The 129135-nt window shown below is 37.4% G+C and overlaps 1 protein-coding gene across 7 annotated transcripts; it reads left to right on the top strand.

Annotated features, from left to right (window-relative positions):
• Positions 1-7690: 7690 nt before the first annotated feature.
• Positions 7691-71910, top strand: XPNPEP1 (X-prolyl aminopeptidase 1). Of its 7 annotated transcripts, none has more exons than XM_031955816.1 (22): positions 7691-7779; positions 17364-17668; positions 18905-18953; positions 22794-22918; positions 37062-37125; positions 38387-38491; positions 40558-40650; positions 41123-41266; positions 44941-45036; positions 47206-47287; positions 48318-48528; positions 56079-56168; positions 56626-56676; positions 58695-58753; positions 58927-59004; positions 61516-61587; positions 63003-63063; positions 64709-64778; positions 67060-67233; positions 67543-67619; positions 68324-68422; positions 71353-71910. In XM_031955816.1, the coding sequence occupies exons 4-22, from the start codon at positions 22802-22804 to the stop codon at positions 71479-71481; spliced, it is 1872 nt and encodes a 623-aa protein (XP_031811676.1). In that variant the 5' UTR covers positions 7691-7779; positions 17364-17668; positions 18905-18953; positions 22794-22801; the 3' UTR covers positions 71482-71910. The 7 variants fall into 7 exon arrangements, with proteins under 7 accessions (XP_031811676.1, XP_031811679.1, XP_031811674.1 ...); XM_031955814.1 differs by lacking the exon at positions 7691-7779 and adding an exon at positions 15502-15587; XM_031955817.1 differs by lacking the exon at positions 7691-7779 and adding an exon at positions 15889-15907.
• Positions 71911-129135: the final 57225 nt, after the last annotated feature.

Below are 129135 nucleotides of genomic sequence, written 5' to 3'. Positions count from 1 at the left end.
TAAAAAGGGCTGCCACAAATTTTTGCACATGTGGGTCCCTTTCCCTCCTTTAAGATCTCTTTGGGATATAAGCCCAGTAGAAATACTCCTGGATCAAAGGGTATGCACAGTTTGATAATCTTTTGAGCATAGTTCCAAATTGCTCTTCAGAATGGTTGGATCAGTTTACAATTCCACTAACAATGTATAAGTATCCCAATTTTCCAAGATCCTCTCCAACATTCATAATTATCTTTTCCTGCCGTTTTAGTCAATTTGAGAGGTGTGTAATGGTACTTCAGAGTTGTCTTAATTTCCATTTCTCTGATCAATAGTGATTTAGAGTACCTTTTCATATGCCTAGAAATGGTTTCAATTTCTTCATATGAAAATTGTGTGTCCATTTATCAGTTGGAGAATGTTGAGAGCCATTTTGTAATGGATATGGATTTTCATATCCAAAGATAAGGGTTTCTGTTTTTAACCAAGATGGTTCCTGGGAATAGGAGGATCTTCCATACTCTGACTTCAGGGGGCATAGCTTTTATGAACCCAAGATTACCTCTACATCACAGTGAAGTATTGGAGTTGGACTTTGTTGAGTAGTTGGTTGACATTCTATTAAAAACAAAATAAAGTCATTTAAACTGAAAACCATGAGCACACTAGATAAAATGTGAAACAAAGTAAACTTCAAATACATAATATGTAAGAAACTATTCCACAAATATTTATATAGTACTTTATAAGTAACAGGTACTGTAGAAAAGTTTGTTAAATTTCTTTCTTGACTTTTGAATCACATCATTGAACTTAAACTACTTTGTGTCTGTTTGCTATTAAAAGGAGTTAAAGGGAGGGAAAGCCCAAAGAAAAAATATTTTGTAACAAAATCAAGGAACAGAATGCATGTCCTAACTTTTTGGCATTCTTCTTTACTTGATTTTAATTTTAAAGTCAAAGAACATATAATAGAACAGGAGGCATGAGGCTTATGATAAATTTGTTGATACATTGGTATGCTTAGCATGTGATGGCTGAAAAAAAAAATTGTTATTTAGAATCACAGAACCAGAAGGTATTTGATCTGGAAGAGACTTTAGAGATCACTTGGTTCCTTTTCCTCCTTTTCCTATTTATAGGTGAGGAAACTAAGGACCAATCAGGGGAAATTATTTGTCTATGTTTACAGAACTACTAATGACCAAGTTAGGGTCAGAATCTAACTCTCCTGAATTAACTCTCCAATTCTCCTCCTACTATACTCCTTTCCCATACCCCAATACTTTAAGAAAAAAATTTCTAATCATTGAGAGAAAATTTAAAAACATTTTAATCATTGAAAAATTCTTTTATCCTTTTCCTTTCTAAACAAATCCCTACTTCTTTCCTTAGAAAGCCCCTTTTAATAATAAAAAAATAATTTATGGGGTAGCTAGATGGTATAGTATTTAGAGCACCAACTTTAAAGTCAGGAGAACCAAAGTTCAAATCTGCCTTTAGACACTAATTATGTGACCCTAGGCAAGTCATTTAACCTCAATTATCTCACCTTCCCTTCAAAAAGAATGGTTTTAAAAAGAGAACAATGAGTTCAACAGAATTGAGTTTGAAATATATAATATATTCCAAACTTATAATGCCTCACCTCTGCCACCAAGGAAGGAAAGTACATTTTCCCATCTTTTTTCCTGAGGCTAAGTTTATATATCATAATTATATAGTATTCAGTTTCTTATGTTTCTTTCCATTGACAGTGTTATGATTTTCATATATATTATTTTCCTGACTTTGTTCACTTTACTTTGCAACAATTTTCTTAGGCTCTTCTAAGCATTTCTTAGTAATAGTAATATGCATTTATACTAATGAGTCATAATTGTTTTTTTCTATTCCCTAATTGATAAGCATCTATTTTGTTTCTAGTTATTTGCTACCATAAAACAGCTATAATAAATATTTTGATGCATACAGGAACTTGCATTTTTAAAAAATTTTCTTGAGGCAAATACCTGTCAGTAGAATCTTTGGGTCAAAAAGTATGTGTATTTTAGTATCTTTTAAAAATCCATAGTATTTCTTGATCCATGAAACTCTTTTGGGACAAAATGTTGCAAAAACACCTTATCTTTCAGGAAGTCCCTTAATCAAACCTTTCTTCCTTCACTGAAATGACTGGTCATTTGGAGTAGCCTTTGAATGAACTTACTCCCCATCTCCATACAGCTTAAGAAATCAGAAATCATCACTGAGCTCATATTTTATAGCCACAAAAGAAGTTATTAACCTTTTTAGGTTTCTCAATTTCTTTAGTGTGTGATGAAGATTAAGGAGAGAGGGAACACCCCAGTAATGACATTCTCCCTTACAAGTTGTACTTTCTCCATTGAAGTCCCAATCTAATGTTTCATTAGATTATAGAGGTTGCTCTGTATTCTTGAAGCCTATGGTGGCAAAGCTGAAGCTTTATTAGGGCTTACCAAACTTGAAGGGCTTTGATATGGACCTGTTGATAGACTGTGTATCTGTTATTGGAAGACTAAGCTAGCTAAATATGGATAGGCCTATCACTGAAAGGTTGACCATGAGGTCAACACTACAGATCTTCTCCACAAATGCGGAGGGACTATGATTTTATTTAGGTGGACGGAGTCCTCGCATTATTGGAAAATTTTTTTTAAAAATATCAAAGCATGGAAATTTCTGTGTTTTTAGACACTGTATGTTTTTTATTCATTTACACTTAGCTCATCAATATCCTGTTGCACAAGAATGAGTTGATGTCCAAGAAATCTTCTGGGCCTCTTCATCTTTTATTTGAACCAGAAAACTTGACTTTGCCAAGAGTAAATGGAACTCAGACATAAAGAGGTCTGAGTTCAATTTTCACTAAACACAAATTTTAAGTCAGTTCTTCATTGACTTTGCCAAATGCCTTCTCCCCCTCCTTAATTCATGGGACGTATTTTTGGCAGATTCTACAGTCCTGAAAGTTGGCTTCTCTTTTCTCGTTCCTTCCTTGGGTGTAACTTAACAAGCCCATCCTTTAGTGAACATTTCAAAAAAGCACCCACAGGAATTTTGCCAAGAGAGCACCAAACTTGGAAGGGAGAATGTCAGTACTGGAGTCTCCCCCTTTTTAAATCTTCATCACTCATTAGACACATTAAGAGGTCTGAAAAGGTTAATAACTTGTTCTGTAGCTGTAAAAATATGTACTGTGTGACAACCGTTTCTGATTTGTTAAGTCCTATGGAGGTAGGGAATAAGTTCATTGCAAAGGACTTGACTGTCCACACTAAATGATCGGTCATGTTGTCAATTATTATCAGAGGAAGGACAGATAGTATTTCTTTGTTTCTACTGAAATAATACATTGTAAAGAAATTATTAGAGCTCCTGGTTCTTGATTTCCAGCTTTATCTGGAGAAGCTAAAAAATGACTAATCTTTCTGGGATTCAATTTTTTCAAAGGTAAAAATCGATAACTATCTTTTGTAGAGTTGTTATGAAGAAAAAATAAGATGATCAGTTATTTAATAAGCTTTTATTAAACATAAACTATGTGCCAAGTGATGGAGATACAAAGCCAAATATGAAAATAATCCTTTTCTTCAAGGAGCACATTTTCTATGGAGGCTCAGAGAGAGCATATATAATCCATTATCATATGAAGTGTTGATCTGAATTCAAGAGAAAGTAGTCAATACAGCAAAATGGAGGTTTTTAATCAAGGCAAATAAGTTGCAGCTCAGGTTGCTGATGTGGTGAATTGACTACAGCAAAATACTATGTCTCTAGAAACCCTGTATCTGAGTGAGCCCCATTGAGGAGCAAGCTGACTCTGCAGAGTTGTTATACAGATCAAAACTGTCTTCTACTGATGTACACAGTTATCTTATACAATTTGGACATTAAGCTATAGACTTCAACTTCCAAGGCTATTTTATATAAACAAGATGGCCATGACCATCAATTGATTTACTAATGCATACAATTAGCTAGATTAGCATACTTTATTTTTTATTATTTTCCATAAAAGGTCTCTCCTCTCCCCTTATTCATTATGAGTTCATTAGGAACTTTGACCACTTGTTAAGTGTAATAATATTGTCCCTTGACCTAGAGATGGTTTTAGTCAGTGAATTCATTCCAGATGATTCCTCTTTTCATGACCTATTATCCACCATAGTCAGACACAGTATGACTTGATTCTAAGATAGTGATATCATGTTGATCCTTTTCCAGAACAAGGACAACAACCAAGGTAATGTATATAAAAATATTTTGGATAGTTCAAATGGATTTATGAATGAAAGGAAAATGAATGAGTATTATGACTATTATCCCTGTAGCACCTATAGGCTACATTCTAGGGAAAACCCTGAAGGGTTAGGGTTTTCTTCTTATTCTATTGTTCATTCATGCTCATATGGTATGTTTTTCTTAATATCATTGCCAGTTTATGCTCTCTCAAAATATCTCAACAATAATTACAACATAATTTAGCTAATTGACATCAGTTAGATCTCACGAAAGGCCTTTACTAAAAAGATATAAGAAGCAAAATAAAAAAAAAATCCTCTCTGTACCAGAGCACTCTCTCCTTTACACATCCACTTGGCCTCTGGGACAATGGGCTCAAACTTAAAATGCTTATTACCAGACAGTCCTACCATTTTTACTTCTGGTAGTCAGTGCATGAATGATTCCTTTGCTTATAGCAGTGATTCTCAAAGTATGGTCTAGAGAATCCTGGGGATCTCTGAAATCCTTTTAGAGGGTCTACAAATTTAAAAATAGTTTTTATTTCCAATATGGTAAATGTCTATAAATATAATCCAGATAAACAAAAACTCTTTGGAGAGATCCTCAATAATTTTTAATAGGATAAAGATACTGAAAACAAAAGTTTGAGAATCACTGGCTTATAAGATATAGCATTGTCTCCAGTGTCAGACTAATTTATAGGTAGGCTGCATCAAACAGGTTTTTGTTCAGATCTAACTATTCCTGAGATTGGCTATTATAGATACTGACAAATTCTGCTATAAACCAAGTTGCTGTACCTCTGTTGGCTTTCCCAATTTTTACAATTCACAAGATTGTAATCTGGTCACTTTTATCTTCAATACTTATCACTTGAGATTAGAAAACAATAGACAAATTTGGGACAGAAGATGCATAAACCCCGTGTTCAAGGCCATAAAATGGCTTGAGTAAAGAGAGAGAGAGAGGTTGTGCTAGCTGGAGACGTAAAGCAATGCCAATCTTACTCACCTCTTAGGAAAAGAAGGAACTTTCATCTGTTCAAACTTTTTTGTATGCATTTCTCATTCTGCCCAATTAAAATGTATTTGCTTAAAAAAGTCCTACTCTGAATACTCATTGTGACATGAAATGATCTTGGTTTCCTGAAGGCTATGCCAGTAGACCACAAGTTTTGGCAAGTTCTACCAAGCTGCAAATGCTACAGGAATAGATTCAGAAATGTTGAAGACTTTTTGTCTGAGGAACAGTCTAAACAAATTTTTCTTTTCTTTCTTTCTTTGTTTTTTTTTTTAATATCTTTTCTTTTTTTAAATTAAAATCTTTTTTTTTTTCAAAACATATACACGGATAATTTTTTTTTTTTTTTTTTATTTTTTTGCTGAGACAATTAGGGTTAAGTGATTTTCCCAGGGTCTCACAGCTACAAAGTGTTATATGTCTGAGGCTGGATTTGAACTCAGGTCCTCCTGCCTTCAGGGTTGGTGCTCTATCCACTATACCACCTAGCTGCCCCTGCATGGATAATTTTTTAACATTGATCCTTGCATACCCTTATGTTCTAAATTTTTCCTCTTCTTCGCCCCACTTCCTCCCCTAGAAGGCAAACTATGCAATATATGTCATACATGTTAAAATATATGTTAAATGCAATATATGTAAACATATTTATACATTTATCTTGCTACACAAGAAAAATCAGATCAAAAAGGAAAGAAAATGACTAAGAAAACAAAATGCAAGTGAACAACAACAAAAAGAGTGAGAATGTGATGTTGTGATTCACACTCAGTTCCCACAGTCCTCTCTCTAGGTGTAGATGGCTCTCTTCATCACAAGAACATTGAAAGTGGTTTTAATCATTTCATTGTTGGAAAGAGTCATGTCCATCAGAATTGATTATCATATAATATTGTTGTTGCTGTGTACAATGATCTCATGGTTCTGCTCATTTAAACGGGTTTTTCTAAACAGGCCTAGGATTGTTTGACTTTTAGGTGATATATGTATTTTTTTTCAGGTACTCTTGACAAAGTCTATTAAGGTACAGATGGAATGTTATCTGTCTAGTAGAAATTGTACTTTCACAAATCCTTGAAATATGAAAATAATACTTGTATCATGTCTTTGCACTTGACAGATTTCAGTTCAATTCAGTCCAACAACATTAACTTTATTTTGATTTTGATCCTATCCCTCTTACAAAAAACTTTTCCTCATTATTAAGAAAAACTTTTATTTTTGTCTTTTACTTATTTATTTAATTAAAGCTTTTTATTTCCAAAACATATGCATGGATAATTTTTCAACACTGATCCTTGCAAAACCTTGTGTTCCAATTCCTCCTTCCCTTTCCTTATCCCCTCCCTTAGATGATAAGTAATCTATGTTAAACATGGTAAAAATAAGTTTAATCTGATATATGCATATATATTTATACAGTTATTTTGCTGCACAAGAAAAATCAAATCAAAAAGGAAAAAATGAGAAAGAAAATAAAATTCAAGCAAACAACAAAAAGAATGAAAATGCTATGTTGTGATTCATACTCAATTCCCACAGTCTTCTCTCTGCCTGTAGATAGCTTTCTTCATCATAAGATCATTGGAACTGGCCTGAATCATCTCATTGTTGAAAAGAGCCACATCCATCAAAATTGATCATTGTATAATCTTCTTGTTGCCATGCACAATGATCTCCTGGTTCTTTATTTCACTTAGCATCAGTTCATGTAAGTCTATCCAGGCCTCTCTGAAATCATCCTGCTGATCGTTTATTATAGAACAATAATATTTCATAACATTCATATACCATAACTTATTCAGCCATTCTCCCAACTGATGGCCAGCCACTCAGTTTCCAGTTTCTTGCCCCTACAAAAAAGGCTGCCACAAACATTTTTGTACATGTGGGTCCCTTTCTCTCCTTTAAGATCTCTTTGGGATATAAGCCCAATAGAAACACTAATGGATCCAAAAAAAAACATTTAATTAAGTCCAACTGACACATACTTTACACTATATTCCACAGACAAAGTCTCTGCTTTTCTCTGGAGAGGAGGAATATTCATTCATATCTGTTTTCTAAGACCAAGATTATTCTTCACAATTCATCAGTTTGCTTACTTTTAGTGTTATCATTTTCATTATTGTAAACTTTGACCTTAGTTCTTCCTTTATCCTGTCTTACTTCATATAAGTCTTCCCACCTTTTCTTAAGTTCCTTATTTTGCCATTTATTGTTACATCTGTATACTATAATTTTAGCAAATATGGATTAAGCATTTTAATAAGGCACTGTGATAGGGACTAGGGATACCAAGACTAAAGTAACAAATAGTTTCTGACCTCAAGGACTTTCCATTCAATGTACTGTCATATAACATGTACAGAGATAATTAGTTGATACTTTGAGAACAGAGCCTTGTGGTGTAGGGGGAACATAAAGAAAGGCTTTCATTCTGAGGTGCATCTGTGCTGAGTGTTGGAAGAAACTAAGATGATGAAGAGGAAAGAAAAAAATATATTCTAGGTAAGAAAGATGGCTTGTGTGAAGTTTTAGAATGCTGAGTTCAGTGAAAAACAATTCCTCTAGAATGTAGTCTTCAATGAAGTGACTGGAGTGTTGTACTTGCTGCTGAAATCTATGTTTAAATCCATCTATAAAATAAGGGGACTGGACTCATTGGCTCTCAGGTCCTTTCTAGCTCTAAATTTTCATTCTGATTAGTTGAGTATGCAAAGGTAAATAAAATGAATTTGAAAAAGTAAATTGGAACCAGATTATAGAGGGCTTTCAGTATATAGATAAGGAGGTTTTTTTTTTTTTTTAAACCTAGAAGCAATAGGTAGCCAATCCTGATTTCTGACTATGATATAGTAATATTTTGCTTTAGGAAGATTCTTTTGGTACTTGTGTATGGGATAAATTAAAGAGGAGTGGGTAGCATGAAGATCAACTAGGAAATTATTGCAGTACTTCACATGTGAAATTCACTTAATCTCTACACACTTGTTTCCTGATATATAAAATGTTGGTCCCTTCTAACTCTATGATCCTTTGATCCTTTGATCTTTGATTTTATGCTATGGTCAGAGTGGTAGTTGTGAATGGAGAGGAGAGGATGGAAGAAATGTGGAGGAGAAATGAACAAGATTTGGCAACTGTTTAGACATGGATGAGGGTGACAGTAAAGAATCAACAATGACACCAAAATTATGAAATTGGATTATAGGAGGCATGGCGTAGTAATTTTGACTAAAACAGGGAAGTTAGGAGGAAGGAATAATTTGGGGAACATAATTATATTTTGTTTTGGAGATATGCAAGGTTTAGCAGGCAGCTGGTGACTAGGGCTTGGAATTCATAAAAGATATTGGGTGCTAGAAATGTAGACTTGGGAATAATTAACAGAGATATGATTGATTATTGAATCTCTGAACTGAAGAGATCACCTGGAAAGAAGTATAAAGAGTCTAAGAGAGAGATTTGGGGGACACTATTTGTTTGGGAGAAGAAGATGGATGATGATGCAGACAGGTAAGATGAAAATCAAAAGAATCAGTTTAAGAAAATTCATGGGAGTAGAGAGAGTACATAGGATGTGGGGACAGTCAACAGTGTGAAAAGATAAAGAGAGGTTAAAAAGGATAAGAATTGAGACAGTGCAATCAAATTTACAATTTTACTACATCACTGGAGATCTGAGAGAAGTTTCAGCTGAGTGGTAGTATTAGCTGTCAGATTGCAAGGTGAGAAGTGAATGGGAGGTAAGAAAGTATAGACAGAGAATGTAAATGTTATTTTCCCCCCTCATAGCATAGGGGTCCTTAACTTTTTTTTTTTTTTTTAATATGTCATGGATCCCTTTGATAGTCTAATGAAGCCTATAAACTCTTTCTCAGAATAATTTTTTAAATGCATAAAACATATAGGATTACAACGAATATCAATAATTAAGTAGTTATCAAAATATTTCAAAAATCAAGTTCATAGACCTGGGTTAAGAACACCTACTTGGCAATTTTCAGAGAAAGATTCAGAGAATCTTAAGTTATTTATAGCCACATTAAAAATGCTCCCTACAAAGTCAGGAACTATATGAGCAAAACTACAAAACACTTTCCACACAAATAAAGTCAGATCTAAACAACTGAAAAAATATCAAGTGCTCTTGGATAGGTCAAGCGAATATAATAAAGATCACAATACTCCCTAAACTAATCTACTTATTTAGTGCTACGCCAATCAAACTCCCAAGAAACTATTTTAATGACCTAAAAAAAATAACAACAAAATTCATCTGGAAGAACAAAAGATCAAGAATTTCAATGGAAATAATGGGAAAAAAAAAATCAGATGAAGGCAGCCTAGCTGAACCAAATCTAAAACTATATTACAAAGCAGCGGTCACCAAAACCATTTGGTATTGGCTAAGAAACAGAAAAGTTGATCAGTGGAATAGGTTAGGTTCACAGGACAAAATAGTCAATAACTATAGCAATCTAGTGTTTGACAAACCCAAAGACCCCAGCTTTTGGGATAAGAATTCATTATCTGATAAAAACTGGTGGGAAAATTGGAAATTAGTATGGCAGAAACTAGGCATTGATCCACACTGTACACCAAGATAAAGTCAAAATGTGTTCATGATCTAGGCAAAAAAAAAAAAAAATGATATTATAAATAAATTAGAAGAACATAGGATCATTTACCTCTCAGACCTGTTGAGGAGGAAGGAATTTGTGACCAAAGAAGAGCTAGAGATCATCACTGATCACAAAATAGAAAATTTTGATTATATTAAGTTAAAAAGCTTTTGTATAAACAAAACTAATGCAGACAGAATTAGAAGGGAAGCAATAAACTGGGAAAATATTTTTACAGTTAAAGGTTCTGATAAAGGCCTCATTTCCAAAATGTATAGAGAATTGACTCTAATTTATAAGAAATCAAGCCATTCTCCAATTGATAAATGGTTAAAGGATATAAATAGACAATTTTCAGATGAAGAAATAGAAACTGTTTCTAGTCATATAAAAAGATGCTCCAAATCATTATTGATCAGAGAAATGCAAATTAAGACAACTCTGAGATACCACTACATACCTGTCTGACTGGCTAGAATGACAGGGAAAGCTAATGATGAATGTTGGAGGGGATGTGGGAAAACTGGGACACTGATGCATTGTTGGTGGCGTTGTGAATGGATCCAACTATTCTGGAGAACATTTTGGAACTATGCTCAAAAAGTTATCAAACTGTGCATACCCTTTGATCCAGCAATGTTACTAATAAGCTTATATCCCAAAGAGATATTGAAGAAGGGAAAGGGACCTGTATGTGCACGAATGTTTATGGCAGCCCTCTTTGTAGTGGCCAGAAACTGGAAACTGAGTGGATGCCCATCAGCGGGAGAATGGCTGAATAAATTGTGGTATATGAATGTTATGGACTATTATTGTTCTGTAAGATATGACTAGCAGGATGATTTCAGAGAGGCCTGGAGAGATTTGTATGAACTGATGCTGAATGAAGTGAGCAGAACCAGGAGATCATTATACATTTCAACAACAATACTATATGATTCTGATGGACGTGGCTCTCTTCAACAATGAGAGGATCCAAATCAGTTCCAATTGATCAGTAATGAATAGAACCAGCTACCAGAGAAAGAACACTGGGAAATGAGTGTGGGCCACAACACAACATTTCCACTCTTTCTGTTATTGTTTGCTTGCATTTTTTTTTCTTCTCGGGTTATTTTTACCTTCTTTCTAAATCTGACTTTTCTTGTGCAGCAAGATAACTGTATAAATATGTATACATATACTGCATTTAACATACACTTTAACATATTTAACATGTATGGAACTACCTGCTATCTAGGGGAGAGGGTGGAGGAAAGGAGGGGAAAAGGTGAAACAGAAGTTTTTGCAAGGGTCAATGTTGAAAAATTACCCATGCATACGTTTTGTATATAAAAAGCTATAGTAAAAAATGCTCCCTACATCACTAATAGAGAAATGAAAATTAAAACAACTCTGAAAATTAAAATCACCTCATACCCATTAATTGGCTAAGATGACTTTTTAAAAAAAGGAAAATGACAAATGCTGAAGAGACTGTGGGAAAATAACCCTTTACTTAATTTTAGGAGAATGATGGATTTTGGGGAGGGGTGAATGAGAGATAGGGGATGATGAAACTGAAGTATTGATTTTAATTAAGTTCAAAGGTCAACAAATGTCACATGTAAGAAACAAATTCTTCAAGTTTCTTCTTTTATGAAACAATTTGAAACTACATGGTCAAGGCTGTGTATTTTCTTTTACCCAAACATACTACTTTTAGGTCTGTACCCTAAAAAAAAATCAAAGAAAGAGGCAAAGATACTTATGTACAAAAATATTTACAGCAGTTCTTTTTGTGGTGGCAAAGATTTGGAAACTGAGGATATGTCCATCAATCAGGGAATGATTGCATAAGTTATGGCATATGGTTGAAATGGAATACTATTGTCCTATAAGATATGATAAAGAAAATGGCTTATGAAAACTTGGTAAGACTTTGTGTGAATTAATGCAAAGTGAACTGAGATAACCAGGAAAATAATATAAGTGACAGTAACATTGTAAAGAAAATCAATGTTGAAAGACTCTGATCAACACAATGACCCATCACAAATCCAAAGGACTTCATAATAAAACATGCTATCTACCTCTAGACAGAGAACTGATGAATTCAGAGTGTAAATAGAAATATATTTTCTTTTCTTATTTCTCATTATTTTTGTACAGAGTTAATGTGGAAAATTTTTACATGTGACTATATGCTTTTTTAATGAGTGTTTTTAACGATAAGAGATAGGAAAAATTCAGAATTGAAAATAAAATTGAATTAAAAAGAAATAACAACAACAACAAAAAAAACACCAGCACCATAAAACTGAGTTGGTTTTCTGGGGGGGTAGGGGGAGTGGGAGGGGGAAGATTGTTTCCCAACTGATGGGCATGTCCTCAGTTTCCAATTCTTTGCCACCACAAAAAGAACTACTGTAAATATTTTTGTACATCTTTCTTTGATCTCTTTAGGATATAGCCCTACAAGTAGTAGTGCTGGATAAAAGGATATATACAGTTTAATAGCCTTGATTGTGTAGTTTCAAATTGCTTCACAATGGAAGAAATTTGAAGAACCTGTGTTTCTTATGTGACATTTTTTGACCCTTGAACTTAATGAAAATCAATGCTTCACTTTCACTTTATATAATTCTGATACTTCAAAAGGCAGAGCTACCTTTATAGGTGTTAGGAAAAGAGTAAGTAGAAAGGCTGAAGATTACACAAAAAAGGGATAAAATCTTGGAGGAGACAGTGATGGGAACAAGGGTCCAAGTAGCAGCACTGAGCTTAGTGAGAAAACTGGTCACTTTTTGGCAGAGACTAGAGCAACAGAAGAGAGAATGAAGATGAAAATCACTATTGAAGAGTACAATGATGAGAAGGGGAAGATGACAATGGATCCTCTCTTTTTCCAGTTAAAAAAATGACAGTCCTCTGTTGAATTGGAAGGAATGTTGGTGTAGGAGCAAAGGAGAGAAGAGAAAGTTTGGGGTAACAATTCAATGTAAGCAGGGAAGAATAAAAGGTTTGCTAGTGAGCAAGTAGAATTCAGGTGAGATTAGATAATATAAATCTATTTGCTAGTGAGCAAGTAGAATTCAGGTGAGATTAGATAATATAAATCTGTAGAAGACCATTTGGTATTTTTTCCAGTGGCAATCAGCTTTAGGTGAGTAAAAGCAATTCAAGTACGGCATGGCAGCAGCAGCAGCAGTATGAGGAGACAAGAAATCAAGTTGAGCTGGTTAACTAAGAGGTTAACTTATCAATTAAGCAATATGAATAAGGAATTGGAGTTAGAATCTGAGTGACTAGGGCTGAAATCCCACCTTGGACACTTAGTAGCTGTGTGACTTGGACATTTATAAATTATTTAGCTTTTCTGTGCATTTCTTATCTGTAATACAAGTTGATTAGATCTGAAAATAACCTTTAAAATCCTTGTCAGCTTTAAAGCTATGATCTTATGATCTATGAAATCAGAATCATAATGGTGGACTTGAAGAGAGGTAAGGGTTAATGGCTAAAGGTCATGATGAAGACAGAAATTTAGGAAGAATGAAGCTGAGGCAGAAATGAAGAGGTATGAGACTGTGATTGAAAACAGGAATTTTAGAGGTGTGAGTTGTGGAGATACAGTAATTATAAGTTAGAATATATGACTTTTTGTGTGTGGCTTTGGTCAAATTGAAATGAGCTAGGGATTGATAAACTGGGTTGTACATGAGCTGGGGATTGATAAACTGGGTTTGTGAGGAAATTCCTGGAAATGATGAAATACTGTAATAAATCTAAGTTTTGTTATTATTCACCTTATAGGGAATTGAAACTGGATTTAGGAAATGTTCATTTGTGTGTGTGTGTATAATGCACATGTGTGTTCATGGGCATATGTGTTTGTACATACCATGTCTCCTTTCAGTAATTCAGTAAGCGGTAAATGCCTGCTTAGTACAACTGTTTTACAAAATGGGGATATGAAGACAAAGATGTCCTTGAGCTTTCATTCTGCTGGAGTAATAGAAAATGCAAAAAATTTAATTTCAAAGAGGACAGAATACAAATAACTGAGTGGAGATTGGGTCAAGAAAGGTCTAGGAATGCTACAAAGTGGAGTTAGGAGGACGTACACTCCAGACTCGGAGGTCTCCTTGCACATAAAGTCACAGCAGCTTTATATGGGATGGTTGTATAGAAAACGGTTTGGAACAGAGAATATGGAAAGGGGAGTAATACGTTAGATATAAAGCTTGATTGGTTCATCTTCCCACAGTAACATGACTTGCAATGGTGTGGCTGCCTCTTCAAAACCAACTCACATTTTTCTCTTAGTATGCCCATTGTGATAAAATATTAGAACAATTAGTTCTTTCCTTTTGTCTCTTTGGGCCTCAGTTTCCCATTTGGAAAAAGAAAAGTTTGGACTAGATGGGCTCCAAAGTCCCTTCCAGGTTTAACATTCTATGATCTTCCTGGAAGACATTTCAAGACTGCTTTCCCCACTACAGCTGATCGGTGTGATTTGAAAACCCAGTCACAAGTCCATAGAAACCGAAAGCTTAAGATTTTTGGGGAAATGGGGGAGGGGTGCAAATGCAACCTTTTTTTTTTTTTTTTTTTTTTTTTTTTTTTTTTAAGCTTCAAATTCACAAGAATTTGGAGAAAGATTGATCTAATACTTCCTATCTGGCTCAGAATACTTTTTCCTATCCTAAAGTAAAAATACATTGAAGGGCTGCTAACCCACGAATCTGACTTCTAAATCTTTTAAACTACTTTCTGTGTATTTTTTATATATTATCTCACTTTCCTTATCTGCAAAAAGGAGAAAGGAATACATAGGGTGTACCATATATTCTCTCATATGTATATTTCTAATTTCTATTTTGCTCTCGATTTGTATAATTTCTTTGCTTAAAAACAGAACAAACAAACATTTCTTTCCTTTACACAGTTATTCCCCAGCGTTTTGGTTAGGAACCCCAAAAGAAGCATAAAGTGGGCCCGAGAGCTCCTCCCCATAACCGGGGGCTATGCTTTTAGTGCTTCCAGCACAGGCCCCGCCCCCGGGCCCGATGGAAGAACGGGGACGCAGCGGGTTAAAACGAGGCTAGCCTGGAAAATCCCTAGCGGCCTACAGCGGGCCGGCTCCTTTATAACACACGCCGGCGTACCTATTAAGCGTGGGGGCGTAATCCCACCGCCGACCCTCTCCTCTGGCTCTCCCTCAGGTCCCCGAAAAGCGCTCCTCCTTAGGAAAGCCCCCTCCCGCTTTCCAAACAGGAAGTAATCGGGAAGAACAAACGGCATCTCTTTGCGCCCTTTTTTTTTGCCCGGTTCCTGCGGAGGAAATGCACTCAAGTCTTCAGGTGTTTTTCCCGCTCTCCTTATTAAAAAGGGAGATTCAGACCCTATTCGCCCTCCTGAAAAGCCAGAAGGCATCGGAACAAATAATGCGCGCGAATTCGAGGCGGCCACCATTGGCCCCGGGGTCCGGGGCAGTTTCGGGCTAAGGCGGGCGCCCGCCAGAGGCTAAGGTTCGCGCGACGTCACGGAGGAAGGGGGCGTGGCCCAGGCCGCACACCGGGCCCGGCCTCGGCGCCCCTTCCCCCGGCCCGGGAGCGATCAGCTGGTCTGCGCTTCCCTGACGTAGGCCGGGCACGTCACTGCTGCATGGCCGCCTCCTCCGGAAAGCCGGCCGGGGCGGATGGCGAGGTGAGCGGAGCGGAAGGCGGAGCGGCCTCCGGAGTCTCCGGGCCCGGGCCGCGGTGGGGCGTCCGGGAGTCGCGTGCAGCGGGGGCGGGGGCGGGGGGAGAAGCGGGTGCGTCTGAGCCCGGGGAGGCGCGCAGCCCGTGCAGCTCCGGCCTGGCGGCGTGCAGCCGGTCCCCCAGAAGGGCCTCCTGCTGCTTAGAACGGCCGGGCTTGCCGGGCAAAGTTCCGTGCGGTCAAGTTCGGGGCGGGACGGGAGGGAGCCGGGACCAGACTTAGCTGCCTGCAGGCAGTAGAAAACCATTCCCTCTGCACTGTGGGGTCAGGTAGGAGCGGGGGGGGGGGGGGGGGGGGGGGGGGGGGGGGGGTGGGGGGGGGGGACGGGCTGCAGCAGTTTTATTCGGGGTGCCTTCCTTCCCTCTCCCGGGGAGGCGCTAATCTTGCAGTTGAAGCAAATGTGGAGAATCAGAACCTTCGAACTCTAGTCTCACGCTGTCACTTTGCAGGTGGGGAAATGAAACTCATTGGGGAAATGACTTGCTCAGGGTCACACACAACGGAAGTTCGAAACCTCTGACTCGAAAACAGAGCGCTCTTTCCATTCCAGAACTCATGCAATAAAAACACCTGCCTGAAAAGTCAATCTGTAATTTAATTTACATATGTAAAGCAGAGAATGTTCGCGCACTTGGAGATTCTGGAAGTCAGATACCCAATTCCTTCTTTTTGCACACGGGGCCTAGAATGGCGAAATCACTTGCCTGCAGTCATCTCAAATGAAAACCCCGGTCTCTTGATTCCTAGTTTAGCGCTTTTTAGGTAGTGCCAACTTAGAATCTTTAGAAGGGTTTTAGATTTTCAAACCGTGTCTAGTTTCCTCTGAAGTAGGAGAAAGGGGGGAGGGGAATTCTTCCTCATTAGTCCAGCTCAGTTTTGCATGTAGAGGGATCTGGGTTAAAGGTTAACACAGATAATGATCCTCTAACTTTTTATTGGTAAAGTTTCAGTCTCCTTCTAAAAGGGAGGTTTTTTATTTTATTTATTTTTAGTTTTTTTTTTTTAGTTTCGAGCTGCTTAAGGCACAATGAAAGAGTAGAGGATTGAGTTACAGCTCCTCTAGGCAGCAAAGCAAAAGGTCTGCATAACTCAGAGATGGGCTAATCTGTCTCCTGAATGAATCAGCTAGGATACAAGTAGGCTGTCTTGGCAACTCTTAAGTTGTGGCCTGTGAGTTACTTAGAATACAAAGAGATCTTGTCCAAGACAAAGAAGGGGTTTTGGAGATGGAGAATCTAATCCCTTTATTAAGGGACCCAGAGAGGTTTCTTGATCAGCCAAAACTGGAAGCTGGTTTTAACCCAAGTCCTCTCCAGAGGCGGCAAAAAATTGAAATTTTAAAAAAGGTTTATAGTTCGGTTATTATGCAAAGACTATGTATATCTGTGTATTTGTATTCTGTGTTTTTGGTGGCCCATCCAGGTTAGTATAACAAATGAGTTTTTCCCCCCCCTTATGAGACTTATGATACACAAGCATATAGGCATTGAGTTTCCCAAGTATTCCCACCTTACAGTGGGAAAAATCTGGATAATTGATTCTAGTTTCAGCTGTGTCATTCAGTTCTGTGTTATATTAGGTAAGTCACTTAACTATTGTGGGTTTCAAGTTCAATAAGGGTTGGACTAGATGCCTCTGAGGTTCTTGCCAGCTCCAAGATTGTGTGACTCTTACATAGTAAAAATTCAAACTAATAACATGAAGTCATTTTCTTCTTACTTTTAGTTGATATATGAAGAGACCTGCAATCAATCCCTAGAGTAATTTCCTTCAGATTTGATCTCTGGAATCCATTTATCCAGTCACAGATTGATATCTAAAGGAAGAATTTTTACATGACTCAGGAAAGATTATCTCCAATTCAGATTTGTGCTGACACTGACTAAAGTTTGCTTTGCATATTGTGGTCAAAGTCTGCCAAGTCTGCCATTTCTCTTTTCTGAAGAAAAGTCTTCAGACCTTTCTGGAGAGAGGAATAAGAGGAGTTGAATCTAAGGCAGACGGATTGATAGATATTCAAGGAAAATCAGGTAATCATTCTAAAGGTAAATCTGGTACAGATCTTCCAGAGTTTCTGGGTTATATTGATAAAGAAGGACCCTGGAAAGGAGAATTGCTTTCAGTGGCCAGGGAATTTAAAAAGTTGGCCATTGACTCCATTGAGAGTTGTCTGGGGTTAACTTTTTTTGAGGGAGGAGAAGGGAAGATGTAGAAGTAGATTTAGAGTTGCAGAAGAAGAAAGAGAAGTGGGAAATTGTATCCCATATTCTAAAGGAAACAGATTTGGAAGTTGTTTGATTAAAAAAAAAAATAAATAATGGAGGAAAACTAATGGATTTCAGACAATGATATTTTGATTAGTTCAGAAAACTAGAATCCACTGATCATTTTAGAACTGTGAAATGGGCAATGACTCTTTTGTACAATCTATAGAAATATTCTATGATATGTGTGTGGGGGGAAAGGGGGGAAGGGGAGGTTGAGATTTAGCATTTCAAACTTCCTAGAAAAAACCCCAAAACTACAACAGTCCTTTTTATTGTATCTTGAAGACTTTCTCTAGATATCTTTTTGAGGGACTACCTTCAGTATATTCTTAAGTGTCTTGGGACTGTTTTCCCTAAACTAAATGGCCCCAGATTTCCATCCTTCTGGAAATTTTTTTTATTTATTTATTTTGATCCCTTCCTTTACTATTAGGCTATGAACTGTTACTTGTTATCATAAACATTGCTTTTTACAGTCTTCATAATATATTAATTTACTACTAATAGGAAAACCAGATAAGTAGATTTGTTAAATTTATATTTAAATTAAAATTTAGATAAATATTTAAACTTTAAATTGAGATCCAAATTTAAATTTGGATTTAAATTAAGAATACATCTATTTTATGTGAGGACCTGAGGAGCTCCTTATGAGTGAAAAATGCTTGGGCTTTGTGACAGCTATTTAATTCTTTCTAAAGCAGTGTTTTTCTCATGTGTGGTAATGATCCATTGTCTCCTTTAGTTCAAAAAATATTTGTTGTTCTAAAATAAATAAGGATTTAGAATTATGGAGTTTTTGAGCTGAAAGAAACCTTAGAGATCATTAACTTCAGAAGATTTAGGGCTAGAATTACAACTTTTCATTTGATTCCTTAAAAAAAGCAAAAGCTTAAATATGTGCAGTGCAATTTCCTTCTTTTGGTGGGGGAGAGATATTTATAAATATTATCTTATTTGATCTTCACAATAATTCTGAGAAGTATCTCCATTTTGTAGGTGAGGAAACAGACACGCAGAGGTTAACTTGCCCAGAGTCACACAGCTAGTAAGTATTTGAGACTGGTTTTGAACTTGGGCCTTTCTCTGGCTTGAAAACAAGTGAAAAATCTACATAGCAGAGAGTGTGGTTACATAGACTCTTAGGAGTGGAAAGGACCCTTGACCTCAAATGTTCCAGCTTCTTTATTTAATGGACTTGGAAATTGATTCCTACAGAGATAAAGTGGCTTGGCCAGGTTCTCACAGTTTTATTTCCAACTCAGTAATTTTTGCCTCCCATTGTCAAGAGCTTGGGAAGTAGTACAGGAGAGGCTGCTGTTGATACACTTGTTTCCTGAGCATCTGAAAGTCTTTCCAGCCTTTAAGGTCTGAGTAACCTGCCATCTTTTTTGCTGCTACAGGGGCAAACCCCAGCTGGGACTTCCTACTACATTTCTATAGTTATAAAATGCACAGTTGAGGTCAGGTTGAAAAGTTAGAGAATCTCATTTACAAGCAAACTAGATAAATGTAATGTGATTTTTCAGAAGGTCCTTCTCTTTTAAGGCATGCCCTAAATGGTATAATGAATTCTGTGTTACATTTTGAATTTAGCTTTTTTTTTGTTTTTTAATTGGGCCTTCTCTGTACTTATATACATTTGTCTCATCTCTTAATAATAATGAAATCTCATTGAGAATGTGGGCATATAATAATAATTAATGAGTGTAGCAAAGATGGATTCCCTCATAGGAACATGGCTCATTTTTTCGTAGTAGTCTTCCTCTACCTTTTTCTCTTTGCTCAAAAAGATCTTAAGATACAGCGTTATAGTTTTCTGATGGTGTCTCATGGGGACAATTGTTAGCTAAATTGGAAGTGACCAAAATGAAGAGGTGAGAGTGATTCACTCTTCTAGGTAACCAGAAGCCTTCTTTCTTTCCTTCTGGCCTACCTGTACAAACTTGGCCTCAGAAACAATATCCAAGGCTGGTAGGCTCCACCCTACCTTTATCTCTACTACTCCTTTAGTTGTAGGATACGCTGAAACCTAATTGGAGTACTTTGTTCCTGAACACACCTTGAATTTTTTTTCCCTTGGCCTAAACTTCCAATCAATTAATATGTAAGTATTTATTAAGCCATATGTTAACATTGTGTTATGTCTTGGGAATGCAAAAACACAGAGACTGAAGGGACACTTCTTGTCCTGAGGGATCTTAGTTTATATTCTCATGGGGAAGGAACCTAGAGGTCCCCAGAGGTAATTCTTAAGGGAAATGAGGAGTTGGAGAGGTAGATAAGGAGAAAGAAGTGCATTTTAGGTGTAGAAAGTGGTTAATGGGGGCAGCTAGGTGGCTCATGGATAGAGCACCAGCCTTGAAGTCAGGAAGACCTGAGTTCTAATCTGTTCTCAGACACTTAACACCTCCTAGCTGTGTGACTCTGAACAAGTCACTTAACCCCAATTGCCTCAGCAAAAAAAAAAAAGTGGTTAATGTAAAGGCACTGAGATGGAAAATGGAGTGCTTATATGAAGAACTATAGCGACAAATTAATTGGAGTGTTAAATGGATGGAGGGGTGTAATAAAACTCAAAAAGTAGTCAGGAAGCAGACAGTGAAGAGTTATCATAGATTTATATAATTATAAGAATAGCTAACATTTATATAATCATTACTGTGTGCCAGGCACTGTGCTAGACATATTACAATTTTTTCACTAAAACCCTGAGAGGTAGGTGCTTTTATTATGCCTATTTTACAAATGAGGAATACTCAGGCTAAGAAAGTCTAGGGTTACACACTTAGTAAATGTATGAGGTTGGATTTGAACTCAGGTCTTCCTGACTGTAAGCTCAGAGTTCTTATCTACTGGACCATTTACCTGCCAATGGCTTTTACAATGTTTTAAACTTTGTACTAAGCCCTGAAATATATAAATATAAGCAGAAAGAAAGATGTTCCCCGCCCTCTGGGAGTTTACTTTCTAATGTAGAGAGATAAATACATAAAAAGAATCTGGAGGTGGTAGGGGCACGGTCAGGGGGAGGGGAGAGAAAAGTCAGAAGGGCAACCTGGAGAAACATTAAGGAGACATGCAGAATGGCCTCAGCATCCTCCTTAAAATGGAAATTCTAAGAGGAACTAGCCAATCAGAGGGAAGGATTGGAGGAATGGACCCAGGATATTTAACATGTGATGTCCAGAACTAGAATGGGCTTCCACGGAGGAGACGTTTCTCGGGAATTGAAAGCAAAGTCTGAGTTAAAAGTTAGGAGTGTAGCCTGAAAAGAAAAGAAGGAAAGGCTTAAAAATGTCCAAGAAGTTCATATTTGTTTCAAGATGTAATAGGGTGACTCTGAACAAGTCACTTAACCCCAATTGCCTCAGCAAAAAAAAAAAAAAGATGTAATAGGGAGTCACCAGAGAGAGTGAAGGAGGAGAATCATTTTGGCAGGTGGGTGGAGGATGACTTCTAGGGAGGAAGTGATTTCAGGCCAGGTAAAAGCTACTGTAACAGTCCACATGAGAGCTCAGGACCTGGACTAGGGTGGTGACTGTGCACATAGAAGAGAGACAGATCCAAGAATAGTTTGGAAGATGGATATTGACAAGATCTGGCAAAAACTGAAAGTGACATGAAGGAAACTGAGCAGTTGAGAGTGATATTGAGGTAATAAACTGAGACCCTAAAAGGATGATGGGATCCTCAACAAAAAGAGAAAATCTGCAGTAGTGACAACTGTTTTAGAGAGGTTAGGTTTGGAATTCCCATGAGACATTTGATTTGAGATGTCCACTAGGCAACTGATAAAGTGGGACTTGAGTTTGGGAGAGAGACTGTGCTGTAATGTTTAGATCTGGGAATTATTTGCATAGAGATGATAAAAACATGGTGTCCAGTGACACCATTGTCAAGAGAGAAGGGAATCAGGCTCAGGACAGTCTTGGAGCATTCCCACTGTTAGTGGGTGACCTGTCGATGAGAACAGTGTTGGGACAACCCAGAGAGAAGAGAGTGTCCAGGTCATAGTTTCCTTCCCATAGAATGCTGCCCTTCCCCCACTCCCTAATCCCTGTTGAAATCATACTGGTCCTTAAGGCCCAGCTCTGTTATTACTTCTGTGTACCTTTTTTGATTTTCTCCTCAGGCAATCTTTTTTTCTATGAGTTTACATTGTTTGTTTCCCTTTCGCTGTCACTTGTTTCATATAGTTGTTTTTTTGTGACTAACCCTTTTAATAGTCTGTAAACTCCTTAGATCAAGAATCATATCATATTTAAATTTGTTTCTACTTTTTGCTTAGTTGTACACTTAGGAGATGCCCAATAAATATTTGTTGAATGAAGTTTTCCAATTAGAATTTCAACATTCTTAGCTGACCCTCTTTAAATGCACATCAGAGTTAAATGTAACCACCTTTTATATACATTCCAAAATCACAGAATTTTAGATCTTATGATTCATTTGGTTTGATGCCCTCATTTCATAAATGAAAAAAGTTGAGGTCCAGAGAAGGTAAGATAAGTTGTCTAGGGTCACACAGCTAGTTAGTGGCAGTTGGGAGCAGAACCCAAGTCTCCTGATTCTCCAATCTAAAGGAATAGCTTACAGTTGGACAGTATTAATGAATATTGCAGATTAAACTTTTCTTCTCATGTATTACCCATTAGATAGCCTTCTCAGTGGCTGAGGAGATTCTAGGTCATATTCACAGTTGGTATGGCAAAGAGGAGGGAACATGAGGGAGGATCAATGAGGAGATATGTGTATATATAGATAGATAGATAGATAGAGAAGAGGCTGAGTTTGTGATGTTAGCACTTGCTAAGGCTTATTCAAAACTAGTCATGGGTATAAAGGACAGTCTGATTTTGAAATATCCTGTCTTATGTTCTTCTAGGCGACAGAATGGTTCCAAAGGTGACTTCTGAATTGCTGCGGCAGTTGAGACAGGCCATGAAGAACACTGAGTATGTGACTGAACCGATCCAAGCTTATATAATCCCATCGGGTGATGCTCACCAGGTACAGGGTGGAATTTGGCTAATGGAATGGTCCTTTCATTTCACTTTTTTTTTTTTTTTTTTTTGCTTTATTTCTGCTTATCTAGTGGGATGTGGGTCCTCTAAGTTGCCAGCCCTGCTAGAGTACCTTGCACGTACTCAACAAAGTATCCTTCACAGTTTGTGCCCAATAAATACATCAAGGTCCAATGGGTGTACCTTTTCACCAATGGCATCCATTTGTGAGATAACATTTGCATATTGCCTTATACTATTAGCTTTGCTCTGTTTTGTTTTTTTTATGTGTGTGCATCTAGTATCTGACTGAGCTTCCTGAGGGTTGAAACCCTGGTTCTTAATCTTCTTTGGGAATGGATGCATTTACATTGTTGGTTGGTTCAAGATGATCCTGGGGAAAATTGTGAAATTTGGCAATAGTTCAGAATTTCCAAATACTCATATTTGTCATTCTTTCCCTCTCTTAAGGTAGTCTGTGTCTTGTACCTGTCAAATCCAGTTTTTTAGTAAGATCTAAGTTTTTTCAAGGACAGAAAGTTTTTGTCTTCCTTGTTATATCCCCAAGACCTCACTCACTTCCTTGAAAGAAGTAGATCATACATAATGTACTTAGTATTTCAAGTTTTAAAGTCATTTAACAATGACCCTATGAAAGTAGTGGTATAAGTACTATCCCATTTTAGATATAGAAAAACTGAAGCTCCTGAAAGGTTATGTGACTTATTCTTGATCATCTAGGAAAGTATAAATGTCAAAATTTGAACTTGTGGTTTGTTGACACCAACATAATTGTATGTCAGACCTTGCTATCCTTTCTGTTCCTGTGGTCTTGAATGAGACTAAAAGAGTCACTGTAAAATTTGAGAGATTTATTGAGATGAATTGCCTGATTTGTTCACAGGCAGAGTACTGCTAATGGTTAATAAGGCTAGATGCCTTATAGGCATCTGGGATTTCTTTCTGTAGTCTCACATCTATTTGAATGTGAATTTCAGGCATTGTCTCTTCTCCTCTAGCCCTAGAAGTATTTAAGTCTTCTCTTTAACTTTGAAATGACTAGTCATGCATGTTCAAAGACTTCAGGAAGAGGGGAAGATGTATTTATTTTTTATGCTGAAATCATACCTCATTAGTTAGCTAATCTTGGGCAGCTTTCTAGAGTTTGCTTTGTGATAGGGTGATAAGGAGTCACGATGTAAAAACAGAAGAGTCCCAACTTCTGCCCTTGAAGAAGAATGTGTGGCCTTTGTGAAGAAATTGTGAACACAGATGTGAACATTAGATGACTAACAATGTTGACTCTGTCTTAGATGTTATATGTGAGGCATTTTGTCAGCTGCAGGGGGATAAACGAATACAAAGATAGGTAAAGATAGATCCAGCCCTCAGTGAGTTTGTATTGTGATAGGGGATCAGGGGAGGTGTGGCAAATATACAGATTATTTTAGTACCAGATGTGCATTTAGGGCTGCCTTAGGAAGTAGTGGGGTACCCATCTTTGGAGATATTCAAGCTAAGGCTAGCTGACTATTCTTTTAAAAATATTATTTTTTTTAAACATTCTTTTCTTTTTAAATTTTGAGTTCCAAATTCTCTCCCTCTTACTTACTCCTCCCCCACCCACTAAAATAATAAGCAATATGATATCAATTATACATGTGAAATAATGCAAAACATATTTTCATATTAGTCATTTTTTTAAAGCAATAAAAATAAAGTGAGAAAATTATACTTCAGTTTGCATTTGGATCATCAGTTTTCTCTCTGGAGGTGGATAGCATTTTTTCATCATGATTCCTTTGGAATTGTCTTGGATCGTTTGTATTGGCAAAGTAGCCAAGTCTTTCATAGTTGATCATTATTACAACGTTGCTGTTACTGTGCAGAAATGATCTCCTGGTTTTTCGCCCTTCACTTTGCATCAGCTCATATGAGTTTTACCATGTTTTTCTGAAACCACCCTCCTCTCATTATTTCTTATAGCACGTTAATACTCCCTCACAATAATATACCACAATTGTTTGGTCATTCCACAATTGACAAGTATCCTCTCACTTTCTAATTTTTTGCCACCACAAAAAAAGTGCTTATAAACATTTTTGTACATACCAGTAGTTTTCCTTTTTCTTTGATTTTTTTTTTTTTTTTTGGGGGGGGGAGGGAAGGGACAAGATACACAACTAGTAGTAGCATTGCTGGGTCAAAAGGTTTAGTGTATTATTCCATCAACAGTTCTTTATCCCTTATCCCTTATAGCATTTGTCATTTCTGATCAGAATAAGATGGTACCTCAGAGTGGACGGCTATTCTTGAATATGCCATATAGAGATTCTTTTTCAGATGTGATTTGGGGTAGATGGTCACTGAATTCTATTACAACTCTGGGATTCTGGGATTCTCTGAAATTCCATAGTATGAGAGTGTGGCTCTTCACTGTAACTTCCCTTTCATTCTTGGATGCCGAATGACCTTTCCTTTTGAAGAGTGATTTAAAGAGGATAAAATTGAGTTTTTGGCTTGGGAAAGGAGATACTAGTATCCTGGGTTTTTCTGCACTATATGGTGAACAAAGGGTAAGTGAAGGAAATGATTTCAGGATTTAAAAGTTAAACTTATTTCTTCAATAACTGTTAAGTGATTATTATTCTCACATGCCAAGGGTTATGTAAATATAAAAATAAATAAGAAATAGTCCTTTCCTTGAAAACACATACAGTCTAGTGGTGGTAGTGGTGAGGAGAGTGGATGAGAAAAGATACATGTAAGCAAGGGGAAAATGTGACAAATGACCTAGGGATGACGCAGAGGAAGGACCATAGAAGGTATGAGGGAGAAATTATTAATTTGGGGAAACTTTCTACTGGGTGTTATGGTTGAGTTGGCCTTAAAGTTACTCTCTCAGTTGGTGTACATTCCAGCTGGAAATAGTGGGCATGATTAAAATTAGCAAGAGAGGAAAAAGCAGAGAGACTATTTCAGGGAACCAATCAATTTTTGAGTTTGCTAGGAATATTGCTTGAGGGGTGGGAATTAGTGTGGAATATAAGAGAAGACTATACTAAGATTAGAAATCTATCTGGACTCTTGGGTTGGAACCCAGAGGGACTGCTCATTGATTCAACTGACATTTGTCAAGTACCTGCTATGGTCCAGGTGCTATGCTAAACACCTATGTCATTTAACCCGACCCTTATTTGAAACACGAAGTCCTACTTCCAAGTGGATTAGTTCAGACTGTGAAAGACCTTGCATATCAGACTAAAGAATATGGGTTTAATTTAGTAAGAGAAATTGAAGGTTTCTAAGGAAGGAATGCTGATTGATTTGTGCTATGTGTAAGGTGAGTCTGACTTTGGAATTAAATTGAATTGAAGAAGAAGGACTACTCTAGTTTTTGACTGCCATGGACTGAGGGGTAGTGAAGTGGATGAGGGAAGAGGTTGTTCACAGTATGGAAGGTTACACTCTTGTCTTCAATCCATGTAATCATACATTTAGAACTGGAAAAGACCTTAAAGGTTCTCTATTCCAAAGGTATCAAGCATGTGGCTTTTGGGCTACATATAGCCTGCCACACTCGCAATTTAGTCTGAACCAGATCAACATGGAATTGAAATGTATTTAGTAAAATAAAAATACAATAAAGCACATATAATGTTACATTTTCAACCCAAGTCAATATGTGGCTTGCAGGGATCCTTATATATGAATTGGTGGCTCCTTTTCTATTTGAATTTGACATTACTGCTCTGATCCAACCATTTCATGTAAAAGCGAATGAATAAGTAAATGAAAAAGCTTTTATAAAGTGCTGTGTGCACTGCATTCTGCTAAGTGTTGGGGATTCAAGTAGAGATGCTGAAGAAACCAAGACCATCAGAGGTTAAGTAAATTTCCTTATGGTCACACAGTGACACCCTTTTGTGTTCTCATCTGCTAGTCTTTTAGTTTTCTTCTTCTGCCTGTTAAAAACTTTGTTCGTCAGGCTTAGATTTTGTGCCCTCTGACACTGGCCTATTAAATATTGATCCTTCCTTTAGCTGCTGATGGTATTTTTCATTTTCTGTTGGTTCATTTTTGGGCTGGTTTGGGCATAGTTGTGTTGGTAGGCTGAACGATAGCTTTCTATCTCATTCTCCTGGTGATCCTAGTTTCTGTTGTTGTTCCCTAGCATCTTGAACTGATGATCTCTTCTGACTTAGTAACTTGATACTATCCCTGAGTTCCTTGTTAGTGGCCTGGAATTGGCTCTGCTTCCTTTGGAAACAAGTCATTTTTCTGGAAGCTTTCAAACAGAAATCATAATTCCAGTTAATCACAGAGAAAGATCTTTAGTCTGGGAGTTTTCCTTGAATGAGGGCTGAAGGTTTCTGGTTGTAGACAAGGTGGAGGCTCCTCCTGAGTTTTCCTTTTTGCTTCATGTTGAATCAGTCTGTATATTTGCTAGCAGGGGATGTTCTTGTACCAAAAGCAAGCTCATTTTGATATTTGATGGGCTTGGATGCTGTTCTGGGGCAATTTCTTTTGCAGTCATGAAAACTTTTTTTCATTGTTCTCTCCAGTGTCTGTTCTCTTTTGCTGGGGCTTAATTTTCTCAGAATGAGTTTCCAAAGGGAATTGATGACGATTGCTGCCAGCCAATAGCCTCCATTTCTCTTTCCCTCCTATTTCATATTTGGGGAGAGAATTTGGAGACGTATTTTATAGTAGGGCTGGGGAACTGTGGAGTATAGTAGAGATTACATAGCCCAAGTCACTCAAAAAGGAAAATTGACTCCTTTGGTCTTCCTTCTGAAATACTGATTCCTAAATGTGTATTCTCTAGATAGAGGGTGTGAGGGGGAATGTTGGTTCAACTGTGGCAATTGTTACATTTATCATAGTCTTTGCTTATCTGTGCTTAACTGAAGTTCTGCCATCTTCATGCACTGTTGTTCTTTAAAAAAAAAAAAAAAATCCTTCTAAATAGTTGTTCCTATTGTCCTAGTTTGGCTATCTGAAACTGCAGCCAGCTCATGAAAGGGAGCCTTATATGAGGAAGCCAGTGGGCATATTTTCTGGAGTTCCTAGTACTGTACGTATAGGAATCATTGGCCTTGTGAATTGGTAGACTCACTTCTTCCTGAAGGAGACTAAGGCAGAGAAAGTCATTTTTGCTTGTTTTCCTGGGCAGCCTGCTTGCTGATGGAAATTTTCCTTAAGGGGACTTATGGCGGAGAGGCAATCTTGAATTCTGTTCTTTGTGTATTTTCTGTAACACAAATAAAACACCCACACACCCTTCCCTGCCTAGAGTCTTTCCAGAAATGATTAATATGACTGACTAATTATACATGGGTGTGGTACTCTGGTGGTCTGACTCTGGTTGTCTCTGTGATTGAAGGACCCTTTCCTCTGGCTGTGATGTTAATGACCTGAGAAGTGGTGGGGTTGGGGTGAGGTGCAGATCCTTAGGCAAGGAGTCACTGTTTCTATTTCTTTTGCATCATATTTAGGACCAGCTTTGGTGCTTGGGGGACTTCCTCACTTGGAGAGGGAGCTCTTAAGGCCAAGATCTTGTTATTACTACCCTGCAAGGAATCCTTCCAATTACTCTCATTTCCCTGCCCTAAGGATCCCTCTTATTTATTTGGACTAAGTACAGGGTCTTGCTCCATCTCCAGTGATTCTGAAAAGCAGGGCTTTTTTGGCCTGTTCAGTGATAGTTTTTTTTTTTTCCTTCAAATTTTTTCCTCCAGAAAAGAAAAGAAAACTGAGACCTGATTTTCCAGGATCCCTGTCTTGAGCAGATTTGGGACTGCTTCTTGGGGCTGCCATTACTTGCCTGGCTCTGTATTAGATGAGTTGCAGTCACTTCAGTCTAGAAAACAAATCAAAGTTCATTTATGACCAAGTGGGTTTACAATTGGAATCATGTGAGACTTTGCCCATGATAGCCAAGATGTAGTTGTAATGCTGGAGAAACTGAAGCAAGATAGAGATTAGAGAGTTTTTAGTATTTTATTTGAAAGGGAAAGATTTACTGGGACCAAATGGACCCATGTTTTGGTCCCAGGGCTGAATGAGGCTGTTGTCTCCAAGAATCCAGCAGCCAGTGTGAGTTCTCAATCACACACACACACACACACACACACACACACACACACGGCTCAGATATAGGGGTAGACCTAGCAGGAGCAGAGTCAGAATGCTGAGAGCAGGAATGGCACTAACAATCCGGTTCTGACAGGGTTGGGAGAAGCATTCTGATAAATTGGGATTATAGAATGGGGAGAGGCATAGAACATTCTGATGATGTCTAAGATAGAAGGCTTTTCTCCTTATCTCTATCATCATGATTAGGAGGGAGAGGTAGTTTTGCAGGATTGACCAGAACAATTAGGAATTGAGGCAGAACAAGTCAGGGAAATAGAGGCTGGACAATTTGGAGAGACTGAGTCAGGACAATTAGGGAAATTGAGTCAGTACAATAAAAGAGAACTGTGGCACAGCATAGTCATCCTCTCATTCAAAAAGTTTTGATAGTCTACTTTATTCATAGCATTCTGCATGCGTATTAATGCAGTTGTGTTAGTCCCATTAATACCTGCCTACTTCAGGACCTCATTACCTCTTGTCCAGACCAATGTAATAGTCAAACTATTTCTGATCTTTCCATGCTCCAACATTCATAACTTTGCCAAAGGAATCTTACTAATGCATCATTCTCATCTCATGGTTCTCTCTATCCCCTACATACTCCTTACTCAGGCATTTATGCCACTTTATAGTCTGGCATTAATTTAAAAGAACCATCCATTCTGGTTGAGTAGCAAAAGCATTGGATTTGGAATCAGTGGACCTGGATTTTAAATTCTGCCTGCTTTTCTAAGGTCCTTCCAGTCCTAGATTCTGTAATGTAAAATGTAAAATCTTACATTTTAAATCGTATCTTCTACTAATTCTCTTCACATGCCTTATGCTCCTGCTAGAGTGAACTGACTGCTTAGCCATTCCTAAGAATCCCTTGTGCATCCCTGCTTTTCTGCTTTTCTTCTCATGTTGTCTCTTATTTTCCATCCCCAACAACATTTTCACACATTAAAGGGAACTATTGTCTACTTTGTGCTATTTATTACCTGCAAAGGATAATAAACTCTTTGTCAAGGTCCAGTTTCAGTCTCATTAACATTCAATAAAACATAAGACCTTTGAAGTAGGGACTGTTTAACTTCTTTTTGTATACCTAACATGACCCCTTCTACATTGTAAGTACTTGATAAATGCCTTTTGAATTGAATTGACTTGAATTCTGTATTTCTTCCAGTTGTGTTAGAAGTAACCTCTCCCTTCTGAATTCCTGTGATATTTGATTGTCTAGCTCTCAGGTGGCACTTTGCATATCTTGCCTTGTATTGTTAATGCTTCCTCAGTTTGTGACTTGATTCTCTTCTTAGATTATAAAATCTATGAGGGCCATGGATTATGTCACAATCATCTTTATATCACACTGAGCACATAGTTATAGCATTTAACTCACAAAGTCATAAGGTCTTTGAGTTGGAAGAAATCTTCAAGATTATCTAGCTCAGTAGTTCTCAAAAATGTAGTAAGGGATTCCCTAAGGGAGAGTCCCTAAAACTCATTTAGATAGTCTATGAGAGAAAAACTTTTTTGTAATAATAACTAAAGTGTTTTGAGTTCTAATTTGCTAAATATTGGTGGATATAATTCACATAAACAAAAGTTCTTTGGGGAGGAGTCCTCCATGATATCGTTTAATAATATAAAGAGATCTACATGAACTGATGCTGAATGAAATGAGCAGAACCAGGAAAACATTGTACACAGTAATAGCAAAGTTATTTGATGATCAACTGTGATAGAATTTCTTCTCTTCTCAGCAATAGTGATCCAAGATGATTCCAATAGACTTGTGATGGAAAATGTCATCCACATCCAGAGAAAAAACTGTGGAGACTGAATGCAGATCAAAAGCATACCTTTTAAACTTTTTTTTCATCTTTGTGATTTTTTTCCTTTCATTTTGATTTTTTTTCCCCCACAGCATGACTAATATGGAAATATATTTAAAATGATTGTACATGTATAGCCTATATCAGATTGCTTGCTGCCTTGGAGAGAGGGGAGGTAGGGAATGGAGGAAGAAAAAATGGAACTCTAAATTTTGCAAAAATGAATGTTAAAAACTATTTTTACACATAATTAGAAAAACAAAATAAAAAATTAAAAAAAATATATAAAAAAAGATAGTCTTGAGGCCGAGAATTTTGAGATCCACTAATCTAGCAAAATCATATCTTTTTTTTTTTTTTTGGTTAATTTTCGATAGTATTTTATTTTTCCAAATATATGTAAAGATAGTTTTCAGCATTCATTTTTGTAAGACTTTTATGTTCCAAAGTTTTCTCCCTCCCTCTCTTACTTTTCCTTTCCCTCCCCAAGACACCAAGCAATTTGATATAGGTTAAATATGAATCACATCATCTTACAAAAGAGAAAGCCAAAGCCTAGAATGCTAAAATCATTTATTCAGTAACACAGCTTGTAAGTGTCAGAGCTCAGGCCTAGAGTCCTGAAGTTTTCTCCTCATCCATTTTGCCACATTAAGTCAATGCTTGTTGATAATGATTTTATGAAGTCCAACCTCTAACCTCATTCTGAGAGTCTTCGGCATCTTTTCATCCAGTGCTTTCACATGAAACTTTTAGGCATTATTACTTCAGGTCAGGCTAGGGAAAGTGCTGAGATTTCAGTCCTTTTAAGAAGAATTTCTTGGAACTTAGTATGCATAAATCTCTGGGGTAATAAAGACTAAAAAGAAAAATAAAACCTAAGCACCTCTGTCTTTAAGGGAGAAAGGGAGAGGTGCCAAAAGAGGAGATAAAATAATCTGGGTTAAAATAGTAGGGAGAATTCTGGTAGAGGTGAGAGATTTGAATGGGGTCAGGAACTAGGATCTTTGGCTTTGATCTGATGTGGAAAGGGGTAGAGGGAAAGGATGCAGCTATTCCTGGGTCATCTTTGCTTTTCTAGGAGGCCAGGGATTCTTAACCTGCAGTCCCTGCAATCCAGTGAGTTTCAGTGGATAGATTTCAGGGAGTAAGACTTTCAGAAGCTATAAGATTCCATAGTTCTGTATGTGTTTGTTACTGAGCCAGGACTAGACGTAGAGCTCATTGGCAGTGGGTTAAAACTTGTACTTCATAAAGTCATTATCCTCAAACATTGAGTTGGTATGACAAAATGGATGAAGAGAAAGCAGAAGTTCAGAATTCTAGGCTTGGCCTTGGACATTTGCAAATACATCTTTTATTTTCTCTTCCTCTAAATTTAAATTTGGTATTTCAATTATAAATGTATATAATACGCAAAATTGCAAGTTCCTGTATCGCTGAGCTAGTAGAGCTGTGGCCTCTTATTCCAATGCTGATTGGCAAGAGAGCTTGAATCTTTTTTTTTCTCAGTTGGGCTTTCCCTTACTCATCCTGGTTTACTCCTCCTTAGTCAGGTGTCCTCCACTCCTAGAGAAACCATTATATTGGTGTGGACTTGATGCAGATACCTAATCTCATCTTTAGTTCTAATGTAGCTGAGAATTTCCAAATTCAAATGATCCACCAGCCTCCACCTCTCCCGGATGAAAGGGTCAGCAACAATCATTATTAAGAAGGGATCCAAAGGCTTCACCAGACTGCCTAAAGGACCATCAAACAAAAACATGCTAATGCTAAGTGAGTGTTCCTAGCCTTCTAAGTGCTAAGAAAATATGGCCTATGAATTTTCTTGTATTTTCTTGTTCTGTCAGTGAGGAAGTGGGAATAATAGCCAGCCTCAGTAGGGTGGGGTCCCATTGTCCCAACACACACTTAGGTCATGTCTGAAACTCTTTGCTCCAGACCTTGCTTGGATCTATGGCCAAATATGCACCCACTCACTTCTAATTCCTTCTCCCTTGAGTGCAGCATTTGTCTTGCCTCTTCTGATTATTATTTCCAGTGTGGAGACTTGAACAGACCCCCTTCATCTTCACTCAGATTGTTTTGAGGAGAGAAGGCATTTTTAAGGAACTCACAATGCTTAGGGGAAGACATCTTGGCTCTGATCAGGTTGCTTATCCTCTTTAATTGCCTGAAAAGCTTAAAGCCTTTTGAGGACAACTACAAAACATTGGGAGAATCTGTTTTTATGTCAGATGGTTTTAAAAGAGAAGATCAAATCCAAACTCACAACCATGCAATGCAAACCCACTGTAATTTACCGATAAGTCGTATTCTAAAAACCTTTTTCCAAAGCTGTTGGAATTTGACTAGTTTCTCAGAGAAACAATGTGATACATGAGGGTTACGTTCACCAGATGGCAACAAAATTATATGTAGTTTGTTATGTAATAAAGTTTTAATGCTGAGTCCTAGGAGGCCATGTACTGTGGGAGTGAGGAGTAAGAGAGGAGGAACCTCTGCAGTTTGGGGCGAGGAGTGGGGGGACTGGATGGACTCATGCCAGCAGTATTTTGAAATACATGAAATTTGTCTATAACCTTCTGCTACCTCCCTCTCCAGGCCTCTCCTACCTCATAGTGCCTTGATGTTCAGCTTTCAGCTCTCTGCTAGTGTGTATTTCCCTCAGGCTGAACTATTGCAAAGTGTTCTGAGGACCCCTCTCTATGAATAATACCTCTCACACCTCCCTGCTCCTCCAGCTTGAGCTTGGGAATGGGGACCAGTGGAAAGAGCAATAGATTTCAGAAAGAAAACCCAGGTTTCAAATCCCAGCTCTTCTATCAAAGGATTTTAACATAGGGTATCAAATTCAAATGGTTATACTTAGGGAATCCTAGAGAATCAACTAAAAATTATTTGAGTAACTACCAACTTTAGCAAAATTACTGGATATAAAATAAGCCCACCTAAATCAGCATTTCTATCTACATATTACCAACAAAGCCCAGCAGTAAGAGACAGAAATTCCATTTAAAACAATTACAGACAATATAAAATAACTGGAAGTTTGCCTGCCAAGACAAATCCAAGAATCAATATCATTTGCTTCTGGCTGAGGCCATATATAATAAAAATGACAATTCTGTCTAAGTTAATTTGTTCACTTAGTGCCAAAACAACCAAAATACCCCACAATCATTTTATGGAGTTAGAAAAAATAATAACAATTTATCTGGAAGAAGAAAAGGTCAAGAATATTAGGCGAATTAATGAAAAAAATGTATTGGAAGGTTGCCTAGCCAAACCAGATTTCAAACTTTATTATAAAGTAGTAATTTTCAAAACAATCTGGTATTGGCTAAGAAATAGTGTGGTGGATTAGTGGAATAGATTAGGTACACAGTGGCAACTGATTATAGTAATCTAGTATTTAATAAGCCCAAAGACCTCAGTCTTTGGAATGGAAATTTGACAGTGTTGGGGAAATTAGAAAACTCTGACAATACCAAGATAAGGCCAAAATGGATACACAATTTAGACATAAAGGGTGATACCCTAATCAAGGAGTAGTCTATCTGTGGAGAAGGAAAAAAATAAAATATATGACCAAACAAGAGATAAGAGTATTACAAAATGTAAAATGATATTAAGTTTAAAAGGTTTTGAACAAATAAAACCAATACATTCACGATTAGAAGAAAAGCAGAAATCTGTGAAACAATTTTTATAACAGATAGCTTTGATAAAGGCCTCAGTTCCCAAATATGTAGAAAACTGAATCAAATTTATAAGAATACAAGTCATTCCCCAATTGATAATAATCAAAGGATTAGATCTTGAACTGTCAGTTTTCACATGAAAGAAATTAACTCTACCTATAGTTATATGAAAAAATGCTCTAAATCATTACTAACTACTTAGAGAAATACAAATTATAACAACTCTGAAATATCACTACTTACCTATCAGATTGGCTAATATGACAGAAAAATAAAATGATAAACGTTGGAAGAGATGTGGAAAAGTTGGGACACATGTCCTGTTGATGGAATTGTGACAAACTGTTTCAACCATTTTGGAGAACAATTTGGAACTATGCCCAAAGGGCATTCAGACTGTGCATATCCTTTGATCCAGTAATACCATTTCTAAGATCTCAAAGAGATCATAAAAAAGGGAAAAGGACTTACATGCATAAAGATACATGTACCAACTCTCTTTGTGGTGGCAAAGTATTGTAAGTTGAAGGGATACTATCAATTGGAGAATGGCTGAACAAAGTTATGGTACATGAATGTAATTGAAGACTGTTGTGCTGTAACAAGAAGTGCAGATTTTTGAAAAACCTGGAAAAGCTTGTTTGAACTGATGCAAAGTGAAATGAGTAAAACCTGGAGAACATTGTACACAGTAAGGTTATATGATGATCAATTAAGATTGATTTAGCTTTTTTCATCAGCGCAACGTTCCAAGACAATTCCAAAGGACTCATGATGGAAATGCTATCCATATCCAGAGAAAGAACTGATGGCATCTGAATGCAGATTGAAACATATTATTTTTACTTTATTTTTTCCATTTTTTCCCTTATGTAAGCTATATTTTTTTCTTAGCAAACTATTTTGCCTTTCACAACATGATTAAGGTTGAAAATATGTTTTATGTGATTATACATATATATCATATTGCTTATCATATTAGGGAGGGGGAGGGAAAGAAAAGAAGAAGAAAATTTGGAATTCAAAATTTTATAAAAAATGAATGTTAAAAATCATCTTTACATTTAATTGGAAAAACAACTCTAACAAAACCCATTAAAAACAATATTCTTTAGAATTGTTTCCTTTATGCAAAGTCAGAATCCATGAAGGAAATCAGTGGGGCTGCTTTGGAGGTCAAGAGCAACATATTTATAAACCTTTATGAAAAGACTTTTTTTTAAAGGAAAAATTGAAGCTAAATTTAAAAGCTTGCTGCCAGAAATATGCTATGTTTAAATTACACCAGAAGACAATCTCTGTACGATGAGGAAAACCAGTTCTTCATCTGTTCTCTCTCTGTCTAATTTGTCCTCCCTAAGGAAGGAGATAGAGGATCAGGAAAATCCTTAAGGATATTTAGTCCTCAGTGGGAGCAGTTGTGCTGTACCAAGACCTGAATTTGAATTCTTTCATTAAAAACAAAGCAAAACAAAAAAACCTGTTTGACTCAGTTTTCCAAGTTGTAAAGTGGGCATAATATAGTATTATTATACTATTATATAATAATAATATTATTCTTATTATATATATAAGTGGGCAATAATAATAATAGTAACCTCCCTCCAGGAGTTGTGAAGATTAAATGAGATATTTGTAAAGTGTGTAGCACAACAGTAATAAATCCTCCCCTCCTTCCTCCTGTATGTTTTTGGGTATGCCTTGACTTCTCTATTTCAGCTTTTCCACCTATAAAATGAAAATAATAGTTAACCTGTTTGAAATACTAGTTAAAAAGGTCTTTATAAAACAGGAAGTGCTATGTAAATCAACTCTTTTGTGGCCATACTTCATTTGCTATTATTGATTCATTCTGAGAAAAATTTTAGGTGAAACAATATTACAGAGGATTTATGCTTATGTACATACAGTGAGCAAGCAAGTTAATGCCAGTGGGACCCAAATGCTAGCTGATGTTTTTCATTGGCTGTTAGATTTGTATCTTTAGGCCAAAGAAGTAGTTTATCTAGGCCAATATCTTGGCATCTGGGTCATGATATTTTGTTGCTTGGGGCAACTTAACTAGGGCATAACCTGTATTGTCTGGTATTCTCCTTTTGGTTTGTGTTTGCTGTGCTTATCTCCTCACCTAGATTGTAATCTGCTTCAAGAACAGACCCTTTAACACATACACACACACACACACACACACACACCCCATACAGACACATACACACGCTCCCACTCATACTCATACACACTCACACATATTCACATAGACACAGACACACACATCATACAGACATATACAAACATACACACACACTCACACAGACACAGTCACACACACACTTTTTTTAGTGGGAGTGGGGAAGGTGAGGTATTGCCTTCTCTAGCATGTTCTGGAGCCTGTAGATGATGTCCCACCAAGATCAGATTGCTTTTTTGTTTTGTATGGCCCATGGGGTAGCTGTGCTCTAAATTAGTGGCCCTTTTGATTTTCCAGAGTGAGTACATTGCCCCCTGTGACTGCAGGCGTGCTTTTGTGTCTGGATTTGATGGCTCAGCTGGTAAGTTATCTCAAACTTTAATCTGTGTATTCATGTATCTTTTCCCCCCTTCCTGATAATAATTAGACCAGGTCTCAGGGTGTGTGTGTGTGTGTGTGTGTGTGTGTGTGTTACATAATCCAAAAGAAAATGCAAACCAGATGTTCTGTTTCATTTCTGTTGTTTGACTCTGAGTCCCGAGCTTCAATGTGCTCCTTAAGCTCTGTGCCCCTTTCCCTGCAGTCCCTGCCCTGGAGATCATAGAGCAGCCCTGTTAACTATTCTGTGTAGTACTCCCAAGGACATGGAGGCTTGTTGGCCCGTTTGCTGTTGGGACACAAACAAAAAGATTTCATAGTGGGTCCAGTCTGGGTCTTGCCATTTCTTTATCGTGAGTGTGCGTGAGTGTGTGTGTGTGCGCGTGTGAGTGTGTGTGTGTGTGTGTGTGTGTGTGTGTGTGTATACACCTTCTTGGGTTTGAGTTTTGGACCTCTCTAAATAGTTAAAATTACAAGCCAGTGATTTAAACAGCCAGTGCTAAAGACCCTTTCCCTCACTGATGAGCTCATGGTTTCCCTTTCCAAGTGCCTTCAGTGGTTTGCTCATACTTATCATTTGTGCCTGATAACTGCTGATGGCTTCAAGCCTGTTACACTCGGAGCAAGTTAGGGGCAGAGGTGGGAGAGGATACTGCATGTTAGTGTACAAATTCAATCCCCTCCTCCCCTTCCCACATATGATTGCTCAGTGCCCTGGGTGGGACTGGATTGTGCTTTGCAAGTCAGATAGAATCCCAGCAGGGGTTTAAAAATTGGGGAACTGATCTCTCACCCTTTAGGACAGGTAAATAGTAGGGGAAATGAATTGGTTTCTGTGATGTATCAGAGTGAATCAATGTTGTCTCTGATGGTTAGAAAGAAGCCTTAGCCTAATCTTGTTTGGAGTTTTTGAGATTTTTTTTTCCTTAGCACTTGAGTTTTTTCTATGGGCCTACTCTTTTGTTGTTTAGCTGCCCTGCCAATCTGAATGATCTCATGGTGCTGTTTAATTTTCTTTTTATATAACATGGCTCTGGGGTTAAGTAAGTTTCAGCTCCAGGATTATCTCTGAGCCAGAGAGAATAATGGCAGCTGTGGATATTTTGAAATGGATTTTCCTTTTTGTCACAAAATTGTATTTGTTCTCTAGTGATTGGGAAGCTTGTCATGGCTATATTTTGTTTAGGAATGAGTTTATTAAAAAAAAAATTCGCTTCTTTGTTCCTCCTTCACCTCTGCCATAGGTACAGCCATTGTCACAGAGCAGCATGCAGCCATGTGGACTGATGGACGCTACTTTCTCCAAGCTGCCAAGCAGATGGACAACAATTGGACCCTCATGAAGATGGGTGGGTAGGGGCTGCTGAATGCTTACCTAGACCCAGTAGAAAATGGTGGGATGTTGCTTTTTTGTCCCAAGGACAGCCAAAGAAGGTTGATCAGGCACTGAAAAATCCCACAAGTTCTCAGTCTCAGGATGACAGCAGGCTCTTTTCTTTGTAGCTTGACTTCTGATCATACTGGCATATTTAACTGCTGACTGTTTTCTTTTATCACTTTGTTTAGGGTGCCATGCTAGAGGCTGTGAGATATACAGAGAGGTTTTCTGCCCTCATAGCGTTCTTAAGGAAACTAAAACATATCCGGTGTAATAAGGTTAAAAGTGCTTTAGAGAAGTATAAAATAAAATAGTCTGTATGTTCAGATGTGGGAGAGATTACTCTTAGCTGGAAGCGACCAAGAAGGCATCATGATTGAAGTAGAATTTGAGAATGGTCTTAAAGGAAGGTAGAAAATAGTAGTTGTAAGAGAAGGATGGTCATGAATCTGTGAATGGATAATGGCATTAACAATGGTACAAAGGCTAGAAAGTGTTGGATGTTTGGGGATGAAGGTTAGAAAGTATCAGATGCTCAGTGAATATACCAGTAGTATCATGATAGTTTTTCTTAGTGTGAAGTAGTGATGTGGAGTCCTCCAAGGAAATATTATAGGAGGTTTTGTCATCTACTTTTTGAGGACTTGAGTGGGTACACGGATGGTATCCTACTAAATGTATAGGTCTAGGTTCAGTGTTCTGGAATCTTATCTAGTGGCAACCTAAGAGAATCCTAGAGCATAGAAGCAGAGGTATAGTATGTTCGGTTTTTCTTTTGAAAGGCAAATCAGTACCGGATTTGAAAGATTTCTCCCCTTTCTCTGTATAGCTATGAACACTCTTACCAGCAAGAACATGGGAGTGGGAAAAGAGGTCCCTCTTTGGCTAAAGGATTAGTAATGTTAGGGATAGAAATGAGGAAAAAATGGGAAAAGAAAAGGCCAGGAAAACTTGACATTTCTTGTTCCTTAGAGGAGAATAATAGGGAAAGTAAATTGTTATGCAATACTCTGGGGTAAAAAGTCTGGGGAATTCAGTGACTGGACAATGACAGCTAGGCTTTTGCCATAATTAACTTGATCTATGTGGGGATCTTGCCACGTAGATTGGATTTGGCTAACCAGTGAGTGCTAGTTCCCCTGGAGTTTGCCCAAAGAGAAACTTTTTGTCCTCTTTTTCTGGAAATCACATGACTTTTACTTGTGCATTAAGGGCCCAATTTGGCTAATAAGTGGCTTGGTGGTTTAAAAACCACTAGGGGAGGTGGAGAGCAAAGATTAAAGCAACAAAGGGAGGTGGTGTTTATGTTGTGGACACCAGTTTTTTGTTTTTTTTTTTTGTTTTGTTTTTTAAGAACTTTGATTCTTTTTACAGACTGTTCCTTAGAAATAGTATTTTACAGTTCTCAAGAGAGATGTAAATCTTACTAAATTGTTAAGGGTGCTATTTGGATTCAAGTTAACTTGGTTCAAGTTTTTGCTGGTTTTAAAAATGTCTCTTTGCTCAGGTCCTTGTATGATAGCTTTAAGGTTTAAAGCCTAGCTCTTGAGAAATTATCTTCAGCTCTACAATGTCCATAATTCCTTTTAGATAAATAACCATCCTCATTTGTTAGCATTGAGTATGATGGGATGGGTCCTTGTTCCTGATAGATGCTCATCCTTTTCCAACTTAGTATCTTCCTTCTGGTTGGTAGAGTAGATAAATTAGGATTGCTGAGGTTACAGGGATGATTCTTTTGTCCATTTTCCTAAAAATTTACCTTAGAATAATAAATTGGTATTTACCAGGGAGACAGCATGGGGATAATATTTGTCTTCTGGTTGAATTATCTTATGCTCTTTATTTAATTCATTTTATTCAAAGCCATTTCATGATCTTCTTCCTTGACTTAGTGAAGTTCAAATTTCCTGAAGCATTCCAATTGTTTTTTAGTAGGAGATTGATTAATTAAGACTCTATAACAGTTTTTAGTTTCTTTTTAATTGACAGGACCATCTTTGTCCAATTATGAGTTATTTTTGCATGTCCTTTCAGGTCTGAAGGACACACCAACTCAGGAAGACTGGTTGGTGAATGTACTACCTGAAGGATCCAGAGTTGGTGTGGACCCTCTGATCATTCCATCAGGTTAGTGAATATGATCTATTTTAGCCTTATTAATAAAATGCCTGTTAGCCTTGATTTTCTTGTAAGATATTACAGAATGGCAAATATGCTTTGATGGATTGTGGATTACAGGATTATAGAATTCTGAAGCTGAAGGGGACATTAGAGATCAGCTAATCACTTGCCTCATTCACAGTTGAGGAATATGTGTTCTGGAGAAGAAGACTCATGTCAAAAAACTGTTTCTTGTGGTTTCTCTAATTAAGGGTCTTTTGCCCTCATTATATGCAACACTATGTAAAGCATTGTAAAATCATGGTGGAAAGAGGTGGCGGTCCAACCAAGGTAATGCAGTTGGTTCCTTTTCTTCTCCCATTTTTCTGATTTTAGAGAAAGGATGGAAGAAGAATTGACTTTGGGAATACCTAGGGAACAGGATTCAGTCTGCCTCTGCTCTAATGTGTTTTCATGACTATTCTCTTGGTTTCCCTAGATCAATGGAAAAAAATGGCCAAGGTCCTAAGAGGTGCAGGTCACTATCTCGTCCCTGTCAAAGAAAATCTTGTTGACAAGATCTGGACAGATCGTCCTCAGCGCCCCTGTAAACCTCTCCTAACTCTGGGCCTGGATTATGCAGGTTAGTGCTTGGATTTTCCTGTTTCATATTTTTTCCTTTTTCCCATCATCTTTATTAAAGTCCCTAGCATCAGCTTTGTGCTGTCATGAGATTTTCCTCTCTCCTGGTATGATGTGGCATTTGCTTAAAGTAATGGTTCCACTCAGCTTGTAATGCCTCTTAATGAGGCTTGGTTTATTCTTACAAAACTCTTTTGAATAGCTCTTTTCTTCCTTGTTGTTCTGAAGGCAATATTCTTTCGTTCTGAGTTGCTAACTGTTGCCCCTCTAATTTATTTGCTCTTGGGAGCAACTGAGAGTTTTCCCTGCCCCTCTTAAAGTCGTATTTGCTTACTTGCTATTTTTTTTCCCTTCAAATTTTAGATTGTGAGCTGGAGATTGTGTGGGTATGGCATGGGGGTGGAGGTAGTGTAGTCCCCACAGCCAGTCAGTGTTCTTAGTAGGTAGTGAGTGATGAATTTGTGGGTAAAGTTTGGATATCAGATAGCACCAAGGGAGTGAGACTCAAGCTGCAGGGGAGGGAATTTTAGCTATGAAATTTAAAGGGAGGGGGTAGCTTGTGGAATTTAGGCACACTGCCCAGAAGGGGTCCTGGGAAGATAGTATGGAAGACCAGTCTCCAGGGTAGTGTTTTAAAAAGCATTCCAGAGGTGATCTTCAAAGCATCCTTTTGTCAGGGAGGTGGAACCTCCCAGCTTCTTCTTTTCACTCTTGGAGAATCTTATAACTTCTTCTTAGGTATTTGCTGTCAAAGCCCAGTGACCCAAGGTTAGGTTGACATTTTCTCCTTGCATGTTTTGAATTTCTTTTGGAGCCTTGGCTCCCACCGTTGGTCCTTCAGCTTAGAGGAAGGAGATGGGGCACTCATGAGCTTTGTTTGCCAAATCCCTGCCCCACTGGAAAACACCAAACTTATTGGCAGGTAGTGACAGATGTAAGGGATTGACTTTCTTTCCAGAGCTGACAGATGCCCCAACTCCTAGTGCTCGGGTTGGCAGAAAACTCCTTGCATTGGAAGGGGAGCTCCTGGGGAGCTGTTATTGTTGTTTTGCTGCTTGCTGCTCGTCCTTTTGAGAAGGGCAGATGCCTGTAATGTCTGACTGTGCACCTGATTACTAGGAACAGAGTAGTCTATCAGGAATTATTAACTGTACTCACCAATTTCCTTCTAAAATTATTGTCCTATATTGCTCCTCCCTTTCATTGCCAAACTCCTAGAAAAAAGTAGTCTACTTCCTGTCCTTTCCTTAATCCTTTGTACTCTGGCTTCTAAATTTATTGCTTAGCTTTAACTGCTCTCTAAAGTTACCAGTTAACTCCTAATTGCTAATCTCAACTCTCTTGACTTCTCTCCATCTTGAGACACTGTTGACTATTCTTTCCTTTTGATACTGTCTTCTCTCTGGGTTTTCAGGACACTGTTTCCTCTTAGCTCTCCTCTTAACCAGTCTGACCACTCCTCAGTCTTTTTTGTTGGTTCTTCATCCATATCACATCTCCTACCTAGGGGATTATGTCCCTATCCTTTGTACTGGGCCCTCTTTTTTTTCTCTGTCTTAGTTATTTCATCAATTCACATGGAGTCAAGTATCACTTTAACTAGGTAATTCCTAGACATATGTGCAGCCTTAGTTTTCCTGCACTCCAGTATTATACATTTAGCTGCCTGTTAGAGTGAATATCCTGTACACATTGCAAACTTAATATAGTCTATCTCAAACAGAATTCATTGTCCTTCACTTGTACTCTTCCCCTTTCCAAATTTCTTTATTTCTACTGAGGTATCACTATTCTTCAGTCACTCAAGTTCTTAATCTCAGAGTCATTCTCAACTTCTGATACCCACTCACAGCACATCTAACCAGATAAATCTCCTGCTTTCTACTTTTGTATGTTTTTTGCTTTCCATTTCCTTTTCTCAAATGTCAGTGCCTAGTTCAGGTCCTATTGTGATAGTCTCCTCGTTGGGCTTCCTGCATCATTTCTTTTGCCTCTCCAGTCCATCTTCCACATCCCTGACCAGGTGATTATTTTCTTAAGTATAAGTCTGGCCATATCATTTTATCTACTCATTGGTTCTCATCTCCAGAGATTTTCAGTTTTTTTCAGAGACCTCAGTTTCCTCATTTGTTAATTTGAGGTGTTTGGATTACATGGCCTCCAAGACCTCTTCTAATAATTCCTTGGATGAGGATTAATCACCATAGCTGGTTTGTGGGCCATATTTTGTTGCTCCAAGAGACTGTAGCATGCATAATGGCCATACCTCAGTAGTATGGCCTCAGTAGATGGGCTAAACCAGGTTGAGGGTAAATGACAGACCTCAAACCTGTTGGCGAGTTAGGGAGATGTCTATGCCAGAAGTGATGGAATGGGCAAATGAGAACCATTTGTTTTGGTTGACGTGAAAGTCGCTAAAATAGGCGATGTGGAACTATTAGAGCTTGAGTAGACATTGAAGACACCAAGGTCATCCCCTGCATTCTGGGCCATCACTAATCTTTCTGATTTTTATCCTGCCACTGGACTTTAATGATTGTAGAAGAATGAACCTGATGACTTTGTGTGACTGCCTCATTTTAATCCAATTCACATGCAAGTTAAGACATCACCTTGTGATGTAATTGGTCCTCTTTGAAAATGAAGGATAAATAGCAGCAGAAAAATAACTCTACCCTTCTTCTCTCTCTGAGTACATCATTCCTGCTTTGACTTCATAGTCAATAAATATTAACTAAGCACACTATGTTTAGTGCTAGGCACTGTGCTTTAGTGCTGGGGGTATGACAAAAGACAAAAGATAGTTTTGTTGTGAGGTGTTCACAATCTAATGGGGAGGGAAGTGGGGGAAACTCAAAATCTAATGGAGGAGATATTGTATCATACTCATAATTTTAGAGGTAGGAAGGACTAAAGAGAACATTTTACCCAATGTTCTTATTTTATAGATGAGGAAAATGATATATAGGTTAATTGATTTGTCATAAATAGAACTGTTAGAGTTGAGATTTGAACCTAGGTCTTCTGGCTAAAGAGATAATGTTTGTTCCATAGTATTATGCTCCTATTTGATTACAGTTTGTATATGAGGCCCTTCACTTTTAAGGCTTAGATATTTTAAGTGATTTCTCCAAGGCCATGCAGTAAGTACTAGATTCAGGATTTAAAGCCATGTCTTCTGATTCTGATTCCACCATCTTTCTATTACCCAATCTTCCCAGTGACATTTGCTCGAGACCTATAATATATTGTCATCAGTTGCTTTCTCAATTGAAACCTAGAGATTGTTAAAACCAAATAAGACCTCCATTTAGTATTTGGCCCTTAAAATTTTTAAATATCACACCCATTTTATAGAGGAGTATATCATAAATGAGTATATTAAAACCTAGGTAATTTGTTGAAGTTTGCATAGCTAGCAAGTAATAGAAAAAGAAGAGAATGACTAGAACCCATGTTTCCTATTTTCTTGGGCAAAAAAACCCCCTTTCTTTTCTATAAAATTAAAACTTTATTGGATGTTGGTGGAATTGTGAGGATTTGATATGGCAGTCTTTCTGCCCTCATGGAATTTATACTTTAGTAGATTAATTATATTAGACTATGGAAGCACTTCTGCTGTGAGAGGTTTCCTGAGAGAATGGGTCTTAAATCTAGGATTTTTATTTGTTTTAGGTGTGGCCTGGAAGGACAAGGTTGCTGACCTCCGAGTGAAAATGGCAGAGAGAAAAGTGGTGTGGTTTGTGGTCACTGCCCTGGATGAGATTGCATGTGAGTACTCTGATTTCACTGTTTGGGTATGTTACTCTATCTTATTGTAAGTTCTCTGGAATCTCTTTGCTCACATCATTTTACTTACTGAGAGGCTGTGGAATGAAGAGTGATTCAGTTACAGTACCAAATGCATACGAGAGATGTCTATTAAGATTGAATGTCGGGTGTATCTAAGGGAATTTAGTTTTATGAAGGATTAATATTAAATTCAGAGGCTAAAAATAACCAGATGAGTGATACCTACCTACTAGTGGTCATTGTACATTAGAAACTGCTTATATGAAGGATCCCAAGTGAGGCTAAGTGTTCTAAATCATTCTCTGTCCTCTCTGTAGATCATATTAAACTGTTCCTCTCTAGTATTATAGGCAGTTATTTTCTCCACAGGAAATAGATTACTCTGGCTAAATCTATAAAGCTATAGTAGGAATTTGTCAATTTTATCTCTGAAGTTGCCTGTGCCTAATTTTGGAGTCCATGCTTACCAAACCTAGATTGTTTTTTGGAGGGATCTCATTCTTTCTCTCTGACTCTGCCAAGTAGGAGAATAGCTTACTTTTTGCCTTAATCTCAAGAGAAATTCCTCTTTTGAATTATATAAATATGTTTACACATATTGGATTTAACATATATTAATATATATTGGATTGCTTGCTTATCTAGGGGAGGGAGTGGCAGGAAGGAGAGGAAAATCTGAAACACGAAGCTATGCAAAGGTCAATGCTGAAAATTTCTCCATGCATGTGTTTTGAAAATAAAAAGCTTTAAAAAGAAAAAAAAGAGAGAAATTCCTTTTTTCCCTGTTCTGTCTCTGGAACACATGTACCTGTTTTCCATCCTGTGCAGTTAGGAAATTTTTACGATAGTGTTAGCCTTGTTACAGGACTGTTAAAGTAATAGGTGGAAGTTGTAAAGAAGTGAATTTGGGCATGGTGTCCGGAGAAAAATTTCCTAACACTTAGAACATCTCCAAGTAGAATGGTCTGGATGCTAGGTTTGGTTCCTTCTTTGAAGTCTTCATGCAAAATCTGGATGACCATTTGTTGAGTATATTATCCATGTGTGGCTACAAGATCTCTACCAGCTATTGAATTCTTTAATTCTCTGAGATGGATCTAATACACCAAGTGAGCTTATCACAGGATCATGATTTCATCTATTGAGAGCTATGAGGTGACACCTCAGTTAGCTGCCACAGTGGCTAGAATGCTGGACCAGAGGCAGAAAGATTCATTTTCCTGAGTTCAAATCTGACCTCAGATGTTTACTCGATATGAGATCCTGGGCAAGTCATTTTTGCCTCAGTTTCCTCATTTGTAAAATGAACCGGAGAAAGAAATGACAAACCATCCTGCTATTTTTGCTGAAAAAAACCTCAAAAGTGATTACGAAGAATCAGACAAACCTGAAAAATGACTGAATAAAACCTTATTTTATAGGAGTCTGAAGATGTAGAGTAGGGAGGGACTTGGGAGACTATCTCTTTTGTGCCTTTCATTTTCACCCTGAGGCTAAGAAAAGGCTGCCTGGATAGGCAGAAGGCAGGGCAGGATAGGCAGGCTCCTAGCGATGGTCAGCGCCGGACGATTCTGGAGAGCACTTCTCAGTTCTAGTTGCGTTCCCATGCCACGGTTCTGTGACTCACTGTTTTCAGGGAAGCACTTCTCATTGGGACTCATTGAAACGCAGAGGAAGACCCTTATTTGGCTTCAGTTGTGTGTAGTGTATGCCTGTTTTCCCCAGAGGTTGCCCCAAGCAGGAGTCTCTCTTCCTCGGGGTCCCCCTTCCGCTGGGGTGTATGTGAGGGGCTCTCCTTCAGCCTTCTGTTGGGAGCTTGGAAGCCTTGTGGAGTGGAGGGTCCCACCCAGGAAGGGAGTTAGTCATTCTCGCTGTCTTTGTCAGGCTCTGGCAGGATTTCCCCACAGCGCTCCATCCCTCTCCCCCCGGAGCCTGTGAGCTTTCTGCTGACACAGTTTGGGCGCCATCGTGTGGTAAAGAAAGCGCCCAGTGAGTCCTTGTGGATGGAAGGCAGCTGTTGCTGAGTGCGTTGATTTTTCTGTGGACTTTGGCTGCCAGTCCCTGGGCCCTTTTCTCTTTCCAGCCCTGGCGCCGGTTCCCTAGCTCATGCTAGGTGGGTGATGGGGGCCCCTCTGTTTTATTTTCCAGGGCTGTTCAATCTCCGGGGATCAGACGTGGAGCACAATCCAGTATTTTTTTCCTATGCGATCGTGGGCACAGACACAATCAGGTGAGTACAACACAGAGCTAGTCACTTTTCCCCCTGTTTTCCTCCTGAACCTGCCCTTCCTGCCTCCCTGCTTGCTCTGGCTCCATCAGCACTGCCCAGGGATACGCTAAACATGGCCAGTTAAAGTGGGCAAAGCTCTTCTCCCCCAGGGAGCTAGGTTCCCTATACTCTCTACCTCCCTCCCCGCCAATCCCACCGGACTCTGGGCTGCTGCCTGTCGGAAATGACTTCTTCTGCTGTCTCAGACTCAATAAAGTGGTCTGTGGTTTCCTGACAAAGTCCCCTAAACCACGTGCAATAATAAGTGCACAAGTAGGGGTGCATTATACCCTCAGTGGGCTGATGGATTCTCCGGCTGTTCTCTTCCATTGGCTAGGGTGGTCCTCTTCTTCTCCTTCCTTTCCCCGTCCCATTCTTCTGTTACCCAGCCCACCTCTTCTTCTCCTTCCTTTCCCTGTCCCATTCTTCTGTTTCCTGGCCCACCTCTTCTTCTCCTGCCTTTCCCATCCCATTCTTCTGTTTCCTGGCCTACCTCTTCTCTTCCCTTTCCCTGTCCCATTCTTCTGTTTCCTGGCCCACCTCTTCTTCTCCTCCCTTTCCCTGTCCCATTCTTCTGTTTCCTGGCCCACCTCTTCTCCTCCCTTTCCCTGTCCCATTCTTCTGTTTCCTGGCCCATCTCTTCTCCTTCCTTTCCCTGTCCCATTCTTCTGTTTCCTGGCCCACCTCTTCTTCTCCTCCCTTTCCCTGTCCCATTCTTCTGTTTCCTGGCCCACCTCTTCTTCTCCTCCCTTTCCCTGTCCCATTCTTCTGTTTCCTGGCCCATCTCTTCTCCTTCCTTTCCCTGTCCCATTCTTCTGTTTCCTGGCCCACCTCTTCTTCTCCTCCCTTTCCCCGTCCCATTCTTCTGTTACCCAGCCCACCTCTTCTTCTCCTTCCTTTCCCTGTCCCATTCTTCTGTTTCCTGGCCCACCTCTTCTTCTCCTTCCTTTCCCTGTCCCATTCTTCTGTTTCCTGGCCCATCTCTCTTCAGGCTTTTTATTGATGGAGACCGGACCAAAGCACCTGATGTGAGGGAGCATCTACTGTTCAGCTCCAGCCTGGCAGATGAGTTTAAAGTCCAAGTGCTTCCTTATAAATCCATTTTGACTGAGCTCAAGACCATCTGCAGTGGCCTCTCCCCGAAGGACAAAGTGTGGATCAGTGATAAAGCCAGCTATGCTGTGACCGAGGCCATTCCCAAGGTGGGTGCCACTTGCTCCTCATCCTGGCTCTCCCAGTGGGCTCAGGTTGCTGACCCCTAGTAATTCCTGTCGGAACTGAGCCCATTGTCTGTTTCCACCTACTGTCCAGTCATCAATTTCTTTGGAAATTGCTGTCAGATCAGAATGTCGGTTTTGCCCAATTTCTCTAGAACAAATTAGATTTGAGAGAAAGGAGAGGAAGAACTTGGAAGCCTGAGCATATGACAACCCCTTCTCTTCTCTCCCTCACCCCCTTCTGCTCTTGCAGCAAAAAGCTTCTGTTTAGGAATAGGGAAATACAACAAACCCTGCAGAAATAATAGGGGAAAGCATTTACTTGCAAGCAAACCTTTTCCTTTGAAATGAACCAGGGTCCAGAGGAGCGATGTGTCGCGCTCCTGAGCTGTGGAGAATTCTGAGTCAACAAAGGCTTTATGCTGTTTGTGGGCTAAATGGGCAGAGTATTAGAGCTTGAGCCATAAGAATTCTGGAGGTCCATTCAGTAGACCTTCAGCTAGAAGAAATATTGCAATACCAGCCCTACTAACTAGAAAGGCATTGCAAAAGTCTAGGTTAAAAGTGATGAAGATCTTGTAGGTAGGAAGGTCATTATGGTATGAGTAAAGAGAAGATGATGGGGGAGAGAAATCTCGTGGAGGTTGAATGGATGAGACTTAACAACTAGTTGGATGTAGAAGAGAAAGAATAGAAGAGTTGTGGATAACTTGAAGAGGAATGAGTTTACAGGAAAAGGTAATGAGTTCCATTTTGGACATAATTTGTTTGAGAAGTTTATGGGACTTCTAGGAGTTGTTGTCGAGCAAGCAGTTGTTAATGTAGGAACTGAGTGAATGAAATGAATAAACAGATAAGCATTTAGCTGAATCATCTGAATAAAAAAGGAACCTGATTAGGTCCTTGGGAGAAAGCACAGGAAGAGAAAAGTAGGGAATCCTGGGTAGTTTCCTGGAGAGTGCTCACCCATGGTGGGTTGAAACTTAAATGTTGATCTTACAAAGGAGATTGGGAAGATGAGGCAGGTAGGAAGATAACCTCAGAGCAGTCTCACAAATACCTAAAGAGGAGAGACTATTCAGAAAGCGGGAATGAGCAATACTGTCAAATTTTGGAGAGGTATAAAAGGATGAAATCTGGAAAAAGGCATTTGAATTGATGAGTAATGAGATCATTGGAGTCTTTGGGGAGAAGGATAATAAAAGGGCAAGAACTGAGAGGGAGATTAGAAAGTGGAGGCACAGAGTGTTGTTTTTTCCCCCTAGGACTTTGACTGTGAAGGGGGGGAGGGCCAAATCAGTTTTTTAAGGATGGGAGAGAAGTTGAGCATGTTTGAAAGCAGAAGGAAAGGCATCAGTTAAGGATTGAAGATTGGGTCAAGGGATAAGATTGGGTACCCAAAATGAGATATTGGTAGTAGAAGAATTACCTCATCCTCTGGAGCAAGAGAAGGGTATACGGAATGCCACTGAGGCGATTTGTAATGGAAGATTGGGAGGAGAAGGAGCTAATGAAGGATGACTTTCTCCCCCTCCTTTTTCAGTGAAGTTTGAGGCCAATGGTTTTGCTTGAGAGGGAGTAAGGAATGGAAATGGTGTCTTTGAGGAGAGGATTATAACACTCACTTGTGTTTAATAGAGGTCAAGAGAGAGTTGATCAGAAAGAGTGATTGAAATGTAACAGCAAGGACCCAGAGAGACTAGAAAACATAAATTTGCAGTAATTAAGTGCTTCCTTCTACTAGTGCTTAATAGCATAGAAGCAGAAATAAAGAATGTAGAAGGAAAGTAATCAGAGGTTTGGAGAGGGAGGAGAAGGAAGAGGATATTGAGGCAGGAGATTGTTTCAAAGGCTCAGGATATTGTAAAACAGTGTGGTAGAGGAAGGAGGAACCTTGAAAAAGCACTTTATTGTCTAGACCTATAGTTTTTTTCTAAAAATTTTTTTTGTTATGGCATGTGTTATGCTTTTGATCCCTTTTGTGCCCATTAGAATATTTTTTCCTGTTGTAATAGTGACACCTACTGTGCCAACTAAATATCTCATTTCACTCTAATATTTTAGAACTCTTCCTATCATTTCTTTTTGGTGGGAAAAAAAAGAATAATGATTCAAGTTTGATATCATCAGTTAGTTTTTTGTATTCCTTGTCCCACTTGGTACATGGGTGATATGGCATGCATATGGGATATGAGATAGATAATTCTTTCAGTCTTATATAGCATTTTGAGTGATAAAAAAGAAGTGTCAGTTTTGTAAAATTACACCAATTGATGGAAGGTGTAATGAACTGGCATTTGAGAAACCTGGTTCTTATTTTGTTTGTTTTAATTTTAAAATTCATTTTGTTTTATTAATTTATTTAGTTTTATTTTGGATAAGCCCTCAAAGTGAGGGTATGGAGTTAGGTGATTTTTGAAGACCTTAAAATGTTTGAAGTACTAATGTTCTGTGATTATAATTTATTTTGGGAAATGTAAAGATGGAAATTTAATTCTTTTCATAATTGACATAGGCCTAATTTTTAAATTTCCCCATAATTATTATGGTCTGTTCTCAATAATTAATATCTGATATAGTTCATCAATCATAGTGTCATTCCTGGGAAAGAAAGGGCAAGTAATAGTAGTCCTTGCTGGCAAGTCCCCTGACACTGGGTTCCTAAAACTAGGGAGAGAATTTTGTTCTGTGCATTGATAAAAAGGCTCACAGTGCTAGAGAAATAAATATTAGATGTAGTTTTTCATTGAACTGATCATCATGGAGATCTTTTGGATACTTAGATAGACTGTTACAACCAGAAATCCAGCAAAATTTGCTAGAGTTTTAGCAGTTTTAGGGTAAAAACATCTCTGTATCTCGAATGGAATGTAAATTTTTTGAAGGAGATGATTTCTTTCTTTTTTTTTTTTTTTTTTGTAGTTCTGTATTACTAGCATAGTTAGCAGTTACTTACATGTCTGTTGATAGATCAGTTAAGGAGGGATCAAGTCAGATTTTTCAGAATTGGAAGTGATTTTGTCAGTCATCTGTTTCAAACTGTTTATCAAAGGAATCCCCACTATCAGATACTCAGTAAAGCATTCATTTGAACTTTAAGTACTTTCACTGAGATGGAATTAACTCTCTCCTGAGAAAGTCTGTTTCGTCTTCAGATAGCTCTGGTAAAGGTTTTATTAACTAACATCAAATTTAAATTTGCCTTTTTTAATACCCATCCACTCCTCTAGTTTACATTTTGGGGTCAAGTAGAATAAATCTATTCCTTCTTCCACATGCCAGCTTTTAGTACTTGAAAGTAGTTATGGTTCCCCTTAGCTTACTTTTTTTAAGGCTAAACACCCCCAATTCCTTCATTGATTATTTCATAGAGCATGGGCCCATGGGCCCCTTCACCTTCTGATTGTTCTTCTTTGGGTATTCTCTAGCTTTTTAAAATTCTTCTTAAACTGGGGCATTCAGAACTGAACCCAGGAGTCAAGGCATGTGGTTTGGTCAACAAGGTAGAATGTAAAACTATCCTATCCCCATTCCTGGAAGTTATGCTTCTCAAAGTACAGCACAAGAACATTCTTTTTTTTTTTTTTTTTTTTTTTTTTAAATTACTATATCACATTGTTAATCATATTGAATTTGCAGTCTATTAAGACTACAGATTTTTTTTTCAGATGAACTGTTGTCTGGCTCAATGCTTCCCCTTTTCTTATTCTTCTAATGTTGATTTCTTAAATTCAAATAAGTTTCCATTTAGCGCCACTAAATTTCATCTTATTAGGTTTGGCTCAGTTTTGTAGCCCATCAAGAACTTTTTGGATCCTGACTGTCATGCTATGTTTTGGCTCCCCTTCCTAGATTTGTTTCATCTGAAAGTTTGAAAAGAATACTATCTGTGTTTTTAACCCAGTCATAGATAGAAATGTTAAACAGTTCAGGCCAAAGGACAGCTCTCTCTGGTTTACCTTACTGGAGACCCCTTTTCAATCTGACATCAAATTATCAGTGATTCCTCTGTGAATCTGGCTATTCAGTGAGTCTGGAATCCATTTGATTGTATGGTTATGTAGCCCACATTCTTCTATTTTTTTCCATAAGAATAGTATGAGCTATTTTGTCAAATACTTTGCTGAAACCTAGATAAACTGTGTTACATATTATCTTGCTATACCAGTTTAGGAACCTGGTCAAAAAAAAAAAAAAAAAAAAAAGGAAATGACAATAGTCCGGTGTGACCTGTTTTTGATGGAATTCACTGTTTCTTTTTCTTGATGTTTACTAATCATATCTTTTATATACATGCATGTATTTTGTTGCATAATATTCATGTCTGAATATATGCCTCCTGCTCTCCCCCATTTCCAGCAAGCTATCTTTTTTTTAGACAAAGATTTAAAAAGAAAGAGGAAAAAGTATTTAGCAAAACCAACCTACATATTGATGATGACTGACAGTATATGCAACATTCCATGCTCAATAGTCCTTTACTTCTCCAAACAAAAGGGGAGGAAGAGCTGCATTTTCCAACCTTTATCCAGGGACAAGCTTGATTAGGATAATTACACCAATTTTTGGTTGCTAGTTCTTTGTGTGTGCGTGCACGCGCGCACATACACATTATTGCTGATGGGAATATTTTGGTGCATATAGGACTCTTCTTTGTGTTTCCCTTTCCATTAAGCATTAAAAAAATGCTTCTGAGTTAAAAGTTTTAGATAGCTTAGTAATGTTTTAAAGCATAATTTTAATTTGATTTCTAGAGTGGTTGGACCAATTCACAGTATTAGTATGCACATTTTCTCACAGTCATTCCAATATTGATTAGCTTCTTTTTTCCATTTTTGCCAATTTGTTGTATATTATAAGTAATTTGAAGCAGTTTTTCATAGAATTATTAGTAGTTTGGGGGCAGATAGGTGGCGTAGTGGATAGAGTGCTGAGCCTGGAGACAGGAAGACCTAAGTTCAGATGGCCTTGGATACTTAGGTGTGAGAGCCCGGACAAGTCACTTAACCTGATTTGTCTCAATTTCTTTATTTATAAAATGAATTAGAGAAGGAAATGGCAAATCACTCTAGTGGCTTTAACAAGAAAACCCCAAATGAGATCATTAAGAATTGGACATGACTGAAATAACTAAACAAGAAAGTTTTATGATAGGTGGAAATAAAATAACTGAGGAAACGTTTGATCTTCTGAGCATATTGATTTATTAAGCAATGCATAGCACTTGCCTAGGGAATTAGGACTATGCCACTTTCTTAGGTCAGGACTGGACCCCAATATAGGGAGAGATAAACTTTTTATACATTAAAAAGAATCAAATAAGACCAATTTATTAAAAGGAAACAATCAGGATATAACATTAGGTAATCTGATTTCTAATTGGAGGAGCTGGACATGGGACATGGGAGAATGAATAGGTACAATTTTATGAAATCAGAAAAGGAGATGTTTAACTCTCCCCATGTGTCTGTAAACAATCAAAGGAAAATGGAAATAATAACTGACCAATATGGGGCCAGTTTTCAGATAAGACATATGAGTTGCTTGAGATGTACAATTATACTTATTTCATCAGTCTTTGGATCTGACCGTGTTTCTTGCCTATGAAACCCAAGTTGAGTCTCCAAAAAGGAGGTAGAGGTGGTTTAGTTGCCCAGCTACATAAGACTAAGTTCAAACAAAATAATACTTTTTCTCCCAATTCCCACAATTGAATAACACTTTCTCATAAGCCAGAATCTAGACTAGGCCTATAATTGAATATAAAGAGAATTAACTCTAGAATTGAATCACAAAATGGAGTCAGTGCAGTTCATTCAATTCCCACAATTAATCACTTGCTGTCCTAATCCCCTCAATTCCTTCAGTTTGAAATTCTTTTGAGAATTATATGTTCCCAGAGGCTAGCCATCTTTTTAAATAATGTATCCTAGAAATTTCTTAGACTTTGAAGTCAAACTCCTTAATTTTTAGTTTGTAGATTTTATTGTCTTCTCTTTTGAAAATCGAGACCATATTCTGGCTTTTTGTACCATTTTTTGTTTTCCATGATCTTTCATCTGTCAATTTCTGTGGTTCAGCAGTCATATAATGCCAATTTTCTCCCCTTTTAGTCCCCCAGAATTTAAGAGATATATTTCATTTGGTTCTTATGATCTGATTCATTAAGAGAAACTAGTTGTTTCCTTACTATTTATCCTGGATATCAACTTTCTTTTGTCTGTTTTTATTCTGAATATTCTGTCCCATCCAAAGGTCATTCTCTTTGACACAGAAAAGAGAAGCCATATAAGAATTAAGTAGTTGTACCTTCTTTCTCTCTCCATTATCAGTTATCATAGTTCCATCTACCCTCAAGAAAATCCCTTCTGTGAACATAGGACTATGCCACACTTTTTATCCAGTCCATTGTCCACTTTTCATTTTATCTTCCATACACATTTTTTGGAAAAGCAAACTTGGTTGGTATGTTTTATTTGCATTAGTATCTTCAGATATTACTTCTTTTTCATCTTCTATCACAAACAGGAGAGTTTATGAATCCTGAAGTTTTTATCATTTCCATCCCAGAAACCATCTCCTTCCTTTATAAATCAGACAAATTCAAATCCCCTCTCTAGGATCCTCCACCTTTTGAAGGATGAAATTTTTGTTAAGTCACATTTAAAAATTGTTATTACTGCTTTTGGCAGAGAAAGAATATTATCCAGCAGAGTTTGGAAAATTGAAGTCTCTCATTGTAACCCTCTCATGCCCCTATGTTAGACTTGTAAATTTGTTTCTTAAACTTCTTATGGTTTCTCTCTGTTTGGCCTGTGGTATATTAGGGATAAGGTTAGGGATTGAACCTGTGTGTCAGGAACTTCTGGATGATGGCACACCTTCTACTAGTGCAGCTCAGCAACTTCTTCTAATTTCCAGTTTTGGAGAATTATTTTGAATTTTTGAATGTTGAAAGATTAAGTCATTTGCTTAGTGTCATATAGCCAGAATGTGTCAGAAGAAGGATTTGGGCCCAAGTGTTCTGGTTTTAGTGCTAACTGTATTTGTTATGCCACGTTGATTCTTCTATGGTAAAAATCACATCAATTTAATCTGCTACTGACCTTTACCCAAATGTTCTCCCTTTGCTTTCCCTTTTTCCTGGTCTTCCTTTTAGGAGTATATCTCAGAATTGGAAGGACCTTAGACATCATCTCCTTCAATATCTTCCCCAGTGCAGGAATTGCTTCCATGGCGTCTTTCACTGAATCCAGTCTTCCTTGTTAGTGTCTCTTTATTTTGCTTTATTTTTGTCTTATGAACAAAAGACTAGTCACTCACTTGCATTATGAACAAAAGACCAGTGTCTCCTATTAGTGTTAGAGCAATAGTCTTTTGTAACTACAAAGAGCAAAAATTGTGGCCCTTACTTAGCAAGGGGTTCTTCACAAAAGTGGTTCTTTAGAGCCTGACTGTGCTCACCAGAAGTCACTATCAATGTCCTATCTGTCTGACAAGGATGGGTTCTAACCAAATGGTGCTTTCTGCTGTAGGAACACCGCTGCTGCATGCCATATACCCCGATATGCATCTCAAAAGCTGTGAAGAACTCCACAGAGTCAGAAGGCATGAGGAGAGCCCATGTGAGTACAAGTTTAAGATGTGTTTCCTGGCCCGCAAGAGAGGTTTTTCCCCTTAGATTTTGCAATCTCTGGATTGATCCTGAGCCCTGAGTCAGCAAGACCTTATTAGAGATAGTCTGTGGCTCGCCTGCTGTTCCATTATTGCCACGGTCCATGTTGGTCCGGTGTATGAAATCGTTCCTTTTCCTGTTTGCCTTGTTTGTAGCAGAGATGGCTAGGGAGCAGGGGAGATTTGGGGTTCTAGTGGCCCTTTTCTATAGAACTGTGGTTGCTCTACTCCTCTAGAATACTGAAAAATGAGGTGGGCTCTACATGTTCAGGCATGAGTTTTTTGGCACTGTTATATTCTCATTAGTTACCCAGTATGCCTCAAGGAAAGCTGGGATTTCCCCTTTCTTCTCTCTCTTTCTAAATCTCAGCATCAATTATACATCTGTTTTTATAATTCTTTGTATAGATCAAAGATGCTGTCGCCCTCTGTGAACTCTTTAACTGGCTGGAGAAAGAGGTTAGTTTTTTGTTTTTTTTTCTTTTTCTTTATCTTTCCAGCAACATATTTTTATATAGCCCATGATGAATCTGTGTTTGAACATCTGTGAATCTGGAATTCTCTTCCTGTTTTCTAAAAAGGATTTCAATCCAGGGCAGAATCCTGCCTGTTTGTTGTACCAGGATTGGTCCTGGTGATGGGACATTACCAAAAAAAACAACACTTTTCTTGCAATTTGAATATTTTATTAAGGGGTTTCAGGCAAGCAGATGTGTGAGGAGAGATAAAGGAGAGAAAATATATTCTTGGCTAGTCATTTTTCCTTGGAAAGGAGTTGCCTTGGACCATTATGTTGGCCCTTGTATAATCCTTATTTCCATGTATTTTTTCAAAGTGAAGCCCAAAGATTTGTTACCATTTTTGTTAATTATGTATTTTTAAATTTAGCTGTCCATTTATATAGTAGTTAAGATTGCAGGTAGCTAATTAAGCATGGAAAGAGCCCTGAATTTGGAGCAAGAAGACCTGAATTTGAGTCTTAGCATTTAGAATGTGAGCTCCATGAGAACAGGGACTGTTTTTGCCTTTCTTTGTAATGCCGGGCACAAAGTAAACACTTAATCAATTCTTAGTTACTGACACTGCTCATTCACTAGTTATGTGATCTCAGACAATTCCTAAAAACCCTCCGAGCTTCTTTTCTCAATTGAATTTTCAAGATTATAATCCCTGTACTTCCTTACACAAAATTGTTTTGAAAATTAAAGAAATAAAATACATGAAAATGCTTTGAAAAGCATTAAGTCCCATAATAAATATGTGTGGATGCTTTCATGAGCTGAGATTTCATTGGTGTGAATATGCTCTCTTCTGATACAAACCATACCTTCCCCATCCCTTAAGCAGACTGTTTCATGAGTTGACATGATCAGAAACATCAGTCTCATGATGAACACCATATTTAGCTAGGCTCAGTTGTGAATGGTGATTTGTCATTGGATCCATACTTGAAACCTTTCCATATTGGTAGGGCCTATAAAATAACTTGTTCTGCTGATATAACCTAGAACCTATTACATCCTACTTGATGAGGATAGGATTTTAATTGGAAATAATTAGTATTATATATTTTTCAGAAAAATGCACTAGTGAAAATTAAGATTGGAACGTGTGAGGTGGGACTCTAGTGATTTAATTCTAGGATTCTTGACCTAAGGTCCTTGAACTTGTTTAAAAAAATATTTTTTTGGATAACTATTTTGAAATAATTGATTTCCTTTATCATCCTATATAATATATATATATATGTGCATATATATGTATGTGTGCGTATGTATATATAACATATATGTTTATATATACATACACACACATACACACATATATTTAAAAATATTATTTTGAGAAAGGGCTTGGGGGCTTCACCAAGCTTCCAAATGTGCCCAGAACACAAAAACCAGTTAACCTCTGATTTACAGCTAGGCCCTGATTAGTGAGAATAACAAAGCCTCTGAACTAGCTATGTTGTTTATATTGTGTGTTTCCACTGGGCTGGAACCAATTACCACATTATTCTTAATTATAACTTCAAATAAGGAAATTAAAAAATATACAGTCATTTCAGGGGATTGATTCATTATTCTTACTACTTGGCACTTAACTGTAGTCTAATCCGTACATTTCACAAATGAAAGTGAAACTTAGAGAGTTTGGGGAGTGATTTACTCTTGGTCACCAGCTAATTTGGTTGAATCAGAATTAGAATCCAAGTCTTTTGGCTCCCAGTCCAGAGCTTTGTTCTATCATGCTGAAGATATATTTCAGTTCAAGCAATTTAGGTAAATTAGATACTTTAAAAATCATGCACACACTGAACTGAAGAGGGCATATGCTGGATCTTTTAGAGCTGCATCTATCTGCAATCTAAGGCTTTAGAATGAATTAATAAGCCTTTAGCTTGCCCTCTTCCTATGTGTGCAAGATAATTAAATTAAGTTTTAATTTTCCAGCTGATTTACTCTCTACTTCCTTGTCAGGTTCCCAAAGGCAGTGTGACAGAGATCTCCGCAGCAGACAAGGCAGAAGAATTTCGTAGGTGAGAAATTCCAGTGTTTTGGGCATCCTCTCACCTCCTGTTGGCTTCTGGGATGGGCAGAGCGAGAGGCTGTCGGCTGTGTGGAACATACGTTATGAAATGGGTTAAAGGCAGTTAGTCCCTTAGGGACATGTAAGGGACTAGCTGGGGTTGACTGAATGTTTCTGTTTCAGGCAACAGGCCGATTTTGTGGACCTCAGCTTTCCAACGATTTCCAGCACTGGACCCAATGGCGCCATCATTCACTACTCGTAAGGGATATGGAGGAGCCTGCCAGTGGCCTTCTTGCTGCTTCCATAGAGGAGTCTGATCAGGGGAGAAAAGTTACTTTGTGGGAGGCTGTTAGTGCCGTGTTAGATTTTCATCCAGTGTTGTGAGAGTAGGGGAAATACATGACTCCCTCCTTATGCCTATCCTGTTGAGTGGGGAGGGAAGGCTCTTGTTATGACTGATAAGTCCATTGCCTTTTAATCCCTGGGTATAAATGGTAGCGTGGGCAGGGCACTGACTGGAACCAGAGGACTTGAATTCAGGACCCGTCTCTGACCCTACCTCTGTGACACTGGGTAATTCTCTTCATCTCCCCGAGTCCTTTATCTCTCAAGTGAGGGATGGACTCATAGCTTCTGAGGCACCTTCCCCTTCTAAATCTGTGATCTGTTGGCCCCAAATTGAACAGAGTTGCCCAATATTTTGGAGGACCCAGGAGCTTTTTTGAAGGCATTTTATGAGCCTACAAACCCTCCCTGGAAGGACAATATGTCAATGCACTAATTTCAAATGATCATATACTTGATACAAATTTGATTTAATTCAATACCCATTCAATTCAACAGTCATTTATTAAGTATCCACTATAGTCCTAGCACTTGGGTACTGGGAGAGATATGGAGATGCCTAAGATACAGTTTCTACTCTTTAGAAACTTAGTCTTCTGGAGTGTGATAAGATGCATCCGTAGATACTGATAATCTAATGGTCTGAGGAAGAAAAGGCCCTCTCAGAAACAGGGGCCTTGCTTACAGACTTCCTTTTGCTTGCTAGTCCCAGACCATTCTCTTTCTTTTCTTTTTTAGTGACTTTTGTTTTATATCACAGCCACTTCTGGTTAGCCATCCCATAATTATGACGGGATTATTCCATTACTATAATATAACATTAATTTCATCCATTAATTATTATATATACATTTCTTATTAAAATGAAATAACATTTGTAAAAGAGCTTAACACAATTCCTGGCCCATAGTAGGTACTTAGTAAATCCTTATTCTTTCCCTTGCTTCTCACCCACCTCAGCTACATAAATTATCCTTATTTGTAATGAAAAACCACTAATTAAGTAAAACAACTCACCCAGTGATTTTCTCTGACAACATAATGATGTCCAACTCTTCATGGCTTCATTGGTGATCCTAGCATGCCAATACTGTCTACAGGATTTCTCGGCAAAGATACTGGAGTGCTTTGCTATTTTCTTCTCTGGTGGATTAAGGCAAACAGAATTGTCCAGGGTCATACAGCTAGTGAGTGAGACTGGATTTGAACTCAGAAGTTCACGCCTCCAGAATCTATAGATTCCATTGAGCCACCTACCTCTTCTAGGTCAGTGTAGTAGTAGTAGTAGTAGTAATAGTAGTAGATTAGAAATGGTAGCCTGGGTGTTTTTTCTTCTCTTTATGGAAAAGTGTAATATCACATTAGTGGTTTGTTCATTCCCTGAGAAAATGATATTTTCAGATTCATTGTATTTCCTTAGTACATATTTAGGCATCAGTATATATATATATATACACATACATACATATATATAAATATATATTATATATGTATACATACACATACATACATATACACACACACATATATATATATATATACACATACACACACACATATATATATATATATATATATATAATTTTTTTGGAATTCTGGTTAGACGATATGAAACGTAACAGTTAAATTGCCCTCATCTCTTCCCCCCCAAAAAACCAAAAGGAAACCAAACCAAACAGCAACCTTTAAAAACTAAGTTTCATTTTCAAATTCAACTTAGATTGTAAATTTTCCTAACAGACATGATCTGAAAATTAAGTTTAATTGTAATGGACTATTACAGTGACTTTAGAATTCTGCATCATTCCACACTTTTATGATATTGCCACTGTGGCAGTGACATGGATGCTGGTAACTTCCCCCCCCCCCCATATCTCAGTTCTGTTTTATCAATGTGTTCTGTGATTCCATTGTTTACCATTGTGTGACATGCACACACACACACACACACACACACACATTTAGAAAAATGAACAGTGCTTGCTTTGTGATCTTGGAAAGAAAAATATGTTTTAAGTGTTGAGGACTGAGAATGGGGGTGTGTGGTAACATTGAGCTAAGGAGAAAATAAAGATCATTCAGAACCTTGGATTTCTGATGATGGACCCACCAGAAATTATCCTTATCTGCTCAGATAAGGATAATGTGGAGAAGCAATACTGGGTGACTGGAATTATACTAAGAAATCTAGAATATTGTTTTTCTTGATGCTGAAGGCAAAGCAAGTACAACCTACTAAAATTCCAATCACTAAATACTTGAGCAAATATAATATTGTCCAGAAATTTGCCTGGCTCTATGAGTGAACTAAAGATGTATAATACATGTGATTGGGATGGTATAGTCTAGGAGGGGGGAGGTGTTGATTCTCCAGTTGATAAGATAAGAATAGCTAGAATAATTAACTTTTATTTACTTTCTTAGGCCAGTCCCAGAGACGAATAGAACATTATCCCTGAATGAAGTATACCTTATAGACTCAGGAGCCCAGTACAAGTAAGTGACTTGGGAAATCTGAGTCCAATAATAGCAGTCCAATAATACTCAATATCTGAGTCCAATAAAAATAGCAAAGGGGACATTTGTAACCCAGTTACCTAACTCCAGCTGAATTCCCTTTCTCCATTTTGTATTTCCTTCCAATGGAGTCACTTCCATGACTTATCCCTTTCCCTTGAAATGTCACAGTTGTGTTTCTATTCCCACAAAGGACAGTTTGATAGAAATATTAGTCATCAACAAGAGGCTATTATGTTCATAAACAACCAAGTTTCTAGAACTGTTTGAAACTTCTTGGGCTCAGCCCATAAATAATAGGCAACAGCTGACCTGGGACCCTTGGAAAATGAGAAGGGATACTTTCCAACGTTTAAAGGGCTCATTCTTGTGACTGTTATATATACAGTAAACCTCCATGCTGAACCTCTAGAAGACAGTTTGATGAAATTTGAGTCAGCTCTCATGTGTGAGGATGTGAGAGAGGGAGGGAGAGCATGTGAATAAATTAAAGAGCATATGTTTGTGTGACTAAGTACTGGTGATTTGAGATACACCCCTGAGCAGTAACTTTTAATGCTTCATTCCAAATGAAATGGGGGTTAATGATAATGGAAAACTTAATTAAAAAAACATCCCTTTATCCTGTTAGAAAACACAGTTTTCCGGTTGAATTAATGGCCTAGCTATTAGTAATAATATCCTTATGATTGAAGGTTTAGGGCTGGCACAAGCAATGTTATAGGTAATTGGTTCTCTCAGCACATAAAGTTGTGTTTTATACATCATATGTGAAGGGGGAGGGAGACAGTAGGTCTTGGTACTTATTTTAGGATTGCTACTACCTGAGCGTGTAGCTTTGGGCAAATTATTTTTATGCTCTTAAGAGTCTCATTTGTCCTCATTTTAAAAGTCCTCATTTAAAATGTTATCTCCAAGGTCTTCTTTTATCTCTTTTATCTGCTTTCAGGCACTTAGGCTCTCTCCTGCATGCTTACCACTATTTTGTAGGTTGAGGCATTAATCCTCCAGTCCCTGTTCACCTTGGCTAGTCTCAGCTGGGATATTTGCATTCTGTCTACTACAGGATGCAAACTTCTCTCACTTTTTTTCTCATAATGAATATTTATTAGTTAGATTATAAATTAAAAACCATAAAGAGACAGCAAGAAAGATCTACAGACATTAGGGATGGGATCTAGCTAGTTAGGGCCACAGAGTATTCCAACACAGCTTCTCTCTCATTAATGGCATCTTCTACCAAACCATTGATTTGTCTCAGGCCAGGAAGTATATTTCAGGATGCTGCTTGAGCTCATTCCCATGTTGGGTACATTTGTAGATAGAGTGCCTTTCCTCTTCCTTTTCAACAAAGGCTTGGATTGACTTGCTTTTTTGTCTTTCCTTTTGGAAAGGGATGGAACAACGGATGTGACACGAACTATGCACTTTGGGACCCCGTCAGCATATGAAAAGGTAAGTCCTTCCAGGATATAGTGACAACAAATTTAAAAAGCAGTTCTGATTTTTTTTTTTTTTTAAACAAGGAGCAATACTTTTTCATTTATGAAAGGAATTCTGGAAATAGTAAAATTATATGTAGATCAATGAAATAGTTTACCATGAAGTCAGGATTATCAACTTTATGAGGTTGTTTGATTATTAAAGCTCAGAATATTTGCAGAAATTTCAAAGGTATTTTCTTAAGGTCAAGGTGACAAAGATTCTGTTTTGTTTCACTTTGACATGAATCATTGAGAACAAGGTTCTTCTAGGGATGGATTCTTCTTTCCTCACAGTTGACTTTTTAAACTGAGTATTGAAATTTTCTGGCTTTTCTTTGCAAAATTTTGTATTATTTTAATGATGCAGTTTTGTTTTTACATCACATTTCCGAGTATATCTGTCCTCCACTCAACCAGCCTTCCCTCATAATAAAGATTGGAGGAGGGAAAAAAAAGAGAGAAGCTGGAAATGTACTGTTTATGTTCATAGTACTCTATTTGCAAAGAAAGGAAGGAAGTGCATTTTCTTATCTCTTTTTAGCCAAGTGGGTTTGATTTTGGAAATGTCTTTGGTCCAGAATTCAGATCTGTCTTCCTGGATGAGTCGTATACCACAATTTGTAGAGAAGCACTATTGTGTTTCTGACAAAAACATGTGCTTTCCTAGACCATGATGAAAAGGCAGGGTGGGATTCTCCCAGAAATTGGGTTCACAAAATAGAGTATAGGAGGAGATAGTAAGGGAAACAAGCATTTATTAGGTACTTGTTGTATTGCAGACACTAAGCTAAATGCTTTAGAAATGTTATTTCATTTGAACTGACTTCCTGAATTGACTTTTCTTGTTTCTTGCCTCTTTCCCGGTTTCATTTTGAAAATTGCCACTTGGGAAAGAACTTTGGATTGAATTCTGGATGTGGCTTTATAAAGTGAGGGGTCACTTTTTGGAGGCAATGCAAAATCACTGAACTAAGAGGAGACATGAGCTCAAGCTTGGTCTCAGGAAAAAGATGAGAAAATGCACTTCCATTTTTACAGAAATGGGTGGGATTCTATGAGAATGGAACATTGCATGTGCTTAGCAGACTTGGTTGATAATCTGGGCTGATTTTTCCTGCCTCTTACTCTTTATTACAAGGTCTAGGTGATAGAGTAGGGGAGGGGAATAGGATATATTTAGAAATAAAGTAAATTATTACAAGATATAATTAAAAATTTTTTAAAGGATGACTTGATTTCTAATCTTGGTTCTACTACTTGATAACTATGGCAAGTCATTTCTCAAATGGAAAAGGGGACTGAAAGCTGATCTAATACAATGATTTTATCATACCTCTTGATCTCAGAGTTTTGTTGTGAGAGTCAATTGAAAATATTGAAATATAATATGCTTTTGTTATCTCTGGAACATTTCTTTTGTAAGTTCATTTTTAAAGGGATTCTTGAAAATCACTTTGATGACCTAGGGCTCCCCTTTTCCTTTTTCTTGTGGTTTTCTGCATGATATCATAACTGTCCATAATCAGAGAACATGAAGGAGCTTGTTCTTTCTCTTCATTCCTGCCTGTAGCTGATGCCCTGGGCTCTGATTCCTCATTATGCTTTCTGCTTTGTAGGAATGCTTTACGTATGTCCTCAAGGGCCACATAGCTGTGAGTGCTGCCATTTTCCCAACTGGAACCAAAGGTAAATGATTATGCCTGCCATTAAGCATGGACTTTGAAGGCTTTTTCTTCTGGTGGGATCATGGGACAGATCAATGAATGGTTTTTCACAGTACCAACAAGTAATGGATTCTCTTAAGTTCAAATAGAAAAGGCTGTCCTTTATTGGGCAGGAGCATGTTTTAAGTGCTCTCTTAACTGTAAGATACATTAAAAGATGTAAGTTCAGATCTGGCCCTGACACTGTGTCAGGGGAACTCACTTAATCTCCCTGAGTCCTAACTCTTTCCACTATACCATGCTGAATTAATTAATTTGGGGGTAAAAAGAAATCAGAAAGAAAAATGGTATTGTGATGATTTTATATTGTTGTTTACAGGTGTTATGTGATATGATGGAGGCAGAGTGGTGTTATAGTGAAAGGGTACTGGATTTTGAGTTTGGAAATCTAGAGTAGTCAAGTCTTGACTTTCACTGGGTAGCTGTAGGATCTCAGCAAATCACTGAATCTTTATAGGCTCTGTTTCCTTCATCTGACAAGAGAATGGTGTTTGTATTATTATGTAGCTCTATGCACAGTGCCTGGCATATAGTGCTTAATAAATCCTTGACTGATTGATAGATACTAGCTGCTTCTAGGATTGTTGGGAAGATTAGATAAATGCTCTTAAATTCAGAAAACTTAGGTTCAGATCACAGCTTGATGAGAGCTATTCATGAGTGTGACTACTTGGGAGCTTAGTTTTCTCATCTGAAAAGGGGAAGAAAATTCTTGTTCACTGGTTTGGAAAAAGCAAAGCATTTAGAAACCATAAAATGCTAAGTACTATATTGTAAATATGAACTATTGTTTTGTAGCCAATTTTTTTCATTTAATTTTTATTTTATTTTTTCTCATTTACATATAAACAGACATTTTAAACATTCCTTTTAAAAAATCTTAAGTTCCAAATTCTCTTCCTTCTCCCTTGCTTGAGAAGGCAAGCAATTTGATATAGATGATACATGTGAACCATTTTTATATTAGCCATGTTATAGCAAATGTATTGTTTTAAAAAATACGTTTTTACATTAAAATGTTTTGTCTTACTGTCACATTCATTTCTTATCTCTCCTTTTCTCAATCCTGTCTCTCTGCCCCCACCCCAAACTTAACTTACTTTTTGGCAGAAAGAAATATTTGAAAATATTTTTATTGAAAAAAAAAAGTTGAAATATCTGATAGTGTGACTATGTCAAACATTGTATAACATCATTGTTATAGTAGGCCCCTGACCCTTTTGAAACAAGGAGGGAAGTGTTTGCTTCAGTATCTGTTCTGGGACCATCTTTGCTTTTACAGTTTCTCAAGTAAATCATCCTTTTCATTCTTTCTCTTGTTTATATTGCAAACATTCATTAAACCTCCACTGTGTTGTACTAGGAGAGATCAATAGGACATAATGCCTCTGTTCATGGAGTTTATAATCTGATATTTTTTATTATTATAATTATATTCTTATATTATTATTATTATATTTATTATATATATTATATATATTATATTATATATATTATTATAATTATAATCTGATAAGGGAATATAAGGACATACATAATTTAATATAAAGAAGAAAAAGAAAAGCACAAAGGAAAAAATATTTTTTATTATTATAATTATATTCTTATATTCTTATTATTATATTATATTATATTATATTATATTATATTATATATATTATTATAATTATAATCTGATAAGGGAATATAAGGACATACATAATTTAATATAAAGAAGAAAAAGAAAAGCACAAAGGAAAAAAAAATACCAAGTACTATGAAAAGTCTAATCATTTTGAAATAGGAGATCTGAAAAAAGTTTTATGGAGCAGGGAGGGTTTGAGTTAGGTTGAGATAGACCTTAAAAGACAACTAAAGTTAATAGGTGGAGATATTATTTTGTTACATGAGTATTACTACTTTGGAGGGTGGGAAAAGGGATTCAAAAATTATATTCCTGCTTATATTTTATACATGGTATAAAGTATGCAGTGTTATAATAATTATAATTCATAAATAACTCTGGTTTGCATAGGATTTTTAGCTTTCTTTATACCCAGTGATATTTGTGCATATTGTATTCTGGTTGGCAGATGAGGAAATTGAGGTTGAGAGGTTAGAGTGACTTATCACATGGCTAGTTAGGGAGCAGATCTGGACTAGACTCCAGATCTCTGTGTAACAATTCTTTCCACTCTCATCTTGCCTCTCACTGGAGACTTGCTTTTATGTTATAACTGAAAGGATTCCTTCTGATTCCTCAGGGCACCTCCTTGATTCCTTTGCTCGTTCTGCCTTATGGGACTCTGGCCTGGATTACCTTCATGGGACAGGCCATGGTGTGGGCTCCTTCCTGAATGTTCATGAGGGTCCTTGTGGCATCAGTTATAAAACTTTCTCGGATGAGCCTCTGGAGGCCGGCATGATTGTAACCGATGGTAAGTAATGTGTCTCTCTCCCTCTGTGTTAAGAGTATTTGTGGGATGAATCATAAGCCAGAGCAAGGAGGAGGGCAGTTCCCCATTTCCCCCCAGAGGTCAGTTTACAATTACACTGGTTTGGTACTTGAGTCAAAAAGCTGAGGATGGGAGAAGGAGGAGGGCGTGATACGCTCAACTATCACAGAGATGATTGAACCTGTTGAGTTCTGTTTTCTCAAATGGGCCTCAGAATTCTTGGAACAGACTCTGCCTGAGGACTGTTGATTCTGCAGGTCAGCTCTAGGTAATTGTCTTGTGTCTCTCCAGAACCTGGATATTATGAAGATGGATCTTTTGGAATCCGGATTGAGAATGTTGTACTAGTGGTTTCAACAAAGACCAAGGCAAGTTTACTTGTAAACCTCTCCTGTTCCCTTTCAACCCCCCAGTCCTTTGAGAAAGTCTAAAGCCTTTCATAATATCAGAATCCTGAAGAGAAGACATGCTTTTGTGTGTGTTTGAACTGGGAGCATCTTAGTGATTGAGCTTTTCCCTGAAATTTGCTGCCTTTTGGCACATCCTTCAGATTCAGCTTCTTCTTTGTAAAATTCTAGAAATTGGAGACTTTGCTGCTCAAAGTGTGTGAAGATGGGCCTGGCATGTGACTACAATGATGAGGGTTCTGTTAAACCTGCTATCACATGCTTGCAGATTTATTTATTCGCACTGTCCATGTGTCAGGGCCTAGCCTGACAGGTAGGAGTTAGTCCTGTTTTCAGTACCCATGTTATGAAGGGATTTATGTGTATTAAGGAGGCTTGATTCAAGGACTTGTTTAGTCCTAGGAGTTTGATGATACTTCTGGAAAATGTCACATTGCAGGGAGGGGGTCTCTTCAATCCCCTGTTCTAAATTTGAGCTGTTTTTCTTATCCTCACTAAAAATGGGAATTGGCTTACAACACATTTCTTCTTGGTCACATCTAATCTGAGCTGAGCCTGCTGAAGCGTCCTCGTGATGTTGTTTATAGAAAGTACATCATGATAGTGGCATCTGGTTTAAAGGATTAAAAGTTCCTGTTTCCTTCCTTCCTTCCTTCCCTACACAGTATAACTTCAATAACCGGGGAAGCTTGACTTTTGAGCCCCTGACATTGGTTCCGATACAGACCAAAATGATAGATGTGAATTTGCTGACACAGAAAGAGGTAAGATCAAGGGCATTGGGAGTTATGGGTGTGGATACTTTCTCATTCTCTTCTCTTCCCATTTTTAATTGAGGGGGGGAAATCTTCACTTTCCAAATCTGAATATCTTTGATTATGCAAGGGCAGGCATTTAAAGAGTATTGTAAAAAACAAAACAAGACAAACCAAAACACCCAGCTGGTATTTAGTAGATCTGCTAGTTGTATTGCAGACTCATTGTGTGACCTTTGAAATTTCATTTTTTCTTTTGGCTTAATTTCCCCCTGTAAAATGACATAGTTGGACCAGATGACTTCTGTGATCTCCAGGGGACATTATCTGATTCTCGTTTGTATGGCGGGCTATACAGATGAATATACTGTGGCTTCATTAGTTTCCCTGTATATAGGACTGGCAGCTTGTGGTTTGTGAAACACAGAGAAAATGCAGTACCGAGGACTTTTACTGTACTGCTGACTCTGCTAATGAGGAGACAAACTGTTAATAGTTGTAGGCGTATTTGTACAGAGTCTATGCCCACATGGTGACAAATTTGACATTCCTGTTTTGGATTTGATTCTCACTTATCAAGCCCAGAAGAATCAAAATACTTTGTCATCTTAGCATGGGATGAGCAGGCAGGATAGGAGCACTAAACAAGGTGCTGGTACCTGGAGCAGCACTTGATGGCTGCGATGGCACAGTAGTCAGGAGGTCCAGAGACTGAGTCCTGAGCGAAATTCGGGAAGAGTTCGATGGATATGAAGGTCAGAGCAAGGGAGGAAGTAGCTAGTGTCTGGACATGCAGAACCCTGCAGGTCATGGCAAGTACTAGGTAAAAAGTTGGGCAGATAAAACAGGAGCCGAGGGATCCTAGAGTGGGTGGTCAAAAGTCTCAGCAAATAGTTAATAATAGTGACTTTTTGCCTTGAAGCTTGCATGTGAATGCTGTTAAAGCTCTATACTTTACTATAGTTAGTCTAGGGCTTTGTGGGCCAACAAATGTACTTACTAAATGGGCCAGGCATTGTCCTAAGCACTGGGGTATTCGAAGGAGCAGAAAGAAGTAAAGTCCTTGCCCTTGAAGAGCTGACACCCCTGGAAGGAAGACAACACATAAAGGAAAGAGGGTGGTGTGGGATGGGATAAGGTGAGTGTGGTCTGGAGAGGAATGAAGGTAGGACTGGCTTGGGCAGCTTCTTTAATGGAAGTTCTGGGAGGAGCCAGAGGGCAAAACATCCTTCCAATGGATGAATTCCAGGACTGGAGGGAACTTGCAGGATGAAGGAGTGTCTGGGACATGGTAGAGGGACATGCTGAATGTAGCTTGGAGAGGAAAATAAGGACATTTAGCAAGAGGGGAATAAAGGATGGAGAAAAGCAATTCCAGTCATCTTTCCTTAATGAATGAGGTGTACTGTCATGTAGAAAACATGGTATTGGAGCCTTTGGCTATAATAATATACTTTCTGTCTGTCCTTTTCCCCGGACTGTCTGACTTTGAAGCCTTTTGTGCTTGCTTTGCTGAGGTAAGGGGGGTGGAAAGCATGACTGTGGGAGCCAGCCTTTCCTCTCTGTGACGGACTTGCCATTGATCATCCCCAGAATTGTAATGGCTCCTGTGTCATTGGACTGCTCTGTGGTGTGTCTTGGGATAAGGGTGAGATGTGCAAGGAAATGATACTTTTAGAACTGACCAGACCTTGTGGCCCTTCAGGTATACCAGATCTTCCTGTCTCCCTCCTTCCTCTGCCCAAGGGCTCGCTCCATGGTCCTGTCAGTGCAGAGCTATGAAGGCTGGCTTCCACACATTGAGCCCCTGCTTCCTCATTCACATGTGTGGAGAGCCAGGTTGGCCTTAGACTTGGAATCAGGTAACTTGAGTTCAAATCCTGCCTCAGAGACTTAATCTCTGTGTGATCCCTGGCAAGCCAGTTGACTGCTCTCAACTCAGTTTTCTCATCTATCAAAATGAAAGTTAGAGTAATCGCTAATTATTTATGTAGTGGTTTAAGGTTTGCAAAACACTTTAAAATATCTCACCCTAGGAGGTGGCTGTTATTTTTATTTCCATTTTACAAATGGGGAAACTGAGGCATATAAATGTTAAGTAATTTGCCCAAGGTTATACAGCTAGTGAGTATCTGAGCTATAGTAATTGAATTGACCATCTTGGCATATGAGCTAAATCAGGTAACTGATAGTTCTCAAATTCGTTGGTGAGTTAGGGAGATGTTGACCCCAAGCATGTGAAGACTTCCCCTGGTGAAGTGGGCCGGTGAGAAGAGTGTGTTTCAGCGGCCACGAAGGCGGCTGCAGCAGCTGCTGGGGAGTGCCCAGAGCGTGGCCAGCCATCAGAGATGCCCAGGGCATCCACTGCATCCTGGGCCATCCCCCGTTTCTTGACTCCTGCCTTGGACTTTGATGACTCTGATGACTTTGTGCAACTCTGCCTCACTTAAATCCAGTTCAGACAGTCAAGATACCACCACAGCAGCAATAACAATTATAATGTGTCTCAGGGATGGGTTTGACCTCAGGTGCTCTTGATCCCAGGTTTGGTGCTGTGTGCAGCTAATAATAATAGCCCTTATCTCATTAGATTGTGGTGAGGATCAAATGAGATTACGTATGTATCGTATATTTTTTAAAACCTTAAATCAAAGTTCGCAGTTCTCATTACTGTGTGCTCGCCGGAGGTAGGGCCCATGTGGAGGCTCCACTGCCCCGGCTTGTGCTTTCTCTCCTCAGATGCCTGATTTCTTCACCTCCAGTTTGCTAACACTTGCTCTTTCCTTTTGTGAAGGACTTAACCTTTTCTTAGGGACTTTCTCCTGACCCCTTGTGCCCAAAAGCTCAGGGCCTTTGTCCGCAGTAGGTGCTCAGGTATAAATTTACTGGATATAGGAGTGAATAAATTTCTCTCTTTGTCTCTGTCATTTTTTTTTCAGTGTGACTGGCTCAACAATTATCACAAAACCTGCAGGGAAGTGATTGGGAAGGAACTGCAGAAGCAGGGGCGACAGGAAGCCCTGGAGTGGCTCATCAAAGAAACAAACCCGATTTCCATACGGCACTAACGCCACTTGATTTTTTTTTTTTTTTTAATTTGCTTTTGGGAATGAAGTAAATATGACACATTCCTGACACCTTTCGACCTCCCCTTTCCTCCCCCTGCTTCCTTTTCTCTGACTCCAAGAAGAACTGAAAATCTTCTTTGATTGCCATTTGGAAAAACACTTGTTCTTTTTTTTTTTTTTTTTAAAGAAATTGTCGAGAATAAGCCAAGAGTAAAAGCACCACACCATGAGTACAGGTGCCTCAAAACCAAACACATGGTCAGGGTTGCCCGCAGGAAGGCCCTGCGCGCTGGCTGGTCACCATGAAACAATCACTGCTCTTTGACAGGATCCGGTTCCAGGTTCCAGGTGCTAGCATGTTTTTAATGATAACTGCAATGCTCATGAAGATATATTTATGATCAGTGAATAAAAAATAGCAAAACTCACCATCGTCTCTGTTCTTTTCTCACCATTCTCACTGGGGTGCCATTTCCTTATCAGTTCATACAAACTATTTTTGGTATGGCCTTCCAGCAAAGGTCTCGGTGTAGGAAGTCACCATGGAGGAAAACTCGGGCTACCACCATTCATTTATTTATTCACTCAATGTGTTGTCCCTTCTTAGATTACATAATATCTTGATGTTCACTCTTGCAATCCTGGAAGTGCTTAGCTTTTGGGGTAGCTAGTGGATTTGAAGGGAAATTACTAGTAAAACACCACGATTGATTGCTCCCTATTTATCGATTAGGAGTAGGGTCGGTCCAAGCCACCAGGAGAAATGGCAGCAGAGCAGATCCATGACTGATCATGGGATGGTGTGGTCCTAATTTGGATTAAGTGTCCCCCGAATTACATTCAGCCCGACTTCTTTTCCCAAAGATCACCAAATCCTCCGTAGCCTAGAAGAAGTGTTAGCCATCTCAAGCCTAGATTATGTTTGAAACCTCTCCAAGAAAGAAACGAATATACGTTTTACAGTAGCATTATAATTGTTGATCCATCAAAGATCAAATGTTAGATGGCCTTGTTTCAAAATTGCTCTCTCAAGTCTAGGTTTTGCAGGCCCATGGCCATTTTCTGCTTGAATGGTTTGAAGTGTATTCATTGTATTATTCTTTTGTTACCCTCTTCCCCCCAACTCCCTCACTCAAGGCCTTAGCTTTTCCTAGGAGACTCAAGCAATTGCCTGTGATGTTTTTCAGTTTTTACTCTCTCAGGATCTGGGAATAGTGAAATGCAGCCGACTTTCAGTTTAAACAGACTGTAACTCAAGTGTAACGGTAACTCCAATATTTATCCAGCAGGCTATTGAACCTGTCACTTCACAAGGAAACCTTCAGAGTGAAGTTTGATTTAATTGGATCAGGCCAAGAAAACAAAAAGTGTTCAGGTATTGCTGCCTGTCGGGAGCTTCCTGCCAGAGGCCTACGTCAGCTTGGCATTTTGGACTAAGAGAAATAAACTGGGCAAGATGGCCCCATAAAGATTGAGGACAAAAATAAAACTGTAATGTGCAGGAGCTCAGAGGGAAGATTGGGTGATAAAAATATAGCTCATATAAGATGTTCTTTCTCAGTTTTATATAAATAATAAAAATATTTGGTCAGAGAAAAGGCATTGGATCTAAGCAGGAGCCTAACCCAAAGTTGTATTTTAGCCTCAATTTATCCTTCCAGTGAAATTACATTGATAAGGCAGGAAGATCAGCAAGAAGAGAGATGAATGTAGGTCCTTACCTTAAATGTCCCAAAGATTGAATTCATCTGAGAGCATTGTTAGCTGATCAAAGACAATAAGATTTGTGTCTTCAAAGGAAAACGTGCTCCCTCAACATCAATAAAACTACAGTTACATGAAGGGATGTAAAAAGTAATTACAGCATCACTAGTTCAGTAGTACTTTATTAAAGATCACTTTTCCACATTCATTTGGAGGTAGTAGCAAGTATTAGTCTGAAAAGTGGGACTATCAGTCCAATCATCTAGATGCTCAAAGGATGAAAATTTTTTAAAAATTAGGTTGTAATCTCTAGCCAAAAGAATGATTTTGGTTACCATGTTTCCTGTGCTTAGTTTCCCGATCCCACAAAGAGGAACCACTGGATAGCTAAACAAAACAGAAGTCAAGATCAGGTCCTTAATGCTCTCCAAGTAGGAGCTATGTAATGTTACTGGTGTTGCTTTTTTGTTTTTCCTCTCTGTCTCTCTCTCTGTCTCTCTCTCTCTCTCTCTTTCCTCCCTCCCTCCCTCCTTCTTTCTCTTCCACTCTCTCTCCCTCCTTTTCCTTTCTCTCTGTCTCTGCCTCTTTTTTCCATCTCTCTCTTCTCTCCCTCCCTCTGCTATGCTAGGATTTTATACCTAGAAAATGGTATTTTAAGTTATAGACAGTGCTTTGTTTTCCAAGGCAAAATAATTTGTATCCTAATGGATATGATTGAGTCCATCTGATCCCATGAATTCCCTCTATACCAGTGAGAGTGATCAGCTCTTTGTCTAAATGAATCATGCTCATTTCTCTCAATACTTTCACAGTCTTTTTATTCCCTGGATTCCATGTGTAAGAGTTAGAGAGCTGGCTTAGGGTGAACAGAGAATTGGCCTTGAAGCCATGAAGGCTTGGGTTTGAGTAATGACTGATAATGAAGGCTGTGGACAATTCACTTAATCTCTTGGTGTTCTAGGGAATTTTGGCCCTATGTTGGGAGAGATTATTTCCTTACCTGGGAGATCCCCGTACCAAAGAAACCATAGATTTCTGCTGTTATCCTTCTTCAATTATCCAGTTACCATTCCTTGTGTAATATCCAACACAGGTTCCCTCTCTTCCATGAGACCTCTATCCATGACTCTTTTGGCCTGAAGTGATCACTATTTAAATTTTCATATATCTCCTGAACTAGAAGAACAGAAATCTTATATCAAAATGTTCAGCACAAGTGTGGCGCACATGGTTTTTTTTTTTAAATAAACATTGAATGAATGAATGCCCATGCTAGGGGAAGTTGGCAAAGTATCCTTGTGGAATCAAAAAGAAGAGGTTGTCTGTCTTATTTTGAGACTCCTTTCTTTCCTCTTATTGCCAGCAATGTAACCCAGATTGTGAAGGATTTTCCCTAGAGGTAACAGGGAGCCATTGAAATTTTTTTTAAATAGAAAACTAAAGTGGTCAGACATCTATACATATAGATTCATAAAGTCTATCATTGCTACTTTTTCTTCAGTAAACAATCCAGATATTCCATAGTAATTTTTTTTTTGCTGATAATTTTAATGATATGGTTGAAATTATTTTAAACAAAACAATTTTTGCAAACAAAAATGGCTGCTTTAAATTGGAAGAAAAAACTGGATTTTGGAAAATAACCAATTACGTGAAAGAAAATTTATTTTTAAATTGGTTTGTCTACCCTAGCTACTTTGTGTAAATATTCCCACACTGCACATAAAGTGATGGTGCTCTCCATGTCATTTAGGAGCAGAGTCACAAATTTGCAGTTATTTCACTATTTTAATTTATTTTTTGGGGGGGAGGGGAGGAAATGGGCTGTAGGGAAGTGGATCTGTCATATCATTGGTATAGAGACCTTGTGTCAGTTGTTCAATGTTGCTGACTTTATGACTTCACTGACCATGGGGTTTTCTCAGAAAAGATACCAGAATGTTTTGCCACTTCCTTATCTAGTGGATTAAGGGCAGAGTTTGAATGATGTGTCCAGAGTAACAGAGCTACTAAGTTTCTGAGGCTGGATGTGAACTCAGAACTCTGATTCCACATTTGGGCACTCTATCCCCTATGGCACAGGCTGCCTGTGCCACTGGGATCTATCAGTGAGTAAAATCAGTTAATGAAGCCTGCCTAATTATCTGCATTTTAAAGTCTTCAAAAGTTGCCTGGGGAAACTGGGAGATTAAGTTACCAAGATCACAGCCAAGAGACATTAATTGTAGTGAGTAAAGCACTGTGCCTAGAGTTGGACAACTAAGTGGCACAGTGGGTAAAATGCTGGACCTGGAATCAGGAAGACTCATAACCCTGGGCAAGTCACTTAATCCTGTTTGCTTCAGTGACCTCCTTTGTAAAAACGAACTGAAGAAGGAAATGGCACACACTCTAGTATCTTGGCCAAGAAAAACCTAATGGGATCATGGAGAGCTGGACACATTTCAACAACAATTATGAATTCTTGAGTTCAAATCTTGATCTCAGATACTAGCTTTGTGACCCTGAGCAAATTGTTTAACCCCTATTTGCTTTAATTTCTTCATCTGTAAAATATAAACTAACATATTCTAATATAAATCAATATAAACATTAATATAAACATAAATCAATATATAAATAATATAAAATAATAATATAAAAGCACTTAATTCCTGGCGTTTTGAGGATCAAATGAGAGAATAATTATAAAATGATGCTTTACATAGTATCTGGCACATAGTAAGTGTCACATAAATATTTGATATTATTATTCTGTATATAATGAATCTAAGTCTTCTTGACTCCAAGTCCTTCCCTCTATTCTATATGCCAGGTTACTTCTTTAATAGAGTAATAAACATGAGGTACCTTAGAGTAATAATTCATTTCTTCTAATAAGATATGTATTCTTTTTGAGGCAATAAGTGACTTCCTCAGAGTTAAGTGTCTGAGGCCAGATTTGAACTCACGTTCTCCTGACTTCAGGACTGGTGCTCTATCCACTGTATCAATTAGTTGCCTCAATGGATATGTCTTCTAATACATCTAATCTAATAGATGTTGTTATTGTTCAATCGTGTCTGACTCTTTGTGACCCTATTTAGTCTCCCTGATTCCAGACTCAGCACTCTATGCTACCCAGCCATTCTAGTCTCATAGATACATCTCTAAATGAGTTGTGCTGGAGTCATACCAGGAAAACCTCCAGTATAGGCCAGCCAACTCTCCTCTGATTGAAATGACCACAGGAAGAGCACTGAACTCAGGCTTAGGAGACAGAGTTCTAGGCCCACATTGGCTATTTCCATAGTGTGATCCTGGGCAAATTTTTTAAACAAGAGACTTTGACATCCCTCGCAACTCTAATATCTTACGATAAAATTGTTTCTCCAGGTCAGATTTGTGGGCATTGGCTCTCTTAGATGAATACACGAAGGGCCAAATTAATACAGAGTCAAGGTTAAAGATACAGCTGGGAAGGCCCTCCAAGGGGCTCATCACTTCTGACCCTGTGACTCAGAAGTCAGCATCCCTGTGATCTCCTCCTCTTTAGGTGGCTAAAGGAACATTGTGAGAGCTCGCTATACATTCAGGCTGCCTTCTGTATGGTAAGGACAAAATCTGCAGGATCTGAGTTTTCACATGTCATGCTAGGAGAAAATTGTCACTTGTTCCCTCCAGGGGATCCTGACAGAGAACTGGGTTAGTGTTTAATTAAGCTGCCTATAAACTGTGCTGGGGCGTCTGGGAAAGAACTTGAATGTTGCAATTAAAGCCAGTGGCTATATTTTTGTCTTAGATTCTCTATAGGGGTTTGCGAGCTAAAGTCAAGTTTGCATTTTGTTTGGGATTTGCTGTCTTCTCTGTTTCCCTTCGATCACTCTGAATGGTGTTAGAGAAGCACAAAATGAATAGACCTGGAGAACATGGATTTAATATTTTCCCTTCAAGTCCTCCTTCAGAGAATTGGAGATTTGTCATTGGATGGTAGATTTATAGAATCACTGAATATTTGAGTTGATGATATTGTAATAATGATAAAAATAATTCACTCTTACATAATACTTTGAGAGCTTTCCTCACAACAATCATGTGAGGTAGATATTACCAAGCCTATTTTATAGATAAAGAAAACTGAAATTCAGAGGAATTGAACCAGGAACACCCAGTTGGTAAAGTAGCTTGATAGAGGTGGGGTAATGGTTAGAATGCTCACAGTGTCAGAAAGATGAGTTTAAATCTGGCCTCAGATACTTGTTAATTGTATGACCTTGAGCAAGATCCTTAATTTCTGTTTGCCTCAGTTTCCTCATCTATAAAATGGAGATATAAGCGCACCTACCTTACATGGTTATTGTGAGGATATGAAAAGAACTAACCTTAAAGCAATGTGTAAATATTAATAAGTTTTTATTAGAAATATTCTGATGGAATTATAAAAGACTTTTGATATCATTTAGTCCAATTCTTTCAATGTACAGATTTTTAAGAAGTGCTTTTCTGGGAAGGTGACTAACATAATAAAACATTGTTAAACAGATGTATCAGAAATTATTTATCCAAGTATTTATCTCTAGAATCAGCATCTTGGGCTCCTAGATAACTTATTCCAGGGAAGGTATTACTCAAATAATGTTGGAGGCTTGGATTTAGAGCAAGAAGACCTGAAATACCAGAAGACCTAAGTGAGTTCTAGTTCTAGAAGACTTAAGTTCTAGTTCCAGAAGATCTAGTTTCTAGTCCCAGAAGAACTGAGTTCTAGTTCCAGAAGAAGTGGAGTTTTAGTTCCAGAAGACTAGCTTCTAATCCAGAAGAACTGAGTTCTAGTTCCAGAAAGCCTAGGTTCTAATCCCAGGAGTTTTGAGTTCTAATCCTAGAACACCTAGGCTCTAGTCCCAGGGCTTTATCACTTATCAGTTATGACTTTAAGGATTTCATCTCTTAGTTGAGGTTTTTTTCTTTTCTTCAAAAGAGTAGTAACACCTAACTGGGCTCATATCCCAAAGAGGCATATAAAGGAAGGAAAAGGATCCACACATGTAAAATTTTTGTGGCAGTCCTTTTTGTAGTGTCAATAAACTGGAAACTGAGTGGATGCCCATCAGCTGGAGAATGACTGAATAAGTTATGGTATATGACTGTTATGGAATATTATTGTTCTATAAGAAACAATCAGCAGAATGATTTTAGAGAGGCCTAGAGAGACTTACATGAACTGATGTAGAACCTGGAGATCATTGTACATGGTAATAGCAAGATTATATGATGATCAATTCTGATGGACATGGCTCTTTTAAACAATGAATTGATTTAGGCCAGTCCCAATGATTTTATGATGATGAGAGCATCTACACCCAAAGAGGTCTGTGGGAACTGAGTGTGGATCACAACATAGCATTTTCACCTCTTTTGTGGTTGTTGGCTTGAATTTTATTTTCTTTCTCATTTTTTTTCCTTTTTGATCTGATTTTTCTTGGGTAGCCAGATGCCTTTATTGGATTTACATATGTTTATACCATGTTTAACATATATTGGGTTATTTGCCATCTAGAGGAGTGATTGAAGGAAGGGGGGAAAATTGGAACAAAAGGTTTTGCAAGGGTCAATGGTGAAAAATTATCCTTGCATGTAGAGGGCCTCAGAAAGTGGGGGAACTCTAGCTAAGTATAAGACCCTTTAGTTGAGAGGAAACCTGTTGACAATATCTGGATTGGCTCCCCATTTCCCTTGGGTGTTCTTACCTTTTCCTGAGAAGTAAACAAGGGCATGATTACCTGTGTTCTACTTAAAGCAAAGGATACTTACTGCAGAGTGCTTATAGTTAGCACTTACTTAGTGTGATTGATGAGATAATGGTTCACATACTTAGTGTGCTGTAATGATGTAATCATACTGAGGTATTTAAGGGCTGAGAAGACTAGAAATAGAGACTCCATCCTTGCCCATCCTCCTGGTGGTTCACCTGCCTCCTTCACTCTTCCACTAAGACCAAGGCAGGTCCTGAGATCCTCCAGAAAGCTAGTCTGGACATTACATTTTGACGCCAAGTGGGGCACTGAAAGAGCACACTACACTTGCATATGTTTTGAAAATAAAGCGTTTTAAAAAAACTCAAAAAGGTAGTAACACCTGCAACAATCAATAGAGTCATTTAGAGGATTGGATGAGAAAATGTGTTTAAAAGACATGATATAGTAACTATAAAGAGCAGGGTAACTGGCATCAGTCATTATTATTCATAGATTTCTGATTAAAAAAAACACAAGAAAAGCATTACTTTATGGTATCATTCAGCTTTCTCTTTCCTTGTTCCCAGGTGTGACCCCAAAGGATTTGGCAGTTTCCACAAAATCAAATTTGTTCTTTGACTTGAAGATTTGTAACCACTGGTGGGAGTCAAAAGAACATAAAAAAGACTCTGAAACTTTTTCCCACAGAGGAGTTCAAATATGTTCTAAGGCTAGAAATGGTAGCCTTTTCGGAATAAGTGTATAGCCTCTCACAGTGAGTACTTTAAAAGAACAACACTCATCTGAATGCATATAATTTTACAAAATCAGCATCATTGCAGTATCATTCTCTTACTTTGGTGTCTTCCCTTTCTTTTGAAATATTTTCTCATGGCACCTTCTTTTGTGAGCCTGGTAGGACAGGACATGGTTATATCTTTCAACTGAAAGCTCATTTTATTCTACTTTCTTATGAATCATTATGTCCTGGGTAAAATAAATAGAGAAGTGTGTAAATAGAGTTCCATTCTCAGTTCTAATGCTCTCTGGAGAAATCATAATAGGATATACATATATATATATATATATATATATATATATATATATATATATATATATATATGAAATTGTCATCTGCTCCAAGAGGCAAATTGACGGCTAGGTTATAAACTGAGTGAGAAGAGTAGACAAGAGAGAAGAGACAAGGGGGTAATTGTACATTTAATTGTAATGCCATTTTACCTTTTACATACATTCATTATAGCTATGATTTAAAAATGCATTATGAATATTTCTCTATGGGAGAAAGGGCAAGTGGTAAGTAGTCCTATTTTACAGATATGAAAATGGAGGTACAGAATGCCAATGACTTATCCAAGGTTACATAGTTATTGGAAGAGTTGGGACTAAAACCAAGATTTTCTGATTCTAGGTCAGTGCTCTTTCCCCTACAACACTCTGTGATTCTTTTTGCATTTTTCCAGTGATTCAAATATAACTGTTTTCTGTTGACTCACAACAATCCAAGTGGCCTGATATCCCAGACATTTGAAGAACTACTCAGGTAACAACAAAGGTTTGTCTATTTTATATGTGACCTCTCTGCTGAATTATTCATAATTTTATTTTTATTTTTATGTTTAATGTTTAATTTTATTTTCTCGATTATATGTAAACAAAATTTTAACATTTGCTTTTTTAAAAATTGAGTTTTTTATTCTTTTTTTCCTTTCTTACTCATTTTTAAAAATCAGTTTTAGCAAGAAGTACACTTGTGAAGAAAAAGAGCTTTTGGAAGAAAAAAGATGAATGTGGGCAGATCCCAAGGTATCTTTCAATTCTTTGGGGCTTCCACAGTTTAAGTGCATGGAAGTGGAATGCAGGATATTGCCATACCAATCAGGTTGGTGAATGTTTAATAAGATAATGGATTTCCTCATACAATGTTCCCTACTAGGGATGCATGGGTAATTTTAGTCAGTAGATGGCAATGTTTGTTCCTGTGTTGACAGCATCCTAGTAATATTTTTAAAGAAGTCGAAAAGGAGCTTAGAATGTTCTTTCCTTAAGGTAGCTGAGTGATGGATAGATGGATAGATGGATAACACCTCTCATTGAAAACGAGGCATTTTGGAATATAGAGGAACTTAGGTCACATAGAATTCTAGAATTTATCTAGCTCAACTCTTTATGAATTTTGACTTATTTTTTTGTTTTTGTTTTTTTTTTTTAACCTTAAGACATGATCTTTGTTCTCACATGACCATAGAGTTAGAGCTGGAAGGGATCTTATAAAACATCTAGTCAAAGGATTCTTATTTGGTGGCCAACCAAGTATCAATGAACTTACGGAAAGATTTCAAGAGGTCTGAGAATTTATTTTTAAAAATATCTTGATAATTGTACTTCAATATATTTTTATATTTTTTTGGTAATCTTATGTATTTTATATTATATACTTACAATAACTATTCTGAGAATGAGTCCAACGATTTCACCAGATAGTCACAGGGGTGCACAAGGCACATAAAAAATATTAAGAATCCCTGGAGTTTGAAACTCTCATTTTACAGATGAGAAAAACAGGTTAAAGGAAGGCAAGTCATTTTTTCAAACCCATATAAGTAGTAATTGGTAAAGCCAGCACTTGAAACCCAATTTCTAGTCTTTTCTACTCTGCCAGGATCTAGTAGAGAAGACAAAACACATAGTGAACTCATAGAAGGTCCTCAAAAGTTAACTGAACATTCATTCAGAAAACATTTACACTGCTACAATGGAAAGCAGTAGGTAGTAAGAATAATATCTATAGGTTCCGATAAGATCTCCACAGACTATCCATCCTATAGCCTCCCATAGAATTTCTTTTTTTAAATTAAATTTTAAAAATTTATTGAAATTAAATACAAAATAAAAAATGAAATAGAAAAATTAAAAAAACAAAACAAAGCATTGTCATATGCCTAGCAGAACATGAAGGAGGGTTCAAAATATGTACTTCTCATAAAATTGTAAAACTTGCAAAGGATCTTAGAGATCATATAATCATAGAGATTGCAAAACTGAGCCCAAGGGAGAGGGAGAGACTACAGTTATTTCTTCTATATCGAAACTGTCCCCACTATGGTTTTGATATATTCTGGATTGTCATAAGAAATTAAATGAGAACTTTTTTGGGAATTTTGTGGAACATGTGAAGGTCAGCAGACAACATGGAAAAAAAGTATGCAGTAGAAATGCGTAAATATATATATATATATAATATTATAATACCAACTCAAATGTTATAATAAGTCAATATAAATATCTAATAAAAGAAAAAAGAGAGCATTCATGCTTCTTTAGTATGAAGGGCAGGTCAAAAATTTTTACACAGATATTGTAGATTGCAGAGGTACCATACCCCTACCTCCATGATACGGAAGTGATAATTATAGTTTAATTCAGTAAATGGGTGAAAGAACTGCTATTTTCCTGTGAATGAGGGTAGTGATGGTCCTGTTGTATTTTGGTCTGGTAAGATCTCATTTAGTGTATTGAGCTCACTTCTGGGTGCCACATTTCAGAAAGGATATTGATAAGCTGAAGTGTGCCTAGAAGAGCATGATCAAACTTGACAGATGACCTTGTCTCATTCCTATGAGAATTTATTGAAGAAATTGAGAATATTTTTCCCAAAGAAACAATTGACTCATAGTATTTAAGGGATTGACATAGGGAAGAGGCATAGATTATATTTTTTTCTGCTTTGTCCCAGAAGGCAAAATCAGGGACAAGTGAAAATTGTAATCTTATATCTTCTTAATATGAGAACAAAATACAACTGGGAGGCAGTCCTGGGAGGGTGGGAGCTTGGTTAGTTGAGATATGACACCATTTGTTGACTTTGATGCAATGACAATACATTTACAATAATATATTAAACCTAGAGGTCCTTCTGGCTTTGTTTCAAGGACAGGGAACAAGAAAAATTCTGATGAAATAAATGATGAATTTTTCCCAGATGTCCAATCAGCCAATAGCATTTATTAAATATGTTCTATATGCCAGATATTGCGCCAAGCAGTGGGGATACAAAAAGAGACAAAAGACAGTCTCTGTCCTCAAAGAGCTTCCAATTTAATGGGCAAGGGGAGAGAAAAAACAAATATATGCAAACAAGCTATACACAGGATAAATAGGAAATAATTAAAAGAGGAAAATACCAGAATTAAGAAGGGTTGGGAAACATAGATTTTAATTGGGACTTAAAGGAAATCAGAGAACCAGTAGGCAGAGATGAAGATGGAGAGATTTCCAGTGATGGGAGACAGTCATAGAAATTGCCTGGAGTGGAGAGATGGAATGTTTTGTTTGTGGAAGAGCAAGGAGGTCAGTATTACTTGATCAAAGAATTCATGTCAGGGAGTAAGGTAGAAAGAAAATAGGAAAGGTTACAGGATTTTGTATTAGGGTTTGGAGGTCAATTTTGCAGGTCCCAGTGAATAGGGAGACACTGGAGTTTATTGAGTATGGAAATGACATGATTAGACTTATGGTTTAGAAAAATCACTTTAATGGCTGAATGGAGGAGGGATTGGAGTGGCGAGCAACTTTAGGCTTGTAGACACACTATTCCAATAGACTTAATCAAAGTCCCTTCATGTCTCAGAGTTTCAGTTTCTTCATCTATAAATGAGGGATAATAACATATGAACTATATATATATATATATATGTATACATCTATAGAATAGTAATACATTAACTATAAATAGTTTACATTGTAAAATAACCTACTTTATATAGTTGTAAGGAAAGGTTTTTGCGAATTCTAAAGCATTGCATTCTATCTTTTTTCTAAAGGAAAATTCTCAGGGTGAGCTCTCAGAACATCAAGTAAGTTGATTGTGCTAAGGAGAATAAGCTCCCCCACAACTCCTTCATCCTGTGGAGTATGAATTGGAAGACACAGGGATAAATGAGAAAACTGATGCCTGCTGGGAAAAATGTTCTTTGTTTGCCTTGTGAAGATAAGGTTTGCTAATTAAAATATGATACTCTATGTAAGTTAAAAATTAAAATCCCAGGATAGAGCTTCTCGTGAGCAGACATGCTTTAATATGTCATATCCCTATGATGTCAAATCAAATCTTCCGCTGGGAATTTTTAAGATGCTTCTAATTCTTTCTTTTTCAGTGAATTAGACAGAGTAATGGATAGAGGGGAAAACTTTGTTAGGAAGAGCTGAATTGATACTAGCTGTATGATTTTGGGTATGTCACTTAACCTGTTAGTGCTTTAGCTTCCTTATCAGTCAAATGAGAGGTTTGAACTTAGTAGTGTCTAATGTGCCTTTCAGCTCTACATTTATGTTCCTCTGCAATTCTATCTTTGAACCCTGGCTAATAGGCTATCTGGTCTATGCTATTTCCTTCAAACTAGATCAGTAAAAGTTACTCGCACTCAGATTTTCATGATTCTAGGCACTTCTCATTGTGTCACCTAGTTGCCTTGTAGGGGCAGGCAGGATCCATGCAGTTGGTGTGCTGCGGTAGAAAGAACAATGGATTTGGAGTCAAGGTTTATTGAAGTCTTAGCTTCTGCTTCCTTCATTCTGCCTTTGTTTATTTAGATCTTTTCATGATTCTTGTATTTGTCACATACATTATTTCTTACAGCACAGTAATATTACCACAACGTATAGCCATTCTCTAACTGATAGCTATCGCAAAAGTGCTGCTATAAATATTTTGATGTATATGGGGACATTGTTTTAAATTTATGGATTCCTTGAGATATAAACTCAGTAAGAGAGTCTGATTTAAGGGGTTTGAACATTTTACTCACATTATTCACATAATTCCAAATTGCTTTCCGAAATGGTTGTTTCTTCAACAATTTCTATTAACAATGTATTAATGTGCCTATCCTTCCACAACCCCTCTGATACTGACTGTTGAGAAATTTTTTTTTTGGGGGGGGTGTTTTTGCAAGTTTATAATGTATGAGGTAAAATTTCAGGGCTGTTTTGATTTGCATTTCCCTTGGTATTAATGACTTGAAGCAATGTTTCACATCACTATCAATACTTTGTAATTCTTTTGAAAACTGTTCATGTCCTTTGACCACTTATTTATTAGAGAATGGCTAGTAATCTTATATACACCTACTTATATATGTATGTATATGAAAAGCATATGACTATGTATGTTTATACACACACACACCCCTTAGATACCAAACCCTTAGCAGAGAAATTTGATGCAAAGACTTTTTCCTTCTGCCACTTTTTCTTCTTAAGTGCATTAATTTTATTGTATGGAAGTTTTTCAGTTTCAAGTAATTAGGCATTTATTTTATCTTTTCTAATTGACTTTATTTCTTATTTGTTTAAGAATACATTTCCTAAGCATGTTTAAAAGAATTGCATGCATCTAATTAACCTATATCAGATTTCTTGCCATTTTGGGAAGAGGGAAAGGTAAAGGAGGGAGGAGGAAAATTTGGAACATAAAGTCCTACAAAAACAAATGTTGAAAACTGTCTTTACATGTATTTAGAAAATAAAATATTATTGGAAATTATACATACACACATCTCCTATCTATAGGTGTGAGAAATATGTGATCTGTTTCTCTTCAATGTTTTTATAGTAAGATTTTTAATATCAAGTCAGATATCTATTCAGAATGTAATATGAAATATGGTGTAAGGTACTGGCCTAAGCCTAATTTCTGCCAGTCTACTTTTCAGTTTCCTCAGCAATTATTATCATATAAAAAGTTTTTCTTAAGCATTTTTTCTAGGTAATTTATGTTTTCCACTTAATCAATCACTGGATTTTTATGTTCTATTGTTTCTGATTTTCTTATCTAGTCTGTTCCATTGAGGCAATCTTTCTGTTCTTTAACTGATAACAGATGGTTTCAATGATTGCTACTTTATAACATACTTTGAGGTCTGGAAGTGTTATTCCCCTTTATCCCAACTTCTTTTCATCATTTCTCTTATTTTATATCACTTATTTTTTCAAATGAATATTGTGATTATTTAATAAGTTCTATGAAATATGTCTGGTAATTTGATTGGTTATGCATTAAAAACATAAAGCAATTTTGATAACATTATATTTATTATTTTGGCAAGACCTAGTTATAATCCTTCTCTTTATTTCTTTAACTTTGTATTTGAATCTAGGTAAGCCTTTGTGTAGGTCAATATCAGATATTTTGTCTATTTTGTAGGTTTTTGGAATGAGATTATCCTGTATATTTTTACTTCTTGTGTTTTGTTATTCTATTAAAATGTTGTTGATTTTTCAGGAGTTATTTTGCATCTTTCAACTTTGCTGAAGCTATTCTCAAATACCTTTGCTGATTTCCTAGATAAATCATCATGACATCAGCAAGTAGAAATAGTTTTATTTCCTCTTAACTTATTTTTATTGCTTTAATTTCTTTTTCTTGTCTTATTGCTGTGGCTAGCATTTCCAGAATCATATAAAATGGTAGTGAGGAAAGTAGACATCTGTTCTTTACTTTTGTGTTTACTGGAAAAGATTATAGTATATCCCATTTCATATGATGGTTGCTTTTGCCTATAGATCTTTGATCTTTATGATATTAAAAAGATCTCTTTCTATATCTACACTTTGTAGTGTCTCCCCCTCCCCCTTCTTAGCATAAAAGAGTATTGTACTTTGTCAAAGACTTTTTTTTGTATATACTTAGATGATAACTTATTTCTGGATATTTTGTGATTTAATATAATTATGGTACTTATTTTCCTCATGTTGAATCAACTTTGTATACTTGGTCTAAAATCCCACTAGTTCATAACGAATAATTGCTTGGATAAATTGCTGTAGTTTGTTTGATAGGATTCTGTTTAAAAATTTTGAGTCAAAGTTTATTATGATAATGCCTATAATTTTCTTCTGTGTTTATCTTTCCTTGGTTTAGTCATTAGGATTACATTTGTCTCATGAAAGAATTCTGGTAGGATACTTTCCCCCTCAATTTTTGAGAATAATATATAAGTATAAATATGGATTATTATTTTAAAGTCCTTCTGTGAATTCAGCTATCTGGTCTTCTGATAAAGTAGATATTTTATGTAATTTTGAAGATATTTCTCTATTTCTTTTGTGTTCTTAGTTTTGTTAGCACATAACTGTGCATAATATGTTCTGAAAATTCTTTTTATTTCTTCTGGTTTTGCTGTAACTTAACTTTGTCAAAGAACCAAGTTTTATTTTATTTATCATTGCTATAGTTTTTGTTTCCATTTTATCTATTTTTCTCTCTAACTTTTAATATATTCTCTTTTGTGCTTATTTTAAATTTGTTAGTTTTCTAATTGTTTAAATGCACATTCATTTCATTAATCCTTTCTTTTCCTATTTTGTTAATGTATATTTGTAAGGAAGTAATTTTCCTTTGAAGAGTACTTTAACTGCTTTATAGAAGTTTTATAAGGTGTTTCACCATTGAAATTTTTCTTTATTTAGTTATTAATTGTTTATATAATATGTTCTTTGACCCATTCATTATTTAGCATTTCTTTGTTTAGTCTCCATTTGGGTCTGGATCTTTTGTTTGTAGTCCTTGAATCAATTACTAATTATATTGCATTATTGTCTATAAAGAATGTATAACTCTTTCTATTTTTTTGTGTTTAAAATATCTCTGTGCTCCCACTATATGGTGATTCTTTGTAAAAGTTTTATATATTATATATTACATATATATATTGCTCTTCCACTTAGAAGATACCATAAATCCTTTATCTCTAGTTTTTCCAGGAATTTCCTCAATTCCATATTTCCTCTTTCGTTTATTTTTCTGTTAGACTTATTCAAAGTGGAGAATAACATTGAACTTTCCTGTCACTATTTACTATCTTTGTCTTTTTGTAGCAGAGATAATTCCTTTATGAATTTGGTTTCTAGGTATTTGAAGCATATCAGTTTATTATTGTGTATGGTTCCTTTGGGCATATATATTTTTCTTATTTATCCCTTTTTATTTTTGAATGTTTGTATTTGCTTTGTCAGTATGATTACAGTTCCTCATGTTTTGAATTCAATTGATGCATAGTAAAATCCCTCTTTCCCTCTTCTCAGCTTTATTTTGTATTCTTTGTTTTTTAAATGTGTTTTTTGTAAGCAAGTTTGTAGTTTGATTTCTTATCCAATCTGTCATCCTTTTGCATTTTATTTTGTTTAATCCATTCACATCTAAAGTTATGACAGCTTTTTATTTTCTTCCATCTGTAATATAGTTTTCAAGTTATGAATTTTTTACCTCTTTTTCTGTAAACACACTATTATGTTTATTCAGTTACTTTATATTAATCTTTTTAAGGTGGCCATTTCTTAGAGGCTTTCTTCCCTTTCCCCTTAATCCTGTACTTTCATTTCTTATCCCTTTTCCTTTTTTTTATATTAGTTTTTTTCCCCTCTCCTACTTTTATCTGGTTACAAATTTTCCCTCTTACTTTTCTTCCCTTGTAAGTAAATTAGTCCTTCCTTTCTTCTCCTTCAACTAATCTTATTCATTAGTTTAATTTCATTTTGTGTGCCTCTTTTCATAAAGATTTTTTTTACTCTCTTCATTATCCATTTTCTCTTTTGACTTATGCTAGATCCTCATTCTCTGAGCCATGACTCATATAATGATATGGTTTCTCTTTTTTTCTTTTCTTCATATAATCAAAACTTCCAAGATATCCATTCTAGGATGTCCCTTCTAGGTGGCTTAGGCCACTGCCTTATAGAATCTGCTCTATAGATTCCCATTTTCCTTTGTGTATCATAGAATAATGTCTATTATTGCAAGTCTCAAAAAGGACATTGATGTATGATAAGAAACCTCTTCCACTGTGTCTTTGATTATGCAATCCACTGCAGATCTATATCCCCTATATTCTCTCCCCCATTTCTCTAAATATATTTTCCTTGGATTCATCTCTCCCACCTCCCTTCCAAATGTCAGTTGTGCCTAGAAGTTCCACCTCTCTCCCTCTCCCTCTCCTTCCCCCAAGTAGGATAAGTAGACTTTTCAAGCACCAAGTTCCCCAGGTCACATCCCATCACAAAGTCCCTGTCTCTCTTCACAGACCATTTCTCCACCTATAGGAACATTTATCAGTGCAACCTCTTCCTATCACCAAAGCAACTTCTCCTTTCTTTCCCCTCCATTTTATTCCTTTCTCACTCCTCACTCACTTCCCTATAGGATCTTCTCTTTCTGAGATCATAGGGTTTTCTTTCATTGTTGGTCCTAAATTTGACCTCAGCGCATCATACATTTTACACTTTCTGCCCTATCCCTTTTTCATATGTCCTCCTATGTTGTAAAGTAAGCTCATAAAACAAACAAGCAAGCAAACAAAAAAACAAAAACAAAAACAAAAAAAACATTTATTCACCTGTAGGCAGAGTATCACCAGGTTTTGCCCATAATGCTCTAGGCCTGCCTCTTCACTGTTATATCCACAGGACATTTGCCTTCATATGTCTTATTGTGTATATTTAGAAAGACGTTTCTTACTGGGCTTTCTTCTGTCAATATGTTGCTCTCACTATTTTTGACTGCTAAATTTATTAACTAACTCGTTGCATTTATGTTATTTGGGGTGTTCAGAAGCAAATAACCTCTTCAGTTGTGATTTTTTTTCTAAAAATCTTTCAAATGCCTTTTTGCTGTTGAACATCCATGTTTTTTTCTTTTGTGATTAAGATTTGGTTTACCCTCACAGTAGGTCACTCTGTTTTACTTCCTGAGACTCATTCCTTTCTGTTTTCTTGTTTATACAGTCTTACATTAATCAAATTTCTTTTCTTTTTAAAAGTATTTCTTCTAATCATTTGCAGATTTTGCTGTTTTTGAACTGAATTGTTCAATTGAACCATTTATGTATTTTGGAGTTTGCAGTAAGGTTTTTTTTTTCTTCTGGAGGTGATCTCTGAGTTCTTTCAATTGATATTTCACTTTCTATGTTCACAAGTTATAGAACAGAATGATAGAGAATAGAAATTCCTTTTATATTGTTTCTTGCTTCATGGTGATAAGATTTTTTTTTTTTTGGTCTTGTATTCTTGTTGTCTCTTCATAAACTGTTTTCAAGATGAGTTTGTTTTACTAGTTTAGCAAACATATTTAATTTTAATTTTTGCTCCTCTTTTTATTGTTTTTACTTCTGTACATTTACATTTCCAAACTATTGTTTTCTTTTTTTTTCTTTGATGTGACTTGCCATTACAAATTTTCCAATTCTGCTCATTATTTTTGCTGTGTAGGCCGTAAGTTCTACTTGCATAATTCTCCTTTCTCTTTTGAACTAGTCAGAAACAGCACATTGTGATTCTGTGTCAGCCTCCCATTCTGAAGCTTTCTCTGACTCATTAGGTCTTGGGTCACTTTTCTTTGTTTTGCAGTATTTATTCAGAGATGCCTGAACTTGTTTACTCGATCTGGAAGCCAGCTTTTCCTCCTTTTGTTAATGTTTTCTCTGTTTATTTAACTGTTTATGTTCAAGGTCTTGAGTTCTCTTTTTCTTGAGATTTTGTTAATTTTACCCCCTCTTCCAGATATTCCCATATTTATTTTCTGACTCTATCCCCTCTGATGGTGATTACCTTGAGGGCTGAGTCTCAAAGTGTCTCAATTTTCTCCCAGCTTGGGTAATTCACATTTCATTAGTCTTAGTCTCTGACCTAAGTAACATTAGATGATCAGAATTGGCCCCAGATGAATGTTATGCTCTTTCCTATATATATATATGTATGTATGTATGTATATAGCTTTAATCACTGAATGGGTACGACCTCAGTCAGTCTGAGATCTGTTGAAGACTTTAACTTAAAAAGACCACGCACTCCCATTTCATCCAGGGCAATCTCCAATCATCTTGATTCATACCTTGACCCTGGACCCAGATGGTTCTGGAGGAGAAAGTGAGGCAGGTGACCTTGCATAGCCCTTCCTCACTTAAATCCAATTCATGTGCTTGCCATGACATCATCTCCTAGATGTCATAGTCCTTTTCAAGAATGATGGATTCTTGAACTGAGTGCTATACAACCTTCTCTCTCACTTTGTGTCCTTTGCTGATGTCTGTCCTGTTATATGTTCCTCTGTTCTCTGACTGAGCACTGGCAGTAAAGGAAACTCCTATACTGATACTATGGGGTTGTCTGTTCTGGCACCAGCAATTCAAAGTCTTGCAACACTGGCATGACAGGATTATGGGTTCTAGCAAGCTTTTATTCCTTAAAGACTTCTGGTTGTCATGTTGCCCAAGTAAACTTCCACAGCTTGGAGTCAGGGTCTCCATGGTACTAGAAAAAAGGAAGAATTGTTGGGGTTTGGGATGAAATTTTGTTACAAGACCCAACCTGTATGTGGAGTCATTGGGCATCTGCTAGTGCTGGCTTGCTGCTGTGGAGGAAGTGTGCTGAGATAGCTTAGGGTCAATAAATGTCAGTCTCTGAGGTTTTTTTTTTTTATTTATTTTTTATTTATTTTTTAACTTTTTTTTGGATTCAGGGTATCCTTGAGATTATAGACAGCAAAAAATTGCTTTGTGTTTAACATATAATTTGTGTTCTGGAGAAGTGTGAGAGTTTGTGGGAATCAGAGAAAATGTCTAATCCTCTATCTTGTTCATGTGACACAGTGGATAGTTGTAACTGTTGAGATTTACTTAAGGTCACTAAATTAATGGTAAAGCTAGTACTAAAAGCTTGGTCTGTAGACTTCCAGCTCAGTGCTTATTAGTTACTAACTTGCTTAATTTTTTTGCTTTAATGGCCTTTCTTTGTTTTAAAATATTATTTGCATCAAGTTCATTCTCTTCCTCCCCAAAGTCTTTACTCTTGTCCTGTAATTTTCCCCCATGAGTCTTATTTCCTTCTGTGTGAGTTAAAAAGACTATAAGAAAGAAACACCTTGATTTGAAAAAAGGAGCTGTTGGTATCAGGCAGTGGTATGCCTGCTGTCAATTAGTCTAATTAATGGAAAAGCCTAATTATATCCTGGGAGGAAAGGCTTATCCCCAGGGTAAAGTCTATGAAGGAAAGAGAAACAGATAGGAAATAAAATGGGGAGGGGAGAGACTTGTTCTGGAGGCCCAACTGAGAAATGTAGGTGGAAACTGAGCTTCTCTTTGAGCAGCTGGATTTCAGCAGGAAAAAATGCTGCTTTTGGCATTATGTCAGAGGCCTAGAGAAGGTTGTAGAAGTGTTTTACCCTGGGTCACATTCTTTCCTCCTCCCCTTGGATAGCCTCCTTGTTTATGAACAATTGGAAAGATCTGGTGCCATCTTGCTAAGTACATCATTGCACAATGTGCCCTTCTATTTAGCAGTGAGCTTTTGTTTCATGGCTGGGCTAGTGTGAACATAGGATTATAGGTCCAGAGTTAAAAGAGGCCTCAGAGATCATTCAGTCTGATCTCTTCACTTTACAGATGAGGAAACTGAGGTCTAGGAAGAAAATGACTTGCCTAAAAGTCACATGGCTGGTTGTGGTAGAGCTAAGTCTTGTCTCTCTTCTAGGTTTTTTGTTTAGTTTGCATTTTATTTTAAAGATATTTTATTGAAAACAACATTGAACATCAATGAAAGCTAGTCAACTTGTTGAAGTGATTATTAACGTGGAAATTAATTCATTTCAATAAACTAAGTATTATAATTTTATATATTATGTGATATATTATATTGTATATATATGTCTAATTATAATAAATATTATAATATTTCAGGAGTTCCTTCTAATTCACTATTGTTTATTCTCATCTGCTTTCCTGGGGTCATGAATTGTAAAGCTCTATCTTTATTAGAGAGATCTAAGTTTTTATTTCTTATTTCTCACCTTGTTGTATTACCTTGGGACTTCTTTTTGTAAGTCTTGAAACAAGGGCTGACTTTTTTTTTTTTTTTTTTTTTTTTGGTATTTGTATTCCTAAAGGCTTAGCACAATGTCTGGTACACAGAAGATGCTTAATTAATGTTTGTTAACTATATGATCATAGCTGCTTTTTTCATTCTTTGAGTTTTCCTCCTTGAATTTTTCATTTTTTCCCTCCACCAACGTCTTTCTAGATGTCTCTTATATTTTTCCTATTATTATCTTCCAGTCAGGAAAGAAAGCCTAACCAAAGGGAGAGAAAGCCTTGTAGGTTCAAGTTTCACATGTAACATGTTTTCTGTGTGACTGGAAAAGTTTTATTCATCTTCTAAGAACCCCAGGTGACTTGGTAAGGTTATTATTTTTTTTTTTACAGTTGCTTTTTTTTTTATTATTTATTTAATAGCCTTTTATTTACAGGTTATATGCATGGGTAACTTTACAGCAGGATGACCAGTAGATGTTAAATACATTAAAATATAAATTAGATAGACAAGAAGTATACATGACCAAACCATTATTTTGCTGTACAAAAAGAATCAGACTCTGAAATATTGTACAATTAGCTTGTGAAGGAAATCAAAAATGCAGGTGGGCAAAAATATAGGGATTAGGAATTCAATGTAATGGTTTTGTCATCACCCGGAGTTCTTTCTCTGGGCGTAGCTGGTTCAGTTCATTACTGCTCCATTGGAAATGATTTGGTTGGTCTCCTTGCTGAGGATGGCCAGGTCCACCAGAACTGGTCATCATATAGTATTGTTGTTGAAATATATAATGATCTCCTGGTCCTGCTCGTTTCACTCAGCATCAGTTCGTGTAAGTCTCTTCAGGCCTTTCTGAAATCATCCCGTTGGTCATTTCTTACAGAACAATAATATTCCATAATATTCATATACCACAATTTATTCAGCCATTCTCCAACTGATGGGCATCCACTCAGTTTCCAGTTTCTAGACACTACAAAGAGGGCTGCCACAAACATTTGTGCACATACAGGTCCCTTTCCCTTCTTTATAATCTCTTTGGGATATAAGCCCAGTAGTAACACTGCTCTCAAAGGGTATGCACAGTTTGATAACTTTTTGAGCATAGTTACAAACTACTCTCCAGAATGGTTGGATTCGTTCACAACTCCACCGACAATGCATCAATGTCCCAGTTTTCCTGCATCCTTGGTAAGGTTATAAGATGCAAAATAGATGCCATCCACACTGGTAGAAGTTTTCTCATGAATTCCCCATATCATTGATAATACAAGTTCACCTCATTCCACTTTATTTTTTTATTAATAATCTGTTATGAGCCCAGCCAGGGGCTAAGTGATGTGGTTATTCAAAGAAGGAAAAAAACATGCCTTTAGGGAAGATTATAGTTTGGTTTAGCATCAGGATTGATCTTTCAGGCCTTTATTAACATAATTTTGATTTAGGAGACATCAGGAAGGTCTACATTCCCCAATGAAAATGTTTCTCTTTTCCAGATGTCACAGTGCCTAGAATTCTACCATTAAAGCTTAATTCTAATGAATAATTGATAACAGGCTGGAGTCAGGAAAATCTGAGTTCAAGTCCCATGCCTGAATTTACAGTGTAAACGTGGGGAAAATTATTAAAACTTTCTGTGGCTGTTTTCTTCTCTGTAAAATGTGGCTAATAATACCTGTGATATTTACCTGCCAGAGTAGTTGGGATAGTCATACAAGACAAATACAAAACAGAAGACTTTAAAGAATTATATAAATTTCAGTTTTAGTGGAAATAAAATATAAATTCCTTGGGAACAGAGCTTAGGTTTTTAGAAATAGGGACCAGCTCTCTGATTTCTTTAACTATTAGAAGGAAAATTCCTTCTACCAATGAAATTTGGACCTTCTCTGAAACTTAGAGGTTTAGAGCTTTTCTCTCTTTTTTTTGACTCATTGGATTTTAATTTTTTAAGAATTTTTAAGGATTGTCTTCTCTTTTGAAGTATTCTCTTTATTTTTTTAAAAAAGGAAAATATCTTTAAAAACCATTAAGAAGCATTTGTTTTCTCTCCTTTTATATTTGGGGGTAAGAGTGGGGAAGAGAACCAAAACTCTCATAAAAATATTCATAGGAAAGTAAAATTAAGTTCCCATATTGGCCATGTCACAGAATATGTTTCATCCTTCATCTTGAGTCCATCACATCTGTCAGGAGACAGATATCATTCTTCATTCTAGATCATGTGGAATAATGATTGGTTATTGCATTGCTCAGAAATTTTAAATCTTTCAAAGTTCTTTGTCCGTGAAATTTTGTTGTAATTATACAAATTGTTCTTCTGGTTCTACTTGCTTCACTTGTATCAGTTCATACAACTTTCCCCAGGTTTCTCCAATACCCTCTCTATTGTCATCTTTTGTGGCATGAAAGTATTCCATTACATTAATATATCATAATTTGTTCATGAGTACTCCTTTAGTTTTCACTTTTTTGCACTTAGATAATATTTTCCAACTTTGGCAAGTGTGCTATAAATAATTTTAATATACAATACTGAGACTATACCCCAAAGAAGTCAAAGAAAGAGGAAAATCATTCTCTTTAAAAATGTAATTGCTTCATGGCAGGGGAAAAATAAATCAGTTTAGATCTTTGTGTGAACTACTTTATCATTATTATTATCAATGTACAAAAATATAACATATAAAGCCTTGTATTAGAGAGGGTACATAAGAACCTAGTGGTTGTCTCTCATGCAATCTATCAATTGCTTTCTTCCTTCCATCACAGGAGAACATTTGGTACTTGAGGGGACTAGAAGCTGAAGGAGAGAGGGTGGAGAGGGAAACAGGAAAGGTGCTAGTGGAGATTGGGTAGACAAAGCTTGGCTTATCACTTTTGCTAAGAGCCTACTTTCTTGAAAAGATAAAGATTTGTGAAATAGTGAGGGTGAATGCCAGGAAGAGTTGTGGGAATGTAAATAAAAATGTTCTGGTCTGAGATTAGTCTCGGAAAGCTCTAAATGGGAGAGGGGGGATCTTAAACTAACTCTTGAAAGATAGTTTGGAATTGGATAAAGCAAAAAGGATGGATCTCCTGGGGTGGGAATCAGCTTGAGCAAAGGCTTAGTCTTGGGAAGAGTATGATGTTTGTGATGGAAGGCATTAATGGAGACTGAATATGAATTTTATCTTATATGGGAGAACCACAGAAGGAGGAGGAAAAAGGCAGAACAATTTGAACAAAAACCAAACCAAAACAAGACAACATTTGATGGAAATTGTGTTCTAGGAACACTAATTCTCTAATTCTCCAAATTCCTCTTAATTCTAGTGTCTTCCATATGTTGATTATTTCCTATTTATCCTGTATATAGTTTGCTTTTTATATATGTTTGAACGTTGTCTCTCCCATTAGATTGTAAGTTCCTTAAGGGCAGAAAATTTTTCTGTCCCTTACTCTGTGTCTGCCACAAAATAGGCACTCAGTAAATGTTTATTAATTATTGATGAGTCTGGTGGTATTTGTAGACTGGGGAAACTATTGGTTTGCTTTGCCCAAGGTTGCCAGCAGAGTCTGAGAGGAAGAGTCTTGGATTTGGAATCGGAAAAGTGGATTTGAAACCTGTTTTTGGTCCTCATAAGCTATATGACCCTGACCACTTAAACACTCTGAGCCTTCATCATCTTATCTGTGTCATGGGCACAATGCTACTTCGAATACTTGGCTCTCAGGATTGTTATCAGCAAAGTCCAGACTTGCCTCCCACCGGATGTCCCACAGGTTTTTCAAGCTGAACATGTCTCCTCCTCCTCCTCCTTTCCTATTTCTATCGAGGACATAATTACTCTTTAAGTCACAGTCAACCCTGGAATCTCACCACTTCCTTTTCCCTTAACTCCTCCATCCATTCGATTGTCAAGACTTGTCAGCAGTACCTCCATAACATGTCTTATGTTTGTCCCCTCCTATGGTTACCAATATGATTTAGGCCCTTATTACCTCTCACCTGAACTATTAATTACAAGAATATTCTAATTGAATCCCGTTTTCACTCTCTCCATTCTTTAATCCACCCATACAACTATCAAACCTGTAGATATGCCTACCCATACTCCTTAAGTTTCACTTATTCTTTGTTTCCTTTAAGATAAAATATAAACTCCCTTGTTCAGTATTTAAAACTCTTCACAATATGGCTTTAAGCCAAGAATTTTTAACCTGGGATCTGTGACCTTGTTTTATACATATTTACATTTATGCATCTATATATTATATATAAAATTTTATATTATACAAATATCTATATAAACATGTCATGTTATATATTCACACACATATAAACATATATATTATATATAAACCATGATGTATATGTTTTATATATATATATATAAACAAATATATGTGTGTGTTCACAATATAGTTAATATAATATATATAACTATATTTGCCGATAACACATGCCAAATACATACATGTATGAAATGTATATACATATGTATTTATGTATACAATACACATTGAATATATACAGTTATGTGTTTATATATCACTCACATGTGTCAAATATATCAATATATTTATATATTTATGTATATAACATAATCAAATATATAAACATATATTATGTTTATATATAACACAATGTGTCAAATATTTATACACACATTTACATATTTGTATATAACATGTAAAATATAAACATATACACACAGTTATGTGTTTATATGTTAACATGTGTCAAAAGATACATATATTTAAGTTTATGTATGCAATACACATCAAATATATAAGTATATATATGCACTCATGTGTTTATTATATAACACACATATATATGTATATGTATTTAGTAATTATTTTTCAATATCATTTTTTCTTTCTAATCCTATGTATTTTATTTTGTTCATTTTCAAACATTATTCTGAGAAATGGACCATAGATTTTACTCAGCTGCCAAAGGGATCTATGACACAAAAAAGATAAAGATGCTTTGGCTTCAACTTTTTTTTTTTTTGACAGTGTGAGAATGCTTCTATTACTCCCCTCATGCACTTTATATATTCTTTCCAAACTGCTCTCATTCCATTTCTTTCTCCCTTGGAATCTCAACCTCTCCTCAGTGCTTAGCTGCGGTGTCATCCTTGGCAAGTCTATTCAAACATTTATGAAACACCTACTATGTGCCAGATATTGTGCTAAGCACAGATACAGATAGGATCAGTTGAAAATTACCTCAGATAGGAGGCACACAGATTTAGACAGGCTTCTCGGGAAAAGGTGGGCCTTTAACTGAGCTTTAAGAGAAGCCAGAAAGCCAGGTGGTAGAGATGAGGTGGGATTATTTGCAGAAATGAGAGACAGCCAGTGAAGATGCTCAGGATCAGGACATGAAAAATCTTGTTCCAGGAATAGCAAGGAAGTCAAAGTCATTGTATCACAGTTAGGCCAGGCAGAAATAGCCTGTAAGTTTAGTGTTGTACTTAGAATAAGGAAAACCTGAGCTTAAAAACTTCAGACTGGCTAGTTGTGGGATTCTGGAAAATTACTTCATCTCTGTCTGCTTCAACTTCCTCATCTGTAGAATGGAGATAACCATAGTATCTATTTCTCAGGGTTATGAGGATCAAATGAGATAATATCTGTAAATCTTAAAATGCCACATAAATAGTATCATTATTGGTATTTGGTTATTGTGTGGAAGGGCGTAAAATGTAAAGAGATTAAAAAGATCCAAAGGAACCAGATTTTGAAAAACTTCAAAAAGTGAACAAGGGGTTTTATATTTGATCCCGGAAGTCACAAGGAGCCACTATATTTGTGGGGCAACACAAGCAGATTTGTTCTTTAGAAAAAGCTTAAAGGATGGAATAGGAGGAGCTTTTTCTAAAGCCTCTAGTTAGTGTTTTTTTCCCCAAATTACCTTTTCATTCATTGTGTAAGTACTTAGTATTATTTGTGCATCTGTAGAATGCACCCCAAAGATTTTCTTCAGGGTAGAGAGTGTTTTAATTTTTGGAAGTTTGTCATTTTACTGGGGAACTCTTCATGAAGAAACTCCCACTAGGGCAGATTGGTAAATTCATATTCTGTAACATCAGAGTCCATGGACACTGAAATTTAAAAACTTGTCCAAAGAACACACACATCCAATGTGTGACAGAAGCAGGATTCAATCCAGGTCTGCCTCTCTCTGAATCCATCTGTCTCTCTGCTATTCTTCAATGCCTTGTGTGGAAACAGTTAAAACACACTTTTTGAATCAAAATTGAATCGAAAGCTTTGAAGCACTATTATCAGTGTGAGCTATTATTAGTAGCACAATTGTGAAGGTGTTGATTTTCTCAGGATTTCTTGTTGGGATCATGATCTTGACTCGGTCTTTGTCCTATATTGATTTATTCTATCAGTCAGTTCCTGACACAGGCCCTTACTTGTTCTGAGTTTTGACCCAGGGGTTTTGGAGGATTAAAAAGGAAGGAAGAAGATTCTCTGCTCCTGAGAAGTTTGTAGTTTAAAGCAAAGCTTCTTAACTTTTGCATTGTGAATTTGTTTTAAAAATATTTTGATAAATTTCAACATGATGCTTTTCTTTTATATTCTTAATATATTTCATTTTATGTATTTGACTACATTATTCTGAGAAGAGGTCTATGATAGTAAAAAGAGTTAGTTAAAAGAGAAAATGAGGACAAATACATTTAAGGACGCGGAGGAAAAAACCATGCAGAGGAATGTGTGGAATTGACTTAATAATGGTCCTTTTCTACCCCTCAAATGTTTAATACCCTAGGTCTCTCTTTATATCTTTCAAGCACAATCTGTTCTTGTAAAGAATCTGAAATTATTATCAAATGTCACCTTCTGCAGAAGGCCTTGCTTGGTCCCAACTACTTCCCCACACTATCAATGCCTTCTTTCTTAGATTACTTTTTGTTTTCACTATATGCATCTTGTTTTTACATAGTTGTTTGCCTGTTTTCTCACATTAGAATGAAAGTGACTTGAATTCAGGGACTATGTTTTTGCTTTTGTATCTCCAGCATTTAGCATAATGCCTGATATAAAATCAAATGCTTTACAAATATATGTTGACTGATGTTTATATTGTTGTGTCCTTACTGATGAAAATTATTATCATTTCATCTGGGATCAAAACCTTTATTTAAAGGAAGTTTTACTAGTGAAAGTTTGGGGATCATCGAGCAGCTGGGGAAATTTGTTTTAGGTTGCTGACCTTCCCAGCATTTGTGATTCAATACTAGAACTTTTCTTACATGTGACACTGGATACATAGCTCTATTCCTGAAAAGTTATCAAAATCAAATTTTTATGTCAGTCCCATTTTTTTGTTCTCTTTTCTGTTTTTGGTTTCACATATTAGAAAAAATCGTGCATTTTCAGTTAGTGGAGAAGGATTCAAAACTATGACTTTGGGCAGGTTATATATTGTTCTGGGTCTGATTTTCATCAATTATGAGTAAAGACTGTCCAAGCAGTGGTGATCTATAAACTACTGTTCATTCATTCATTCATTCGCAAGTCCAAGTCCCATGATTTGCTTTTACTAGCACTGTGTTCACTATTCAAATAGTGATTTTGCAGTGAACTCTTTTGTTGTTTGCCAGTTAGGGATATGCTTAAACACACTCCAGGGGAATTTATTAAGGGCCTTCTCTGTGCAAGGCCTAATCAATCAGCCAACTATCAAATAATAAGCATTTGTTAAAACAACTAAATGCGTCAGAACCTGGATATATCAGAAGCAGCCCCTGCCCTTAAGAAGCTTACATTCTATATGAGAAATAATGTTAACATACATGTGTATGTAAAACAAACACAATGTCTGCTAGGCAAAAAAAGATAATTTAAGATGCTACCTCAGAGTTGTTTTAATTTGTGTTTCTTTAATCAATAGTGACTTAGAGTATTTTTTATATGACTGTAGACAGCTTGTAAATAGGCAAGATTAGAGAAGGAATATAGTATGTGAGCAGCAGTGAGTAGGCCAATTTTGCTTAGAGAGAATTTAGGAGGAAACTACAATAAATCTATAAAAAGACTGGAAATATATTGCAGAGGTCTTATTTTATTTTATTTTTATTTTTTTTTGCAAAGGTCTTTAAAGGGCAAAAAAGAGGAGTTTGTTTCTATCCTTGAGGTAGTAATGATGAGAAATTTTTGAGCAGGTGAATGACATGGCTTTGTGTGTTAGAAATATTAGTCTGGCATCTATATGGAAGATGGATAGGAGAAAAAAGAGAGCTGAGGCAGGGAGACCAATTAGGAGACAACTGCAGTAGTCCAGGCCAGAAGTGGTGAAGACCTGAACTAGAGTGGTTGGTGTGTAAGTGGACAGAGGGAACACAAGTTGTGGTGTCAAAATGAGGTGTGTGAATTGACTAGATATAGGAGGAATGAGGATAAAGGAAAAGTCAAGAATGATCCTGAGGTTGTGAACCTAACAGACTAGAAAAATGGGATGCATCAATAGAAAGGAAGAAGGTCAGAACAGGGGAAACTAGGAAAAGGATTAAGAAATTAGTGTCATGAAAACTCAGCAAGGAGAGCCCATGCAGAAGGAAAGGGTGGTAAAAGGCATTGTTTACTATAGGGGATTTAGAGGTCAACAAGACTCCTTTTCTAGTTTATTAAGGATATAAGAAACTGACAGAAATATTTCTTTTAAAATTTTATTGTTCAGGGCATCTAGGTGGTGCAGTGGATAGAATATCAGCCCTGAAGTCAGGAGGAACTGAGTTCAAATCTGATCTCAGACATTTAACACTTCCTGTGTCACTCTGGGCAAGTCACTTAACCCCAATTGCCTCAGTGCAAAAAGAAAAAAAAAAGATATTGTTCCCAATCACATGTAAAAACAAATTTTGAGTTCCAAATCCTCTCTTTCCTGTCCACCCCATCATTGAGAAGGTAAGCAATTTATACATGGGAAATCATGTAAAATGTTTCCATGTTATGAAAGAAAATACAGACTAATTAAAAAAAAAAAGAAAGTTAAAAAAATAGTATGCTTCAATCTTCATTCAGATTCTCTCAATTCTTTGGAGATGGATGGCATTTTTCACCATAAATCCTTTGGAATTGCTTGGATCATTGTATTGCTGAGAATCACTATGTATTTTCATAATATTGTTATGCAATATTGCTGTTGCTATGTATATTGTTCTCCTGGTTATGATCACTTTATTTAGCATCAGTTCATTTAAATCTTTCCCATATTTTTCTGAAAGCATTTCTGCTTTCTTTTCTTGCTCACCATTTCTTATGTATATCATTTCTTTTTTTTATGTGGCCATAGATAGTTTTAATTTTTTTATCTGAAAACTATATGTTCATATTCTTTGACCATTTATTGACTGAGGAATGACTATATTCTTGTAATACAATAATATTCCACAAAATTATATACCAATCATATAGTACCATGTACAATCATATATCACAGCTTATTTAATCATTCCCCAGTGATGGGAATTCAATTTCCAGTTCTTTGCCACCACAAAAAGCTGTCATAAATATTTTTATACTTTGTAAGTCCACCCCCTACTCATCCCATCCCCTTTAAAATTTTTTCTTTGGGATACAGACCTACCTAGTAGTGGTTTTGCTAGGTCACAAATTATACATGATTTTATAGCCCTTTGAGCATAGTTCTATATTATTTTTCAGAACAATTGAACTAGTTTACAACTCTACCAACGGTGCATCAATGTCCCAATTTTCCCATATCCCTTCCAACATTTGTATTTCCCTTTTCTGTCATATTATACAATTTAAGATGGTACCTCAGAGTGGTTTTAATTTGTATTTCTTTAATCAATAGTGACTTAGAGTATTTTTTATATGATTATATATAACTTTGATTTTTTTTAAATCTGAAAACTGTATGTTCATATTCTTTGACCATTTATCAACTGGGAAATGCTTATATTCTCATAAACTTGACTTGGTTCTCTATATTTGAGAAATGATGCTTTTATCAGAAAAACTTTTTATAATTTTTTTCACAATTGGTCAACTGTGATGGACTTGGCTCTTTTCAACAACAAAGTGATTCAAGGAAGTTCCAGTAGACTTGTGATGGAAAAAGCTATCCACATCTAGAGGGAGAATTATGGAGAATGAGTGTGGATTAAAGCATAGTATTTTCACTTGCTGTTCTTTTTTTCTCACATTTTTTCCTTCATCTTTTCTTGTGCAGCATGCCAAATATAGAAATATGTTTAGAAGAATGCATATATTTAACCTATATTAGATTGTTTACTGTCTATGAGAGGAGGCAAGAGAAAAGGGAGGGAAAAATTTGGAATACAAGGTTTTTCAAAGGTGAATGTTGAAAAGTATCTTTGCATATTTTTGGAAAAATAAAAAGCTATTAAATCCCTCTCACAATTATGATTACTGTGTATTTCCCTCTATCATATTTCCCTCCCCATTTATCCTTTTTTTCTCTGTCCTTTCATCCTTTCTCTCTTCAAAAGTGTTTTATTTCTGGCAGAAATGTTTCTAAATACTAGAGATCATCTAGTATTAGAGATACTCTAATAATAGCAGAATACAAATACAATAGTAATTATAGTTTAATATTCTAATAACAGTTTTGTTGTTGTTCACTTGTGTCCATTCTTAATGACCCCATGGGAGGAGGGGGCTCTTTTTATTTTGAATAACAATTGCCATTCTATATTTAGATGTTAATACAGAAAACACACCATACCAATTTTTACTTCAAATTGGTTCAGAAAGATACACAGAGACAAAAATTGAAAATAGCTTTAAACATCCTTCTAGAATAGGAGTTCTATGAACTTTTTTTTGTTCATAGATTTAGTATTTCCTCCTCCAACTCATTTTACAGAGAAACTGAGACAAACAGGATTAAATGCCTATTCAGGGTGACACAGCTAATAAGAATCTGAGGTTTAGATTTGAACTTGGGAAGATGAATCTTCTTGATTCTAAGCCTAATGTTCTACTGTGCTACCTAGTTGCCTTCTAATAACAGTAGAATATAAATAAATACCCCCCAGAAAACTAATAGAATGCTATAGGAGTTCAGAAGAGTTAGAGATTACCTCCTACTAGGATAGGACTTCTTAACCTAACATCAATAAACTTGATTTGAAAAAAAAATTTGAAAGCCATATTTTACTATTATGTGTTTCCTTTGAAATTCTGTGTTTTTATGAATTTAAAAATATTATTCTAGGAAGAGGTTCCTAGGCTTTAGCAGATTCCCAAAGTGGTCCAGGACACAAAATCCTAAGATCACAGAAGGAATGGATTCAAGAGATGCTTTCCAGGGGTCCTCAAACTACAGCTCATGGGCCAGATGCAGCAGCTGAGGACAATTATCCCCCTCACCCAGGGCTTTGAAATTTCTTTATTTAAAGGCCCACAAAACAAAGTTTTTGTTTTTACTATAGTCCGGCACTCCAGCAGTCTGGGGGACAGTGGACTGGCCCCCTATTTAAAAAGTTTGAGGACCCCTGTATAAGGGAACTGAGGCTGATCTACAAAGACCATTTCTGTTTTTAACTATATTGGTGTAAGTAACTTGACAAAAGTGACAGAGCTAGTAATAGAGTTGGTACTTGAAACCAAGTCTTAAAAGGGCAATGCGACTTGACTCTCCAAGGATGGATTGCATTTCCACACATGGAGGGCATTCTTTGTCCAACTGGAAGGTCCACTTGAATCTGCTTATATAGGGGATTGTTCATTGGAAAGGCCAATTGGTATGGCTCTTAAATTTAGAGTAATCAATCAGATGGGCTTTGAGAGTCTTATGGTCTCTGTTTGAAACATACTATTTATTCTATAATTCTGCCTCTTTCTCTCTCCTCTAATTGGGAAGGCTGCTCAGCTCATGGGGCCCAAGTATATACAAGCATAAGTCTCAAGCAGCTGTGGTGAGTAAGGTGGGCAGTTCTCTTTTGCTGGTGAGCAGAGCAGCCAAGGGGGGAAAGCGCCAGAGGTAAATGATCTAGTTCCTGTTTAGCAATTAGATCATGTTCAAGACCAATCTGTCTGATCTTCTCTGGTCAGGACCTTAGGGGATTGTCAACTTTCTCATTAACGAGGCAGATGGAGGGACAGAAACAGAGTATGTGCTGAGCGCTCAAAAATCTCTTGGCACAATGAGTTAGAAGATAAGCTGACATTGGACAGCTGTGCCAAACAGCAGGCTGGGCTATATTAAGGAGCAGGATTACAGGTGAGGGTTCGGGGATCTTGGAAGGTTCCCTGCCTGGCTATATTTCCCTTAATCCCTGACTGATATAGAAAATTCCTTTTCCACGGCTTTCATTTGACCACCAATGATATTTTCCACTCGAAAATTCCCCCGGTTGGGGAGGTAAGGAAAGTTGAACGGGGGAATTGGATCATAAATACTGATCACCTGTTGGACTCCTTACTGTGAATGAGTGCGTTCCTGAGGGTAAGTTTTGCTTGAGAGTAAAATAGGAGAAAGCATCAGAGTGGTAGGAAGGACACTGAGGCAGTTGAGCACTTAGCTGAGTCAAGAATATCTAAGTTCAAATCCAGCCTCAGACACTTACCAAACTAACTGTGTAATCCTGGGCAAGTTACTTAACCCTGTTTGCCTCAGTTTCCTCACTTGTAAAATGAGTTGAAGAAGGAATCTTTGCCAAGTATCTTTGCCAGGAAAATCCCAAATGGGGTCATGAAGAGTTGGTTATAACTGAACAAAAAGAACAAAAATTAGTTTCCTCCCTTCCTTCCCTTCCTCCCTCCCTTCCTATTTTACTGAGGAGGAACCCAAGACTCAGAGAGACAAAGTGAATTGTCTCTAATCATATGCATATTGTCACAGGTGTGGTTGAAATCTTGGTCTTCTTAATTCTAAGTTCAGCACTTTATTAACTGCCATATGGATTCTCACAAAGGAATGGCCGTCTAATCATGGAATTCTAAGCATTGGTTGGTGGGTTTTTATTGGTAAGGAAGCCATCTGGCACTCCTGTAATAATCTTAGAGTAATTAATTTTAAAAATAGAAATACTCAATATCACTCTAATATTGTTCTTAGGGGCCATCCCAGGAGACTATTTTATGTGGAAAATCCAGATAAGACCTGCTTTATGCCTGATAACACCCTATAGTGATTAGGTTTTGTTTTGAGATTTCTCTTATTCCTAATTCGCTAATTACAATTTTTCAACCCTGTGAAACAAGTGTAGGCACTCTGGGGTATCTCAGAACAGGCTTGAGGGTTAATGTTCAAGACAGTAGGAATTGTGTCTGGCAGACTCTCCGTGAACAATGTGGAGCTCTGAGCCACATGCATATAACAGGGCATCCATCAAAAGCTTCTGAGGCTCATGTTAATACTAATTTATCAGAAATAGAAATAAAAATCCCAGTCTAGATGGTTACCAATTTTTGTACCAAAATGACTTAGTCAAGTCTTTTTTATGAAACAAAGTTAACTAGAGCTACCAGCTATGATTGTGTTTTTGTTTAGAGTCAGGAAATATCCAAGTTTAAATACTGCCTTTGACACAGTCTGGCCATGAGCAAGTGACTTAATAGCTCTGAGCTTCAGTTTTCTCATCTGGAAAATGGGGCTACTTTGTATGGTTGCCCTGAGATTCAAATGAAATAATATATTTGCAACTGCAAAACTCTAAGCACCATAGAAATGTCAATTATCCTCATTTATTCCAATTATCCTAAGAGTTGTCAAGCTTCCAGTGGGGCAGCCAAATTTTCCCTTCTTCTCTTCTCTTTTGATGGGGTTAATGAGACAAGCGGGGAAAAAAGTATTATTGATTCAGATGGACATAGGCAACGACCCCACAAATCTCCTCATAAAACTGAAAGAACATTTTTAAGACACTTGAAATATTGCTCTTATTGTTCTTTACTTGGGACAATTTTTCTTTCTCCCTTTTAGGGATCAGGTTATATAGTTTTTCTTTGAAGTTCATTAATTATTATGGTGAAAATCCATTTCAAGCATTGTCTCATAGGTTCTCTATTGAGAAAGTCTGACTAGGATCCTCTAATTCTGTAGTTGCAGGAGCAGGATTTTTTAATCTAGGCTCTATAGACCCCTGATGGATTTCAGGAGGTCTGAAAACTTAGATGGAAAAAAGAGTTACATCTTTCATTCATTCTACTCTAACTGAAATTTAGCCTTTCCTTCAATTATTTTTAAACATTAATTTGAAGAGTCTATGGGTTTTATCAGACTGCCAAAGAGGTCCAGGACACACACACACACACACACACACACACACACACACACACACACACACATATAAAACCAAGAGCTCCTGTTATGGAAGGTCCTGCCTGTCTTGGGAGTGACTCTTCTTGTTCTCCCTTCCAGAAAACATTTGTGTGCTGGTGAAATCATGTTTAGATACACCTCTAGGGCAGCCAGGGTGGAGAGTGAGGAAGAAATTACAAAAGAACAACTGTAGGGTATCTATTGTTTCAGAGAGGGAAAATCCCTTTAGTTTTTCCTGTTTGCATCAAAGCTTCTTAAATTGTGAGTCTCGACTCCATCTGGGATAACATAACTGAAAATGGGAGTTATGAAATTATGATTTATTATCAGCAAATGTTTGATTTGTATATTTATTTTATATATCTGTATACCTGGGGTCACATAAACATTTCTTGGGTTGAAAAGGGGTCAGGAATGGAAAAAGTTTAAGAAGTCCCGGTCTGCATGAAGTCTTTCCTGATTTCCTGATTCCTTCCAGCTGCTAGATCCCCAAATCAGGGATGTGTTGGAGCATCTTACACCAAGCAAATTGTTAAATTTTCATTGTGAATATATATCAAAAATTGGTAAAAAACAGTTCAGACTGATTTTTTTTTTTTTTTGCTAATTGCATAGACTTAAGAAAGTTATGTAGAAAATATCAATAATGTTTATGTGTATTTTGTTTTTTGGAAAACCACAATTCCCAGCTTATTCCTGTAATGTATTCATTACATATAACTTTCTCTTCCTCCTCCTCCTCCTTCCTCCTTCCCCCTTTCCCTTTCCCCCTTTCCCCTTCCCCCTTCTTCCATTGTGATTTGCCCAATATCACAAAGTTAGTTAGTGTCTGAGGCCACATTTGAATTCAGTTTCACTTTGTTCCACAAATCCTTCTGTGGCTAGCTAAGTGCTGCATTAGATGAGTGTTGGATTTGGAGTCAGGAAGACTCATCTTCCTGAGTTCAAATCCTGCCAGACACTTACTAGCTCTGTCACTCTGGGCAAGTCACTTCACCTGTTTGCCTCAGTTTCCTCATCTGTAAAATGAGATGGAGAAGGAAATGGCAAATTATTCTAGCATCTTTGCCAAGGAAACCCAAATGAGACCAGACAACTGAACAGCAATAATATTATGTTACTGTTATTTTCTTCATTAAAATACAAACTCCTTGAATGAAATGATTGCTTCACAGTACTGGATTTCCCAAAGCTTGAGACCAGAGCAGTTGTTTAGAGAATTTTTTTTTGTCCTTTTATCCCCAGCACTTAAGACGTGCCCAGTGCCTGGAACATTTGTCAGTGTTTAATAAATACTTGTTGACTGACATTAATTGATTGTGACTTGCAGAGGAGGTATTACATGGGGTAATGCCATGTATATGAACCTTATTTATTTTTCTTTTTTAGTTTCTTAATAATCCACTAGCCAAACTATTCTTTTCCTGTTCTTCTATCTGGTGTCTCTTTGAATTGCTTGCCTGCCTGACCTCAAATCATTGCCTCACAGTGCTGGGTTTTCCACAACATGGAGGCAATTATTTAGATTTTCTATAATTTTAGTTTGGCCCTGCCATGAAGCATCATGGGGGAGAAAAGAGGAGGAAAGGGAAAGGGGGAGGGAAAAGAGGGAGTGCTAGCTCTGGCAAAAGCAGGATAATTATTTGATAGAGTACAGATGTATTTAATGTAGATTAATCCAAGTGTGAATTCAGGGGAAGCTGGAACACTCTGATGATTTATACTTATTACTATGATAAGCCCAGGGTGCTGAGGCCCCTGCTTGAACAGAGGCTGCCCAATTGGTCATTTGCTATGAATGATGACCTACTCTGGGTTTCCTGTTCCAAGACTTGAGTGTTTAGTCACCTGTTTTCCTGCTGGAAAATCTGAAGCTTTAGATTCCAGGGAAGCAAAACATGGAAAATATGTGGAAATATAAACCTCTTCTAGTCTCTTATGTGCAAAATTAGAAAAAAAGTGGGATTTAATAACTTGCATTGGGACATATTAGCATAAAAAATTGCCTTTATATTCCAAATGCAATGTGTTAACTGGTGTAAGTTGGCCCTCTGAAATCCCTGCCTGTGCCTAAAACAAACAAATAAAACCACCACCAAAACCATTAGAGTAGAAAGAAAAAGTGTTGTTATAGTTATTTCATAGTTGTGTGGAGATTGATTAGAATATTATTATTTTATTAAATATATCTATTAACATTTAATATTAATTAATAATTCACATTGTATTGAAATCATCATAGGATTATAGAGTTAGAGCTAGACAGCGCTTCAGAAGTTATTTACTCTACTCTAAACTTTTTTTTTTTCTGAGGCAATTGGGGTTAAGTGACTTGGCCCAGGGTCACACAGCTAGGAAGTGTTAAGTGTCTGAGACCAGATTTGAACTCAGGTCCTCCTGACTTCAGGACTGGTGCTCTATCCACTGCACTAACTAGCTCCCCCTCCAAACTGTCTTTTTACAGAGAAGGTAACCGAGGCCCTGTTTCTAGTCTTTTTGCATAAGGTAAGTAAGTAGCAGAGTCAATGGCAAATACTCATGTCTTCTGGCTCCAAAAGTCATTACTTCTTCCCCTGGACCACAGTGCTTTTCAGTATTTGAGAGAGGAAAGCTACGGGGAAATGGCATTTTTTTTTTATATAAAGAAAAAACAGTTGAAGATGGTTAAGTAAATGTGATATCTACCAAATTCTGCCTCCTTTTCTGAGGTATTTGAACACCTAATGGGTGGTTGAACTGACATAAAATGATGCTGCCCTCACTGCTTTTTCCTGTGAAGGCTTTTGAGATTATCTGAAATATTTAGACTTTGAAGTTCCCTCTTCTGAACTTAGCTTCAGATTCCTAAGACATAATGTTTGAAAATGTCTTTCTCCATCTTTAGACACTTCAGTGGCTCCCTCTTTCCTCAACTTCTCAGTTTGACATTTAAGGTCCTGTTCAATTCGACTCTAATTTGCTTCTCTAAACATGTTCTTTACCATGTACTGTACATTCGAGCCAAATTGGATTGACCTATGTCCTCTGACATGTCATCTTCTACTTTTATCTTTGTACAAGTCTCCTCTTATGTCTGGAATATGCTCCTTTTTTTCCTCAATAGTATTTTATTTTTCCAATTACTCATAAAGACAATTTTCAACATTTATTTTTTGTAAGATTTTGAGTTCCAAACCCCCTTTTCCTAGAAACATTTCCTCATTCTTTTGGTTGTTAATGTTCTCTCCATGCTCAAATCACTTTATGTTTACATAACAGGATATGCACTGGGTGTCCTCTATTTTCTACCCTGAAGGAAATATAAGTTTCTCAAAGGCAGGGACTATTTCATTTTTTTTTAAGCCAGTATCTAGTTTACTTTCTGGCATATATATGATGGTTAATAAATGTTTGTAGACCTGAATTAACTATAGTTTCCTGCCCAGATCAGGGATGTGGTGAATTTCTGACTTTGATTTGGAGCCAGTATCATTTGCTTTGTTAATGCCATTATCTGGCATACATTTGCGCTCCATCTGCCTTATTCCTCTGGGTTAGTATACCAACCTACCCAAACCTAAAACTTGGACTTGCTCATAGACTGGTAACAGAGAGTGGGTATGTAAAGGTTTGATACCCTGCTAGGGGATATTTGGTGGCCTACTGAGACCTCTGTGTTTTTCTTTCTGCCATTATTATTTATCAACCATGGTGTTCGTGATTCAGTTTTCAAAGAATTCAATCTTGGGTCCTTTTCAAGAGAAAATACTTTCTCCTGACAGTGCTGGAGTACTCACTGCTTAGAAAACTGTTTTGAGTTTATTTTAGGGTTTCCCTTTAAGATCCTGGCCCTGTCAGACTTTAATTTATGAGAATCCATAATAACACCCTCAAATTGAATTCCTCCCCACTACTTTTCCTGTGCTGAACTCTTTCCCATTCTTTTCCTCTCTCCCTTTCTATCTTTCTTTTCTTTCTTTTCAGAACTGCCTATTTAGTGAAGAAATGTCGAAAGGTAGATTCAGTTTCTGGAAGTTGTAAATCCATCTTCATACAAAACTCTGGTATACTTATTTTTGGAGCCCCGATGAAGTCACATGATACAGCTGCTCAGAGGAAGGCTCCTAAAATGATTGAATAAGGAAAAATTACATGAAATATCTGAGGCATAGAATCAAAAAGGGTTAGCATTGAAAGGGCCCTCAGGAATCATCTTGTTGAATTCCTTTTTACAGTGTCCTCACCTGGTCCCCATTCCCACTGTGCTTGAGCACTTAACTATCTCTAGAGGCAGCTGCTTGTTGGCTCTGTCAGGAAGTTCTTCCTTAGACTGAGGTGAAACCTTCTTCTCTGTAAATTTTACTCATTGGTTTGAGTTCTGCTGCCTGTGGTGGGGGGAAAAAAGATTCCATGAAGATACCTCTAAAGCTCTGCACTAATGTGTGAGCTTATTTCCTTAAAGAAAGAGAAAAGTCTCTCTCTGATTTCATATAGAAGGGGAACAAATCTTTTCTAGTTGAGTGTCTCCTGTGATATTGCCCCCACCTCCTTTCACTCCTTCCCCAAAGAGAGCTCATAGTTCTCATTTCTGCTCTTCTCCTTTCTGCCTTCCTCTCACTTCCCACTCTTTTCTTTTTTCCTGACACATTGGCAGATAGACCATTAGCTCTCTTAGAGCCTGGCAGGTACTATTGAATTTCTTCCATAGCCAACTGGAGGGAGAATTGTCATCTTCTGGCTTGGGCGTTTTTCCCACCTCAAAGAGCATCTTTCTGTTGACAGGAATGGGTGTTTGATGCAGTTTGATTGCTGGTGTTAGAGTGAAGTGGTTAAGCTTGTATTCAGAAGTAATTGGTGAAATAACAATTGACAGGAAAGCTTTTTAAGGATCACATTTTCTTTGTGTGCACTGTTTCTCTAGCTCTTAGTCAGCAACCGAGGGCCATTAGGAGCTGAAGGGTGGGGAAGGAGGGAGCAGTCAGGGCTGCTCAGAGCAGACTGGGATTTTCACTTTTAATATCACTTCATTCATAGGGAGGTACAGGACCTTTTTGGATGATTCAGAGGACTGTTTTTTTTTTTTTTCTTGCAAGTGTTTCTTTTTCCTTCTCAGACTTGGCAAACTACTCCAGTGTCCTTGCTAAGAAACCCCCCTTTGGGGTCATGAAGAGTCAGATATGACTAAATGGCTGAACAATGATGCAGCTTTAGACTTGTCCTAATACATGGTAGTTAACTCAGCCCTTGTTAACTAGTTTCTGGGCTCAGTAGGCTCAGAGCTGCCTTAACTCTATTATGGATCTGATCTATCCTTGGGATGATGCTGACCAAGATTTGTTTTGGGATCATGGAATCTTCTCTAGAAAACTATGTGTCACTGACCTAAGTGGGAGCTCTGGGGTCTGAGTCTACTCTCTGGTCCCAGATCCTCTGGGAGATCCTGTACTGATGGCCCAATTCCTTATCTGCAGTCTGGTTTGGGCCATTGCTCACTGACCTATTGGCTTAGCCCTGTTTGGAGTCTGAAGTCTGAATCCCTGATTCTGGCTTACTAGTGTTCCACAGTTTCTATTCTACTTCCTTGGATGATTCAATTAGTGCTTTTAGACTAAAATGATCCCTCATTATATCTTCTTTAATCTTCTTATCATTATCTATTCTGGCATCCTTAGAACTTTGCTGGAATAGTTTTTAAAGGAGCTGAGTAGAACTACTTCCTACTTTGTCATCTTGGCTAGTTTCCATACTATAGAGCAGGGCTTCTTAAACTTTTTCTATTTGCAACCTTCTTTCACCTGAGAAATTTTATGTGACCCATGGTACATAGATATATAAAAGAGGTACATAAATCAAAATTTACTGATAGTAAACCATAATTTGGTAACTCTTACATTCAGTTATGAGACCCTATATGGGTTATGAACCCAGTTTAAGAAACTGGACTATAGGGGATGACAAAAGAAGAGCCTAGTATTATTGAGGGGGAGGTAATATAATCAATATCTCCTGTAGGGAATCAGGTTTCTCTGAGTGCAAAAACATGGAGAGTGTAAGAGAAAAAGATTTAGGAAAAATGAAAGCTTATTGGTGATAGAATGAGTAGTTCCAGTAACCACAGTGGGGAAAAAACAATACAGGGATTAAGGAAAGGTAGAGCTGAAATGGAGTGGAATGAGAAAACAGGATGGTAAAAGGAAGAGAGAATTTTTATTTCAGCAGATGAAAACTCAATCACAGGGATTAGGGAAGGAGGCAAAGAGTTTCTTGGCCATATAATGGGAGTAATAGCAATTGAATGAAACTCCCCCCCTTCAGAGTTCTATGAAGATGACAGATGATGTTAGATCACACTCTCTTAAATTCCAGGGAAGGAAGGATTGAGCCAGTAAGGAGATGGGGTTGGGCATCTGGGTGGAAAAATACTTGGTGATTGATTAGTTCTCTAGGAGACTGATTGAACTTGTACTAAGAATCAGCTCCTTTGCTTCTTCCCAAGATGATGAGAGATGATGCTCATTCAGGAAAGAGGATGCACTGAGAATATATTTGGTTACCAGTGGAGTTTGGTATCTGAGCACTTGTTCCTGGACAAAGGCTTGTTGGCAAGAGATGCTGGTCCTGCCTGGACTGGGTTCTACCACTGAGGGACCTGCTATGGCAGAAAACTAGCTGACCCAGCCAGTCTTTGCCATTTTCTCTCAGCAGGTATCAAGGGCTGAGCCCACAACCAGCTGGACTGCCCTGACTGATTTAAAAAACTCTAAATTGCCTCTTTCTAATGAAACCAACTTTTATCTCTGAGGGCACTTATTGTCAATATCCTTCATGTTGGACTCATTTGCTGTCCCTCTCCTTTTTTCATATGTTTTCTTCTTGTCATTTATCCAGGTAGAAGGTAAGTTCCTCAAGAATACAGACTATCAATAATATATTTTTAGTTCTATAGTGCTGGCTTCTGAAATCCTCAATGACTCAAGGTGGTATAGTGACAAGAATTCTGGAGTTGGGATCAAGAAGATCCGAGTTTGAATCCTTCCTCAGTCACTTACGAGCTGTATGACTCTGAACAAGTCTCTTAAACTCTTAGTCTCAATTTTTCTCTTCTGTAAAATGGGCATGATAAGAATAGTACCTATCCCACAGGGTCATTGTAAGGATCAAAGGAGGTTATGTATGTAAAGAACTTCCAAATCTTAAAGTGCTATATAAATGTTATTTATTTATTATTGTTGTTGCTGTTATCACTACTACTACTACTACTACTACTACTACTACTACTACTACTACTACTACTACTACTACTACTACTACTACTACTGTTGTCATCAAATAGAGAGGCCCTAAGTCTTCAAATTACACTGTACTCATTTTTCCTTTGGGGGGTAAGAGGAGTTTAGGACTTGGGGCTTCATGAATTACCTTCTTATTTTCTCAGATAGGATCTTTCTGACCTTTGGGTCAATTTGAGGAAGCTGACTTTGAAGTAAGTTTGGGAAGGGTTGTTGGAAAGTGGCTTAGCTCTGGCCAAAATGATGTGAGAAAGATCAGGACAAAATTCTGTTGGTGTATTAATAATAGGAAAGGAAAAATTATACTGCCTGTGTTTATTTTCTCCGTTTCTTCATCTGAAAGAAGAAATATACTGATTGGTATCAATTACAGTTACATCATCAGGGCAATTAGTCACTTTTTTCATTTAATTAAAAGTGCTGCCTCAAGGATAAAGAGAATTATCTTTCTGAGTTCAAATCTGGCCTCAGATACTTACCAGTTGTGTGAGCCTGAGCAAGTCACTTACCCATTTGCCTCAGTTTTCTCATCTGTAAAATGAAGCGGAGAAGGAAATGCCAAATTATTCCAGTATCTTTGCCAAGAAAACTTCAAATGGGGTCACAAAGAGTCAGATATGACTGAAATGACTGAACAAAGTGATCACTGGAAAGGAATCTTTCAACAAGAATTTTGTTTTTCTTTGGTGTCTCCATCCCCTTCCCCCAATTTTGTGCCTCCACACAGGATAGAGTCCCTATGCTTGTTTCCCTCTTGGTATATCTACCCTGTAACCAGTGAATATGATCTTTCTTTTTCCTTTGTTGCAGGCTGCTGAAAGGAGGGACTTAGAGGCTGAAAAAAATGGACTAGCTGATTAGGAATATAGAATAATCACACTTAGAACTGAGATAGTCTTACTCATTTTATAGATGAAGAAACTCAGCAGCCCAGAGAGGGGGCAATGACTTGCACTTAGACAGAGTGTAGGGATTTGAAATGACTCCAAATTCATTTCCTTCCACTACACCATATAAAGATCCTTTTTTATAAGAATAGCAGATTTCTCCCATCTCCACCTCACCTCCTTCTCACTTAAAATGGTGGGCATAGTCATGGCAAAGGTCAGGAGCTGAGTCTTCAAGAATTCTACCATCTCTCCAATATCAGACAATAAAATCTTGCATATTTGAAATGTGAGCAATGGAGAGGTAATCAATATTCCAAATATATTTAGATTTAACTGGTTCAAATGAATCTTGTTTGATTAGTATCAGGTAATAGTTGGGAATCCAGCCTGTTGGCAACTCTTAAGTGATTTTATCTGTGATTTCACGGATGCCATTTTGAATAAGGTATTGGATTCATGAAGTTTCTTGAAACTCTAGAAGTGCTTAAAGAAACTCATAAGTATAACCAAGTACCAGTTGTGTACTTGCACAGTGCTAGGTAAGGGGGATCCAAAGAAAGATGAAACTATCCCTAACTTCTACTTGGAGTGGGGCAAGGGAAATAAAATGTACAGAGATAAATAAGGACAAAATATATGAAAGCAAATACAAATTGATTTCAAGGGGTTGAATAGAACCCTCTATATAGACAGATTAGCAAAGACTTGTTGCAGGCTATGGCACTTCAACTGAATTTAAAAGGAAGAGAGGGATTTTAAGAGACAGATGAGGAGAAAGAGATGACCAGGAATTGGGGGCAGCCTGTTAAAAGGTACTGATGGAGGTGAGAGATGGAAGGTCATATGCAAGGAACAACAAACAGGGTGACCTGAATTATAGAGTCTAAGAGGGGGAACAGTATGAAAGATATCTGGAAAGATGTATTGAAGCTATATATTTAAATACCAAAAAGGTTTCATATCAGATCCTCATGGTAATAGGGAGCCAGTGGGGTTTACTTAGTGGGAGATTGTGTGTGTGTGTGTGTGTGAGAGAGAGAGAGACACACACACACACAGAGGATCAGATCAATATTTTAAGATGATCATATTGGCAGCTGACTAGAGGATGGATTAGGGTGAGAAGATACTTGAGATTTTTAAAGCAGGAAGATTCTTTGGAAATTATCTCTTAATTTATAACTAGGGAAATTGAGACCTTTCCTGAGAGAGGAAAGTGACTTGTCTAAGATCATACAAATTAGCTGTAGAATTAGCCCTAAAGTAAAGATCTCATTCCAAAGTAGTTCTTTCTCTTTTTCATTCCTTCTTCTTCCCTCATCCTTCTTTCTTCTTTCCTGGTTTGATAGCTTTGGAAAGGAGACAGCAAAAGTACTGGCACTATTTTTTAAAGACAAGGTAACTGCAGCTCAGGGTAACTGCTCTACCAATTTAAGAGGGTGGCTCTGAGGATCAAACGGGGCAGAGGTGGTGCAATGGATAAATTCTCAACTCTGGAATTAGGAAAATTCTTTGTGAGTTCAAATCTGTCCTCAGATGCTTACCAACTGTGTGACCCTGGGCAAAAGTCATTTACAATCCTATTTGCCTCAGTTTCTTCATTTGTAAAATGGGCTGGAAAAGGAACTGGCAAACCACTTCAGCATCTTTATCAAGAAAACAAGTCAAGCAAGCCTAAAAAAGACTGAATAGTAATAGTAATCACAAAGGAGCAAATAGATAATGGGTATGGAGGTATTAAACAAACTATTGTTGTTACTATTTGTCCTTCATTCTTGAAGAGGACCAGGACATCAGAGAAGTGATACCATAACATGCAAGTGAGTTGGATTTAAGTGAGGGAGGGCTATGCAAGTCATCTGCCTCAGTTTCCCCTTCAGAACTATCTGAAGGGGTCAGATATAGATCAGGACCACTGGAGCTGTCTCTGGACAACCTGAAGTATCCCACAAATGTAAGAGATCATTATTATGTTGATTACAGTATTTTGTTCAGAGAAGCAACTTCCCTGCCAATGGCCCAATTCCCCTTTTTAATAACACTAGGAGTTGGTGCTATTCGTTAGCCCTCATGGAGGGAGGAATGGCGTCTCGTTTTGTATTCTTTATAGGGATATCTATCCTCAGCCTGCGGTTTATGAGCAGTGTTCCCTCAGTGGGAGGGAATCATGGCTCATGTTAATTAATTCCCTTCCTACCCTGGCGCCATGGAGGGTGAGGAATGGATTTGCATTAAGGCCAGGGTGGTTACAGTCCAAGAAGGGACCATATAAGAGTAGTGCCTTCTCATTCAACTCAAGTACTCCTTCTTGTCTCCCAGCTCCCCTCCTTGCCTAAGCCCAGCCTGGGGCTTCTTGTGGCTGAGGATCCTAACTCTTGGATTCTCCCTTCTTGGAAAATCCTTCTATCAAGGACAGAGGATGCTATTTCCTTCTGGGTGAGAGGAAGAAGAGGGACAGGGAAAGGGGAACAAATTAATTTCCTGAAAACTGGCTAAACGACCTGCCCATTATGTGACCTGCTGTTAAGTAACAGAGCAACAATTTGAGCTTAGATCTTCTGCTTTCAGGCCCAGTGATGCTTCCGCAGCACCGTCTCCCCCAGCTTTCTACCTCTCCCTCAGGGGACAGTGATCAGATCAATCTATCAGCTGCTGCTAGAAATCCATCAGAATGTCAACTATTTCCCTGTTGTCCTCCAAACTCCAGCACTTCGCCTAATACCCTGTGCTTAGACAGGGCTTGATAATGTAAAATGTAGTAGATTAAAAAAATAGGTCTCTGTATGGCTGTTATTAATGAGATGGGTGTTTGCTGATTTTGTGGAAATCTCATGGGAGGGCTATCTTTTAACACATAACAAATGTAATAATGGAGAGAGGCTGTAAAGTATAATGGACAAAGCACTCTACCTTAGGGTCAGGAAGATCTAGGGTGGGCCTTATCTCTGATACATTTTATCTGTATGACAAATTCCAAGACTCTTCCCCATATTGGTAGAGGGCATTTCCATTCTTTGGTTCCCCACACCATATATAACATTATGTTTCACTTGCATTTTAAGTATTTACTAGATCTTTTCAGTAACATGCCCTTATTTGATCATTATAGCATCCCTGAAGTAGACAGGATCGGTACATTTATATTCATTTGACAAATTGAGAAACTGGGACCACGGGAAATGTGACATGACTTGTCTGAGTTAATTTATAAATCCCAGAGGCAATATTGGAATCCGGGGCCATACTCTCAAGCCAATATTTTTCTTTATATACAGAGTAATTTAGTAGCACAGTGGGTAGAGCTCTGGGCCTGGAGGCAGGAGGACCTGAGTACAAATCCAGTCTCAGTTACTAGCGATGTGATCCTGGGCAGGCCATTTAATCTCAGTTAAATCTCAGTTGTTTCAATTATAAAATGGGGATAATGAGAGTATCTCTTTCCCTGAAGACCTTCAGAATCACATGGGGAAATGAGAGATAGAGAGAGAGGTTTGGTAGAGCTAGGGAATCCCAGAACAAGAGGTTTGGCCCCCAAATGAGGAACCTATTTCAAAATTTTTCCAAGGAAAGATGTGTGAGATTTTCCTGTACTGAAGGAAACAGATTTGTTGCAAAATTGATTTTATTTTATCTATAAAATGGCCAGCAGAGGGCAGACAAACACAACCATCTATTCTACCACTTTCCCCTGTACTGCTCTGCCCAGGTGGGAATGCGGTACCAACGTCTGATTGTCTTGGTGATATGTTGGAAGCCGTGGCTTACTGAGAGTCCTAGAAGATAGAAGTGAGAGACAGGTGTGAAGCCGGAGGATGCAAGTAGTCGGGTGTCTGTACTGTGCTCAGCACCCGATCGCCAGCCAACCTTCCACTGGAAGGGGAACGGATGGATGTCAGTAAGGCGTCATGATACCCGCAGGTAGAGTCATGCCTGGAAAAACCCTGTATCCAAGTCAGGACCCCTGGATCCCTAGGACATCACTGCTGCTTATGGGCTGTGTAACCTCTGCGAAAAAGCTTTGTGTCTCTGGACCCTGTTTTCATTATTAACTGTTAATAATACTTGACCTGCTTTCCCTGAAGGATTGTGGTAAGGCTCAAACAGGAAAATATACCGAAAGTTCTTTGTAAATGGCAAAGTGATACACAAATATCATAGATTGTTGCTAAAGGGCCTGAGGGGTAATACAGGAGTCTTCAATATTTAGGTGAGCAGTTAACCAACCACGTGGGACAGTAATCAAAAGATGATACCAAAATCACTTAAAATTTTTTGGATTTCAGTTTTCTCACTGAACCTGACAAACATTTATCAAGTACCTGCAGAGTACTTGATTCAAAGGCAGAAAAGCAGTGTGGTATGGTGGGTAATAATTATTCAGGAAAACCTGAGTTCAAGTGTTGCCTCCTGACATGTAATAGATATGTGGTCATTAACAGGTGCACCTGGAAAATTAGACAAGTCACAGGTTTTGAGTGGAAAATACTAGTCTAGACCTTGGGATATGAAGATGAAAAATGACTTGACCTTAGAAGGGAAACTTGGAGATCATCTATTATAATTTTCTTATTCTACAAATGAAGAAACTAGGACCAAAAAAGGTAAAATGACTTAAGATAACATAGATAGTAAGAGGCAGTACATTCAAGGAGGTTACAGTTGAATAGAGAAAAATATTTGCAAATAAGTGTGATGTAAAAGAAGGACATAATAGGCACAAAGCAGAAGTGCACATCAAATATTCTAAAAATACTTGAGGATGGCAAAATCAATTTCTGTTAAGGGTTTGAAGGAAAACTTCATGGAGAAAGTGACACCTGATCTGAACCTTGAACAACTTCAACAGGAAGAAAGAAATGAGAAAGGAGTGCATTCTGATCTTGAAGGGCTATATCTAGTCAGTGAGTATCCAAGAGTCTGGTTTGGCCAAATCTGAGGATCTGGATGAAGGTGCTGGAAGTATAGTAGAAAAGAAGGGACAGGTCCATGTAGAAAGGTTGTGAAAGTAGAATCAGGTTTGGCAGCTGATTGGATGCAAGACATACCAGAGTAAAAGACAATTCCAAAGTTTTGAACCTGAATGATGAAGACGAAAGTGATGTCCTCAACAGAGACGTTGGGGGTGAAGGAGAGATGATTTTTAGTGGGAAGGTGATTAAATAAGATAACTGGAAAATGTGGAAGCTGGTTGAACTAGATGGTTTCCAGCACTATTCCCAGCCCTAATAATCTATGAATGCATTTCTTTTGGCAATAGTTTGTTGTTGGCCATGTAGACATATTAAAAATAAAAATACAGTTAGGAAGGAGGAAGGCAATGACCTTCTATCCTGGGTTTAGTTTTGTTCCTCTCTGAGTTTTCTCTTTTCCGTTCATTTGCATTGAGGATCAAAACTGTAGGTCTAGTGAACCACTATTCTATAGAGGTTATATGAAATCAGCAGGGAAAAATACTTAGCAGCTACTGTATTCACTGTACCTACACACCTGGAGAAGACTGCATGTTCAGCAGAGACTGCAAGCATACAAAGTAGGCCACTGAAGGTGAGGTTCAGTGAGAGAGGCTCAATGACATCCCTAGAGGATATTGAGGATATGAATTATCTCTCAATGCATGTGCTCTGGGCCACATATATGTCTCTCTACAAGTTCCCCACGTGTTTATACTATTTGTGGGACAATCCTTCCTAGATTTATGGAAGGAAATATATTGCTGTTTTTCTTATTATACTGTTTGTTTTGAACTACTTGTATCCTTTGGCTGACTATAAAAAGTAAGCACATCAACGGGGGCTCATCAATTATGATTTTTGAGATGATGTATAGTTACAGTATATTTTGGACTTAGGCTGAATTGTCTAAGATGCTTACTCTGCAATGAAAATTCTAATTTTTAAAAACAATCATGAGATGAAACAAATAAGCTCAGTGAGTGGTAGAGCTTCAGGTCTTCTAATCATATTTTGTTGCATTTCACAAAATAGTCATAAATAGCTTTTCATAAACTTCTAAAAGTTGAAAAGATATTTCCATCACAGCAGCAGCAACAGTAGCAGCAACAACAATGGTTATAAGAGGCTAGAGAGTTTGACTAGAAGAGCTGAAAAGAAACAAAATTTGTAATCACCCTTTCTGTACTCCTGTTCCAAATGCAACTTTAATTTCTTGTCTATCTTCCCTACTGTCAGGAAAGAATCTTTATATCTTTGAGGGGACAGACGTTTGGAGCAGCAGGCAGAGGTTGAGGGCATGGGAGACAGCATGGTACCATGGAAAGAAAGATAGATCTGGAATCAAGAAAACTTGGATTCAAATTTCAGCTCTGCTACTTACTCTATGACTTTGGGCAAGTTCTAACAGCAATCTGGGCTTTGTGTAAAGTGTAAAATTATGGCTCCAGAATAGGTGACTTCAAAGGTTCTTTCCAATTCTAAATTTATGATCATGTGATTTTGGGGGAGGTGGGAGTGGTAAGGACAAGTATCAGAAGCACAGGTTGGGGTCCTAAGTCTTAACTCTAGCTTGTATCCCTGGAGAAGTGTGTTTAATGAAGTAATGCTCATTAGAAAGCCAGGCACAATGCCAGGCCTGTTTTGCTTCACAGGTTCTTGCTTCCATCCCACTCCAAAGATGATACCCTTGTGCCTCTTTAGGCACTAAGGAAGGGACTGAGTGGATTGTTGGGAGGGGAGTCACAATCTTCCATCTTATTTTTAGCCCTTTTTTTCTTGCCTGGGAGAAGACAATTTTGTCAAGATGGGGCAGGGAAACAGATTCTTTTAGCAGTGTGGTGTGTTGGAAAGAGCACTGTTTGAGGAATCAGGAGACCCGGGATTCCAAAAATGCCACCGATGTGACCTTGGGTAAAATGAAGGGATTGCATTTAGATCATCACTGCAAGTCCAATCCATATTCCGTTCTAGTCCACCAATATAGGAAGAGCTTTTTCTGACTTGTTTCTGTCACCCAATGATCCCGATGAGCCAGAAAGTTTATAGAAGCTGTGTTTAGTCTTTGAGACTTCATCTTTCCCTGATGCCCTGGGCATATTCTTAGGAAAGTCTTGAAACTATAGATGTAGGTTAGTGGGCTCCAGTAGCTTCCTTGAAATCTGGATCTAATTGATATCCAGCTGGATCAGCTCAAGTGAGAGAGAAGAAAAGGGCTAAAATTGTAATCCATCTAATTCAACTTCTTTTCATCACATTTCATCATATTGTTTATGGAATCTTCAGATACAATAACATAATATTTTTATAGAGCTCACTTTGTGCCAGGCATTGTGCGAAGCACTTTACATTTTTATTTCATTTGATCTTCATAACAACCCTGGGAGTAGGTGCTATAATAATGTCCATTTTACTAATGAGGAAACTGAGGCAAACAGAAGTTAAAACCAAGGATCACACAGCTAGTAAGTATCTGAAGCTAGATTTGCATTTAGGTCTTCCTGACTCTGGGCCCAGTGCTATATCTACTATATACCTAAATGCCCTCAAATATTTCAAAATTCTTTCTAATTTCTTTCCCTCTTTTTCCCCTCTTTTTTCCCCTCTTTTTTCCCCTCTTTTTTCCCCTCTTTTTTCCCCTCTTTTTTCCCCTCTTTTTCCCCCTCTTTTTCCCCCTCTTTTTCCCCCTCTTTTTCCCCTCTTTTCCCCCCTCTTTTCCCCCCTCTTTTCCCCCCTCTTTTCCCCCCTCTTTTCCCCCCTCTTTTCCCCCCTCTTTTCCCCCCTCTTTTCCCCCCTCTTTTCCCCCCTCTTTTCCCCCCTCTTTTCCCCCCTCTTTTCCCCCCTCTTTTCCCCCCTCTTTTCCCCCCTCTTTTCCCCCCTCTTTTCCCCCCTCTTTTCCCCCCTCTTTTCCCCCCTCTTTTCCCCCCTCTTTCCCCCCCCCTTTTCCCCCCCCTTTTCCCCCCCCTTTTCCCCCCTCTTTTCCCCCCTCTTTTCCCCCCTCTTTTCCCCCCTCTTTTCCCCCCTCTTTTCCCCTCTTTTTCCCCCCTCTTTTCCCTCTTATTCCCTGCAACTCTTTCTGACTTTCCCCACCCTAGAACTTTTCTGAGACCCAACTCTTGATACTCGTCCTCCTGACTTTCCCCTCTCTTTTTCTCCCTCATCTTGGTACCACACCTACTGTTTTCCCTCTGAATTTCATGCACAAGCAGTACCTTATTCCTCTTATTTCCCTTTCTTATTTGTTCTTTCCTTCTTGAATATGGGGTTATATGAAACTTCCCAGTAGATCAACACAGTCTAGGAGACGTAGTTCAAATGTCTGATTGATCAGTTTGAATTCTCATGACAGTCTAGATACTAACCTCTGCATTTCCATATCACACTATAGGATAGAGCACCACTAAGCAATGTACTTACTCTGAGATGAGTTTCCTGGAAAATGCTATAATCAGAATGTAGCAATCTCCATTATCTAAACTTATCTTTTTAAATCAGTTATAGATAATCAGGAGATTAGTGTATATAGAACACACTGAGAATCAGTGAGACTTGATTGCATTTTCTCTGTGAATTAGTATGACAGCAAGTCACTCAACCTTGGTTGCCTTTAAAAAAATATTTAGGGGGCAACTAAGTGGTGCAGTGGATAGAGCACCAGCCCTGAAGTCAGATGAACACTTATCTCTGAGAGATGAAGCCTGGATATCTCTGGATGGAAAATATGTAGCTGTTGAATCAGAATGTAGGCTTGTCATTATTTTCTTAAACTTACTCCTGGCAGTTTGGGAAGGATAACGAATTTATGAGATTTCTAACATGAGTATTTAGTAGATAGCTATAAGGAACAAACAGTAAGCATCTGTGAAATTGACTAGTTTTTGTTGATTGTGTACACCTCAAAGTCCCTTCCTGGTGAAAAATTTCATTGGAGGGTTTCCCTTTAACATCGACGGAGAACCAGAGTTGAATCCATATTTCTCAGGTGTTTCCTCCTTTTAATTCATATGAAAACAGTTGAGATGACTTAATAGCTAATCTTTGGGAAACTGACTGAGGCACAAAGAAGTCACTAATTTTCTATGGTTCCAAAATTAGCTAGTAAGTGTCAGAGGTGAGATTTAAATTATAGGTGTTCTGGACTTCACATCCAGCACCAACAGGTTTCATTGACCATAGACAGATGATAGATGGAAAATAGATAGGCAGACACAATGAAAGAACAAGCATTTATTAAGCATTTTCTACGTATGAGACTGTAGTAAATATTGGAAACATAGAAACAAGAAAATATTCTTGAAGAACTTCCATTCTAAAGACAAAACACAAAGAGAAGGTGGAAGGGAGTAGGGAGTGAAGTAGATTACCTGGGTCCAGAGTCAGGAAGACCTGAGTTCAAATATGGCCTCAAACACATTGTGTGACTTTGGGCAAGTCACTCAATCTCTGTCTGGCTCAGTTTCCTCAACTGCAAAATGAGAATAATAATAACAAATACTCACAGGGTTGTTATAAGAATCCAATGAGATGATATTTATAAAGGGATTATCATAAATCTTAGCACACAATGCATTATATAAGTACTTATTCCTTTTCCTTTCCTTCTGTAGGATCAAGGTAAATAATGGAGAATTGGAGCAGACTGGATAGTGAGCTAGATGTGAAGTGAGTACTGTGGCTGAGGATCCCCAAGATATGGAGATCCCAAAGAGGGACTCAGGTCAAAATCATCTGTAGATAGGAAAGGCAGCTGATAAAGAGATAGGGTATTAACTATAATAAAAATAGACATTTATATAGGACTTTAGAATTACAAAGTGCTTTACAATTATTATCTCGTTTTATCTTCTTAACAACCTGGGGAAGTAGTTGCTATCACTATCCCTCTTTTATATTTGAGAAAACTGAGGCAGGCAAAAGTTAATTGACTTTCCCAGAGTCATGCAATTGGTAAGTGTATGAAAGAGATTTGAACATGGGTCTTCTTGACTCCAGGTACAGTGTTCTATTAACGGTCCAATTTAGCTATTCCAAATAAAAGTAACTATAAATTAGTCTGAGTAACTATAGTATGAGTCACTATAAGCAAGAATGAGTAACTACAATAGAAAATAGAATGTGAAAGTTCATCAGAGAGACAAAGTATTAGTTCCTCAGCATAGGGAAAGATTACTTCTAGCTGAGAGATTTCATGGAGAAGAAAACCTTTGAAGACAAATATAATGTTACTAAATGAGATATTGGGGGTATTTTCCAAGAAGGTATTCTTAACCTTAAGTTAGAGTCAGGCTTTGACAGGCACACTCTTTTTAAAGATCACAAAATGAAGGTTAAGAATACCTTTTAATAAAAAAATTAAAACCCAGCCAGAGAGAACAATGAAAACAAATTCAGAGATAGGAAATCCTGAGACATAAGAGTAGAATTTGAAAGAAGTTATTTATGAGACATAGATGTTACAGCATCTATGGATAGAGCATGGGGTCTGAGGTCAGGAAAATCTGAGTTCCAACCCAGCCTTAGGCATTTACTAGGTGTGTGACCCTAAGCAAGTCCGCTACCACCCTCAAATTCCTCATTTGTAAAATGAGGACAACAACTCTTACTTTTCAAGCTTATTGTGAAGATCAAAAGAAATATTTGCAAAATACTCATAAAACAATGCCTGGTACATAGTATAAAAATAACAATATTTCTTCCTTCCTCTCATTTATCCTTATAGTAATTCTATGAGCTAGATGCTACAGATATTATCTTCATTTTATAGAAGAAAACTGAGAGACACAGAAGTTAAGTGATTTGCTCATTGTTGCAATAGAATAAAAGGTTCAAGGGTAAATAATCCAATTTGGCTGGAATAGAAAGAATATAAGGAGAAGTTCCTCTTTAGTTCTCAGAGGATCAGTGACATAATGAGAGTAATATCCTGACTTGTGCTCCTCCAAAGTCATCAGAGTCCAGTAGCAAGACATAAATCAAGACAACTGGTGGTGGCCCAGCAGAGGAAAGTAGTGGGAATTAAGACAAAAGTTATATCTGGATCAGGTAGCCAAGAACTTTTTTTGCCAGGATAAGAGACAGTTTGGAAAAGATGACAGAGCACTGAAATTGGTGTCACAAAAGACCTAGATTCAAATATTGTCTTTTATGAGAAATATCCAAATATTCAAATTTGTCAAATATTGTCTTCTATATGACCAGAGAAAAATCACTTAAATTATTGGAGCCTCAGTTTCCTCATCTGTAAATTTGGTATAAACCTCAAAGTTGATATTAGGTTAGTGTAGAACACTTTGCAAACATCAAGGAACTAGATTTATTTCCTATTATTTTTTCCCTTGGCAATAGGGAGTCATTGAATATTTTTAAGAGGATGTGAATAACACAGTCAGATATGTGTCATAGAAAGTTGCAGTTGTTTGATTAGGGAAATTGACTTTTGAAGCAAAAAACAAAAGGGGGGCATGTTTATTTCAGCTCCAATCGGAATGTGAACAAAAGAAATCAATATTTGCCCAATAAAACTTTTACAGAATTGCAGTTATTTCCAAAGTCCCAAGGGTATTACAAACAGCAAGAAGAAATGAAAAGGCATAAAAATAAACAATGTGGTAGTCTTTAAACCATTATCAATCAGTGTGCTTTGATAGGGGAGGAAAAATCCATTCTTTCCTTTTTCTTGGCCTTCATCTCAGTCATTCTCTATATTTGTCTTGGGAACTTAAATTTGTAAGCCAGTACTGATTTGTGAGAAATCTTAAGCTGTTCTGTCTGAATGGAAGTTTAAAGAAGGCAATAGATTTAGGAGTATTTGGAGATTAGATGTGCAAAGAAGCAAGAACTAGGGCTATTGTTGTTGTTTCCAAAGAGGAAACAGTAAAGCAGCCACAGAGGAAAAGAAATGTTCTAATATCATTGCTTAACTTAGGCCTGTAATGGAGAAAGGGACCTTCTCCATAGGTTTGTTTGAGTGGGAGGTTGGGGATGAGTATCCACCTCCTTGTGACCTCATTTTGAGTTTTCTTGGCAAAGATACTGGAGTGGTTTGCCATTTCCTTCTCCAGTTTGCTTTTACAGATGAGGAAACTGAGAGATGCAGGGAGAAAATGACTTGCCCAGAGTCAGTCACACAGCAATTAAGAGTCTGAAGCTGGATTTCAATTTAGGTCTCTTTGAGTCCAAGTACTGTGCTCTATGACTGGCTGCCTAGATGATTCTTTTTTGCACCTAGTACAATGCTTAACATTTGCTTAATTGAAATTAATTGATTTGTTGCATGAGCAAGGACAAGTCACTTAATATTTTGGAGTTTTTAGAAAGGGACTTAAATTTTAAAAATCCCTTCTTATCTCTGTCATTCTATGCCTCCATAAGAGAGAACTATAATAGAATGATAAGGAATCAAATGCTAAAATGAATGGGATGTGGTACTAGTTAAAGGAAGGAAGAACTCAAGATCTGAGTTAATTGGAAGAGGAGACCTTTGGAGTGTACTTTGAAGGGTGAATGCATTTGGTTGGTCTGGGGAAGCATTTTGAATTGGTGAAGTCATGCCATGCAAAGCATAGAAGCTTCAGGTTGGGGTTGAGCTAAGTACTTAAGTTCAATTCCTTGCTGTGAGGAACCGAAATATCAGTTTGGCCATATCGGAGGTGTGGTGGGGAGATAAGGCTGAAGAGATAGATGGGGATAAAGCTATTGCAAAGAATTTTATGCCTGGTCAGTTTCCCATGAGATCCAGTCAGATTTGATAGTAATGTCAGCATCTCCCATGACATTTCCAAGTAAACTGTTTAAATCCCCTTGCCTGCTGTTAATCAAAATGCCACTGCAACCTGACACAGAGCCCATTATTTAGCATTTTTGAAATCCTTCCAGACAGTTTTTTCCAGTGTATAAGGAGATTTTCTGATTGCCAGGATCATTTCTCGAAGAAATATCTCTGAAATTTTTAACAAACATTAAGGACTAATTATTGTCAGGTCCAGATGATACAATGAAAAGGGGAAAAGAGTCCTGGTCCTCAAGAAGCTTATACTCTAAAGGGAGGAGAATATATATCTATGTATATTATATCAGAGAAATACATAGTAGATGAGAACTATAACCTCATAGGAGAAGGCACTAGCAACATTGAAATTCAGATAGGTTGCTTGAGTTGAATCCTATAGACAGAGATTCTAAGAGGTAGAGGTTGGGAAAGGGAACATTGGGAGAGATTCAAGGTGTTTTGTTGGCCAGGACATATTGATCATGTGAAGTTGTCCAGAAAAAAATGTTCTTATTGCAGTGTCATCTTTAGGGATTAATGCAAGAGGAAGTGTTCTCTGCTATTTCTGTTCCTTAAATAAGTCTGGGGAAAATATATATATATATATATATATATATTTTTTTTTTTACCATATTGAAAATGATCACCTTATCCTACAACTTTTGATTCTGAAGTTCAAGCTTGGCTTTGAAGGTAGCTTTAAAATAATTTCTAGCCTGGAGGTACACCCTAAATGGGAGGTTGGAATTCTGCCAACCCACCCCCTGGCCCAATTTTCCTTTAATAATGGAGATGTTATTTCTAAATGCCCACGACATGCTGTAATTCTTTCTGCCACTTATCTTGATGTTGCCTGTTCTGAGTGAGCCATATCCCAGAAAGAGGTATATGCTTAATCTCTCTAATCAGTCAGGCCAGCAAGGCCAGAGTCCTCTCTGGAGGGTAGGTGTTCTTTCAAGATTAGCCATTTAATTTCCACATGAAAAACCCTCTATACATTCTGAATATAATCTACTAGCACCACCATCATCATTGTCAACCCACATTTCTTAAGTACTAACTATGTTTATGCAGGAGATATAAAGGGATTTTGAACCTAGTCCCTGTTCTCAAAGGACTTACAATCAGTGGTGTGCTAGGATCAGCTCAATGTTAAATTTGCAGTGTGAGAATTAACATTTTAGAAATCAGCAAATTAATGATTTATTATTTTGTTG

This window comes from Sarcophilus harrisii, chromosome 2 (assembly GCF_902635505.1).
Source record: "Sarcophilus harrisii chromosome 2, mSarHar1.11, whole genome shotgun sequence".
Lineage (NCBI taxonomy): Eukaryota > Metazoa > Chordata > Mammalia > Dasyuromorphia > Dasyuridae > Sarcophilus > Sarcophilus harrisii.
Note: the sequence above shows the minus strand (reverse complement) of the source record. Positions and strands in the feature narration are given on the sequence as shown.

Excerpts from the sequence above, each read along its gene's own strand:
- XPNPEP1 (XM_031955816.1), top strand. The coding sequence starts at position 22,802 with ATGGTTCCAAAGGTGACTTCTGAATTGCTGCGGCAGTTGAGACAGGCC. Across the intron at positions 48,529-56,078 it reads TGACCGAGGCCATTCCCAAG|GAACACCGCTGCTGCATGCC; the intron begins GTGGGTGCCACT and ends TTTCTGCTGTAG. Across the intron at positions 67,620-68,323 it reads TGGTTTCAACAAAGACCAAG|TATAACTTCAATAACCGGGG; the intron begins GCAAGTTTACTT and ends TTCCCTACACAG.